This window comes from Myiozetetes cayanensis, unplaced genomic scaffold (genome assembly GCF_022539395.1).
Source record: "Myiozetetes cayanensis isolate MyiCay16 unplaced genomic scaffold, myiCay2020 scf17, whole genome shotgun sequence".
Classification (NCBI taxonomy): domain Eukaryota; kingdom Metazoa; phylum Chordata; class Aves; order Passeriformes; family Tyrannidae; genus Myiozetetes; species Myiozetetes cayanensis.
Genome location: NW_026087378.1, coordinates 10,363,762 through 10,469,760, shown reverse-complemented (window position 1 = coordinate 10,469,760; position 105,999 = coordinate 10,363,762). Strand labels below are relative to the sequence as shown.

The following is a 105,999-nucleotide window of genomic DNA, read 5'->3' as shown; positions in this document are numbered from 1 at the left end:
GCCTGACCCTCAGGCTGGGAACAGTGTTTGTACCCTCTTGCTGGAACTGCTGCTCTCAGGAGACTGCTGAGATCCCTCTCCCATGTGCTTTTTGTGGCAGCACTAAGCAGAGCCTGTGAGCCCCAGCAGCAATGCTTTGAGTGCTGCAGGGGTTGTTAAGCCAACAGGAAGCAATCCCTGCCTTTGCCCAAAGTGGTAACATCCCCTTGTGCTGAATCTGTTCCATCTGTTCGCTCTCTCTGTGCATGGTCTGGGTCAAACCACGGCTGGCCCATCTCCAGCACTGCTGGGAGTCGGCCCTATCCCAGGGTGGGCTTCAGCACTCTGTCTGTAATGGACCCAGGGGCAGGAATGTCACAAACATAAGACTCCCTTACAATTTCTACTCAGAAACCTGTCAGTAAAGTGCATGAGGACCACAGCTTGGCTTTGCTAAACTTAATACAGTCTTATTACTTAATACAGTCTTGTAATCCCTGCTGCCTTGCACCACACCTGTTAGCACTGTCTGCCTTGGATGCCAGGAGCAATGTGGCATGCAAACAAACCTCTCCTATTGCTTTTCCTTTTCCTTTCCCTTCTCTGCTGGTCTTTGCCAGGATCCTCATTTGGCAATTTAACCAGTAATTTCCTCTGCTAGGAACTGAAATTATCCTTCTCCTTGTAGCCTGCCATGTGGTTTGTGTCCTTTCCCATGTTAGAGCAGCAGGCAGTGTGATACTGGGACAATATGATAGGGTGAATGAAGGAAGAGATGAACAGGGAAAGCTGTAGGACCTGCAAACAAAAAGGTCATCATTCCAGTCCATGGGATGCCTGCTGCAAGGGAGCTCACACAGGTTGGGAGTCCTCACCTGGTTCAGCCTGTGCTTTCCACTATTAAGCTACCTCCAGTACCTCTAGCCTGTGCTCTTCAATGTTCCTGCAGGGTGGGAGCACCCAAGGGCTGCTCATCCCAGCAGTTCTCAGAGGAGAATGTCTCACCCAGTGCAAACACCTGCAGGCAGAGCTTGGAGTAGCTCCAAGTGGATGATCTGTGCAAAGCGTGCAACAGCTCCTTACACCTCACCTGGTTCACTGCAGCTCATTTCCTGTGGGGCCCTCTGCTACACACCACGGTAGAAGGAGGCTGGGAATACAAGAACCTGATTTCCAATAAACAGCTGCTGTGTGGCTGGATCCCTGTAAAACATGGAGCCCTAGAGGGATAATAGCCCAAAAGGCTGCATTCTCTCTGACTTATGCTGCTTTGCTTTTACAGAGCACAGTCAAAAAATCCCTTACTGGCCACCCTCACATTCCCTGGGAGTCCTCCTCATGCTTGGCTCTGAAAGCACTTCCCTGGCAGCTGTTACCCTGCCTGCTTAGGGGGAATGGTTTTAGTCATGTTTTTCGCTCTGTATTTCCCAAGACACCAATCTGTACCAGGCCCTTCAAAGTTTGCAGTGCTGAGGAGCTGAGCCTCATAGAAGTGAACATTCAGGTGGTAAAAGAGAGGAGATGAATACAGAAAAGCCCAACAGACTTGAACGAAGTAAGAGACTTGTGTAGGTTCATTTGAGCAAGCGATGTGTAACTGCCCTTAAGAAATAATTGTTAAGGAGAAAGAGAGAAGGGAATGGGAAGACTTAAAGAACCTGAAATCATTTAGGATGCTAAAATTAATGAGTTTCTGCTTTGGTGCTCATCCTAGCACCCTGAAGAACAATCCTGTATCTCAATTTTCTGTTTAACTAGTGTACTGTCTCCATACAAATGATGGAAATCTGTTGAAGTGGGAGCAGCACAAGATGCCCCTTCCATCCATCTCCTTTTGAGAAGAAGATAGGAGCGTGTGAGTGCTTCCAACCAGGGAATGAATTAATTACTTCCCTTGCTGAGCAATGTGGGATGCTGCAGCAGGGCAGGATGTGCTGCCTGCAGTCACCCAGCCAGGAGATGCACAACGTCCATGTGGGAGGCAGTGACCCAGACCTGCAGCTGCACTGGTAGGATCGGGGCTTTTGGTAGCAGAGGTCCACGTTGTGTTACCCACTGCTGCCAGTAGCAAGGTTTTGGAGTAAAGAATGGGGTATTTATTGAAAGAGATTGTCTGTCTTTGGCACAGGGACAAGAACTATGTTTTATTAAGTAATGGTAGTACAGTACAAAAATATGATTCTATACAATCTGTGAAAAATATGGCACCTTTGAAAATAGCTTTTTCTCCTTTCATATGTTCCTTTCTTTTTAAAAATAGACACTGTAAATGCTTCTAACCTTTTGTCCACCAGTATTAGGAAACCAAGGTCTTTAAATCACAGTTAAGATAAAGGGCAACCAACAGTGTAATTTGAATTGTCTTTGATTTTCTTTAAAATGAAAGATCTTAGAAGAGGCAGAAGAATAAGAAAAAACATCCAAAAAAATCTGAGGAAAACAAAACCAAAAAATGTTCCTGTTTAGAGGCTGTGAGAATATTCAGCATTTGAAATTGTTTGATGTTTTTAGGAGCAAAGTCCTCAAGCCCTGACCAGCAAAGGCCTCTAGGACAGGAGAATTAGGGCACTACCAGAGCAATAGAGCAGCTGTTCACAGGCAGCTGGTGCTTGGCCAGGGTCAAGGCCAAGCCCTGCAATCTGCAGCAGCTCATGTGCTCACTGCTCTGCCCTGGACCCTGTTCAGCACCTGTCTGATTTCCATGGTACTGTGATCTCAGATGGAAAGCCACTTTAATCAGGAATTAAAGTGGGAAAAAAACTCTTCTACTTGATAAAAAAATAGTAACTAAGTTTATCCAGCTTTTTTTTTTTTTATTCTCAAGAGTTATATTTATGTATAAGGAAAAAGAATTCCTGCTCATGAAGTGATAAACTTCCAGCAGCATCTGGAAATAATATTATTTGGGATAAAGCTCTCTTTTTCCGCAGAATCCAACTGAATTAGAACCTGATTTTATCTCTTTACTGTCAGATCAACTGCTTTATTCAGAGGTTTTTCTTCTGAGCCTTGTTCTTAAGAAGAGATAATAATTGCGAATTTAAATTCCATGAATATTCCTGGAAGCTACCCTGCAATATCAAACCCTGTGCATTCTAACTAATAAATATAATTGCTGGCACTATCCAAGCAGCCTACTTTGAAGATGAGATAGGTTATCAAAGCGAATTCTTTTGCAATACAGAGACTAAACACAACCTAGTACAAATGGAGAAAAATGTTTGATTTTGAAAACTTCACAGACTTGCCAGAGGCTCCCAGGGCAGTCTAAAGTCTTGCCTGTGTGGTGAAACTCTCTGGCAGGACATCCCTGGGACAGTTATCTCAGCACAGTCACACCTCTACCAAGATCCCTGTGTGTCCTGTTGGGATGCTGCTCGCTGTCACTGTGCAGGCAGCCCTGGAGCTGGAAGATGGTTCAAATGGAAACTGCTTAAGGAAGAGAAAATAATGCTGCTTGTGGTGGGCATCAAATGTGCCCAGTGCTTGGCAGAGCTGAACTGGAAGCAAAGGCAGGCTGGTAAGCCTGTCATTCTTATTTTAGTCCCTAAACTCCCATGGGCTATACTAGCAGCTGCAGTGCTTCTGTATGGGCAGGAAACATAAGCATCTTTCTGGTGATTTTTAGTCCCCAGTTACCTTCCTCTGGCCTTACTCTGTGTCAAGAAGTGGCACTGGAGCTCTAGTGAAGCAGCAACTGTGAGTGTAACTGCATCTGCAACAGTAGGTGTAGGATGAACATGGGATTCTTCACTCTTGAGTTGGAGCAGAGTGAAGTGAGGTGGAAATGTCTTCCTTGTCCTTGCTCTGCTCTTGCCCTTGGGATGTAGGATCAAAACTCGGTTGGGTGGGAGGATGGTGCATGGGATTCCTTAACCTACAGGCAACTCCTTAGAGCAGCTGCAGTCAGGAAGGAACCCCACAGCACTGCAGCTGGCTGTGCCCTGGGAGCCACCCCAGGCAGCCTGTGGAGACTGAAGTTGTGTGAACCACAGCCAGATTGCCCGACTCCAAAGTGCAAGGTCTGGGCATCCAAGCAGGACCTTTTCTTTTTTCCCCAAATGACAGCAATTTGCAGTCATTCACCTGCATGATGAAGGAGCCGTGGCGCACGGGCTGCCAAGACTCTGCCCTGCTGCCGGGCAGGAGAGGAAATTCCCTGGATTTGCCTTTCATCTCAGACAAGGACACGCCGTTTGAAGCGATCGCGCAAACCGCAGCTGGCAGGGCCGGCCGGCGCGCACGCCGGGAGAGTTCAATAATTCAGCAAGCAAACCCAGAGCCAGCAGCAGACTTGGGCTCCAGCCAAGGCTCGGGACGTTGTCCTAGCATCAAAAAAAAACGCCTCTGCTCGACAGCTTGAGATCTCTCTGCTCGGGAAAGCACCGTCTGCCAGGGGAAGGAGAAATCCTCAGCCCACAGGTTTCCCTCTGCTCCAGTGGCGGCAAGGGGCTCATGTACCGATTCACACTCGTGTGGTGTGACCTTTCCCTATCTCAGCAGCGCAAAGGGACTCAGAAAGCTGGCTGGCTTTTGCCAAAATATTAGGAAATGCTGCTGTTTGCCCTAGTCCACACAGTAACCACCATGGGTTTTATATTTTTTCTCCATTTTTCCCCTTGCTATTCTTATCTTTTGTTTCATTTCTTTCTTTTTTATTTCATTTTTTTCTCTCTCTCTCTTCAAATAAAGTGTATTTAGTGCTGGTGAAAGGTGCTGAATTGGCAGCCTCGAAGATGGGTGTCGCCCTACCCAGCCCAGGAGAGCCCTGGGGCTTTCTCTGGGCTTTGTCCACTTGGTACCACCCCTGTGTAGGACAGCTCACAGGTCCCGGGCTTCCCTGCCCTCTCCCATGCCTGCCTCTTGCTGTGCTGGTTGGGACACCCGCGGCTGAACATGACTCCAACCTCCCTTGGGTGCCACTTGTCTCTCTGCCTTCATTTAGTGCCTAACCCAGACCTGACCCCAAGTGCTTCAGTGCAGACTGATTGTCTCTTCCTTCGTGCTCTCTTTTACCTGCCTTACTAAAGTGCAAACAAACACAGCTGAGTCACCCTGGGTGCTGCAGCCAGCTCACACCCAGGGTCCCAGAGAGGCAAGTGGGACACCAAACCCTTAACTTGCCCGCTGGCCCCAAGCCAGGCTTTCAAGTCACACCACAGAGGTGTTTGGCACATTCTCCCCTACCCCCAAACACCAACACTAACATGTGCTACCACTCTGCTCACCCATTCCCACCTCCCTCCCCCCTTTCCCCATCCCCACCAAGCTGTGCCAGCCTCCACCAGGTAAGCAGGGGGGGCAAAGCAGCCTGCTCCATCTTCCCATCCATGTTAAAGGTAAATGCAGCACCAAAATAGATACAAAAATAGAGTTTTGGGTCCATCGGCCCAGCTTCACTATTAATATTACTGCTATGAAATGTCTGAAAATAAGAGCTGCTCTCTCTATACACACCTGCCCCCCCCAACCCCCGACAATATTGCCACAAGCCCGGTCCTGTCACAAGGCAAGAAGATGCCTGTTTTCTCTATATTTTAAATACAATCACTTCCATCCCCCCATTGCAAACAAACATGGCAGAAAGGGGTTTGGAAAAACAAACAAACAAACAAACAAAAACAACACAAAACCAACCGAAACAAATGAAAGAAACCCTATTTTAAAAATCCTTCCTAATTTCTAGCATTCTGAATAGCATTTCTGACTCCTGGGACTCGAAGCCTGCCAGGTTGTTTGAAAGGACAGAAGGTACCTGTGATTTCTGATGAAGGCCCTGATGTCCTTCCTGTGTTTCCTTTGGAAGCTCTCTGATGGGGATGAGAGAGATAATGTATTTGCTTTCCTCTATGCAAAAGTCACAAAGTGTTTGATCGGCAAACCCATGACTAAAAAAAGTAAATATATAAAATAAACAACAACCCACAGCCTCTTTCTTAAGTTTCCCCATCTATCCAGTTTTCAAAGTGCAAAACCTAGAGAAGCATAGAATTATTTTCTTGAGGTGTTTTTCCTCTTCTGTTAGGGCTTTTTTGCCCCACGTGCTTGACTGGCATGGCCTTTCTATAGCAAAAGTCAGATAAAGCATAATTGCAGTCGTTTCTGCACATGGAATTATGAATCATTCCAGTGACTTGAGAATCTAAGCTGTTAATAGGCTAAAAAAAAGGAATTTTTTTTTTTGTTCATCTTCTTTTTTTTTTGTTGTTTTTGATTGTTTTCTTTTTGCATTATAATTAAGCATGAATATATATTACTATATTACACTGCTTGGATTGCTGGAGCGATCCAAACCTTCCTATGCTGTAAAACTAACCCCCACCCTTGCACTCCCCAGATCAAGAGCTTCTTTTCTCCTCCCTGCGCCAGTTACCCTCAGTTCACATGATTAAAAGTCCCTCCCAGCCCCCCCTCCCTGTTCTTTTTTTTTTTCTTTTTTTTTAGTAGATATTGCCGCATTCTTAAATTCATGCATTGCTGCATTGCTATTGCACATATATAAAGGATCGCTCGCTCCCTCCCGGCCGCTCCCCTCCCCTCACTGGTTGTGCACGTCCTCTCTGCGGACGATCTTGTAGATGATCCAGTAGAAAATGTTGAAGATGAGGAATGCCATGGGGAAGCCGATGCGGGAGATCTTGTCGATCTTCTTGGCTCGCTGGATGAAGAGCTTCCGCATCTCCTCGGGCGAGCGCGACGGCGGCGGCACCGGGTTGGCCGTGTTGTTGTTGTTGGCGCCCTTGACAGAGATGCCGTCCTTGGCTTGCAGGCAAGCTGGTCCCATCCCGTAGGCAGTGAAGTTGAACCTGCCCTCCCCAGCTTCGTCCTCCTGGAACAGATTCAGCATGGGACTCTACTTAAAATGAGATATAGACACTGCACCCTCGCTATAAGGCTCTCCGCTGACAGGCTCCTGCTCTGCACGGGAAAGATGCTCCCACCACGCCCTGACCTCAGCACCCTTGGACAAACCCCCTGCTCTTGGGAGTTCAGCCTTATAGAGGGGTGCCAGTTGTGTGATGCACAGATGCAAATCAGGGGATCCAGGCACCCCGTGGAGAACAGGACTGACTTCCACCCCGTTGAGCTCTTTGGCATATTGAAGGGTTTATGGCACTGCTTTAATTTTTCCAATTGCATCCCCTGTTTTGCTTCTGCCTCTCCCTCCCCCCCCAACTCCTACCAGCACCTTCTTTGCTTTGCCTGTGCAGTTGCAGCTTGCCCAGAAGGAGTGGGCTCCATGTAACTCACGTAGCTGAAGCCACAGTGTGAGACTTCCTACAGAGTTACATGGATGTGCAGGAGCCAAGATTTGACCAGGAAAAGAGCTCTGCAGCCAGCGTGCAAACAGCCCTCTGATTGCCTGCCCACAGGACCCCTCCAGCCCCACAGCCCTTCCCACAAGCCAACTTTTAGGTGAGGAACAGAAGTGCCCTTCTGTGGGTTGGTGGTAAGACATGACTGCTTGTGGTCATGCCAATTATTAAGAAAAAAATTAATTTATTTTCCAAGTTAAAGGCAAATGCTATTGCTGGTTTTGTGTTTGTGATTTTTGTTTTGTTTTGTTTTGTTTTGTTTTGCTTTATTTTTGTTGGGTTTTTTGTTTTGTTTTTGGTTTTGTTTGTTTGTTTGTTTTTGTGTGTGTGTGGGTTTTTTTTTGGTGAAAGTCTTGCTGGTGTCTCAGAATGATTTAGCCCTGTTTTACTGAACACAGGGATGTAACCATTACAGTCCCTACGTGCCAGGACCTACCAATGTCTCCCCGTGTGCCCCAGTAAATACAGACAGCATAATGGGTTTGGAGAGAGCTGTCTAGCTGATCTCTCTGATCTAATCCAGAGGGAAGAAGGTAAGAGGTGGCTCAAAAAATGGAAAGGACCAAGTGAAACCTGGCAACAGGTTGATTTGTTTTGTTGGGGTTTTTTTCAGAGAGGAAGAAAGACTCCTAACGATGAGGATAAGATAGCACCTTGCATCTAACTGGCAAAAGTAGAAACAGATTTTTCTGGATTGTCTGGTATTAATGCCAGACCATGGCACAGTGTCTGGCACATTGAGCTGTGAAGAATAGCCAGTAGGTTTTGATGCAGACCTAATAAATGGCATGGGCTTGTCCTCTCCCCAGCTGCCTCCACAAGCATGGACCACTGCAACAATCTCACTTGATTTTAGCCTGGCATGTCATGCCTAAACCAGGCACAGCTACCCAGACAAGTCAGGACATCAGGACAGAGCAATTAGGCTCTTTGGCAGCTGCACTAACCCATTTGCATATTAGCAGTCGGCTTTTAGTTTTCTGATGAGCCTGCAAACCTTGTTCATTTCGATTTTGCAAGTGTTTTTGTTTATGCTTTGTTCCAATTAAATTGCTGTGAGATTGGGCAGGGAGTGTACGAGCAGCCTTGTGTTCAATGGAACAGCTCTGGCAAATATCTCTTTAACTCGTCTGTGTATTAGGGGCTTTTTTTCTCTTTATTGTTTTATCAACAGACTGATCTGCATACAACAGCACAGATCCAGAGACAGGATGCTTGAATCCAGATGAAGAGATAAAAGCACTATGAGGCACCCATGTAGGTGGGTTTGGCTTTGGCTCACTTCAATGGGCTGCACCTTCTGAACCAAAGCTATCTCCACTGATTTTGGGATGGCAGGGCCTTGTTCTGATCAGACAAAGTGCTGATGATCTCATCTATTACTTCTTTTCCCTTGCATTTGTCCCACATTTTTCCTCCATGGACCTGACTGTGTTGGGCACAATTACCTCCTGTTTTACATATCGGATGACTGAGGCAGAGAGAGAAAAACCTACAAAACCCCAGGGATTCCTGCTCCTCAGCCCCCAGTTCCTCCTGGAATGGTGGTAGTTCTCCAAGCATACACTGTGAACTACTACAGGACAGGGTAGACCTTGGGAAAGACTTTTAAAGGCTGGGACAGTGAAGCAATGAAATGGAGGGAGGTCTCTGGATGGGATGGATTGTGGAGGACTATTTAAAATAGAGGGTAGACAAATACCTCCAAGGAATATTTAAGGCAGACCCTGGTGGTCACCTAGGGGCTGACTTGAGATTTTCATCAGCAAAATTTTCTTTGTTTTTTCTTTCCTAGCAAACGTACTGTTTTTTAATGATAACCTGAGGACAGCCTCTCAGGCTGAAAATTTGCTAATGCCTTCCTGATTCTACCAGTTAATTAAGGACAATTTTTAAGTTTTCGGCCTTGTGACCACAGCTACCTTTGTGTTTCTTTCTAGTGTATTCTGTGAGGTGAAGTCTTTGCTGTGGCACCTCAGCCTAAAAGCCAGTAGAGCCCAGGCTGCAGGAGATGCATGTCAATGCAGGCACGCTCAGATTGGCATCAGTCATGGCAGGAAAGCATGGAGCGAGGCTAAGGCTGAGGATAAAGCTATTTCCTTCCAAGAGGAATTTGCAGTCAGTCTGAGAAGCAGATGCTTTTGAACACGGAGATGACAGAGACAAAAGAGGTGTCACTTACCTCCGGGCTAAAGCAGGCTGTCTTGTTGGGGGGGATGCTGTTCTCTGATAGGCATCCCTCACACCTCCCTGCCTGCCTCCCCCCAGCCCTGGCTGCAGCTTCTGAAGAGGAGAACTCAGACTAAAACACTGCTGTGAGAATTGTTCTGTTGTGAACAACTCTTTTGGCTTAGACCACTTGGCTGGCTAACAAAAACCAGCCTGCTGGACCCCCGGGGTCAGCAGGCTGTTCGAACAGACACAATGCACTGAGGTAACCCTGGTTTTTGATGTGTGAGCCTCCCTAACATCTGATCATATACTGAGAACTTCCCTGGGAGCTTGTGGATTGGTTCAGATGACCACAGTGTTCTGCTGGGAGAGATTTCAGCTGTGGCCTTCATGCTTTATGTATTACCTTATGATGCCTCCTCTTCCTTCTGAACCTGAGCAGCTCTTTGTGCTGCCGAGACACAAAGTTGACGGCAGCGTATTCTAGAAGTGCAGAGAACACAAACAGCAAGCACACAGCCATCCAGATGTCTATGGCCTTCACATAGGACACCTAGGAGTCAGAAGAAGAGACTGAGATGGGCTAGCTTCTTCACCCAAATGCCTTTTTGTTGCCATTTTACGTTTTACTCCCAAGGTCTTTGGAAGGAGTTGACCAAACCATGATCTGCTCTTGGATACCAGAATCTAGTTCATCTAACATGAATGTATTATAAGTTCACTGAAACTGTAAGAATTATTGCTCATTAAGAGACCAGGAGCAGTTTTTAATTTGCCCATGTTTTGATTATGCTTTTTTATGTACAAGGAAATTAGTAATCCAATCCGATCATACTGGAGGCCCTTCATAAAGGGGAATTCAGTACTGTTATAAAAGTATGATGGTCAACTGACTACAGAGCTAAAATGTACAGGGCATATCCATGTGGCTTGTTGCTGTGCTGAGTGCTGAACCTTAAGGGGAAGTTTTACTGCTAGTCATAGAGAATCTAGAATTTTTCAGGATGGGATTGGATTTTAGTCAGTTTGCCCTTATAATGGAATAGTGCAATGGCAGCAGAATTCCTCTTGTGTTGAGCAGGAGGATCTGCGTGGTGATTCACTTATATGCTATCCCCAGAAGGTGCATGTTTTGCCCCTGGTGAAGATAAGTTTGTCCCCTACCTTGGGCAGTGATGCTCGGGAACCAGAGCTCTGTGTGGTCATAGTGAGCACTGTGGTGATCCCCAGGCCAACACGAGCTGGTGCAGCATCCATGTTGATCCAGAAGGAGATCCAGGAGAGAATGACAATGAGGAGGCTGGGGATGTACATCTGGATCAAGTAATAGCCCATCTGCCTCTCCAGGTGGAAACGAGCTTCTATACAGGTGAACTTGCCTGAGGAGGACAGGAGATGCATGGAAGATTACTGGTAAGGCACAGTGAGCCTCCTGATTTCAGCCAGTGTCTGAGGACTTTCCTTGCATTGCCTAGAACCAGAGTCTTGTTGGAGGAGGAAATGAACAGCTGATGCCCAGCTCTGCAAGGGCATGTAGTGACAGGACAAAGGAAAATGGCTTCAAACTGAAAGAGAGAAGGTTTAGATTAGATATTAGGAAGAAATTCTTCCCTGTGAGGGTGGTTAGACCCTGGCACAGGTTGCCTAGAGAAGCTGTGGTTGCCCCATTGCTGGCATTGTTCAAGGCCAGGTTGGATAAGGCTTGGAGCAACCTGGGATATTGGAAGGTGTCTCTGTGGGGGAGTTGGAGCTGGATGATCTTTAAGTTCCCTTCCAGCTCCAAACATTCTGTGATTCTATGAACATCAACATAGCAAGGAAAGCTCTTGGCAGTATGTCCTTTGTCACTTAAATTTCAAAGACAAAAGAAGATTCTAGGAGAGAAAGTCCTGATCAAACACCCTTGAACTGATACAGATGTTACTGGGGACAAGAGGATTTCACACATTTGTGTCCATTAGCTTTTCACTGGCTATATATGTGTATATTTCCTGGCAACTTACCTATGTGTATTTGTGTCTGTTGTCCCTAGATGTGTAGGACAAGGTTTGTATCAGCTGAGTAACATCAGACACAGCAAGAGACTCTGGCAAATGCACAACCTTAACTTCCTCTCTACTGAACCCAGCAGATAAGGCTAAACACCACTGACCTGTGTTGTAGTGCTTTGTGCAGTATCTCAAGTCTTTTTCTTCTTTGAGAATAAACTGAGGCAATGTCAGCCCGTCGGCAACTTGCACCGCTCCTTTTTCTTGCCACTCAAATATGAGATCATTCATTGTGTAGCCAACTGTTGAGAGGAGGGGACAAACACCACGTGAAACACATTAAATACTGATCTGGAAAGGGAGAGTGTTGCAGAAGAGACCTATGCTTGGAGGCAGGGGTGTGTCCTGGCCTTCCTTGGCAATGCTGTCATGAATAGGATTTGGGTTGAGGCAAAACTGCTTGTGCATGTGATGAGAACCAAGATGATGACCTGCAGTGGAGCTGCAATGGTTTGCAATGAATTGTCTATAATAAATCACGTTTTTCCTTAAATTGGGCTTTGTTGAATTTGTTTTCTACTTTTTCCAACTCAACCTCTTTCTCTGGAAGAAGCTCCTCGTCTTTCCCTCCTTTGGTATAAGCAACATGTACAAGGGGCAGATGTTCATCCAGAGACACAAAATGCAGCTGAAAGCACTTTCAGCTCTCTCCTCTGAAGTTAAAGGCCAGTGTAAATACAAGCAAACCAGGGCTCCTTGCATGGGATCTTTTAAGGTTTGGCTTCTCTAGAAAATGTCACATGTGCTGAATGAATGGAAAGAAAATCCTGAGCAAGAGGTTCTTGAACAAGACTCCAGTGAAGGCTGGGCTGGGAATGGGTTGCACCTGGGAAAGGAGATGGCAGGGGAGGTGGGGAGGGAAAACAGGTTGTCTCCTCTCCAAAATGGGGATGTGCACAGGACTCACAGCTTTCTAGCTGCATGATGCACGTCTGTACGTCCATGGGGAAGTTCTTCAGGTCCATGGGGCAGGCCAGAGTCAACGTGATCCTGAGGAGAGAAGAGAGCACAAGGGAATGCCAAGCAGTTTGTGGTACTGCTGAGGAGTGAACCCCCTCAGACACCCAGTGCTGCAAACAGGCTGGGACCTTGCCTGAGACACACTGGTGTGCTGGGGGCAATGGCTCATCATTCGCCACTTCCCTGCCTGTGTCCTCACACGTGGAGTTGGAAAGCATCAGAAATGCTGAGCATTTGGGTCTGTGATAGGATTCCCAGCAGAGTCGCCTGCTGCAGATGGTGTTTCATTGCAATGTTGTTTCAGACTGTGCAGAACAAAATGTTCCCACACCAAACAGTTCAGCTGCTTCACTTTTCAGTTCTTGCCTCAGGTTCTCAACAGTCTGGATTAGCAGCAAACCCAAGCCCAATAGATGGGCCCCCAGTTACATTTGTAGAGACTGGGACTGTTTGTAAATACATGAATAGAACATTTGTGTCCCCCCCAAAAAAAACCCAACCAAAAAGAAATTTGTTCAAGATCATATGCTTCTGTGGGGGGAAAGAGAGGCTTCAGTGGGATCTTCTGCAGGGAAAATGCCCTGTGCTAAGTCAATATGAACTTCTGTATCTTCCTGAATTCCTGCTGAGCCCCTTGAGGCCTCTACTTCTGTCTTCATTTTCTGCTAGGTGCAGGCTGCATTTTCTGTAGTACATTGCTGTGCTGCCCTGTACCATGATCTGTGCTTAAAATGTTTTTTTGGTTCAACAAATTTTGAATGATTTGCTTCAGATAGTTAGACTTGTGTTGTTTGGTTTGATAATGCTGAAAATGCTGTTCCCTGAAGTGTTTAGGGTTTTCAGCTTTTTGCCTTGATGTAGAAATAGCAGAACTACCCAGGGGACAGAAACTGAATTTTTCTATCATCAGACCTACAAGAAACTTATCAGAAGGGAAAGATACTTTAATTTAAAAGCTTATAGTGGAAGAAATTCTCTGCTTGAGTTTAGAGGCATGTTGGGACAGAAGATGTGACAAAGTCCATCTTCCTGTAAATGCCTTGCCTAGAGTTTGATTATCACAAATAGCAGTAGCCAAGAGCCAGTTAGAAAATGCCAGAGCACTGAAGAGAGGTGTGGTGGTTTTTTTTTTTTTCTTTTGAGGGGAATGACTATTTCTCCTTTTGAAAAATTTGAATTTACATTGTGCTCTTTCTTTTTCATTTTCACAGGAAAATTTACATATAAAGAAACCTATATTCTCATTTGGAGATCAGCAAGATAGCAAAGTTGATTTTTTTTTTTTTAAACAAGAACTGAAGCTGTTTTCAAGTTTTTGCCTTGGAAACAGTGATCAATTCAGCCATGTTCCCTGCTGAGTCATTGCTCTGTTTTGCAGAGCAAACCCTAGGGCTGGGGTGACCCAGTATTTCCTCTCTGTGCTCCTGCAGACCCACCTGGAACAGGACTCTGTGCCATGCTCACTGCCAAGTTGCTGGTGGCAGTTTTACTACCTGCCTGGTTTTAGGAATTAAGAAATGTGAGGTTTCCATATTCAGCCGACACACATGGCAATTCTTTTATTGTTTTGGCCATCAGGGAGCTGGTCTTTGGGCTGGAACCACCTTGATGTTTGATGGAGGTTGTCTAAATTGCAGCATTAAGGTGTTTATTTTCCATTTTATGGCTTCACGGTGCTTTTTCTTCCCCATGGCTGCCACTGGGAACTGCAGTGTGAGATGGGGTGTGCAAACCGTAGGCAAGTTTACATTACACATGAGGTGAAAAAGTCTTCAGCATAGAGTTAAACTTTTTCTGTGTATGCTCATGAAGTTTGATCTTAGTTTCACTGGTTTCAAATAAAGAGTGGATGGGGTTGGAAGTGAAGGTGGGGGATCAGATTGATTTTCTGCGGGAAAATCGGTGCAATTAGTTCAGCTCCACTGATGGATTCGTGGGTCTAGTGGTAAAGGGATAACTGCAAAGAGTTAAGCTGAGACAAGGCCATGGAGCCCTACTTAGCATTTTCCCTATTTTTTTTCTTTTTGGTCAGGAAAGGCTTCAGTTTTGAAAGCAGAGTTTTCATGAGCTTCTACTAGTTTTCACAGAGTACAGCTGGCTTTAGGCTTGTGCTAGTACAAAATATCTCAAGTAATTTTACATTAGGGATGTTATGGAATCCTAGAGAGGAGCCTAAGTTCTTGGACTGGGAAATGTAAAGATCAGCTAGATTCCTTCCCAGACCAACCCTCTGTCTCAGTATGCTTTGGCAGAAGTCCCTTCCCACCACATTGCTAACTGTGTGATCTCCCACCTTAAAAACCCCTAAATTTCTCTTATCCATCATCATGCTCTAGGCTTGAACAGCGGGAGTTCAGCTCTGTCCTTCCCGTGGGACTCTTCCCATGGAGTCACCTCACCTGATGCTGTAGAGGACATTGCCGTTTCGGGAGATCCTCAGCAGCTTGTTGTCTGTGGTAATCTCATGGAAGTGGGCCCCTTTCTCATTAGCAAAGAACAAGTCAGGCTTCCAGATGGAGTCCAGCATGGAGGGGTCCAGGTCCAGGGAGTCGTCAGGGTACTCGTTGTACGCCAGCCGCGGGTCGTTCCACTGCTGTCGCAGGAAGATGTTCACCCTGTAATCCTTCACGGTGGGAACAGAGAAACACAGTCGGTGCTCAGAGCAGGCTGAAAGTGCTGAGAACTGGGGACCACCTATTAAAATCATTCTCAAAACCCAAACCACGTCCAGGCCCGGCTACGCCAAGCATTTTTGGCATTATTTCTCAAGGAACTGTTATCAATTTTTAGCTTTGTAGCTTAGAGCTATTTCATAGCATGAGCAGCTGCCTGTCCTTGCAGCCCTCTGTTACAGCAATTGTCAGCTGTGTGTGAAGTGTCAGGACCTCTCGTCTGGACCCTGGGGCTGGAGAGGCGATGTGCAGAGGTCACAACGGCCCCTGTCAGCAGGATGATGTTGCAGAGGATGAAGAGGGAGTGGAAACTGAAGCCAGTTTCCTTTCAGTGCTGAACCTTCCCATATTGTGACTATCTGTGGTTTCCCCGGACTTGGGAAAGAAAGGAAAGGCACTGTGAGACAGGCAGTCCATGGAAGGGAAATTCCTGTGTTTCCAATGATAGGAGGGTAGCTCAGATGAACTGACAGGAGCAGCTGCCTTTGGTGAGAGTATGTGAACATGAGAAAGATGTGCCTGAAGTCTGCTCTCCTAATGCTCAGTGTGTGTTCTGGGTTACCCTCTCTAATTTCAAAATGCCATAAATGCTACAGATTTTATAGGATGGTCATCTTCTTTAATTGTAGCTAGTCCCTCAGCACTATGCAAAATTATACCTGCTTCATACCCATGAGCCTTACAGCTCCTATAAGTTCCTCAGGCCGAGGCTGGTTGCTGAGGCTGAGCTCAGACCCTCTCCTGGACAATTAAGGGCAGTTTCTGTTCTCCCTGTCTGACCAATAGCTTCCCAGGGTGATCTGCGTGCCCCTTTTCTTCTGACTTTCACATGAGAAAGTGAGCCAACAAATTGAAATGGGGAGAGGATGTGCCAGCTATCAGGAGAGGGATAAAAGCTCCATGTCCATAAATTAATTGACATTTTCTAAGTATAGAGGCAGACTGAGTCTGAAGAACAGTCTGTAATAAACCCATTTCACTGCCCTGGCCCAAACTAATAGTTGCTCTTATGATTAAGGGTTTCTTGGGTGCCTTTCTAGTACTAATGTACTTTGAAGACTTTTATTAAGAGGCAATTAATGGGGGTTGTGTCTGATGTCCTTGCTGGTATCTATTACCTGCTGCAGGCACTGGGTGACAGAATCTCCCTGACTCTGCCACCAGGTCTGTTCCTTCCATCTGGAGAACACAAAGCTCTGGAGTTGAAGGGTGCATGTGTAGGAGAGTCTTTCTGAAGCCTCTGCCTCAAGTGCTCGCTTGACTATGAACCCCACAGCCTCTTGCCCGGGAGGACACAACTCTTGTGTGTCCAGTCACCCTGGAGGGTTGGGAGAGGATTGTGTTGGATGCCTTGTGTTTTGGATGAGGCGGTTCATAGCCAAGCACGTGGTCTAGAATCTGTTTCAGGCCACTTAGTGCCATCTGCGTCCTCAGAGCACAGAAGCTGCTAATGACATTAATGATTGTGACAACAGCAAATGAACCAAGCACTTGACGCTAAAAGGAGCAGACCTCTGAACATGAAAAAGAGTTGCAACACTCTTTCTTTCTGCTGATATCCCAAATGTCACCTTCACAAGTCCTAGCGCATCCCTCTGACTTAATTATTCATCTCTGTCGACCCTGGATGATGTGTCTTGAGAAAATGTGAATAGCTGAGGACAGATTGGAGCCAGGGTCTCAGTGCAGGACCAGCCTGTGATGCAAGCCTGGAAGGGGAAAGTAAGCCTGCATTTCCATTTTCCACACAGCAGCTCCCAGAACAACGTGTATGTTTTCAATTCTCCCTTTTCTACGTGTAAAGATCTGCAGCCATTGCAGTCAGGGGAAATCAATGTCACTGACCTAATAGGTAGAAAGCAAAAGGTTGTTTTGCTTATTCAGCTACAAATAAGGTAGATGGGAGCAGGTCAGCTCAAGTTTGGGACTTATGTCGTGTACAACACAAATTAAACTCATGTTTGGAAGAAACTTCAGCGGTAGCTGCCCAGAAGTGTGCTCAGCCTGATGGAGTGGTGGAAGAGGAGGGGGGAGGAATGGAGCCAATCTCCCTGCAAGAGTCTGTGTTACTGTGGATAGGCTTTGTTGCTGGAGTAAATTCACTGAATCAGCTTCAAAACTTGCCAGAAGGTAATGAAAGGGTGAGATGAGAGGTGTAGTGTGGTTTGTGTTGCCACCACAGCAGGCATGAGAGACCACAGGCAGAATGACAGCCAACAGTCTTTGTCACCATGATGAGGACTCTTAATTAAGTGCCATGGGCTAAATGAAAATTAACTTCTTACAGTAGGTGGCTGTGAGAAGGTCCCTCCCAACTCAACTCCAGAGTCAAGGTGTCCAATACTCATGTCCTACGTGGAAACAGTGTAGTGAACGAGGGGATGAGCAGCAGTGTGGTAACTGTGCTACTCTGTGCTCCTCCTTTGGAGACAAGTGTTTGTAGTGGACACTTTTTTGTTTTGGAATACAGGTAGCCAAGCATTTATGTTATCATATAAAAAAGGCAAGGACAAAGAAATATAATACATGGACTGAGTGCAATTCTCTGGCTTTTCCATTTTATGGCAATAGTCTTTCACCTCTGTGTGTGATTTTATGCAGGTTTACTTCACAGTCCTGGCCTGGCCACTGAGAATGTTTTCTCCCTGATGCCTTTTCCCTTACGTCAGACAGCTGCATCACACTGGGGTATGGAAGGTTCTGAGCAGCCTTTTAGGTTTGTTGTGTCCAGGCTTCTTTGAACATAAATGTAACACCAAGCAGTGTGGCTGCAAACTGGACATGACAGTGCCTGAGGAGCCAGCAGAAGGCATGGAGAGCAACTGGGGTATGTCTGTGGCTGTGACACAGCCTAAGAGAAGGGTTATAGTACTCTGCACCAGCTAAAGGACCCTGTGTGCTGCAAGCTTTGTCCTGGGCACTGCAGTGAAGCTGAGGGGTGATGAGCCAAACAACACTCATTCTCTGGCTACCTTGAGATGTGCAGCATTTCTCCTGGATGCTGCTGTATGAGATCTTAATTAGCATCACCAAGACGCCCACAGTTATTCCTAAATGATGGACACAATGGACCAATTTATGATGTGAACTTTCAAGCAAAGAAAACAAGAGGTTTGACTGGGGCTGCAAAGTCAGCCAAAAAAAAAAAACCAAAAAAATCTCTTTCTCCATATCCTTCTTATGACTGGAGTCCCTCATTTGTGTGCCAATCACATCCAGGCATTGATTACCTTGTGCAGCCTGCTCCTCTGGCTGTCTTGGGAATGGGGAGCAGCAGCTCTGTGCAGTGAAGGCATTCAGGAGCTTTGCAATTTGGCACAGAGGCATTTTACTCCCAAGAGGGAAATGACACAAGGCAGGAAGAAAAAAAAAAAATAACTGAAGTGATCAAAGTAGTTCAATTTGATAGCGCTGAAATGAAATTCTGCTTAGTGACCTCGCAAGGAGACGAGGAAACAGAAGATCATTTGAGACCTTTCCTTCCCAAGATCCCACAGCCCTGGCATGTGCTGCTGGAAGCAGTGGCAGGCTGGAGGCAGTGCTGCGAGACTCTCAGGAAACTCATGAGGTTTCAGCCCCTGGCTCAAGGGTTCTGTCAGAGCAGCCTCTGCACTGAGCAGTTTTGGTGAGAGGCTTCCCTTTGATAAATTTACATTTTGCTGATGGAAAAATTAGGGTGGAGACTGAACTCCCTCAGAAGGGGATTCTGCAATCCCACCTGGGCAGAGCATAAGGGGCTTTAGTAGCACTGAGTTCATTCTCTAGAAAGGGAAGGAGCAAACATCTTCAAGGCTACTTGCCTTGCAAAGAAGCACTACAGCTGTCCACAAAAACAGTGAGCACACCAGGAGCAGCCCTTGGAGGGGTTAATAGGTCTAATAAGGTTAATAGCCTCCTTACTTTATCAGAGCTGTAGCTAAGTAGCCAAAATGAAGCCTGGTGTGAAACCACACCCAGGCCAGAGGGAGGAGGTGCCCCTGAGGAGGAAGTCAGAAGAGGGCAGTGCCTGATGAGGGGTGGGAGTAGTGCCCTGGTGCTTAAGAGGTGTGGTGGCTTTTTTTGTGCTGGAACCCAAAGCAGAAAGATTTTTCTGTGTCTTCCTACAAAAGGAGGGGAAAGTTTATCTCTGTGAGCCAAGGATGGAGCTGCTGCTGCTGCTGGTGAGTGAGTTGTATCCAGCATCCTGAATTTCAAGTGTGTTTAGTTGTGAGGTTTTGTTCTTCAGCTTGAGGGGTTTTTGTGTCCTTGGATTTGAGTTGCATAGTCCCATTTCATGGCTTTTTTTTTTTTTCTCCCCTCCCTTCTTCATTCAATGCAAAGACAAACTCCAGCCACACACACAGCTGAAGCACTGCAGCTACAACAGTGAAATGGCAGCAGGCTGTGAGTTGTTGTGAAAACCTTTTCATTTTGTGCTGTGTGACTTGCTATGTGCTTATCATCTCTGTGGGACTGATGGTTGGGTTTAAGAATGACTGACTGCAGAAAACTTTGCTCAAAACCTCACCTTTGCTACAGGCTTTGTGCATTGATACTTATATCTTTTGCTGATCTTGGGGTGAGTGGGTTGGTATTAAATGTGTGACCCATTCACTTCATCAGACATGTCTGCTGCACTGTGGCTTAGGAGGCTGGAATGAATTGCTTGGTTTGCTTTGCAGGATGGATTATTTTCTTGTTGGAAATCTCATGTACAGTTGCCTCTGAGCAAGTGCTTAAAAGTTGGACAGTTGCAGCCTCCAGCTCCTCCTGTCCTCAGGAGATTCTGGGAGCCCAGTTGTGGCTGTGTTGCAGCTGGCTGGAAGGTCACATTTGGTTTGCTCTTTTCAGATGAGATAACTATGGCATGAACGCAGCAAAAATAAATTTGCATATATGTGCTGTGTGTAAGGGAGCCTGCGCTGACTGGTTTGTGATTTTTCTTTTTTACTCTCCAGTTTGCTGCATGTTGATCCTTTTTAAAACATGGGACTGGATCTTGAGTCCAGCTGGAGCTCTAGGTGATGATATAAAAAAAATATTCCTACTTCTCCATCTGCATTCATTGTGTATAAAATGCTCCCAACTGCCTGAGTCGGTGAGAAGGACATAAAATTGGAGCTTCCATTGGAAGAGAGAGCCAAGGGCATCACTTAATTTCAAGTTTGCTGTTAGAGCAGGGAATTTGTTAATGAAGTGCTCAGATAATCCTACCAGTTGTCTCATGCTACAAGGAAAAGCCAGAGCAGTTTATTCACTTAAAAGCAAGACCTGTTCCTGAGGTGCTTGAGTTCTGTTTGTTTTGAATGAGGAATTTGTATGTCTCCTATAGATTTTGTGGACTGTTATGACTTGGGGGGGGGGATTTGGTTATACTTTTGAAGAGCAAAAAGGGATTTAACATCTTTGTTTGGTGTTTTTAATGAAAATAATTGGAAAGAGTGGATGCATCTTGCCCTTGGGAATCCCTTGCTGGTGGATGCACTGTTGCAGTAATGCTTTAGGACAGGAGTCTGCACTTATCTGGCTGTTGTGGTTGGTCATATCTTTCCCCTGGAAGCACTGGTTGGGTTCACAGGGATGTGTTCCCAGTCACAGGTTCCCTTGTCCTTAGAGCTCATGGCAAGTGAGGCTGATGGATATAAGCTATGAGCTGCAATCTAACATAAATGTCCAATCAATTATGTGCACCACTAGAGGCTTTTATGTCTCCAGTTCTCCAGGATTCTTAAAGGAGTTACTTCCCTTCTCTAAGTCAGGTCTGCTTTAGGAGTTGTGTTTTCTGGATGACTTTTTTTTTTTTTTTTTAATTTCCCCTAACCTTACAGCAGTTTTCAGATCTCCATTTTTTGCCTTGTTCTTCTGGAACCTTTCTGGGGCTTTCTGCCCAGCTGAGTGGAGTCTGTGCCTTCTCTTGGCCCCAACTCCTTTTTTACTTCCTTCTGAGGTTTGTAGACTCAAGTGGCTGTGTCAAATACCTGGTTTGTTCTATTTTTCTGTATTTTCTCCTCTCTCTTCCAATCATACCTTAAGCTGTGAGTGAACATTGACCTCCAGTTTCTCTAATCCTCTCATGATGACCTCATAGTTTACATTGCTTTGTGATATTCAGGCATTATAAAGTAAAATGGTACCAGTGGTATTTTCTGTAGGATGTAACAGCCCACTAAGGAGATGTTTTAAAGCATTCTCCAACTGCACATGTGATATCCATAAAAACCTGTGGCTTCTCTCACAGGTAGTAGTGCAATAATTAAATATAAACTGACATAATACTCTGACCTGAACCTGACCAGGCCTAATGATGGGGGTTTAAAACATAATGTTCTTTCTCTTTTTGGCCAGTGAAGCAGTTGGGGGAGTTTTGTCATCATCAGTCACAGGGGTCAATGATAGACTACAGCTTTCCTTGTGGTAAAACATCGATTTGCCCTCCTCTCTCTTCTGCAAACTTCCACCCCTCCTCTCCTCCCCTGATGCTTGACCACAAGTTCCACTTGTCTGAATTCAAAGTAGCCAAGTCTGTCCCAAAATCCCTTCACAAGAGGACTGTCTGTTGTTCCCAGAAACAGCACTGGGGAGCTGACACTGCCTGTTTGACCTGCTGCATCCTCAAACAGCAGGGAGGGACTGGCTTCTCTGCAGAGTAAGTCCCAGATTATGAATCCCAAGGACCTCTCTGGCTTGCTGAGACCTCCTTTTTAGATGTTTCAGGCCCTGTGTTGCTTGTGTTCTGGTTGGTGTTTACAAGCAGAACTGCTGTTCCCTAAGAAGTGCATCATATCAGGCTGTGTGCAATGCGGTGTCAGCCTGACATCTGGACTAGCTTGTCAGAGCTGCCTTGGATATTTCTAGACAAAGCAATGTGCCCAGAGGGTGTTCTTGGGTTCCCATGGGAATTTCTTTTTTTTCTGTGGAAGACAGACTATGAAATGAGTGGCATCTGGAGAGGATAGCAAGCCCCTGCAGCCTGTCTTGGAGGTGAACTGAATCTCTGGCTCTCTCATGCTAGTCTATGCTAATTTTATGGAGCATCCTGCTTACAGGGATCATGTGGCATCTTTGTATGACTGCTCCAGTGCATCTCACAATGTAGGACATATGCACTGAAAAACATGTCAATGGAATGTGCTCTGTACATCCCACAAGGATCCTTTGTGGCCCTGCCCTGCTCCTTTGCACTCTGGAGTGTCTCTGCTGCTTATGTAGGAACAGTGTTTCTTGCCTGTAAGGCCAGAGGAGGTATCCAATAAAACAGTAAATTAGCAGCAGATGTGTATTTCAGCTCTAGTTCTTCCTTTTTTGCTTTATATACAAACGAATCCACGATGCACTTCTTGCCTACGAACTCTGATAAATTCTGCAATCCAAGTAGGAAATCTGTTTCCTTGTGCTTGGACAGAATAACAGCGCATTTTTATTTGATTTTTTTTTTCCTACTACCAGAACTGAAGTACCCCCAATGCAAACCCTTCCAGCTGAATGGTATAGTGTCAGAAGAGACTTATAACCCCAGGTGAATGGCTGTGGATCTCCTCTGACAGTGGTGTGCATGCCAAGTAATTTGTTCAAGTTGAGGGGTGTGATCTGTATATAAAACCCATAAACTCCTTCCCCAGTGCACAAAATGCCTGAAGCTGGAGCCTTGCATTCTTCATTCAGCATTTTTCTAGAAAAAGAATTACCGAAGGGTAATTAAACACCATATTTCTGGATTATCTTTAATTAGCACAGCAGTAAGGCACTGTACCTCCAGAGTTTTCCTTTGCTGTTCACTGATTATGTCACAACCAATCTTTAATAGTTTTCAGATGGAGCAATTATCTCCTGTTCTAGTGATCCTCTGCTCCTAGTGCCTTGCCAATTACATACAGCCTTTAGCCATGCTCACTAATTTTGTATGAAGCGAGCCTTAACTCACAAATATTGGTTTTGATTTTCTATTAAAAACCATTTTCTACCAGAAATATGTCTCCAAGAAAATAATCGTCTTAATCTTCAGTCTCATAATTCTCATAAACTTCGGGAATCTGAAATATGGTGGAAACTAAATTTGAGTTTAGCTTATTTTTTTTTCCTCTCTTTGAATCCAGATTCGTTCTGGATTTATGCCCACTTAAACACAAAGTATCTGCAACTGCCTCTGAGCTTGGAGCCTCAGGCAAGTCTTCAGAAAAAGACTATTTGTTTTGCTTTCTGTCTGTTGTCCTTTGCCTGTGCAGTGTTTTTGTGAGACGCAGACAGAGGCTGTGTGATCTTCAGCTCCGTGCAGTGTGAGTCTTGTGTGTTGACCATTAATTTACTCAAACCTTAGGTAAGCTCGGGGGACACTGAGACAATATTTTGCCCTGGTCACACCAAAGAGGAGGGTGATGCTGCATTTTCTGGGAGTGCAGTGAGGCTGAGCAGCTGTGCTGTGATTTTTACTTACCATAGTTGTTTCTGCAATCGAGCCAAAGCTGTTGATGAAAATGTTGCAGCTGACGTTCACTGGCGGGCCTGCATGACAAGTACAGATGGGGACAGCAGTTCAGTGTGTGCTGTGAGACAAGGTATTTCCACTCTGTGGAGTTAAAACCTAGTGTGGGAAGTGGGTGACTGAGGGGTAACTAGGGGAGTAAGGTCTGGACAACCTGGCTTGGTCTGGTCTTGGTTCTGATGCCAGTTTGACACCAGAGAGTGCTTTTGCTTCACCTCTGTTCCCCTGTTTGGAAGAATGTTTATATATCTCTGCTGTGAACTGTTCAGATGAAAAGGAGTAGATCAGGGCCAGGCAGGACAGCTTTGTAGTTATCTTGACCTGGCTAGATGGGTGGTAAGCTCACCTTGGACGTGTTAGCAAAGTAACCCAGAAAACATCTGAGAGACTATTGACTTTCATTTAGAGCTTACTGATGAAACAGTCATATGAAGCACCTAAATGTTCCTGAACTAGGATGATGTGCTCCCTACAAAGGCAGTGCAGCACAGTGTGCTGTGAGGGTCAGGCTAGCTGAAGGAACAGGTACCCCATGAGATGATGGAGGTGTCTGCTAAGGCTCACAGCTGCATAGGAGACTTCAGGACTCTGCCAGCAGAAATTCTCTGCCTGTCCTGGTTTGGCAGAGGGTACTCACAGACTCTGGGCTGTGCCTGTCCTGGGCTTGATTTGCTTTCAGACTGAACCTTTGCTTAGTGCTCGTCTTGGAAAAGGTAAGGGGCCAGTGAGGGTTAAAGGGATGAAAAAATCGTGGTTAGAGGTCGTGGGGGTCACTCTGTGTGGTGCTGGTGCTCAAAGGTATCATCAGTATGACTTGGAAGTGTTTCACGACATTACCTGGCAAATCTGAAGTGGAAGTGTTGCATTTACACCGAGGAAGATGCCAAGAGCTGCAGTTCGGGACAAAGTGAAAAGCTGGAGGATATTTTGGAACCAGAGAATAACTAGTGCCTGGCAAACCAGTGGCTTGCTCACGTATAATGAAAGGATTTTTGTAGAGCCTTAATAAGGGGAGGGGAGAAGGGAAAGGGGCCTCTGAGAGCTCCCAAAGGACCTGCTGCAGGTGCTGCCTGGTGTGCAGTGGGGAAAGGCAGCTCAGGCAGAGAACAGACACTGCCCCAGGGACCAAGATCCTCACCTAACACTGGAGGAATTAATTTCATATCATCCCTGTGACAGATGCTTCTGGAAAGATAAGATCTGTGAAAGTGGAGAGTGTGGATTTTTAGATTATTCCCCCATTCTTTATGGAGTCAGGGATGGTGTCTGCATTTCAAACACTGCCTGGTGGCTCAGCCTGCTGGGGGAGTGATGCTCCTGTTAAGGTCACATCTGCAGTCTGGCACTCGCTGCAAGATGAAATATTGGAGGGGGAGGAATGGCTTTAACGAGAGAGGATTGTGCCTCTAATCAGTGCAAACGTACTCCTGTGTGGAAATTAATGGATATTCCTGATTACTGAGTAACATTTCGAGCTTGGTTTTCTCATCTTCATTTCCCTTTCCTCCTTTCCTACTTTGGCCTCTTCTGAAACTTTGTGCCTGTCCCCTGTGGGATTAGGATTGCAGCCACATCTCTGTAATGCTCTGTGGGTGGGATTTTCTTGGTGCAAGTCCCAGGCAATCCAAGCAGGCTGCTGTCTAACCAGCTCCTAGAAAACCACTGCCAGCTCAGCAGCATCTCACACTGTTCAATCTGTGCAGCTCTTTCTCCAGACTATTAAACATTGGCATGGGTTAAACTATCAGACACAAAATTATATATTTTTTTTTTTCCCTTCACCAATCAGTTTTATCTGAAAGCTTATCCAGCAGCTGAAAGCACACAGTTTATCAGGCTTTAGCACTTGTTTTATCCCTTCTGTAGTGCTCCTGTTGAGCTCAGGAGCATTGGTTTTCTATTTTGGATCCATCTCATGAACCACATGGAAGGTCCATGTGCATGTGATGTGATTCCCCCCCCAAAGGGCATATTATAAGGAAAATACTGAGCTGATCTTCTGGATGACTGAATGTGTTCATGACTCTGACAGGCATGGAGTATTTTGCTTCTCCTGTTCCTGGTGCAGTGCTGATGTGAAGCTGAGTGTGGGGTGAGTTTGGCCCAGTGCGTGTGAAGACTCTCCTTGGGGCAGCTCCTGTGGGGACTCTGAGCTCACCACGTCCATGGGGAACCGTGAGCTCCATGCAGGATTTGGGTGGGTTTTCTTTTTAGCTTGTGACAGGCTGTAGAAAATTCCCTGACTACCACTGAAATGTGCCACCTCTGCAGGGGAATGCAGCTGTGAAGGAATACAGTTTTCCAGCAGCAGGGTTGAGGGTACAGCCTGGGTGAGGGTCCCTTGTCCCAGTGCCATGTTCTGCTCTGTCCATGCCTGAGTTGCTGACTTTGTTCTCCAACTTCAGCCAAACCCCAAGTGCTTCTTCCTTGTTCTTGGAATGTGAGTCCACAACTAAGTCCAGACTTTGCAGAATTTATGGAAAAGCTGCAATCTTCTTTTTGTTAGTCTTCCCCCCCAAAAATCAATCTGATATGGATCTTTGGTATTATTTTCGTTTAGATCTAAGCAATTAAAATGTCCTTATGAGTTACTGCCGTTAATTTAAATGATGTGCTTTGAGAGCTACAACCCCAAGCTCAGTAAAACACCTCCTATCCCTCCCATATAAATTGGAGCCTGATTTATGTGTGGGAGGCTAAGCCAGCAAAACTGCCCTGTGGGGAAGGTGTAGTTCATTGAAATAAAACCAAAATTAAATTATCTCAAATAAAAATGCAATGCAGCTGCCTTCAGCAGGAAGTTAATGTATACATTTCATTAAATATTAAAGTTTAATTTGTGTGTGTGCATAATTTAGTGGTAGGCAGGTTTACAGGATGGTGTTTTAACTCTTTGTGATTTGGATAAGAACAGCAGTGCTCTCTGTTGCCTGGTTGATTAGTGGGGCATAAGGTTCCCACCTTTTTTTGGGTTTAAAAGCCCAGTACAGAGCTGATTGTTTGAAGCTGGGTGGCAGGTGCTGTCACTGTGATTAATGGGTCCTGGGAGTCCTGTGTTAGCACTGCCAGTGACTCCAGGGAGAGGGGGAACTGATAGTAGGGAACAAAAGAACTGAACAAAATGAGCACTGAGAAGGGCTGGGCAGTGGCTGGGGGAGGGGGGGCAGATCCTGCTTTATCTCTGTGTGTGATTCAAGGCCAAGTCGCTCCGGGAAAGTGAGCTCAGTTAAAAAGAAGAAAAAGAATCATAGAGTGGTTTGAGTTGGAAGGGTCATTAAAGACCCTCTAGTGCCAACTTCTCTGCTGTGTGCGGGGACACCTTCCACTAGGCCAGGTTGAAAAACCCAACAAAAACTCCCCAAAACCAAACAAGCCACAAAAACCAACCAACCCCTGAAAAAAAACTAAAACCAAACCCCACCCCCTTAGAAGAGGTGTTTTGAGGAGCAAAGAGAGAGGATCTATTGCCTCTGCCAGAGCCTGATTCAGTGTTGTCTGGCTACCAGTAAATACGGGTTAGACTGGAAAAATTGGGTGTGAAACAATGGAGGTGTGTTGGGCTTAAGAGTTCTTTTACTATGGGGGATAGGGATGGGTCTGAGCTGCCCCTGGAATTTACTGAATTTCTTTGGAGTTGATGGGAGAGACTCCTCTTGGCTGCAGTGGGTGTAAGGGGGGAGACATTGCCTGATATTAGATATTAGGACCAAATATAACTAAGAACACAAGGATTGTTCATATTCCATATACAATCAGGGAGGTATTAAGGAGGATTGCATGCAGTTTTCAGTCCCAAAATGAAGCAAAGCTGGGTTTTTTCATACCTTTAAAATTTGGTCTGATCCTGGCATCATATCCCGAAGTTCGCCCCATCAACTTATCCAAGAAATCAGAAGGAGACATGGGTTTGGGGGCAGACCGTGCTGCTGCTTCTGCTTCTTTGGAGGCTGCCAGGCTGTGTGAGTAGAAAGAAAGAGGAGGTTTTAGTGTGCATCCCATACTGAGGAGGGTTTGGGGTCCAGAAACAGAGCAGTCAGCATCTTATTCCTGCTGAGGCAGGATGGGCACCCATGTGAATTCCTAATGAGGCTGGTCTCGGCTAATTTGTTTGCCCAGCCCAAACATCTCCAAATACAGAATCCCAGCTGCCACCAAAGTAGAAGAGAGATGATGAGTAGTGAAAATCCTTTTGTGAGTTTAGGTATAGCTCCTTGGTGTGCCACTAAATTACAAATGTGAACTCTGGCGCTGAGCTCCACAGGTAAAATACACTCTGAGATTAGCCTTGGGCTGCAATTACTGCTTAATTACATGGCAAATAGCAAGGAGCATATTCGGTACTCTGACAGCCCAATTTTCCAAAAGGCAGGTAGGATCAGAGCAACCTGGAATTTGAGGTTTAAATGAGCATCACGTGATGGTACAGCTTGTGCAGAGCCTTTGGGACTGTAAGGGAGAGAGGTGGTTGTGCTTCCTACTTGCTGATCAGTTCAGCATTTGCTGTTGGCACCTGCAGTGCAGGGTCTGGAGTTCAGCTCAGCAACACAGTCTCTGGACTGGGGGGTGTCTGGACAATGATCCTGAAATCACACTCGGGTTGGGTTGAGGATGAAAGGAAATGGAGTGGTTTTGGGACCTGTATGGCCTCTGGGGCAGAAAGAGTGATTTATCTGTAGAAGATGAAAACGTATGGCTGGCAATGTTCTTTCTGGCTCAATGGGAGTCTGCAGGGTGATGATTTGGGGCCACCTACACAGGAAGAAGTGACCCCTGGTACTATGTGCTCATTCTCAACTTTGAGGATGGTTTGACTTCCAAGACAGGAATAGACACTATTCAGTTCCCTCCCTTTGGTTATACAGCTTCTACTTGAACACCAGTCTGTTTCCATGCTGAAAGTGTGGTGTAAAATTGCCTAGATTAGCCAAAGAAAAAACAACCCATGCATTGTGCTTAGGGCAAGAGCTGTCTCTGCCTTTGGGCTCTGGTGCCTGATGCTGGTTAGAGCCTGCAGGCAGGATTGCAAGGCAAATGCATCATGAGCCAAAGGAAGCTGCTCAGGAGGAAGTGAGGCTCATTGCTTCACACTTTGCAAAACTCCTGAATTTTTTAAAGTGCAAAGGCTGTGTGGGAACAGTGAGAAGCCACCGACAGAGCAGCTGGGAGGCCTGAGAAATGTTTGCAACAGGTAGAAGATATTCAGCTACAGGTGTCCTCACAAGTGACACCATGGAGTCTCCTTACAGCATGAGGCATTCCCTGACCTTGGGACATTTTTGCAGGAGTCAAACCTGATGTTTTTTGAAGAGTAGTGCTAAGTACTGACACAAGATCTTTTGGTAAGAATTTGGGACAGTGACTGTGCGATTGTATTAATGTGATCCTGCCCCCAAAGACCTGTTCATCCAATGCAAGTTTGAGCTAAGGCTCCAGAGACACAAATGTCTTGATAAGAACATTTTGAGCCATTGAGGTCCTCAGGGGTTTTAAAACTGATGGGATTCAACAGTGCTTAGGTGCCATAATTTCAAAATCAGGAATCTGGTACCCTGCATTGCATTGACTTTCTTTTCCAGTGTCAGCAGTGATGCCTTGCCAAGCGTTGATTTTCAATCCTGCAAACTCACAACTGCAGTCTGGCTTCTTTTGTGAGCTGCAACAGGGTTCTCTGATTACTAGGTTTTTAACTGTTACAAATTGATTAATTTCCACAATGGAGAGTAAAGATAAATTCCAGGTCACTTCCACTGAGAGTCTAAGACCGGGATTTCATTCATATATTCACAATCCACTGCCACACTGGCCATGTGTCAGCAGGCTGTTGCACACTCATGCTCAGGGTTGACCTGACAAGTTGTGGATCTCACTTTTACTGCAGCCACTGTGCCCTTTCTTATCTTGTCCCTATCTCTGCCCTAAGGAACTATGCAAAGCACAAACCCGAGGTGTTTCAGGGGTAAATGGGGTTGTGGAGTGGTTGGTGGTTTTAATTTAATTATTTTTAGGAGGAAAGCAATGGGGTGCAATTGATTTGCAAATTCAGAAGAAAGCTGGGGGTGGGAGGACAATCAATACTGGGCTCAGCTCAACTGCTGCATTCCAATGGAGTGTCTGCATGGCAATGAGTCCAGAGAAAAGATTTCAATTAAGTAGCAAATGACTTGGTAACCAAAGACTCCTGCCACTTCAGCAACAAGATGCCAGATAGTGCAATACACTGATTTTGTCTCATTAACTGTAGACTGGAGGAAGTATATGGAAATGGAAAAGTTGGGGGGGGAGGGAAGAGGCAATACAAATCTAATAAGCATCTAATAAACTTTAAGTGGAAAAAGATAATTAGAAACTGCAATTCCCCCGGCATTTGTTTTAAAAATGAGGTGAAAAGGCAAAGAAATCGGTGCTGAGCTTTCCTGTAAATTCAGGGTGAAAACCTGTACTGAATACATTCACTCACAATGAGTGAGTCTGCTGGTATTTTTGGATATCACTTTCTGTTTCTTTCCGAATCAAAGGTGCAAGTAAAAGAATCTGATGGGCTCAGTTCCTTCATGGAAGTATTTATTTGGATAACTGAATCCCAGAAGCATCTGGGAGAGACTCAGACTCTCACAGCCCCACTGCTTTCTGCAACTTCATGCCCATCTCTATGAGCAGTTCCTGGGAACACCTTTGGGGAGGTGCTGGAATTGTCAAACCTGGTTTCATGCCTCCTAATACACGTTTTTAAATCTGTTTGCCTGCTGTGTGTTGTTACCCAGGTGACCTGGGAAGGATGAGTTCTGAGTTTTGTCTGCTTTCTCTTTGGTTACTGGATGCTTTCCTATAATCACCTGGTAACAGCTTCCCCTCAGATTTAGCAAGAAATGGCAAGAAAGGCAGGGGATGAGGGAGCATATAGCAAAGCCTCTCCAGAGCAGGCATATGAGTCAACTCCCTAGCTTAGAAGAAATAGTAGAAAACACCACTGGGAACTAGAGAGAGGCTGGTCCACCCCAAAGTGCTTTAGATGGATGGTTTCTCTCTAACAGAACCCCAAAAATCTTCACTCTGGTTGTGACAGCTGAGCTTTGCAATGGCAGCTTAGCTCAGACAGCACCCAAAAAAGCTACTAGCTTCTGTTTTCTTCCAGGTCTGTCTAGACCAGTGCTGTGGGCTGCCTTGGGAGCTTTCTGGGATTTTCTTCATGCCTTTACTTCTTGCAGGAGCACCCTTGAAAGTCCCACGGGGACTGTTCACCTGCTGGCCCAGCAGAGGCAGGGAGAGGGAAATTGCCAAGTGACTGGAAAATTATTGACAACAGAAGGGAACTGGAAATTTAGAGTGGGTTGTGGTGGTGTTCAGGGAGAAGATTGATCCTGTGAATAAACAAAAGGAGGCAAAGCATGTAACAAAAGCACCGAGGCTGTAGTTTGCATTGGTGTAAGAGTGTTGTCTGAGCTGGGCGTCTCGGCGCATTTTAATAGCAGTCAGACAGCGGCTTATCTTATTTATGCTGGTGTAATCCCTAGTGGATCTGGCTGAGAAAGTGCCATCAGGCAATCATCACAGCCACTACAATGGGAAGGATCTCTTCAAAGGGTCGATGGACTAGCATAATCTTTTGTGATATTAATGCTGGCGTGTAAGCAGACACCAGAAAGCCCCCAGGAGGTCCAACCCACGAGCAGGATAGGAAGGTGAAAGCTGATGGAGACGAACAGCCCGGCTGCTCAGGATTGCACTCCTTAAAACAGAGCAATCAGGCTTTGCAGGACACCTATCTCTGGTTTCTCCCAGCCTATACAGGCACTGTTTACTCTGCATTTTGTTTCATCTTAACAGATGATATATTCTGATAAACAATTATTTGGTTTAGAAAGTGGCTCTTCTGCAGTCTGGATGTGTCTGTTTGTTCAGTTCCTGGCTTCCCAGTTGGCTCTTTCCTCCTTCTCCTCTCATTTGCATGGTCCTTGTGCATTATTTTCATGCCTTTTTTTGGGGGGGAGGTGTGCCCATGGTTGTCCATCTAATTAAGTCCAACATCACAAACTGCCCTGTTCTGGCTGAATGCTGATACTAAGAAATAGATTTTTTTTTTTTTTTTAGTTTGCAAAGAGGAGTGATGAAGGAATTTAATTAGCACAGGGCCTCTATTCCCTGGTCAAATAATTTAATTGTTAATCATTAATTCTGGATGTAAAAAAAAATCATGCCTGGAAGCAGAAACAAACTGTTGCCAAACAAGTGTTTGCAGAGGAAATATCTCTCTGCAAAGTGTGAGAGGCTCAGGTCCCTATGAAGGTAAAGTGGTGCCACATCAGTGGCTCGAGAGAACAGCACTGGGTTTATTTCTCTGGCTGGGCTCTCAACAGACTGAAGAAATAGAAATACCTAACCCCTTACCCTGGTTCAGTGCTGCTCAGCAAAGCTTTCTGATGTGGTTTGTTGGGAGTTTATTTTATTTTTGAAACGCAGCAAACCGGAAAGCTTGGCAGGGATGTGTTGGGAATAGCGTTCAGGTGAGCTGCCTCACATTTGTCCTTCAAATGCCGTGTATTCTGTAAGCAGATATCCCAGGGAGGGAAATATCCATCAGGTCTAAGGCAGGCTGAGGTGACCAGAATAACTGTTTCCCCTGTTACCTTTAAAGCCAGGCTAGAGCAGTGTGGGGGCTCAGGGACTCAGGAGGATTCATCAGCTCAGTTTATTGACTTCAGCAGGCTCTGAGAGGTGCAGTTGCAAAGAGAGCATCAGATAGCTGGGCACAGAAAGGCATCGTGCTGCCCATGATAACTCTCTCCTTACTCTTCCTGAACCATCTCCTTGGTGCCTGAGCAGATACTGGAGCTCAGCAGAGCCCAGCCTGGATTCAACCTCTGCCAATGCTGGAGCTGCCTGTCTCCATCTTGTCCTGAGCAGCTGGAGAGAGGCAGGAAGGACAGACAGAAGATTGTCTTGGTGAAACAAAAAGGGGCAGCCCTAAACTCTGCACCCAGACTGTTATTTATGATTGCACACCAACATGTTATCTGGAGGAAACTGCTGCCAGACCCTGGCTGGGAAGGCTTGGCAGAGACTGCAGGCAGACTTTTTATTTTAATGATTAGATTTACTATCCAAATTAATAGCACAATCAATATTGATATGCAATTCAATTAAAAAGGATGAAACTCATTGCCTGCGTGTTTTTCTCCATCACCTTGTCTGAATTCCTGGCCTACAGCATTAGAGGTGGGCAGGATAAAGAACAGTGGAGGGTGTGTGGGAGAAGAGAGCCCCAATATTGTATTTTTGGCCCATCATGGTGCTGAGTAGAAGGAGCTGTGTTACAGATGTGCTGGTTGCACAGCAGTGACTGCAGTCCATGTGCAATTAGAGACTGGAGAACTACAGAATTCGAGAACCTGTGAAGATATTTCACTCAGAAAGGAATGGGCAAATGAACTACTACTTGTCCCTATTCATGGCAGGAGAGGGTGACAGGAAAGAAAGAGCAGGCTTGTTAAATGTTGCAGTCTCTGCCCTGGGTGTTTGGGCTCTGTTGCTGTGAGCTCTTTAAACCCATTCTAGCTCTTGCACCAGAAGTAACTGCATTGCAGTAGTCACAGGATGTAATCAGTTAAAGTTTTAACTCAAAGGATCCCAGAACACTCTCAAATGTCCTGCGCAACCCATGTTGCCACTGGTGCCTGTGGCTGTACAGGAGGAGAAGAGCTGGGAGGCACTTTTCCATGGATCTCAGGGAATTAACCCCCTGTGATCATTCCTATCCAGGGAAAGCTGCAACAACTTTACTGAAGTGAGAAAAATCTCTTCAGACTGCAGCAATCCGATGCCTCTGTGTTCCAGTGCCACATTCCTGCAGCCCATGGCTCCTATGCCATATGGCAAAACACCCTGTCCAGGACTATAAACCATCCCAATTACACTGATTAACTCTATGGAAAGACACCAGCACTTGGAACATTTGCTGACGTTGCCTGGACAGAGCAACAAGAAAATAATAAATGACTAGACAATCGGCTGAGGGGGGAGAAATCTACCCAGTGTATATAGCTGAGATGGGAAGAGCACAGGGAGACCAATGAATTGTGTGGAAATAGTGCTCAGTTGCATGGCAGATCTCTGCTCTTACAAGGATTGTTGTTGTGCGATCGCTCTTGCTTATTGCATGTTTAAAGAAATAAATAAAGCTGTTTGTTAAATTAATTTTTGAGCCACAGGCATTCTCTCTAGTGATGTTCTCAACTGAATTCCCTCTTCCAGAAGCATCTACAGCTCTTGGAGCACACATCGTGACTTTCTGGATATGTATGATCCTAAACCACTGAGACAGGTCTGAAAACAAAGCTCAAACAATGGAGAAGCACAAGTCAAAGCTCAGGTTTTAATCACTTGAGAAATAAATCCAGCAAACACCAGCATTGACTCTTACCTGTGCATGTACTGAAGGGTTCACAGAAACAAAGAAAGTTATAATTGCCTTTTTTTTTGTTGTTGTTGAAAAACAAAGGGAAAAAAACATCCCTGCAAAGACAAAAGCATGTGTCTAGCTTCACACACACTGAATATTCCTTTTATAGTCAGGGGGGCTAGTCAGGTACTTAAAGTTATGCACAGACAGCCCTCCTGAATGCAGTAGATAAAGGGGGAAAATGTCTTTATGAGATGAAGCTTCATAATCTAGATAACAATATTCTCTTTACTGATGTGCTCCTGATTTAGTGTTTGGACGGAGAGCTGCGGTGGGAACCTCAATTGACGTCAGAAGGTTTTAGATCACAGACCAGACAAGTGTCAGAGAATTACGAGAAACTGTGGATGCTCTTCTATCTATAGCTCTGCAGTCGCACTATCAGTTGCATTCCCATCAGTTCAAATAGCTCACCACGGCAGCTCTTTAAAAATTAGTTTAAGGATTTATGCTGCTCGTTAAGATTGGGTAAGGATATTGTAACTCCGTTTTTTTTTTCCCCTAAATCAGAAGAAATATGAATAGAATTCTTTTAAAAGAGACATGACATGCAGTGCAGAGTGATGGTGGGTTTTATCTTCTGAAATGAAACTTTTTGCTGCAGATCCTTTGAAAAAGCCACCTGAGCTAACCCCTGTAACCTACCTACAAAATTTTGGGTCTCATAGTAAGGCTGAAGTTCTCTGATGTGAATACTTTGTGCTGTGTAAAATGAGCTGTGTGACACAAGAGCTCATTTTGATATTTTCTGATGGCATTGCAACACAAATACCCCTCTGGAGCTGAATATTCCCTCTGTACTGTCCGTGATTCCTGTGTAATTTATCAGTTTATTCATGAACTATAATGAAATGTAACTTCTGGAATTAATGACTCAGCTCCGGGTCCCCTGCCCAGGAGGGCTCTTCTCCTCCCCACTCCAGCTGCCCTTTTTGGTTTCTTCAGCTCCCTGACAAAACAAACTCCATCTTTCCAACCCTGGTGCAGGAGAGCACGTTGTGTTTGATGAGGCTGGTACTTTGTCAGCCACGCTGCTGGGAGATGATTCCAAAGCCCAGAGCTCTGTGTCAGGGTTTGATGGATGGGGCTGGAAGCTGGACGATGCTTGCAATTCTCAGGCACATGGGGTGTCAAGAGAGGTGGGATACACTCATTTTGGGTTGTAAATGAGATCTTGGGAGACCTGGTGCAGCAAGAAAGTCTGTGTTGTGTGTGGGTATGCCAGGAACTAAATGCCCTGCTCTGAGGGTGAAAGCGCTGGGAGCAAACAAAAGACAGGTTATACCCCATAGAAAGTAACTTTTTTTTTATCCACAGCTTGTGTTCACAGTTCTTACAAGATAAGAAAAGGGTCCCTCACCAGGAACCCAGAGCTTCTCTCCTCCCCACTGGGGTGATACATGTGGTGAACAGACCCTGCTGTAATAGGGGACTGAATCCATCATGCACGGGGACTCTTGGCACCAATAAGGACGTTTGGAGCTAATGATTTTTTAAAGGCTGCTGATAAAAGCTGACCCTTCTGTGCTTTCAGGGTTTTTTAACTCCCCCATAAAAGACAGGTGGAGGGGGTCTGTGCTTGGGGCTTTGTACAATGCGTCTTTTTTACTGGCATCAGCTGGTACAAAAGAACAAAACAAGAAGGGAAATCACGTAAAGGTGAGAAACCCGCGATTTTGGCTGGATTTTCTGCGCGATTCCTGGCTCAGCTGCGTTTTGCTGCTGAACCACACGCGCGCAATAGCGGTCTGTCTGATCCACCGCTGATCCCACTTGTGTTGCTGTTTAATTGATTTGTGTGTTTTGCTCCAGCCCTGGCGGGGGCGGGATTTGCATTCTGGGCGAGTGGTCGCGGGCGTTGCTGGCAGGGCAGGCACCGAGGGGAGCTGCTGTCGGCGCTCTGAAGGCAGCCTGAGCGATGATTGATGGCACTGCAAGCCCTGCTGTTCCGGGCATGCGACACTCCTCGTCTTGGCAACCTCTTGGTGGTGTGTTCCCTCTTCGCCCACCCCGCAGTGAGGCACTGGTAAAAACAAGAGAGTTCCCTGGCTGTCTGCTCAGGCTTTAGGATTTTTTTGGTCTTGTTTTCTTTTCCCAATTTTTTTACTAGTGGGCCGTGAGCCCACTAGGAAAGAGTGAAGAGGGACAAATCAGAAGGAAAGCAGGGGTGCAGAAGTGTGTTCTTTTGTTTTCCCCTCCCTTTCAAAATCCAAATTTCATGGGGTTTGGTAAATTAAGGTTTCCCCTGCTTTTCTCACTGGCACTTAGATCCAGCAGAGATGTATTTACAGGATGCCAATTTTGTCTATGTACCAGCCAGATGTGGTGCAGTCCCCAAATCAGCAGCTTACCATGGTGCAATATATGGATGGAATAATTGTCTGCATAATGGGGAGTGCTCAGCACGTGTAACGATGGGTGCATCTGTCTCCTTCTATTTCTGTTCTCTGCAGGCCCTCTCTGGGCTTTGGTCTTATTGAGGGGACAAAAACTATATTTGTTTTTTCAATTTCTGTGCCTCAGTCTTCTGAAGCATCAGAGGGTTTTAAGAGCAGCTTGCAGATGTGTATGTGATCTGTTGCACCAGTGGGATCAAACCATGCAGACCTCCAGGACTAGATCAGCTAAACCGTATCAGTAGTTTCCCAAGAGGTGAAGGGAACAACATTTTGCACCAGCCAATCATCTTGACTAAGAAATGCTGCTGCAAACCACCTCAGCTGCAGGGAAATGCTTTCTTTTGTCTGGCTTTGTAAACACAAATGTAAGTTGTTTGGATACTTTGGGAGAAGGGTGAGGGAAACAAGTAAGTCAATTTTATTTTTGTCACTTTAAGGGGAGCTGACCTGCTGGATTAGCAATATTTTATTATGCTGAGCTCAATGCAAAAGTTGCTCTTTTCTGGGCTGTGCAAGTAGGTCTGGGAGTCAGCAGCCAGTCTGGTGTTGAGTTGTCTGGTCATGGCTGCTAATGAGATCCTTCCAGTGCCTTGCAGTGGAGCAGCAGGATAAATTACTGCTTTTCTCCCTTCTTCCTTTTTGCTTCATTTATCCCAAGCTGGTGTTGGGTTTTATCGAGGTGATCATTTTTGGGTTTTGTGTGTTTGTTTTTGTCATTTGTTTGTTTGGGTTTTTTTTTAAAACTGAAATTATCAAAAGTTCTTGGAATGACATCTTTTGTCAATCAAAAAATTGAATCAAAACATGTTGGGGTGGGTATGCTGAAAGGGCATTTTTAGCAGGCGAAAGGGTATGATGAGCCCTTTTTCTTGAATGGTGTGAGCTGCACAAGTATAACCATAATTCATAAGAATAGAAATAATTTGTGCTCTTGCTGATAGATAAAGGTCAGTAGAAAGTATGCCAGGTAATGAGAGCAAAGGGGTAATTTACTGGAAATAGCGAAACCCTGATTTAATGTGCCACAACAGTGAGAGCTGATACAGGTAAATAAACCAGATGAAAGTAAAAATTCATGAACGGCTTATCTGACTGTCCTAATACTGGCTACTTTGGGATTCTCAGAAAAGCTCCAGGTTATAGAAAAAATGAGCAAGTGAAAATAGGTGATGTGATTTAACATAATTAAATGTTGCGGGTTTGATTTGGATGTTATGATTTTTAAAGCACGAGTTACTTTTTAAGACCTTTATCTTTCATTGGTACCTAAATAGCAATTATATTCATTAGGTGGTCTGACATCTTGTTCTTGACACTGAAATTGGTAGAGTCCTTTTAACCTGCATGCTGGGATGAAACGAGAACAGATCTGTCTGCTGGTTTTCTATTACAGATGAATGATTGCTGGTCGGGGCTGGGATAATAAAGTAATTTAATTTTGGACATTGATTAACTTCTTAATTCAGATGTTGGGATCCTTTTCTACCCAGGTCAGCTCATGAGGATTTGGTGAGATGAAAATCATAAGCAAACAAGAAATGTGTTTGGCCAAGACCAGGGGAACTGCCCTGAGCTGTTTCTTACAAGTGTTTTCCTCTCTGCCTGGAATCACTTGGCCAGAGGCAGAGTGAACTTCGTAGCCTTCAGGCTGTGCTGTTAAATCTGGGACACTCAGAGTCAGAGGTCCTTTGGCTTCTGACTTGTTTCCCACCTAAGGGGGGGACCAAATTCCCATGTCTGAATTCTTGTTCTTGAAGGAAGTCTCTGTAGTGCCCTTACATGTAAGGGCAGGATCCCACCATTCCCTCCACATATCAGTCTCTTTCCAGAAGCAGCTCCCCTGAGATATTTGCACACTAAATTTGTGTTCTGCCAGTGGGACTTGCTGCAGTGTAGGGTAATGTTCAGAGCGAGCCAAGGTGGACAGCCAATTTGGATTACCTAAAATCTGCACAGCACCAGTGCCTCGGAGACAAAGGGTGTTTTATTAGTACATGGGAAAAACTGCAACATTATTTTGTAATGTTTTTGGGAAGCAGGTTGATTATTTAGTGTTTTCCTGCTCTTTGTACCCAACATAAGGGGTGAAGGAAGGAGGCTGGTTTTTTTTGCCCAGACATTTGTGGAGCTCTTTTTGTTCTGAACTATCCAAAGAGCAGGTGTGGAGTTGTTTAAGACAGCTGTTTGGAGAAGAAGGTTAAGATCAGACTGTTAGAAAATGTTTTGCATACTTTATGTTAATTTGTCTTAATTGCCTAAAATGCAAGAGAATCAGGCTGGCTGGCTGGCTGGATGTATTAAAGTTGCTGCAGAAGGCAGGGCCCCAGACATTTTGTGCTTTTACTGCCATGACACCAAATTAATTTTTCTTTACAGAATGATTTATAAAGGCTTCTAGAATTGTCTACATTGTCCCACTTTCAAACCTTGGATGTGTAACCCTTTTAGCGGGGTCTCTAATGGGGCTATTAAAGGTTGCAGACCAAAGCAACTAAAGAGTGTCCTTAGAGCCATCTAGCCCAAGACTTTGCTAAATCATTTTTATTTTGTGGAGGAGATGACAGACTCGGCAGAGGCACAGCAGGTCATAAGGCACAACTTCTAACAGATTTTAGTTAGCACGAGGAAAATATTCTTTAAGTATTGAACATATCTGCTGTGCTGTTTCACTTGTGGCTCTGGAAGTCTCTGGTTAGTGCTTCACTCGGGCAGCTCTGAGATGTTACCTGGCACTGCAGAGCTATAGCAGGAGCCTTAGAGATATGTTGCACGTTACTTTCCTCTTTCTTCACCTGCCTTTCCTCTTGTGGTATTTTTGAGGGGCTGAAACCATCAGCTCTTCAGTCACCTTAACTTGTCAAGACCGTCTCAGGAAAACAGTGTCTTTTTTCTTTTCCCCCCACAGAAAGTTAAGAGGTATCATATTTACAGTGGCACCTTCTTATTGTTTTAAAAACTGGAAATGAAGAGCTCCATTACTGACAGGAGGGAATATAAACATGCCAGTTGGAGCATTCCAGTAGGGACTGAGGCTGGCAGCAAGTTTTAGCCTGTGACTCACTTGGAGCAGTAGCCTTGAATCACTCCTGCTTGCTGAGAGATTGCTGTTCAGAAGGGGCCAACTCTGATCTTGATTCAGTGAAGGTCGTGCTGCAGATTCCTGATGTACAGAAGGGCAATTAGGATAAAAATCAGGCCCAAAGAATTTCAAAGCCTCACAGGACAGTGTCCAGTTGGGTCAGGCGTCAGTTCTGGGATATCTTTTATGTCCTAACTTGTACAAGGTGCGTTCCTACCCCCAGCTTATGCAGTGGTGCTCCTGGGCCACTGCAGCTATTAAAATGCGATGGTACAACAGAAAGTCCAGGCAAGATCATCACGGGATAGGGGAGCATTTTGTTCTGCATGAAGGAATTCGCAACTGAGCATGCAGTGTACGTGGTTAGACTTTGGGAGAATGATTGTACATGTCTCCACAGATACATCTGGAAATCCCTGCGTGAATATTGTCCAGTTTATTTTAAAGAAACAGCCTTTTGCCTTACTGAGATATCTGTAAGGAAAGCTTGGCCAAGCAGCCTTTCTGTCTTCATCTCCCACCCCAGCCCAGCTTCCATCCCTGCCTCTACCCAGGTTCTCAGTAAATGCCTTAGTCACAGCCAAGTGACTGCAGTCTGAGGAGGCAGGTAGCAGAATGGGAAGTGCTCTTCCATAAAGAAAGGCATGTCAGAATAAGCCACGTATCACAAACTCCTTCTAAAACACCCCAACTGTAACAGAAACAAATATCATATTGGCAATACCATAATGTTTGCATTCACACACCAGCTGTTACTCTTTCCCACAGGGACTTGTTTTTTTAAAAGGCTGGTGGAGGAAGTTTTTGTTAAGCAACAAATCTAGCCTTATTTCCTATATTGGCTGAATATAATTTTCCTTGGAACACTGGATTTTTATTTTTTTTTTATATTTGTGTAGTGCATGTATGAACACATAATGGATTCTCTTTCTAGAATATTTTTGACAGGCTGACAATAAAGCGTGGTGCACTCTGGAATTTAAAGCCATGCATACTCCTCTTATGGATTATTGGATTATCAGCTTTGGGTTTGTTGAACATTGTGTATGACTGAGTAATTGGCATGCTAAATTTATGAATGACTGTTAATGAATAAACTTCTTTTACTGAAACTGAAATAGCAAAGCTATTCCTGGACCAGAAAGGCTGGCAAATTTTTGGCCTGTAATAAATTGAACATGTAACACAAAGCAGGAGAGGAAAAAAAAAGAAAAACATTGTGGGGTTTTTTTTTTTTTTAATTATTTTTCTCCTACTTGGAAAATGATTGCAATATATAAAGCAATTTGATTTCATCCTCCCCCAGCAACTGAATTAGAGCATTTTCAAATGTTCTTAGACATTAATTTTGGGAAAACTAAACTTCTAGAAATACCTTTTGTATTCAATATGACCTAATCAAATATACCACACGTGTGTATATAATTTATGATATTATGAACCTTTTCATTAGAATCGAAAGTGACTTGTTTACCAAGGTTTTGAATGCCCAGGACTGTACTTGATGTGCTGGGAACCTGTAAGTGCTCACATGTGTTGAGTGATGCACAAGTGTGTATCAACTTGACTTGGTCAGTCTGTTCAGAGGAGATCTGGACAGATGCTTCAATACCAGGGCCCTAGGAAATGCAAGCCTGAAAAGACTCTTTTATTTTCCTTCTGCTTTCTAGTGTTTAATCTTGTTTGTCTGGGGTCTTTTTGGGTTTTTTTACCCAGTGCTTCAACACTGTTTTTAACTAAGAGTTTATTGTCACATACGTGTTCTTCCTTTCAATCCACCCCACTGTACTGTGTAGTGCTGTGATACATTTGTGACTGGGTATCACAAGATGAGAAAGGATGGCTCTGAAGTATCGGGTGCTGGGCATTGCTTTTCAAAGACTGGTGATTTTAGTTATTTCTAGAATTTATTTTTTGGCTTACTTAAACATTAAATGCTTTGAGTTCATGCTGCAATCTTGCTGTCTCTGATTTCCTGTGGAATTGCAGGAAAAGTGGGGATATCTCAGTTTTTATGTCTGGTAAGACTTTAGTGTTCAAAAGGAAAGAGAATGCTAGATAGAAAAGTCTGGCCAGTATCAGCAGGTCTGCTACTGTGAATCATAAGTATTATACCAGTGATGTATATGCAAATAATGTCTGTGTTTTCCCATTAAACTACAACATGATACTTCGTTAAAATGCAGAAGTAAGAGCCATGCAACTGAAATGAAGTCTAAAGACTGATGAGCAAGTTCAGGTCATGAAAGAGTTTTTTCTCCAATTGTACTTGGCATCTCTCACTTGCTACAGCAGGCTACATCTTGCATGCAAATATAGGAGCTTCTATCTTCCAATATTTTTTTATCCATTTAATATAAATACTGCAAGGATAGATGGACATGAAACAGTTCTTTGAAACTAGAGCTATTCCTTCTATCTTAGCCTTAAAGAGAAACTGAACACATCTAAACCACAGTCAAAATATAGCTGGGCAATAACGAATATAACTGCAAAAAGCTCCCCACGTCCCCTTTGGCTTTCACTTATATTCTGCAAGGGAAGAATATTCAAAATAATGTAAAAGAAAAAAAGTTGAGAAGGGAGGAGATTATTTCTTTGCTTTCTGTGACTTCAGAACAAGAGCGAGCTGAGGATAGAGGGTGAGCCCTCACAGATGAGCAGTGAGAGCATCCCATGGAACTCACCTGCAATATGAAGAATGGGGAGGGGGCGAGGTGGGAATATTTACCCGGGCAAATTCAAGTGCAGCATTGCCAGCCGCCACTAGCTGTCACTTTGCAAGCAGCCGGGGTCGGTGTTTTCAGCACTGCGGTTGGCGAGATTGCGGTGCTAATTAAACGGAGTAACTCCCAAAGCCGCGGAAAGTCCCGAGCCCGGGGCTGTGCGAGAGACGGGCTGGGGGGAACCGAGGGGCAGCTCGGGGGAGGCGGAACGCGGCTGTCCTGAGCCTGGGCTGTGCCCCCAGCCCGGGCTGGGCACGGCGCTCCAGCCCGCACACACCCCTCGCGTAAAGCCGAGCCTTACCTGAAGAAAACGATCGTCTCCCACACGTAGACTCCGAGCGCGTTGACGCTGCACATTTTTCCAGCTCTCGCTGCTTCTTCTTGTTGTTGTTGTTGGTTTTTTTTGGTTTGTTGGTTTGGTTTTTTTTTTTGTACTCCGTGAGGGGTGGGCCGCTGGGGGTTGGCCAATAAAGTAACCCGGCACTTAGGGAAGGAGCGGTGTGGGGCAGCGAGCCGGGAGGGTCCGCTCAGCACCGCGGAGAGCGGCGGGCCCCGCTCAGCACCCGGACAGCGCCCGGGGCGCGCCCGCCCAGCACCGCGGAGAGCGGCCCCGCTCCTCGGCTCGTCCCTCCTGCGCCGGGGCCCCCGCCACCGCCACTGCAGTGCTGCTGGGGCCGGAGCTCCGGGCTGCCCGCGCCGAGACCTCCCTTCAGCGGGATGTCGCTCCGGACATCAGGCTGGCGAGAGCGGGAGGCGCAGCGGGCGTAGGTTTGCCATCAGGGTGGTGGGGGTGAGATGGGAGGTTGCGGGGAGAGGGGGGAGCGCGACGACCCTCAGCAACCCCAGGGTTTAATCTCCGCTGCTGGCCGGGGTGTCTTCCTAATTACATCCACAGGAATTTGTCAGTGTGGAGCCGTGCTGCAGTCCCGCTTGTGTCGCTTTCCTGCCCGCCGTTTGGCTGCTGTTGATTCCTGCTTCCTGGGCTGTTTTTTCTCCCGAATAAGTTATTGCTGCTGTAGGGAAGGTGTCCCATTGCTCGGGGCTAGAGCGGAGGGGAACGAAGGGGAAGTTTCTTGGGAAGCACTTCCATTGTGCTCGGAAAGAAAGTGGCTCACTGTCCTCCTAATGCATCTCATTTCCCCTCTGCCCTCTCTCCCCTGCTAGGACTCGCCAGATCTTGGGAGTTTCTTGCTGCATTAATTTACTAAACTAAAAAAAAAGGAAAAAAAAAGAAAAAAAAAAAGAAGGGGAGGTGGAGATGAGGGAAGGCAGAGGGGAGGGGGTAACTCAGCCTCTCCACCATCCCAAGGCCCTCCTCTTAGCTGTGCTCATTGGTCTCGGGGCTGAAAAAACTACTCTAGGACGTGGTTGGATAAACGCATGTTGTTCAGCAGAGGCTGTTAACCTTTAAAGCGCTGATACGTTTTGGTTTATTTCAATATTTTTAACCCGAATTGCTGTCTTTTTAAGAAGTCTCTGAAATCGTCTCCCTTGACAGGGCAAGCGTAACGTGCCTTAAATCTCCATCTCGTGGAAGATCTGCTTGGCTGGCAGTTGATACGTGTTGCTGTTGGCTTTTAAGGAACATCTTTGTGTTGTTTGGGGATTTTTGTTTGTTTGGCTTTGATTTATTATTTTTTCCTTTTTATCTTTGTTTTATTTGATTTTTTTTTAAATTTTTTTACATTTGGTTTTGCAAAGAGGTTTGGCAAACACCAGAGCCAGCAAGGCCAGGGCAGGTAAGGAGCATTTAGTAGTTACTTATTGCAGCTCCAGCTGTGCTTACAGGGTCCTGAGCATGGTGGTCAGGGTGGGCAGGAATGGTCTCAGTCACTTTGTCACTGTGTCACTCTGCTCAGCTCCTCGTCAGCTTCTGAGAATGGAAATGAGCACTTAGTTCTCCTAAGTGATCTAGCATATTGTTTTCTTCTCTACTGTCCTGGTGTAATGGGATTTTTCATCTTCGGGTTCTGTTTTGTTTACCTGTCCTGTGCTTTGCAAAACTCCCCGTGGCAAAGAGGCACTTTTAACCCCTTTTAAGCTGCTTTTGATCTGTTCAAGGACTCCTCCCATCCCATGTTGGAAGGGTAGAGGTGAAATGGACTGATGTCTCTAGCACTACTGAAGCCCCACCAGGCTAGGAAACAACTAAGTTTTTCTTCTTAGTTTGGGTTGCATCTCAAAGGACTTTACTGCCATACTAAACTTTACCTGATGTTTCTGATCTCCTGGTTTTATTTGTTTTAAAGCAGTATGTTTACTTAGTGAAGCAGACAGAAATATCCTTTGGGTTACCATTCCAAAGAAAAGAAAGACCTGCTTGGCTTCTAGCCATTGGTACAGTGGGAATTTAATCAGATTTACTCCAGCTCCTGGGTCTCAGTGTCTAGCTAGATTAATAACAGGCTCTGATTTCAACTCATGGAGATTCCTGGGGACATGACTCCATGCAGTGTTTCCTGCCTGCTGCTTGCTGGCTCCACAATTTACTTTCCCTCTTGACATTTATCCCCACATGGATGAGCCGCTGTCACTGTGCTTTTCCAGCCCCCAGTGTGCTGAGAGAGCAGAGGAGGAGCTCCAGACTGGGAGTGTTAACAGGACCCACATAGCAGGAAAGCAGTGGTGTTTCCTTGATTTTTTTTACTGGAAACAGGACAAAGAGCAGGAGGCAGAATCATCTCTTGGCATTTGTGGGTTAAGTCTAGAGGCTGTCAGCCTTCTGGTTCTCTTAGAAATGGAAAAGGAATCTGTAAGAGATATAACTCTCTCTTGTAGTATTTCCCTTGCCTGTAAGATTGCTCTTTGTTATACCAAAGGTATCTGGACTTGTCTCCTTTTGTCCCCACTTGCTCTCCTGGCACTACTTTGGGTTAAGGGAAGAAGGATGGCTGTGCTTAAGATCAAGAAAGCAGATGAATCTTTGTGTATATAAGATAAAGAATCTTCACAGCTGTTCCTGTTGAAGGGTCTGAAAACTGCTTTTCACAGGGAAAGAACTTCTTTGCTTTGCTGTCATCTGTCTTGGTGGTGATGGTGGCCAAGTGATTTGTGTGGGCCCAGGGACTCTTGTGTTGATATTCAAACTTCTTTCTGGAGAGACTCAGGAACATTGTTTGCTTTGACATTTGGGAGAACAGAGGCAAAGCCATGTTGCAACAGATATCTGGAGCAGGTCTAGGCATGAAGGTGATTTGGACCACGGAGTAGAAACTAAAGAAATGTAAATTTAAGGAATATGAGTTTTGCATGTTTTATCACGATGACCCCAAAGGAGCCACAAATTCTGCATTATATGTTTTTCTATGCTCTGGTATCTCCCTCTTAACTGCTTGTCTTGGTACAGTGCCCTACACATGCCCTGTGAATGTGTCAGGCCTTGGTCAGGGTGGCATCAGATCCTTGGAACTCACATCCTGTGATTTAACCCAGACGATTCAAGGAACAGCCAACCAGTCCTTACTGCAGCCCATCGATAGGGATATCCGGGGTGAAGTTCCCACGTTGGTTCTTTGCAATTCCAGATGTTTAGGTTTTCTTTTGTTCTCCAAGAAACTAAGGGCAGATAAACTGGAAATAGGTCTGGAGATCTGATAATGGCTGGAAGTCAACTTTATCACTGTTACTCTAAGTAACCCTTGTCATCAGGTACTTCTCTCCCTGGATCTGTCCTGACTTAGATCGGGTTTTAGCTTTCTGCTTGGTTTAGCTGCAGTGCTTTGTGATTTATTTTTTTGGGAGGGGAAGGGTTCACTTGCCAGGTCTCCCATTTTTCAAGCAGAGTCCAAATGCTTCTGAAGGGCATTTGTCTTTCTTTGGCAGCACTTGTACAAATGACAGAGTTGAAGATAACTTACCGTGATGTCAAATGAGCTCTTAAAATTAGAATTACCTGCTGTGCATTCATCTTGTTTTTAGTTTCAGAGTAGATGAGTCTTGTAAAACTCACTTGTAGGTGAAGTTGTCTGGAAAGCTTCTGTGTTATCGCCTTTCTGGGCTGTGAGTGATGGATTCTGTTCAATATAAGACACCACAGAGATAATGGTTTTAATTTGTTTTCAGCACTCAAGTGAAATTTGGGGACACCTGAAGAAAAAGGTGTTACATGAGGAGTGATAAAAGCCAGGGAATATCTGTTTCTCCAGTTTCCTTTAGGTGGTTCCTCCCTGATCCTTTCCCTTTGAAGAATGCAAATGAGTTTCTTCTCTGTGGAGAAAATTAATATTCCTGGTAGTCTGTGACTTCATTTTGGTTTTGATAGTTGATAGAACAGCTTAAAGACATGGAGAACACAGAAGGCCTTGGAAAGCACTCTGTAATGTACATATTCATATGTAAAGGTGAACATGCACCCTATGCTCAGAATTAACCTAAAGCCTCATTCACAACTGCAGGTTGATTTCATTCTTGATCTCTCTTTTTTGTCTCTGGATTTTATAGCGGGTGGAGTAAATTTTAGTTTCCTTTGCTTACCGTTTAAAAATTCACATTCTGATAATAAATTCATCGTGGGGACAAACTCCTTCAAGTTGGCCATTCACACACACTGCCTTCCTTCACCAAATAAATTACAGGATTTTTGGTGAAGAAGTGGCTGGCATAGCAGTAAAGTACACTCAGCGTATCTTGGGAATACTAAATCCATTATTGTCAGTTTGTTCTTTGGAGAATGGCTAATGAGGAAACAGTGCCCCAAGAACTTGGATTGTGCTTCCCAAGGCAGAGATTCAAATTGCTACAGCAGCACTACTTGCCTTTTGACACTGAACAAATGAAAAACAAATTTTAAATTAGAGTTAAGTTCAGGGAATTTAGCAAAGGATTCTATAAAGTAATTTCCTATTCAGCTAATTTCCATGTGCAGTAAGCTATTTCTCTGCAAGATGGTTCAAGTAAATACAGTTTTCTTAGAAACTTGAAAACCCGGGATACTTTTTTTAAACAAAATAATTGCCGGTAAAATAACACCATAAAGCATTTCTGCAGTGATTTTTAAAGTGTTTAGTCAAGGTTCTTTACTGAAAAGATTTACAGATGAAAGAGAATTCACTGGAACTAGTGTAAAGGTCCATCTTCCACCCATAGTTCAAAAAATATGTTTAAAATTGAACTTTGATGAAAAGTTTGATGAATTCTGTTTTGATATGCATTGGCTCTTTGGAAAACAACCCCTGGAGTGTCTTGCATAGGAAATTCGGACAACTTGCAGTCTGAGGTGGGAAGGCTAGTAGGGACAGAGGTGAGGGATTTGTGGTGTAGGTGACTGATATTTTTGACTGAAATTCAGACCAAATATCACTGTTGATGGTATTTTACTCCACGTGTTTTAAAAATTACAGGTCTAACTGTGTTTGAGGTTCAGCCCTACATCTTTCTCTGCAAACAGAGCAGTTATATGGATTGTCCATGACCTTCCCACTCCTGGGCAGTATATTTCTTGACAAGTAGATTAGGGGCTGCATTGATTTCTCATCATTGCAAACATGGCCCCCATGAGCCTGGTGACATCCAGTCTGTGATCACGGACTCTCTGGAGGTGGAATGAAGCCCTGTGCTAGGATGACTTCAAGACAGACAAGAGGCCAAGTGAAGATCTTGCCAAGTGCACCAACCTGGTCTTCCTGACCTGAATGTGTCTGCTCCCCTGTGTCAGGTGCATGAATCAGGTTAAGGCAGTAATCCCTGAGGAAGAGGAAATAAAGAAGAATGGATGATCGTTTTCCCCCTGGGAGTGCTGATTTATTAATAAATTTCCATGTCTCATATGTCATGGAGTGACACTTGAGCTGTGAGTAGTCTTGCTGCATATCATAGGCTTGTCACTGTCACGATTTATGTAGTGCTCTGTAGTAAGAAACTAGCGTGGACCTTGTAGCCCTACAAAAATTACACTGCTGCTTCCACTTATGACCTGATTTGCAGGTCATAAGCTAATTGTTTTCTGACTTGTACAGAACAATTACCAGGTGATCCCAGAGAAGCCAGAAGTACTATTTCTTTCATAGGTCTTGACCAATAAAACTTTTTGGCTACACTACTGTGTGAATAAAGCATAAGCCAGTTACTTTTACAACCAGTCTTGCCAGGGTTGTCAGGTGCTGAGCATCAAGCAGCTGTTGGAAATAGTACTTTAGCTTTCAGTGTTGTGAAACCCATTTCTCCTGCCTTAGCAGCCCTTGAGTGCTGCTGTGGGAAGTTGAACTTCTCTACTCTGTGTTTTGCTTGTAAATGAAAGAAACCATGTATTTGTTTTGAGGTGAGCAGGCACCGAGTTTTGAGAAATGTTTACACGGAGGTATAGAAGAACACAGGGCAAACCTGAAGCTATTCACATTACCCTCTTCATTCCTGTTGTCTGGGATTAAAAACAAACAAACTAAAACAACAAACAAACAAGGAAAACCCCCACACCTCCCCAAAAAACCAAAACCCAAATCAAACACAAAATACCACATAAGAAGAGAAGGAGGGAAATAAATAGAAATAAATACATTGAATACTTTAATTGCTTTATTTATCTTGTGAATTTAATAGAGTGTATGTGGAACCCTTTAGAGGAAGAGTTTAACTGCAAACAGCAGACTTGGAAAGGAAATTGGGGGACAACAGCCAGTGATAATGAAGTGACCCCTCAGTGTCCAAGTGCTTAGGTACTGAAGCACCCTCTTACATGCCCCAATTCACTCACAGGACCAAATAGCAAAAATTATCTTCTGGAGTGAAAGAAACAATCTTCGGCTTCTTTAATTTCTTTGTTTGTTTTGTGTGGTTGTTTTTGTTTTGTTTTGGTTTTTAGCTTTTGGCAATAGAAATATTTGCAAGTCAGACATCTAAGGGATAAAAAGAAGCCCTGTAGGATCCCTCCTCTTTTAAACATTACAAAAGGTTTGATCCTCCATCCCCTGTAATGAAGCCTTTTGTCTCTGAAGGGAGGTATGGAACTGCTCTTGTTAACAGTCCCAGTTTCCAGAGGTGTTGATGCTGAGGGGGTTCACACTGCATTAGCAGAAGAAAGGGCTTTTCACCCATCTGAGGTGCCTCTGGGTTTGATAGCACTGCTGAGGTGTAATGTATCAGTAGGGATCTCCCTCTGGTAGAATGTGTTTCTTCCTTTAGTATCACAGTCCTCTTGATTTGTCCAAGTTAGTTGATACACCTTGAGATTATTTTACTCATGAGGAGTGGCAGCTCTGGCTGCTTCATCTCCATCCAAAGCAGTCGTTCTCTAGGGGGCTAAGAAGGGATTTTGAGAGGTCATTAGGCCAATGGTTTATTACCCAGCTGTATTTTATTTTATTGTTTGCAACTCTGGCCCTGTGGACTTGCAGAAATTTCCTTGAGCATCACTGACCTGAGCTACCTGTTTGGTCTTTGTAAAATCACCTTGCTTTTGCTCCTGTGTTTCAGGCAGAGAGAGCTGATATAGGGCTGGGTTACTGAAGACATCTCTGCACTTGGTTTACTGATGACTCTCCCTGAAAGGTGCCATTTTAAAATCTCAGCTGGATCATGTGCAAGTTGTGTGCTTACCTCACCTAAAATCCTTGCCTCAGGTGCCATATCTCGTGCCTCAGGTGGAAAACAGAGCGCAGTGATTTTAACATGTTTGCTAAGTAGCTTGTTATTGCCTTGGGCTATGTATTTCTTTGCAGCTTGCTGAGCTAAACCCTGTGACAGGTAGGAGCCCTCTTTCATGCCCTCTCTCAGCCCAATGTTTGCTCAGGGCTTAGGTAAAATTCCCCCGGAGGGGCTGCAGAGATTGCCCTGTTTTCGACATTTTGTCTGATGCAACCGGTTGCAGAAGGGTGTTAGCAGGGGCTACTCATTGGGCTGAGCAAAGGGAATTTGGCAGGTGTCAACACTGACTTATCCCCTGCCAAATGTGCATGGAGGGAATGCTCCTCTGTGACCCAAACTTGTATGTGCTGTACTTGATCAAGCTCCTTCTCTAAATGACAACCACCACTAATGAATGGAATCTCTTGATTTTCCTAAAATACCAGTGATTTGTGTCCTTTGTCTTGCACAGTGAATGAATGTGTTGGGGAAGGACACTGAGTCTCCTAGATCACAGGTTTGGGTTTTTTCTATTCCTGCAAGATTGCTTTTTCTACCAGAAACAAAATCCTCTTCACTCTTCAAAATATTTAAATTATAATGGGTTCTAATGACTCTTCAGGCAGACACCTTCTGTCTCTACAGTTCAACTAGCACAGAACCACCGAAGTGCTGCTGGTTACAAGTTTTGCAGCATTGTTCTGTTGCTGCCTTTATGTGCTGCATGTCTGGCAAAGCCCAACGTTTAAAAGCCTTTGAAAATTCCTGTACGTATGAGTGGCCTGTATTTACTAAAAGGAATGGAAGTATAAAATCCAGAATGTCAACAGCATGGATTTTTTTTTTTTTTTTTGGTAAAAAGTGTACTAGCTCTGATTTGTTTTCCAACCATCAATACGATTCTTTATGGTAAAAAATGGAGGTGTTATCATGCATTTCCTTTGGACAAATCAGAGAAAAGAAACTGCAGTCCATTCATGACGTTGCACCATGCTGACAGTTTTCTTTTACATAGCTTTCCCTCCCCATGAAAATAGTTCTCTACCAAGGCAATTGAACTGGACAAAAGTGATTTATGTAGTCTGTGCAAAGAGAATAGGCTTTGTTAGGTTTCAGGGAAGACATGGAAACTCAGGGGGTGAGAAACAGCTTGGCTGAGACATGGGGAATCACAGTCATCTCATTAAATCTCCATGCCTATGACCAGACGTGGCCTCACTTTGCATTTGCTGCTTGATTACTGAATCTATGGAGCTGCTGTCTGGTAACAAAAGGCAGTAAATCAAAGCAATGGGCATCTCTCAATGGGAGCTGAAGAAGCCTGTGATGTCCTGTTCTCCTTTGGCTCACTGTCTGAATGTAGCAGACACTAAAACCTCTCCATGCACATTTCTGCTTGCACATGGAAGTGCAAATATAACTCAGCTTTTTAACTCTTCACGTAATGTGTCATGGTCTAGGAGAGACTTGTCCTCATGGAAATAAATCTTCCCTCCTCCTCCCATATAACTTACCCATCAGGAAAGCAGCCCCTTCAACTGGTAGCGAATTTTATTTGACATCCTGGGCTGTGACTGGAGAGTAAAGGAGGCAGTAGCCCTAGTTTGAAGCAGTTTAATTCAATATTAGGGAGAAACAGAACTGTGGTGACAATCAGCTGACTGTGTGGACAAAAACATTGGAGTTATTTCTGATATTGCACTTTTTGTACTCATAGTATTTCGAGTGGAAGAACTTTGTGAAAGACCCAGAGCTTGATTACTGAAATAATTTTTGAGGGTTTTATTGTATAGGCACTGGCTATTCTGATGTACTTCTCTTGGTATTTGGGAGCTGGCTGAATTGTCTGTGAAGGAATCACCAAAGTATATCATGTTATTTATATATATTTATGTTACAATAATATTTTTTGTGTGTGTATATTTATATAAAATAACCAATAACACCTGCATGAACTTTTGGGATAGAAGATATAAGCTGAAATCATAACATCTTTTGTCTTTCTGACACGAGTAGGGGAAACCCAGCATAACTTCACAGCTCTCAAGACCTGGGCAGCATGGAGGAATTTCTTCACAGAAAGGTGATTAGACATTGAAAGGGGCTGCCCGGGTGGAGTCACTGTCCCTGGAGCGGCTCAAGGAATAGCTGGATGTGGCACTCAGGGCTCTGGCCTACTTGGCACGGTGGTGACCAAAGGTTGGACTCAATGATCATGGAAGTCTTTTCCAACCTAAATTATTCTGTGATTCTGTCTTTAATCCATATATACCATAACAGTAGATGTGGTGTGATACGTAGCCAAGAGAGTGGGTCTGTGAGTAGCAACATTCCTGGAGAAAGCCCCAAAAACTAAGAGATTCTTTGAGAACTTGAAGACAGTGCTTGGGTTAGTCTTTGCTGTCCTAAGAATGTTGCCCAAGCAGTTGCCTAATTGCAGTCGAGCAGAAATTTGTGAGAAATTCTATGAGCTCATGGAAACCGAGGCTTTCCAAGGACTCACAGCTTGGCTGAAGCTGCATGGGTCTCACACTAGGAACAGGTCAGTACCTGTATGAATTATAAGGAGGGATGGTTTTTTAGCATTGCTAAAACAACCTGTTTTGCTCAGAAAGTCTGCACTATTTTCAGTGGGAAGCTGAGGAGTAATCCAGTGTAAAAGCTGCCATAACAACAGAAGATGGACAAAGTAATAAATGAAACTGGACTTGGGGCAGTCTGGAGTGTGGGCTCTGCTCCTGGCACTGGGTCATGTGGTATGATGTATTGTCTTGTAAATTCCAGTTAGCATTACATCAGCTATCCATAGGGAGTGTGCCTGTAATCCTGGATAAAACCTCAGACCTCTGGGACCTTGTCTGTTAAACAGTTTGTTGGCCCAATAAACTGGCTCACGTGGCAGTGCTGTATGTTAGAAATCAATACAGCTGCACTTGCCTTGTCCTAGCAGAGGAAGGGAAAGCTCCAGGGACTGATTAAGTTCTCTTTGCTGAAAAAGCTGCTGCATCCTGAAACATTTTAAATAAATGCCATGTATCTACAGGTAGTTCTGCATTTAATTCAGATTTTATGAGACTTGCTGTACACTAAATAAATGCAACTTGATTATAAATAGCTTATTCACTGTAAACATGCCTCATATTTCATGGATTGTAAATCTCATTATACTAGTGTTTTTTAATTAGTATGATGAGCTGTCACAGTGAAATGGCATTGGATGGATTTTCTTGTTTTTGGGTCTAAATTCAGTTACCCATTTGCCATCACAGCCCCAGAAACATTCATTTATTTATAAAATGTTTTAATAAGCCAGATAACATACAAACTCCTTCTGTCTTGGCTTGCCAGGCTTAAAAATGTTTTACTTTCTGTCCAAAGCCCTTATTAATAACAGCTGGTCAGATTCTCTGCTGGGGCTGGTGCTCTTAAAGGAGAATCTCAGCTGTCTCTGGGAAAGCACAGGTGATGTGGGTGTGGAGAATATTTGACAGAGTACCAAATTTATAGGTGGCCAAAGATTTTGGTGGTGAATGGGGTCTTTTAATAGGGACCAGAATTTCTTGCTCTTTTGAACTTGTAGTACCTCTGGGTGCTTGTATTAATGAGTGGGAATTTTGGCAGTGGTGGTGCATGTGGGATTTTGTGTGGTGGTGTGAGTGCTGGAGCTGGTAGTGTGGTTACTTCTGCCAGCCCTGGTGATGGTGAATGCAAGTGACATTTGTCTGATGAGTCAAGCCTATCCCTACGTGCCCCTTAAGAATTCAGGACTAAAATATCACTGAGGACACAGCTAGTAATGAAACCAGAGCTGCCTCAGGGCCAACATGTGTGTTTCTTTCCTGTTCTAAGAACCATACTCATGCAAATGGGAATGTACCAGCACCTCACACTTGCATGGCTATGTTACATGCATGTATTTCTCACTGATCAACAACCCCTTCCTCAAAGAAATGGAGAGTCTCTTGATTTTTGCTGCCCTGTAAATGATTTCAGTGAAATGTTGTGCACACAACTTGTGTGGTTACCAATTACTACTCCCAGAAGAGAAGCAGGAGGGAGAAAAGGGGAATTTGCCATGTTGGTATGACAGGAGTTAATAATCACTTTAATTCACAATCTCCAGCTCTTCAAAGGAGTTGCTAATAAGTGTTTGTCTTCTCTTTCCCTCCCACTCCTTTCCCCCTAGGAGCTAGTGAGACACATAGACAGCACAGATCACAGAAGGAAAATTGTAAAGGAGAAAAGAAATCCCCAGTGGAAACTCTTTAATCTGCCTCTGGAAAGGGCAATTTGTGTTAATAGGACAAAACTGTAACATTTAGTATTAATTATAGGGATGAGGGGAGGAGCATGTGAAGGATGGAGGCAGAGAATAGACTGGAGGGAAGGAGAGATGCCAAATCCAACAGCCTTTTGCAGCAGTAAGAAATAGAGCAGCCAGATGAGTCCTGTCTCTTCCATCAGTGAGGGGAAGCTTATCTGGACCTCCTACCAGCTGAATTCTGCTACCAGCAGAGAAGCTTCATGTGTTGCAAACAGACCCATTTCCTCTGTGTGTCCCTGGTGCAGGCATTGGAGATTGCTGAGTTCAGCCAGCAAGTAATAGGGTGTGTAAAAGACAAGAAAAAGTGTGTGGATTTGATTTCATGGCATGAAAATCCCTGTTTTTACCTGGACTCCAGAGCATCTCAACATACACAGCCTTGCCAAGGAAGGGTACTGTCACCCTCTCGCAGGAGTCCACCTCTGAAATTTGGAACTAGGCATTGTGGGCACAGAGGAAAGGGGCAGGAATGTGTCTGAGTGTAGCAGTGACTTGTCTCTTGCATGCCTGAATTGATGCTGCCCTATCAGTTTCAGCTCTTGCTTCTGCTACTCATGTGAGTGCTGCGTTTGGTTCCCATTCCTCTTCTCCAGCCTGTGATAAAAAGATGATAGGAGATTTAATTTCCAGAAAGGGACACCCAGGCGAGCAGCAGGATGCCAGCTGTTGGACAGATTAATGTGGGAAGTCTTCTTATCAGATGTTTAGAGTCTCTGTTACAGATAAGCAATTTCTCTTAAAAAAAAATAAAAATACATATAAATTGCTGATGAAGCATCTTGGTGATGTCCCATTACAAGCAGGATGAACATGAGCTGGATTTCATCTGACCTTTAAATTACCTCCGTTTTATCAGCTCCATTTTATCAGCAGCTCTTTAGAGAATGAGCCCCTTCTTGGAATTAATAGATTCCTTCTTTGCAGAAATCTGACATGGGCCTGTGAATAGCCCAGCCAGAGTGTGCTCTTCCAGAAGAGATCACATCTGGAGAGAGGAGTACTCTGACAGATAGGAAAGGTGCTTGGTAGGATTGTCTTTGCCTTGATTTGCCTGTGTTCCTTATGGGAGAAGGTTCATCACAGGCAAATAGTGACAGTGGTATAAAATCCTAATTTTTTCTTCTTCATGTACTGCAGACCTGTGGGGGCAGAAGACTGATTATTTCTTAGCACCCAAGAATGAAAGAAAACAACTCCTCTAATTCTGGAGGTAAAAATCAAATCAGTAGGTGTGTGAAGGGGGTGGATCTGGGGACTGTTAGGGAATGATAGTGGATTTCTTGTTTTCCGTGGTGTCTAGTGCTGACTGACTTTTGTTCCAGCCTCCCAAGGCTGACTTTGGCAGTAAAGGCAAGCAGCCAAGCGCAGCTCTTGCAGTGGGGTGGTTTTCTGGAGAGGAGAAAAGGGGGTGCAGGGCTCCTCTCTCTCAAGCATTGATTTACCTCTTTCAGGCACCACTTCTCAGACAGGAGTCACTGGGGTTTTGCCACTGCCCTCACACAGATGTTCATACCCAAGCCATCAAGGTAAATGCAGTTTTAATTCCACAGACAGATTGTGTTCAGGAGGTGAAATGATGCAGAGAAGCTTGCAAGGATCAAACCTCCTTTCCTGGCCACACTGGAGCAGAGGATACGTTCTGTGCTCGTAATGATGTTGAATTTCAACAGTCTGATAAGTGACAGCTCCTGGGACCTGTGGGATTCAAAAAGGACAGGAGAGGTGTGCATGGGTTTCCAGCAGGAAGTTGCTCCATGTTTAGCTGAATGCTCTTCCTGACTGGCCTTTTGGTGTGTGATTCATCACTGGTGTATGCATGGAGAGATGGGTTTTGTTACCTGGACTGTCCTTTGTCATATCAGGTCCTGGAAGTGTCATCTATGTACAAGTTAAGATTTTTTTTTTTTAATAGTTGTGCTATTAGAAAACTCCTGAGCAAATTGTGGTCATAATGCCATGTGTTTTCTTCCACAGTCATGTTCACTTTGGGCCATATATTTATATGGGAGGCTGTCACCTTTCTGGTTGTCCCTCCCACCTTGCATCACCTTAGGGCTACTTTAAACAATGTTATTCCTGCATTTGGTGAAGAAGATGGAATTTTATAATGGAGAAATAGCCTGTTGATAGTAGATAATCTCCTTGTTTAAAGAAAAAAGACCCATTTCATCTTCTAATTTAATGATAAATTGCAGGGATTCATCAGGGAAGGAGAGTTTATTAATAGAGAGGATAATAAATGGGCTGCAGAGAGAGATGAGAAAATAGTTTTGTCAAATAAGGGGCTTAGGGTGGAAAAAATGCAGAGCATGAAGTCAGAACTGGAGTCTTCAGAATCATTGTTCTCTCTCTGTTCCGCACACATCACCTCAAGGGCCTTCACTCCTTCTCTCAGACTTGCTGTTTTAGGTTAAATCCATACTGTAAATGATCCAAGAGAGAAAATACCTAGGGATCTCCTGTATGCTCTTCAGGTTAGGGGACATGCCTCGAGATCCAGAACAGGCATGAAAATATTCCTGGAATATTCTGAGTTGAGGGGAACTGGAGCTGTCTGTGAATTTGGGTTGACTTTATGGAATTGTTTCTGACACAACTTCCAGCTATAAGATGAAAAACACAAAATAGTTTAGTTTTTTTTTCTTTTATAGAAAATGGAATCTGGAATCCTGTGGTCTGGTGCTCATTTTGTAGAGACAGTGCAGGTAAAGGCACCTTTGTAGTGATTTCCCATCAGGACCACAAAGTGGGATTCTTCTAAGGTTCACGTAAATAGTAACTTAATTTTAATATCTGTCCCTGCAAATGCTGATTAAATTTGCTGGGAACAAACACTGGGGGTGAGATTTTCAAAAAGTCACTGACCAAGTCCTTGTTGTTAGGAAATTTTTGCTTAGGGCTGATGATGCAGTTCTTATTTCTCCAAATAGAGGGGAAACTAAATCTCTATTTCCCCTTTCCTGGCAGGGCTTTTATTGAAAAAGGGACAGGCAGATGCTGTTGATCTTTTGAGAACATTTACCCCTTCCAGCCCTTTGCTTGTCTCAGGAGAGACTGAGGTGAACGATTTTTCTTGTAGGGTACTTGAAAGATTTAATTTGACAGATAAATGAGATGCTTTAAAATTTTGTTTTGGTGAAAAAAAAAAAAAAAAGGGTGAAATTTTGATCAGATTTGTGTGCTAGCTTTTTTTTTTTAATTTGGCCCAGCAGCTCAACTGGTTCTACAGCATTTAACTGCTTTTCCAAGCCCCAGTGCTTGTTCTAACCAGGCAGAATGCTGGGAATAGCCCAGCATTTCTGCCTGCCATGCTTGTGAACTGATGAGCGACCCTCCTGGTGCTAGTTAACAAACAGTTATTAATCATGCTTGCTTTCCACCTCCTTTGAAAGAAGAAAAAGGTTGGGAGGTGCAATAATCTGCTTCCCTTTTCCTCGGAGGAGAGGAAAAGATGGGTCAGGGAGAGGAATCACCTGCTATGGAGTGGGATTGCTACTGATGTCTGTGATGCTATTTAAGGAAACAGATTAGAAGAAGGGAGGGAGAGGGAAAATCCCTCTATTAACAAACTCATTAGTGCTGGAAGAAGTCAAACCAAATTGCTCTTCAGAAAAGCACTGTCTAGCTGGATTTATTATTCTCTGTAATTAGGGCCAAAACAGGATGGAGTGTGGTACAAGCAGGGGCTGAGAGAGAAAATGTGGTCTGTTCAAAGCCAATTATTTGTAATTACTCAAGTCAAGATGTGACATTTACACCAAGAAGGGAATAGGATCACAATGGTATTTCCTCATTGAAAGAGACTTTGCTTTGCTTGCAGGCCGTCTGTAGATCAGAAACACTGCGAGGGAGGTGGTTTAAAGGGATTTGAGTGGGACAGATCAGGGGTGGGATGCCTGGGTACATTTGTACACTGAGACTTAGGTTACACCTGGACCTGCAGCCCATCTTCATTGGGTCACATGGACCCAGCAGCAGCACTAGTTCTGGGCACCATTCACAGGCTGGCAGAGGTCAGAGCTGTGATGTTCACAGACATCCTCTGTGAAAAAGAGCCTTGTGTGGAAGTGATCCCAAGCCTCGGCTGCTGTTGGATATTACAGGGCTTTCCAGGGAGGTTTTTCTCTGTGGAGTGTTTGGTGTCCTGTGGTAACTGCCCCAGTGAGGAGCTGCAAGGAGAGGAGCAGGACCCTCCCATAGCAGGGAACAGAAGTTTGGGCTTCATTTTCCCGTGCTGAGGAGTCCTGGCTGAGCTGACAACAAAAGTTGTCCTTTGAAGAAACTGATGCAGGAGGGAGAAAAAATGAGTTCCCCAGGGAAAACTGCCGTTTAGTCGCCTGCCCAGGATAGCCTCTGAAGACTGCACTAGTTGCAAAAGCTTTTGTCTCTGTCTCTTCAAACACAGCCGCCTGAGGGGTTTCTTTGAAAGAGGCTTTTTGGTGTGCTTCTTTCAAGTGGCAGGAGCTGTGTGTTTGAGCTGCAGGTGGCCAGTTGGAGACTGAGCAGTGTATTTGCAGGGGCTGGAAATTCAAAACTCCCTGAGCAGAGAGGAAACATCAGAGATATTTAAGGCTTCTCCGTGCCAGGACGTGGCCCGGACTTAGTAAACACAGTGCAAACTTAAAATGCTTTCATCAAAAAAGGTATGAGCCTCTCTGTGGAAATACACAGCTGGCTTTAAATGTGACCTTTTTTTTTTTTTTTTAATATAAGTTGTTGATCACAGTATAATCAGCTTAGTTTAAGTCTTCTTGAGTTTAGCAGTGTATGTTTGAGATGTATTTAAAGCAAATATAATAAAAACTTAATGTGGTATGGATCATTCCTCCGCTCCTACGCCTCCATCACTATGCAGTTGTACTCTTCATCTTGCAAATCTAGCTCACACTGTCCTCCTGTGGGAATTTGTAACCCCCATATGTTTACTTCTAACAAGTTTAGGTCTCCTCAGAGCCTTGGCCCCACGGCAGCCATGGGTAGAGTGGTTTGAAAGCTCTGCCAGCTCTCCCTGGCCTGTTTGAACATCAGGAGATGTTCTGAGACTGATTTGGTACCCCCTGCAGAGCTCTGGTCCTTTCTGTTCCCTGGCTGATGCTATAGTAGTTGTTCTGAGCCAGACAAAGGTCCACTTATGAAATGCTGGTCTCCAACAGTATCAGAAATGAATGCTTGTTGGGAGAGTTGGAAGAACAGGGCAAGGATTTCCAGCAGTTTGCAGCTCAGCAGCAGCTTAAACCACACATAATATCTTTATCTTGATGGAACTTTTTTTCCCCTGAACTTCTCCAGCTGCTTTCAGAATCCTGGTAAGTATTTGGCATCCTGAGCCTCCTGTGGCAAACACTTTCACAGCTTAACAAAGTGCTGTGTTAAGCTTTGAACCTGCTGCTCGTTAGTCCATTTGATGTCACTTTGTATCCTGGGAGAGATGGAGAACAATTTCCCTCTTTCCATTACTATTATTATGAAGTTCATACTCCTGTTCAGCCCTCTCTTTTCTGCTCTGCTGAGTACTTAGCTGCTTGGGAATTTTCTAGAATGGTTTGGGTTGGAAGGGCCCTTAGGGATCACCTAGTTCCTATCCCCCTCCACAGACAGGATGTCTTGTAGCTCAGCAAATGTCTAAGCAAGGCAAAGCTTTCTGTCTCTCCCCCTCACCCACATAAGGTTAGGAAGACTTGATGGGAGCTGGTTTGCCTGGTGGTGGACACACCTTTCTGCTTGGAGACGTGTCTGTGCTGCAGGGATCTGCCGGGCAGGCGGCTTGGCAGGGCGGATTTTGCTGCATTGTGGAACTCACCTGGCGCTCTGCAGAGGCACAGCTGCAGGGGCTGGGTGCAGCACTAGCTCAGACATCCCTCTGTGTGGTCCCAGGAGAATCCTATAGCTGCCTCCAGCCTCAGGTCTCCCTCCTCTCCATCCTTGATTTAGCACAAAACTCCTTCTACTTCTAATCAGTTTACTCTCCAAAGTCATGTCTCTGCAGCACTGAGCTTTTTCCAGACATACTCAGACAGTACAGTGAAGGGGAAGGGAGACAAGTTTGTTATTGATAACAGCTGTCTTTAACTCTGCAAATAGCCCAACCTCTGGGGATGTGCCTGAGCTGGTGGAAGAATGGTTTATGTTGGTCCAGTTCCTGTGCAGAGCTTGAAAACTGACAGGAGAGTAATGCAAAAAATGTCTTTCTTTAGGAAAGCAGAGCATGACTCGGTGCTTTCTTATGTTTCCTTCGGGGGAAAACAGAGTTAAGAACTGATTTATAGAAAAAGAAAGGAAGAGAAAGGAAAAATCCCAGTGCAAAACAAACAAGGCTAAAGCCCTCACACTGTGAGATGGTTGGACAAACTAGTGGGGTGGAGGACGGCAGAAATTGGGTGCTGAACTTCAGCAGAGCTGAGCGTCTACTGGACAACTGTAATTTTTGGTCTTGCACCTACAGGGCCGAGCATCCAGAGAGGATGTGTCACATGGTCAACAGGCTTGTCACCCTCTGGAAAACACAGGTTTTGTAGCTCAAAACAGCCATCCAGAAATGAGAGAGGCTGAACCACCACCAGGAGTCTTGCAGTGGTACAGGCAGGGCTGCCATGGAGTCACCATGCAGAGGAATTGGAAGGGATGGAGGGGGATGGCAGGAATTCTTCGTTGATGATGTGACTCTGTAGAGAGGGAGAAGGTGATTGAGTTCTGGACATGTTGATTTTCTGTGGAATCAGATATCTGTCTGCTTTGGCTGCTGGAGACAGGACCCCGAGTTAGAACTTCTGCCACACACTGTGTCAGTTGTTATTTTCTAATCAAGTTCCCACTGCAGCCCATCAGAGACTGATAAACACAGATTCTCTTCAGTCTCCATTCACGTATGAACCATCACCGTGCGCTGTGGGAATTCAGAGCTTTTGCAGGAGGGGGGCACTTGGGTACATAAATAAAAATAGGAACAAAAAGAGTGTGGAGTGTTAAATCATGACTACCTAAAGAATCAATTTGGTTCTTAAAACTTGTAGAGGTAAGGTTTGTTTTGTTGTTGTTGTTTTTGGGGTTTGTTTGTTTATTTGTGTTTTGTTTTGCTTGTGTGGTTGTTTTTTTTTTAAACTACAGTGAATGACCAGAATTGTTACAGTATGCCCTTAAATTTGACACAGATCCCCAAACAGTTTGCAAACTGCTCCTTTTGACTAGGTCTTATGCTTTCCATTATTCTTGGTGTTTGAGGGATCATTTAAAGTCCATGCTATCATTAGTAAATCTGGACTGGAAGAAATCCAGACTAATTTATGCCTGTACTATTGTGAAGATGGTGAAAGAAATTAGACATTTCAGACGCCTTCGCACTAGCAACGCTTCTGAATCTATCTTTTGTTTGTGCATTTGTGAGCTCTTGGCTGCCTGTGCCTGGGTCTTTGGGGAAAAAAAGGCATTTCTGAGCATGTTTGTGGATGCACAATATATTTGGATTAGTCTGTGCTTTTATTTATTTTTTTTGGTGAATGTTCCTTTCCTTTTTTTCCTCCTTTTTTTTTTTTTTTTTTTTGCTTGAATCTTTAATTCCAAGGGTTACTTGCACACTAAAGCTAAAAGCTCCTTCCCTACACCGCTGCAGTGGAAACAGGCTCATTAATGGACTCATTAATAATCTCCAACTGGACACTACCCGGGGAGATCTGTGGGCTCTGAGTTAACATGTCTCTGGCTACCTCTGCCAAGTGGACATCTATTATTTTCTCACCTCAGCCACAGAAATGGCTCCCCTGACAGAGGCACTTTGCTATACCACAATACCCAGAGACTGCTGAATATTCATTATATCTGACTGCCTAAAGTGCTTCGCCAGCACATGGTCTGGGAGCCAAGATGCTTTATTACCTCTTGCCTTTTGCTTTCCTCAGAGGGAGCGGTGTGGCTTGTATCGGCAGCTCAGTTAACTTTCCCATCTGAGCTCCTTCGTTTATGCTTGGCTTTGAGAAGGGGGAACAGAGGGAAAAACTGATTTAGCCCCAGTGCTTTAGTTCCATGAAAGTGAAATTTACAGCCCTATTATTCTGCTGGAAGATTGATTAAAGAAGACAAGCCTTTGAACTTTGTTTCAAACAAGAGGTGGTTGTAATAACTGTAATCTTCTGCTTTATATTTCCCCGTGTGGCGGTGGGGGGGGGAACTCCATTTACCTCTCTGTCACGGTGAAAATGAGGGATGTAGGTGGCCTGCATTCAAACAGCAGCAGCCACAGATCCTCTTTGTACCTCTCACAATCACGTATGGCCATTTTGTGTTGCTAACTGAGGCTTAGAACCAGCTCACACTGCTTTGTGGACTCCTAGCCTGCTTAAGGGTGAGCAGCAGAAATGACCCTACGACTGTGTGGCAGGATCATGGTCTGTGAACTCCATCTTCCAGCTGAAGTGAATATGAGTTTCCTGGTATTTCCCAGCCTGTCATGCTTGCTGCTGGGGTAAGAACATCAAAATGGTCTTGCAGGGACAAGTCTGCAGGTCTGTCCATGCAGGGTATTGTCTGTGGTCAGCAGCAAACTATAAAAATAAAAGAAAAGGTATATGGCAGTGAATATATACATAGTGAGCTTTCTTCTGCTCTGTAGTAGTAAATACCAAATCCTCCTGGTCAAACAGCTGTGTACTCTTAAAGACTTATGCAAATTTACAAAATTCCACTTTTGACAAAAATCCTCCTTTATTCACTGTCATTGTAAGAAAAGGGGATAAACTGGAAATACATCTTTGGTCATTATGTAATTACTTGAGGATTTATCTTCAAGGTTGTAGGAGATTACTTTAAAAAGCAGGTTTTCGTTACAGCCCCCCTGCACATGATTTGAGTGACTCGAGTTCAGTCCTTTCCTCTGTCTGACTGGGTTCGAACCTGCTTTGATTGTTTCACAGAACATTTCCCTGGCAATGAGGTTGTAGGCAGGGTTTGTGTATGTGAATGAAGGCAAGAACTCCTGCTTCAGTGGCTGTACTTCGTGTGCAGTTCTTCAATATTCAGCCAGGTAGAGCATGTCTCCACCCCGTGTCGTAATCCTGCGTATTCTGAGCAGTCCAGGTACCACATCTGGTGGGCAACAGCCCTGGGGAATTTCTGGCTTGTTTGGTGGCTTGACAGGTCTCTAGAAATGTGAATTCAAATGCCATTAGGTAGAAGAGGGAACTGAATCCTGGTCCTTTGCCTGCAGTTTAGGGCATAGAAGAAAACATTACTGTTACTGTCTGATGCATGTGGCTTTTGGTGCCTACCTAGAGGATATAGCTTGAATCCTTGATCAACTGGTAAGCTGTGTCCAATGATGTGTCCATTCTTGTCTTTCATTAATCCTTTTTAATTTCAATGAATTTAGTATTTGCTGAGATGCTGAACAATATTAAACTCTACACAATGTTTAGGGCTCCATTGCATTGGTCAAGATGTTCTTCACTGATTGCATAATGAGATTTGTCTTTCTGCTTTTCCTTGTTTGTCAAGTGACATTCTCCCTCCTGTAAAGGAATATAGATATCAAAAAAAATCATAGGAATAGAATGAGAAACATGCCTTATTTCTTGGATACTCTGCAGAGATCCCTTCCTGAAAGATTTTATGTGCAAGCAGTACAGGCAGGAAGATGTACATGCAAAATAGTCTCTGTCATGGTAGCAGTGGAGCTACTCTATTTGATACTAGTTTAGTTTGAGGGTCTCTATTCAAACTCTCTTGACATTACTGTTGTAAGAAGTTAATTCAGAATAATTATGCCATATTTTACTCTCTGTGGATCCTTGAGTCAAATCTCTCCCCTTGATGATACCAACCATGTCACCTGCTTCTCAGCTCAGTATAAATGCCTTCATAGTTGGAAATGAAATTATATAGGTTTTTAAAATACATTTTCTCTACACTTAAAAAACCTGTTAGGCAGTTTTTAATAGAAAATCCGTTCCAGCTATAGAAGCAGAATGGAATAAACTCTCTGTGTGTCTGGCTACAGGCATCAGAAAATCCAGTTAAAGAACTGGATTTTCTAGTTACTTATTCAATGTTTGCCTTCACTATATCCAGCCACACTTTTCAAAATAATAGGTTCATGTACTCTTTCTGCCAACAGTATTAATATTTCAACACTACATAGCTAAACCAGACTTCTGTTATTTGTTTCAGTATTAATTCTTGTCCTTAGCTCTGTGGGGTTCTGTGCAGAGCCTGCTGTTTGGCTTGGTTTGTGCTTGGCTGAGTTGGTCAGCAGAGGGGATTTATGGTTTTGCTTTTCAATCATAAGCATGTCACAAACACAAGCAAACTGCAGACTTGTCAAATGGACAACATGATAGATCTCCTAAACTTGGATGGAGGAAATAAAGCTGCAACAGACAATGCCCAAGTCTGCATGCAAATTTGTGTGGTATTGATGCGCCCATGATGATTAAAAAAAAAAAAAAAAGCACTAAGATTTTATAGTAAGTCTTCTTTCGTTGTCTGTAGTTCAACTGGGCGTTTTGCTCTGCAGTTCTGAGATGTGGTGAGCTGACTAGTTCTTTAAATGACTCTTGCTATCATGAAACTTTCCTGGGAGATCCCAGAGCTGCTCTTCAAACAGTTAAATGTACAGGCTAAATCCCACAGATACACATAAAGCAGTGCTGTGAAAGAGCTATCCCAGGGCAGGATCTGCAAGATAATGGCACTTCCCTTGGCACCTGTGAAACATCAGTTCCACCATTCTGCTTGCTTTATCCTTGCTTACTGTGCTGCCAACTTCTGAGCTTCTGTGCCTGAATTTTCTCAACTTAGTGGTGTCCCCTTTCCTTTCCAATTAAATCAGCTTGATCTGATATTTTTGAAGCCCTGTCCTTTCCAGGTTTCTATGTGTCGTTCAGATGTGTTAAGTCCAGCCCCTACAATGCAGACTCATGGAACTGAAGGCTCAAGGTGGTGAACCAGCCCTGAACAGCAGCAGATCTCAGGAAATTAAGGAGTCCTACCTTATTCAGAGATGAGAGTGAGATGAAGTTAGACAAAGGGTGTTCAGATGAAACTCTACCTGTCAGTCGTTAGTAGGGGCATGGAAGCTTGCAGAGCAGTCACAGGCAATTCCAAATTCAGTAGCTGGTTGATTTCACCTGTTCATCCAGAGATGGATGCTGGAGATCTGCATTTATTGTCACCTTCCACAAAGGATTCAGATTGTTTACCTTGTTAATTTTTTCTTTTTGTGTGTGTGTGAAAAACTGTCTCTATTTTCTCTCGTGTAAGAAGCTCCCAGAGGAGAGTTCTCTGTGTAAAAAAGGCTATTTTTGTTTATCTGAGCATCCTGCCCATGTCCAGTGCACATCAGTAAAGGCCAGGACATAGGTTTGACTTAACCAGATATAGAAGCAGCTGCAGCCCCACACTTAGGCAGGTTTGGCATCCAGAATCACCACATGGGCCTCCTGCACGAGGCCAGATGCAGGGAAACAACACTGTGGGAAGGTGGAAACCTGTTCTTCATTACTGGACCAGACTGAACATGGAAATGGGCACGACTGATGAAAGTGGATAAGCCACACTGTCAAAAAGAAGGACTGTGTCTGGACTGCCTGGGGTTGGCTGATGGGAAATTTAGTCATATTTCAAGTTTCCATTTTAGACACTTTCCAGCACTGGAAATTTACTGCCACTATGAGAGTCTTAAATTTCAAAATACTTTAGAACTAACCTTGGGATCAAGATGTTCTCAGATGGTATTTTTTTTTCCCCTGGGACAGAAATATTTAACTTTTGAAGGAGCAATGCCAAGCTTATACCTTTTATGAGTCAGTATATTTTTAGCTAAATCACAACAGCAATGGTATTCTTTTTTTTCCTCCTCATGCCAAATGCAGAATTTTTTTCATTCAAAAAGAATTTTTGAATAAAGGCAATTTTCCTTTATCAGTAAGGTATTAAGCCCCTGTCAGGATCCTTTGATTTCTTCAGTGTACTAAAGGTAGGGCACAGGGGATTTTTAATTTCATGGTTTGTTTGGTATTTCAGAGGCAGTGAACATGAGTGGTTAGATGAGCTGATAGTGAATCAGAAATCATGACATGTTGTGTAGCTTTTATCGGGTCTTTTAAGTATTCTTTTGCCTTATTAACCCCTTCTGATAGGATGTTATTTATACTCTACTTGAAATAAGGAATAAATCCTCACAAATGGCAAATTCACTAAAAAGCAGCAAAAGATTATAAGTAATTTAAAGTACAAAAATGAAAGGGGATGAACAGGATTTCTTCGTTGACTGGTGCTACTAAACCACTACTCCAACTCCAGCTTGTTCAAATCCACCACAAGGATGGAGTGTTTTCTCTGAGGTTACCTGGGGACACCCAGACCAGACAAGTACCTCCTCTTATGAGGAAAAGTGTCCTCTACAAAGTTGGGCATGTGCATAAAGCGGCATTTTGGGACTGTGTGTTGTACTGGCATGTCCCATGTTGTGCTCGCTTGCAGATAAGTAGAAGAGGTCAATTCCAGGCTGGCAATATTTTTTTTTCTGTTCTAAAAATCATCTAAAATGCCAGCACGCTTCTGGTTGTTGGTTGTTTTGGTTTTTTGGTGATTTTCTTATTTACCTTTCCTCAAAATACCTTCCGTGTGTCAATAGTAGAAATGTAAAGGAAAGAATATATAAGTCATTAAAATCCCTTTCTTTCTGTAATTCCATAGCCCCCATTTAGGAGCCTCTTGCTGTCCACAACTCTGAAGTTATAGGGACTAAATCAGGACTCTGAAAACAGTTTTGGCCAAAGTGAAAAGAAAAAAAACCAGAAAAATATAAAATGGGGGTAGTTTCCCAGAAGAAAATTGACATCTTTTATCAGAAAATGCTTTAACCATTCTGATGCATTCACTTATGTTTATAATTCAGAAATTATTTAGACTTTTGTTGCACTCTGTATTTTAATGACCAATTGGTATTTAACTACCCTGTGATTACTAATGCATTTAATTAAGCTTTATGTTCCTTCCTTACTTGAACAAAGGAATCCTGGATACAATAACAAAGCAATTTCATCTCCTTGTAGCAGGACTGAGTCTGTTTCTGCTGCATATTGAAAATCAAGTTTATTCAGTGTTCCTATGTGGGATGAAACACAGAATAAATATTTACTAGATTTTAAAAAGGTAATGTAGACACTTCTGCTGCTTCTGTCAGCACTCAGGGGGTCTGATTTGTGTCTCTGACTTCATGCCATTGATTTCAGAACAGTTGCTCCTCTTTCTGCCAACATGTGAGGAAAATGAACCTCCCCAGAGCTCTGCCAGCTAAGGAGAGCTTTGCTGACCTCCACACCAGCCTTCTTAGCTCTGGCACTACAGAGATACCAACATTGGTCCCAGGCTTCAAACCCACCTATGGAAAAGTCCCAAACACTAAAGAACAAAGAGAGCATCTCATCCCTCGCCAACCTTCTGAGAGCCTGGGAAGTGTAAGCAAATTGCTCCTGTGTGGAAGGGGAGGGATTTGTTCCCTTTCCTAGTGTGTTCTTCAAGAAAAGCAGAGATGATGAATGAGCCTTCCCTGGCATCTGGCTTGGAGGGAGGAGAAGCAAAGAAGGAGACAAGGCTGGAGTGGGCAATCTAACTCCTTCCAGTCTTCTCCCTCTCCCCCCTACTTTGGTTGAAGAAGTACTTGATTTATTTGTTTGCTTGCTGTCCTAGAGAAGGTTTTCTTGTCTCCAGAACCAGAGGACTCTGTAACTGCAGCAAGAAACTTCCAAAGCCCATAGCAATACCAAAAGAACAGGAAAAAGAAAAATTGGATCAAAAGGCATCTCCCATTGTGGGAGAGCCTTTTCCCTCTCCATTAAATTGAAAGAGTCACAGTGCAAAAGGAGGGTGAAAGCGTATGAGAGTCAGAGCAGCACAAAACTCCATCAGTCTCATGTCTGACAAAGGCTTTTGTGAACAGTGAGACTGGCTGTGCCCGTGCTCAGGGCACAGGGTTAATTACACCTGATGTAGCATCCAGGTCATCTTGAGCGGGAGGGTCTGTGGTGGAACAGCAATGAAAGCTGCCTGCAAACAAATGGGTTTAAAAACCTGGAGCCTTCTCATTCTCTGAGGGGCCCTGGCATCCTTATTTCTTTTAGAACTGGTGGGAAATCAGTCCCTGAGGTATTGCTGAAAATTTGAGCCAGGTTCCATGCATGTGAAAAGTGAAAAATCTCTGTCTCAGCTGGGAATGTGCTGCTGGCCCCTCTCTCAGCACCTCCCTTCACTGCTGCCAGGAGGGATTTTATTCTGGACTCTGCTCTGTCTGTAGCCGCTGAGTTTGGGGAAGGAGGGCTAAAGGGTCAGAATAAAAACACAAGGCACAGCAATATTTTCTCCACCTGACCTGTGGGCATCTTTGACACTTATTCCTAAAGGAAGCCTTTATTCCAACAAGTAAAATAGAAATATAGCAAATAAGAGTGCATTGAGTCCTTGCCTCTCCCACACTTCTGACCTCCACTAGAAAACTCTTCATACCTCCACCTGATAGAAAGTCTTATCTGACCTGACAGTAGCTGATTTATTTACCAGCTACAAAAACAACATCAACAATTCTGTTGATGGGGAGGAGAAGATGCTGCACTAGGAAGGGGATAATCTAGAAAGGCATACTTCTGCATACAGAATTTTGATTGAGATTTGATTTTTGGAAAGGAGCAGGGAGAAGTTATTTCCATAGGTGCAGGAGAAGGTCCTGTGAACAGGCTGTTGGATTTGTGTGACTCTTCAAGTGCTTTCAAATGTCAAATTTTCTGCATAGTGGTGGTGGGGAATTGTCCCTCCTCAGAGGTGTGTACTAGAACTGCAATAGTGTGGGGTATTTTTTTCGGTCTGGGCATTCTTATTTACTGCCTGCTGGTAAAGTCTCTGGCACAAAGGGATTCTTTGCCTAGCTGACATGAAGATGCTATTTCTGTAAATATTCTTGCTGTTCTGCATGCTTGCACTTGCAGTGTTGGGGTGATGGGAGAAATCAATCAGTTGGAGTATCAGCAAAATCCATAGGCGGAGATCTTCAGTGCCGCCAGTTCCCCTGGGCACCCAATTCCCCCAGGCAGCTTTAACAATCTCAGCTTGTAATTATTATCAGTAAACATTTTGCTTGTTGGGAGCAGGTGAGTGTGGCTAGGAGGAACTGGCATATATCCAAGGAATTTATATGCCACCTTATTATCATAGTAACTATGTCGGGGAATAGACGGTGTGTTTTCTTACTGCATTTCACCACTTCGGTGGCTGAGACACAGAGAAGCCCACAGTCTACCCAGAAATCTCTGTCCACTGGGGGATTTGAATAGAAATGTTCTATATTCCAGGCCAGTGCCCTAACATATAGCTTTCCTCTCTGTTATCATGCATCAAGGGAGAGATGGATGATTTCAGTATGCCTCTTTCACGGGGAGTGTTGACATTTCATTATTTTTCTCTGAATTCCAATGAAATAATTTCTAAAATTGTTCCTTGCAGTAAATTAGGCATTTTGGAGTTTCAGTTTATCTTGTTTAAACAATCAGGTTTTCTTACCATTTTTGTATAAATCCATGGTATTTCCAATGGTGAATTTGTTGCATTATAATTTTGATTTACAATAAAACAATATTTTAATCCAACTTCGTGATTTGTCCCAAATCATCATCTTCAACAAAAGTTTTATTTGTAGTTGATCTCATGATATGTCCATGTGAAAATAGGAAAGTAAGATAAAGGAATGAACTGTCAGCATTCCAAAATAAAATGGAAAAAGAAATCCAAAAGAACAAATTCCAAGAAGATCCAGTGTTTTAAAAATTTAAATTGATACAATACTACTTAGACATAGAAATCAGTTTTGTGCAAGTAGCTTTCCTGTAGTGAATCTGTTGAGTTGAAAATATTGAAGCCAGTGTTATCTGAGACCAGCCAAACTCCCACAAATTAGGTATGAAAAAGTAGCAGTAATGTTTTCATACTCAGAACCAGGAATTCTGGTACTAAGCTGCTGGTATGCAAAAGTTTTGAAACAGAGCAAAGATGAATATAAACAACAAAACTGGTATTAGTACTTTTCTTTAGCTTGTTCTGCCATCCTCTCTCACCTTGTAAACCAACCTTCATGAAACCTCATCCCTTCTGTATTTGCAGCGGTGAACCTGATAGGAAAACAGAATGAGAATTAATTTAATGTAAATGGGTAATTGTGTCCCACCTCGATTCCTCCGCTGTTCTCAGCTCTGTGCCTTCCAGGAGTGCAGTGAACAGTGTGACTCGCAGCTGGCACGTGTTTGTTCTCTTGTCCCTCCTCGGGGGATATTGCTTTCAGTTGAGTGATTTGTTAGGAATTCTTTCTAAATATGTGCACATAGGATGCTAAATATTTGCTAGGAAAAGGCCAGGCCAAGCCAATTCCTCCTGGAATGGAGAAAAATGAAGTTGGGGAGGATTATTTTTGTCTCATGAGTTAATACCATAGCAATTAGGCAGAGCAAAGTTGTTACCTCCACGAGATGAGGATTTGGTGACCACAACTGGTGTGATCCCTTAAGGAGCTGTTGGGGGGGCTGTGCATTGTTGCACTTGGAGATAAGGACTAAGAGACTGACCTGTGCCATCAGAGGGAGGTGAATATAAGAGAAGTTTAAATGAAAATATTTGGTTCTTACTCAACTTGAGCTCCGAAGAGGAGCTCCGAAGTGCCTTGGCTAGGAGATAAATGTCCCCATGGAGTCCAGATCCAGATAATTGTGTTCTCAGAACTGTTTCCATCTTATCCAACACGCAAAGTAGAAACAGGACTTGTTCCTCCTGAAACACAATGTCTTGAGAGCGTTCCAGGGTAACGAACATGTCGTATTTATTGCCCTGTGCAGATTTTTTGTGTGTTCTCATATGTAGAGCTTTGTCCCCAGCAGCTGTTGGCATCTGTCTCCCTTTCAGTGCTGTCTTGTGGGACTCCTGGTTGTGCTCCATGCATCATATCTTTCCCTCACTGATTCTGCACTGATCCAGAGGCACAGTCTCCCTGGGAAGAGTGTTTCTTCTCCTCACCTTGCTTTCTAGAGAGGAAAGAAATGAGTATAAGGAAAAACACAAGGAAAAATGATGATGAGCATTTCACTGCTCTGCCTCATCTCAGCATCCCTAGCAGTAAAAATACATAAAAATATCTTCTCCATTTAACTTTGGCGTTCAATTTGTGACTGTTCATAAGGGCAGAAGCTGCTACAGAAATGCATTTTTTTGAGTGTACAGTTCTGTAGTATCTTGAAGAATTATCACAGTTTTGAGCTGGGTTTTGCTCTACATCTGAGAGGGTTTTTTGCACCTCATTCCTGTGGCAATTTGTTCTCCCCACCAGCAAAACATTTACAGGCACTTTAAACACTGTTTCCTTATACCAGTGTTGGAAGGGTAGAAACTGAGGAAATTGTTTTTGGCAAAATAAATGTTTTGATCTGTTACAAGAATCACGTGTTAGGTTAGTGAAACATTCATATGTAGTAGAGGTTTTTAGGAAGTGTGTGTGGCCATTGGGGTGACAAGTTTTACTGGCTTCTAAATAACTTCATCTAAAGATGACACTAAGCAGCACAAGTCCTTCTCCAGAAAGCTCGTACCTGGACAGTGCATCCTTCTGCAATGGGACAAATCATTAAATTCAGCAAGTTTGGGTGGAAAATAAAATCAGAATGAAGGTGATCTCTTCCTTACGTAGCCCTTTTGCCTTCCCTCACCCACCATCTGCTCGCTGCTTTCGTACTGAGCATCCACCTGGCTCTTTGTACCGTTCTCCACCTGGTCCAGAGCATTGCTCTCGGTTCCCAGGAGGGCTCTAGGCTCTGAAGCTCTGCTTGAAACTGCTGTGCTGGGTGAGTTGTTTGTGTCATTGCTTAAACAAAGCCCCTGGTGCCTCCTTGTAGGGGAATTAAAGGCCACAGGGGGCTCTTTGGAAGGGATGAACAGCATGAAGGGTTGGTACCTTCACATGCTGGTTTCTGTGAAACACTGGACACTTTGCCCTAGAACAGGCTCTGTTCCCATCAGATAGCAAGTGGACAAGTCATGGCTATATGCAGGATTTTGGATGGGGCTGTTTTTTGTAAGGCTGAGTGGTTTCAAGGCAGAGGGGGAAAGTACTACTCCCTTTCCTTTGCTCTGCGACTTTCATGCATCCACATGGACACCACTATTCTCTAAATGCTTTCCCAGCAGCTGGAAATAGATTAGAGGGGAAATTAAAACCATCAACTTACCCTTAAATACCCTGTGAATATGATACTTTTAAAATAAAAGCTCTTATACATGTAATGAACAATAATCTGTCTTTCTTTAGGTTATTGACTTTCCTGTAAAGAACAATGCAGAGCAGTGTCCTTCCTTCAGAAATCTCAGAGGCTGTTAAACGCCACCTCCTGGGAGGACCTTTTTCTCCTCTAGGCATGATGGTTTTCTGACTAATTTAAATTTATCCTTATTCAACTTCATTGCTGTCAGGGCTGCTACTCAAAATAGAACTTTTCCATAGGTGAAAACCTCTAAATGCTGAATTGGAAAGAGGCAGATTTATGCCAGACTTTTTAAGTGACTTATTTAAAAGTCCACTTTAAAAATTAAAATGAGTTAGTTTCAGGATGATATTTCTATATGAGGTGCCTTTTAGATGGGGAATTTCTTTTCTGCTTATGCTGTTCCCCTTCCTTTTGTATCTACCTGTGCAAACATCCTTTGGAATTCAGTGTGGCTGGATACCATGCAGTCATTAACTTTGCTTTCAGCTTTGTGGATATCTTCAGCGCTTCAGAGGTCATGGTACCCTCTCTGTAAGGGATCTAAAAGTAATTTTTGACTCTTTTAATGTGATTCATTGTCTTCTTTTCAATATTTTTGTTAAAGGATGGTTTTGCAATTTTCTGGTATTTTGCTTATAGAGACCTTTCCTTTGTTTAGTCCTCTGTGAAGTTTGTGATTTGCTGTGTTAGAAAACGCAACGTTTTGCAGCAAGGCTGGTTTGGTTTGATTCTAAACGTTTCTCTGCCTCTGTTGACACTCGAAATCAATAAGAAGTCTCAGGGTGTTAGAAGAAGAGAGGTTATTTTCCTTTCGCATGAGTGAATTCTGGGTCCCCTGTGAGCCTCCCTGGAGCCCAGGGCATAGTGGCTTTCCCAGCCCTGTTGGTCTCCTTGCAGTTTGCTGCCACTTTTCAGTTACTGCTCAGTTTGCCTCATGGGTGACATCATATCCAGCTGCTGGTGAGCTGAATGTGAAGTCAAGGGAAAAGAATACAACTTGACTCCGTTGTATGATCTGGTTAAGCTCTCCCTGGATAGAAAAGCTCTTACTTTCCTTCCTGGAAAAAGGGAGGAGGAGGCAAGACAGAAGAAACAGTGAGAGCTGCAAGGTTGAGTGGTTTTCCAAAGGATTCTGTGAGAGATCAACTGCTTTGAATCAAGAAAGCAGGAGCTGAGAACAATTTTGCTCTAAAACTGGCTGAGTTCTAAGCACTACCATGAAAAGTTGTGATTCGCTGTGATAAAAATTGTCGTGTTTATTTCTTGGCATGCTTGGCTAGTAATGCACTATCCAGTCAGTCTCTGTTGGCTTTGAGATTTTTGCATTATCCTTCCCTTGTTAGTAAATGAACTGCAACATCCATAAAACTTTTCTGAAACAAATCTGGGATTAGCCTAGTTCAGGGAGCATCTGGATCACCAGTGCTGTGCACTGTGCAGTGCGAAGATGTCAGGAGCTGCCTTTCCGATGCAATGGCTGCCCAGGGAAGTGGTGGAGTCACCACCCTTGGAAGGATTTAAAAGACATGTAGATGTGGCACTTAGGACATGGTTTAGTGGTGGACCTGGCGGCGTTGGGTTAACAGTTGGACTTGATGATATTAAAGATATTTTCCAACTTGAACAATTCTATGAGTAGTGTCCTGGGCTTGGTTTAAAACTCGGACTAAGCTTGATATATGTGTCCAATTCCCATCTGCTTTGTTGTTATTTAAATGAAAAATGCCCTCTTCTTGCTTTCTAGGCCCTCCACCCTTCTTCTCTTACTGATGCTGTTGAACTGGGTTCCTTGGGTGCTCTGCAATCTACAAAGTTGCAAAACCTGCAAAATTATCTACTGCTTCTGATCACAGTCTGCTCCCATCCATGGGATGCTCCTTCCAGTGCTGTCTGGTAAGTCCTTCCTTTCAGATTCAAGTAAGTCATGATACCTATGAGATTAGATAGGTAGATCCCAGGGAAGTCTACTTTGGGAATGGTAAAACAAAATGTATTTTGCTCATTCAATATTTTCTTCATCAAACTGAAGGGAGAAAATAATGAGTAAAAGATTTTTTACCTTCTTGTGTGTAAAACTTGAAACAAACTGAAGTGTCAAACTCAGGCATTTAAGGTTCTAAATAACTTGACTAAAATCCCGTGACATTACTCAGTTTGTGTGAAAGGCCAAAGATAACATGCAATTTGCTTTAAAATCATCTTGTTCCCCTGATAATCAAGGCTGCAGTGGGCACTGCCCTGACATGGTACCTGGAAGAGTCCTGAGGGATCAGGGCTGGCTGAAACGATGGTTGCCTCTATCCCTTATGTTTTTCATAAGTGCTGCTTCAGACAGTCACCCAACCAAGAGAACACAGGCTTTTGAGTGGAGACAATTTCCTCCCCGTGTTGGATGTGCAAATACTGAGTTGCTACGTAAGGACAGTGTTACGTGCTTGTTGTCTGAGGTCTGTGTTTGCTTTCAGCACCTTCCCTGTGTGTGTGATACTGGAAGCTAAAGGAAGCTGCTAATGTGAATTGCCTGGGCAGCTGCAATTGAGCTCATATAGCTGTCATAACTCCGTATAAACTTCTGTCAGATATGCCAGACTGTCAGCACTATGGAACACTGGGCCAGCTCTCAGAGAGTCCAGCAATTTCTTGTGGCTTAGGCAGTATGTGAGGAGCTGCTGTTTTTACCCTGCTGATTTCTAAAGATGAGGGTTTTATTTAAAAATTCACAGCAACATCTGGAGCTCTCTTACGTCCAGCTGATGTGGGAGAGTTATTAACCTTGGGTGAGCAGAGTTTGCTTTTTAAAAAATGAATCAAAAGAGCATGTTTTGGTACATTAAAAAATGCATGTCATAAAACTGCTGTTTCTGTGCCTGTCGAAGCCAAGAACTGTTCAGGCGTGTGAAAGAGCAAAGAGAAAAATGCCAATAAAAACTATCCAAGCCTAACAGAAATATTAGGAAAGGAGATGAAAGACAACCACCTGGGATGCTCATGAAACAACTGATTTTAATCCCCTGCTGATGCTACATGTTTCCTTAGAAAGGGAATTTGTAGATAAAGGAAAGATTGCATGGATAACATGCTTGGTCAGTGTTTGCAACCCTCAGCCTGGGGCCAAAAACTCCTTGAAGCCAAGGAATGGTGCTTTCTTGTAGATGGCAGGAATTCCCCTATTTCTTGCAGCTCCTCTGCAGATCTGCTAGTGCTTTAGGGAAGGAGTGTTGGCCTCCAATCATACAGAAAGGAGGCAGCAATGATCACAGACAAACATGCACAAGGAGGCAGTGCAATAGACTTGGGAGCTGTTCAGTCTCTGGAAAAATGTACCTGAGAGAAATTTGTAACAGATCGGAAAGACCGGGAAGGGTTTGGAAATGGTAGCACCGGCTTTGCACTGCTGAGATAAAGTTTGTAATACAGTGGGCTTATGGAAACCTTCAGGATTTATCCTTATGCAGCAGTATGAGTTTGGACAGTGGCCAGGATACCATCTGCAAGTGTCCAACAAAAATCCAAAATGCTTTATAGACTGGATATTGCTCTCCCTGCACTCCCCAACAGCAGTTCCAGCCAAGTGGGAGCAGAGGAATTTTATAAGATTAGCAGGCTACAGGCTACAAGCAGAGAGCTAACCTTGTCTGCCTTCAAAGCCAGGGGTATAATCTCTAAATTAAATTTACATGATTTATCACATCTAGGAAGATTGGTGAAATAACCAGAAAAACTAGAGGAGTGGGGAGGAGATGACAGCCATTGGGCTGGAGGGGTTTCTTTCATCAGTGGTAAAAGGCACAACTCAAAGCACTGAAATGGGATTAGTAGTGGGTCCCCAAACAAAATTGTTCTAAAACACAGAGGTGCTTGATGTGTTATTTTCAAAATGCAATATCTTAGGACAGCGACCCATCTGTTGTCACGGAGGAGTCAGATGGAAAGTGCATTAAGAGTTGGAATTAGTCCCCACTGGGAGAACTGCACTGAGTCATGGTGATATACGGGATCTGAGCAAAGGGAAGAGAGACAATATTTTCCCTATGATTTATGCATTGCATAGTCACTGCCACTTTCTACAGCATTTCTATTCTCTTGGCTGCAGACAACAGCAAAGAGAGGTTCCCCCTGGCTCCTTTGCAGTCTCATTATAGTGGGGGTTTAGTAGTGGAGAAGCTCTGTTAGGTCAGTGGGAATGTGTTTGAAAAGTGAGGAGAAACCCAAATGCAAAGGCCAAGAAAAGCTGACCTAAGAGAAGAAATAGCAGACTTGATGCATTTTATTTGTTTGATGCCTTAATGTACAGTCAATGCACAGAAGGATGGTTTGGTTGAGCATCACAAGAATGTTGCTTCTTCATACCCAGCTTTCATGACATCCCATAGAAGGCCTTGTACAACTGTAAATCCATGGAGAAGAGGGAACAGGGAATTTAGGCTGTACAAGATCAGGCTGCTTTTGGAACAGTGTGGGTTTACAACCAGGCTCAGTCCATGGGTCAGAGAGAGCTAAATGCTTATGTCTGTGTAGATTAAATTAGAACTAGACCCAGGATAACTGCAGCTGCTGAGCCTTTGGTGCTCAGAATAAAAGTCACCCTGTCTTCCCCTCTGTGATCCCCTCTCCATCATTTCCCACTGCTGCTCATTCAGCTATAGGCTCTGATTTTACTTTGCTGGTTCTTAAATAATAGCTACAGCTAAGACAGGTATAAAACCACATCCTGAAAACTTACCCCACACAACTCACAAAGGGACTGATTAGAGCTTTCTTGTTATCCCTGGGAAATCTGGGTACCTCCTAAGGAAGAGCTATGAAATTGTTTCCCTTGTTAACTCCTGGGATCTTCTTAGGAATCATATCATATTTCATTTTTATTACCTGTTACTAGAACTACCCAGGTGGCATATTGAAGAACACTTGTCAAAAAAATGTAGAATTGTTCTTTTATTAGGAATAAAAAGAAATTTATCTCATAACCTAATCTCCTTCTGAAATTACTATAGATCCAGGCAAAGAGGAATCGAAGATTATATATATTCTTCATTTATTGCATTAGCATTCATCATCTTTCCTTGTATTTTTCCATCTGTTTTTCAATAAACCCCCAGGTATTTAAAGGCTAGTAAAGACCATTTTCTCTTGTTTTTTTTTTTTGCTGAGTTTTGCCCGGTTAGCTGAACCTGGCATGTGGCCAGCCTCACATCCACATAGTCTCTGTTAAAGCTTGGTGGGGTGCTACTCCAAGGAGACACCTCATTAAATTCATGTTGGCAAATGTTTGTCACTTTCTCAGGAGCTCTGCAGCGATTAAGGTTGGGATTTTCCTCACCTCATCTCTGAGCCAGTTCCTGGATCCATGCTAACAGGCACTTTCACAGGTAGCCAGGATTGCTTGCCCTCTAAAGTGTCTGTCTCTCTCTCTGCTGTTGAGAGAACCTGGATGACAAGCCTAGGTTACATACTTCATTTTTTTGATGCTTAAAATGAGATGAATTCTGTCTTCCAATTCCTTCAAAACTGTTTACTTGATTTTCCTTCCCTGCTGCCTCTGGCAAGAGCCTGTTTCAGATCAGCTCCTCCCTACGTGAAGAGATTCTCGCTCAATTCCTCCCAGGCTTGACCTTTCCTGAGCTTTTTCATTTATGCCACCTGCTTCCCACGTTCGACATAGCCCTAAATAGTTTTGTATCATCTCATGAATTCTCTTTAGAGTTATGTTTTACCTCGGTCACCTCTGAGTCTCCTCTCTCCCAACAAATACAGGTCATGTTTGCCCAGCACTGCTGTGTGAGGTGCCAAGCTGCTGAATCAGTCTTGTGTTGCCTAAACTCCTTCCTCACAGCAACATCTTCTGGGCCAAGCTTTTGCTTGCTTGGAGTGTGACAGTGAGGGACAGGAAGGACACAAGGAAATTATTTTTCCTTGGCTGAGGCTCTTGTGCTGGAAGAACCTTGGTGCAGCTGAATGTCTCCAGAGACGCGAGGAGGTTGCTGAAGGCAGTACAGTAGCTCCATGAAGTGGGTTTGTGCCAAATTTATATGCTGGGAATTTCTGGGGGAAATGGAATGGATTAGTTACTCTCTGTTGTTTGTTTCTTTGTTTGTTTTCCTGAATAAATTTTGGGGAACCTCAGGCACACCAGAAAGAAGATTGAAAGGTTGGTGAGTGGCTTCCCAGCTACATACACATATTTGCCTCTTCTTTATTTCTTTTCCTGTCCAGTTTCCATGAAATTCACTTTCCTATTGTCTGTGTTGTTTCTTTAGCTTGGACATCAGAATACCATGGAGAGAAAGGCCATAAAAGCAGAGCATGTTTCAACATTACCTGAATGGCACTGTCATAATATGCACTATAGTGTGGGACTGGCTTTGTGTGATCACTTATCCAGCACTGTATATTGCATAAAGTGGAGCATCTTGATCACAATCTCAGTTTACTACTTGCTGCAATCTAATCCTGTGCCTTTGTGTGCTCTCAGGGGCTTTTAGCTTAGGTACACACTGAGCCTTGGGACAGCAGAGTAAGGAAGGCTGGTATGAAAGAGGTAGAGTTGAGGTTTTGAGGAAAAGGCTAATGAAGGTATGGGTGACAAAATAAGCTGATTGACATTCTGGGCTTGCTCAGATGCATAGAGGGAAATTAGTCTTCCCTCTGGTATGAGGGATGGTGTGGACCTATCCTGCCATGCTCCAGCTTGTCCTTTCAATCTCAACCTGTTCCTGAGACCACCAGGCTGAGGTTTGTAGTGCGTCCACCTCCTTAGCTCTGTGTCTTCTCCTGGAGTTGTGTCTGGCAGAGTTGGGTGATCTTGCACTGAGAGGGAAAAAGTATCCACTGTAAACCTCACTCAGAACATCACTGATCTGGAAGAACAACTTCCAGGAAGCAGGTGAATAAAGGATTTATCAAAGATAGTTTTGACTCTTACCAGGGTCATATTAAATACCTTCTTTCTTTCTGGCTGACTGTGTGTAGCCTTGAGAGACTGGTCACAAGGCACTGATACACAGTTTTCCCATCTTACTCTCTGTTACCTGAGCCCCTGTGAGAGGGTTTCAGACTTGGTGGGCCATTCACTTAAGAGTTGGACCCGATGATCCTTGTGGGTCCCTTCCAATTCAGAATATTCTGTGATTATGTAACTTTCCACCCTGAGAAGGAAGGGGATCCTTTTATTTTCCACCTCAAGAGGGAGGTGTCCCTTGTCCTGTGTTATCAGGGTGACAGCATCCTTTGTACCATAAGGGTTTTAACATCATGGTGGGAAGGTAAGAAAACAAAGCAAAGCTTTGTCTAAAGCAAAGCTTTGAATCTGTGAAATACTTGTAAGGCAACAAAACTTGCAAAAGGCCTGGAATGCGGCTGATTTACGACCGCTCTGTGGGCGTAATTTTCTCTGCTTGCTGGTCCTGTGCTTTATTTGCTTTGGGAGAATACCACAGTGAGTGTTTCTGTGTGACATTTACAGTTTGCCTCATGCAAATTGGCCCAGCAGCAGCCCAGGGACAGTAGACCATGAACTTATAAGGGCTGGCAGGGAGAGTGTACAGTGAGGTCAATATGGGGGTGTGATTTCTCCTCCCTGCAAGAAGGGAGCTGGATCAGTTGCTGTGGAAGGATGCTCTGGAGAGCTGATGCAGAATTATTTGCTCTGTGTTTCAACTGCTCTTTGTTTTTTTTTCCAGCCAAATCAAACTGGTATTTTTGAACCACGCTGCTTCGTTTCAAGCCTCGAGGCATTTTTCTCACTGCACGATGCTATTTAGTTTATTAACTTTTTGTCTGTTTTGCTATTTTAAGAAAAGTTGTGAGAATAGATATTGTTCCTCCCTCCTTCTTTCCCAGACCCTCACACAGATTTGTGAATCATCTGATACAATTTTACTTGAAAGAAGAAAGGAAGAGAAAAAAAGACTTTGGAGCAGAATTTGAATGTCTATCTGGAAACAAAATATTTTGGGTGGAGGGAGAATGAAGTTGTGTAATTGGAATTGATTTTTAAGGTTTACCAGGGAGTTTGCACTGCAGTGAGGCCTTGAGAGGAGCAGGGAAAAAAAGATGCAAAATAGGAGTGGTGATACAGTGATATCAGGCACTTTGGAATGTGGTGGGTGACTGTGGTTGTGCTGCAAGCAACAAACCCACCGTGTGTCTGCATGGTGCAGTGTAAGGGGAGATACTGCAATTCTCTGAAGAGATGGAGGTACTGGTTCTAATATCTTGGAGTAAGGTACACTCTGCAGCAAGAGCTGGCACAGCTTTTGTATTTGCCTAGATATGGCACTGATTTATCTCAGGAAGGAATTTCATGCAGTGGGGCACTGTGGGAAGACAGTTGCTTGTGATTTACTCATTGTGCCAAACTTGCTCCGAGTTTTATTTTTAAAAATCCTGTGTAGTCTCTTTTTCCTGCCTCCCCCTCCTGCACTGAGCAGCACTAAACGCTGTTTGCCGCTGAGGACATTTAAACTAATTTTTCAAAAGTGCTGATGAGGCAGGACACACTTTTATTGCTGTCATAATACCTCTCAAGCTCGCTGCCTTGATTGCGTTTGTAAAACACCGACCTTAATAAGTTGGAACCCCGAGGAACGGATGGTGCAGACGGCAGCCCCTGAACGACAGCCCATCTGCTGCGTGTCTTGCAGGCCAAAATGACTTCATTACAAGGCAGCAGCGAGCGGAGCACAGGGGCTGGCAGGAGAGCTCAGCTTCGCTGTACCTACCGCTACGCTCCTGCCCCGTTTGATCCCAGGGTGCGTGCCAAGGTAATTGGCAAGTTCTGTTCCTCCTGCTGGGAGACTCTTTCATTACACAGCATGTTTCCTGCGAGCAGGGGGGGAATGTGCACTTTGCATGTCAGCACATCTACACACTGGTGGAGGGCCGGGCTGGACAGCTGCCTCCAACGGCGGTGCACAGGGTTAGATGGCAAGGGAAGAAGAGGAGCAGGGCAGGGCATGGTGAACAGGCAGCTGCTGTTCCTGAAGCCCATCTTTACCTGCCTAGGAAGCGTTAAAAAAACCCCACAACTTTTCAGCTAGATGCCCTCAGTAACACAACAAGAAAAAGCTGGAAGTTTGGGGAACCCGCTCTGGGCCCAATAGTCATGCACTGTGAGTCTGGAAGACTCCTGATGCATGTCAGGATGTCCAAGGGAAGTTCAGGTTGAACATCAGAAAGAATTTCTTCACTCAGAGGGTGGTTAAGCACTGGAACGGGCTTCCCAGGGAGGTGGTGGAGTCACCGTCCCTGGAAGTGTTCAAGAAAAGACTGGATGTGGCACTCAGTGCTGTGGTTTAGTGGCATGGTAGCGTTTGGTCAAAGGTTGGACTTGATGATCTTGGAGGTCTTTTACAAGCTTAATGATTCTGTGATTCCATGTAGAGAAACATTCACGTTACCCAACAGTGAATGGACACACATCCTGGTACTGTACAGTCCAGGCTGTCAGTGCATGGGAACAGCCAGGTGTCCCCCACCCAACGCAGTCCAAATCAGAAGGACTGTCAGTCTCTCTCTTCTAAAGAGGAGGCAATTCTGTAGTCAGGCTCAAAACTATAGCGTGTACTGTACTGTCACAGGCAAGAGAGATTTGTCTTCCCTTAGTTGAAAAGGGGTGGAACCAAGTTCTCAGTGCGTTTTGATCTCATGATCAAGTTTGCAAGTGTGTCTCAGCTCCAGCCTGGGGTATCTGCAAGTCAAAGCCAGCCTGCAGCTCAGTTACTGTCCCCTGGGTTTGACCTGCATGTATGGCTCTTTTGACTTTGGCTCTCCTGAAAATATACTCTGTTCAACCTGAAACTCATCTCATTCTCCCTATTCCACACTGGATACCTCTTGCCCTCACTTTGCACCTACCACAAACCTTCTCTGGAAGCAGTGATCCCTCTGACCAGGCTGTGGAGTTTCCTCTTGGCTCTTGGCTGTCTCAACCTCCCTGTGCACATTCACAGTGGCAGCTCAGTTGCCACAGCCAGGGGCCCTACTATTTCAGTCCTGGCCTTGGTCTGGGAAGACTATGGTGGCAGATTATGTTGTGATTCGGTAATAATGATAAAAGGTTGGATGTGCATGGATCTATGTGTGCTTCTAGCTGACTTAACAGTAGCTAATTAATTTTTCCCAGTGCTGGGATTTGCTGGGGTGGCATTTACTCCAGCTGTGGCTAAAACCCTCTCCAAAGTTTTGTCCTGTCAAAGACACTGATGTGTATTGATAGTAGACACACATGTTCTCACCCCCTGCATGCACCCTGCATTTGCTGCTTCCCCTCTACTTTTTGGGTTGAAATGAATATGAAAGTTGCCTCTAAATGAAAAGAATCGACTCTACTAAGTTGGGGTTTTTGTCTGAGGTATCTCCTGGTTTATGAACTCTCTGTTTCTTGGTTAGGATGTTGTGCCTACAGGTCATGTCTTGATGAGAATCAGACTGGGCACTGAGTCCTATTGAGGAATCAGATGCTGGGGTTAGCAGTTGAAGCTTTTTGGCAATTTGCTTTCAAATGTCTTGGCAACAGGAATAGTTTAGAGCTAATGAAATAAATGAAGAGGAAAGAGGAGGTCATCTCTCAGGCTGGAAAAGGCAGCATATGTCATTTACTTGACACTGGCTTTAAGACAATACAGTTGTCCCAGGGAAGAAAATCCTGTGGATTTCTTCTCCCTCCTCTTTCTTTGGTGTAGGCACTCACTTGGGAAACATGGGCTACTAAAGGTATTGAGGGTGTATCTGGGCTGAGTGAGGCTCTGCTGGGGCTGAATAAGTGAAGAAAGAAAAAAAAGCCTGGTGGAACAGACTGCCTTCTTTTGCCTTTAAAAAGTCGTTATGACAGTAAAAGACCTGAGTTGGTTTGCAGAGTCATTGCAGTATTTGTATAGGTGTGAGCACTCCCTCCCCTTTGTCTGGAGGAGAGGGAGCAGTGGATGGCCTCTCTGAACTTCCTCCATCTCCCCAGATCCCATGGTGCCAACCTTATTGGCTAAGGAAGCACAGAATCAATATTTTTGACTTGTCAATATTCTTGTCCAGCTTTTTTATCCTTCTCTCTCTTATTGCTCTCTCCATTGCACTTGTTTTATTTTTGCTTCTCTTGATTTCCAGCTCTGCTCCTTTGTGACATGACCTTTCCCCATCTTTAAGTTCATGGTCTTCATTCTGTGTGTTTGATACAGTTTTAAGTAGCTTTGTAGTTTCTTTTCCTTCCTCAGTCCCTCCAGAATAGATATCACTCAGTCAGGTCATATTTTTTTTCCCTTCTATAGATTCCAGCTCCACTTCTCCACCCTGCTGTTGTAACTAAGGTCTCCCAGTCCCAGACTATCTCACTGCATCCCTGTCACCATCTCTCCATGCTTTTGTAGTGATCCTTTGTTGGCTGCTGTCAGCAGCTAAATGCATTTTCAAATATTCTCCCTCTGTGTCTGCCGTTGCTGAAGCTTTGTTGGTGTGTTCAACCTCATGCCCTGGGTCTCTGAGCAAGGAGAGCAGGGACTTCCTCATCCCTGTCTCTGAGCACAGGGAAATGGCTTGGTGAGAACTGGAGATATCTCCAATGGTAGTGCCATGATCATGCTGCCACATGGGACACTGCTTTGGGAGGAGGCAAAAGCCACAGCGGGTGCTCCTACACTGTATTTAGATTTGTGTCCTTTGCCTCTTGTCCTGACCCTGGGCACCACTGAGGGGAGTTTGGCCCTGTTGTCGTTATTACCTCCATCAGGTATTGATACACACTGATAAGGTCTCCCTGGGAGTTCTCTTCTCCAGGCTAAACAAATCCAGCCCCCTCAGCCTTTCCTTGTACATCAGGTGCTCTGGTCCCTTAGTCACCTGCCTGGCACTTTGCTGGACACCATCCAATATGTCCATGTTTCTCTTGTTCTGGCGAGCCCAGCACTGGCACAGGACTCCAGATGTGCCTCCCCAGTGCTGACTAGAAGGGAGTGACCACATCTGCCTCGGCCTGCTGGCAGTCCCCTGCCTGGCACAGCCCATGGTGCTGCTGACTGCCTTGCCATGGGGGCACGCTGCTGGCTCACATTCAACTTGTCCCCCAGGACAGTGATGTGCACTGCATGCTTCAGTGTATTTCCATTTAATTTGTGTCATTAGTGTTTCTTCTGGCTGCTGGAGCCATTTGTGTTTGCATTAGAGTGTTCCAGTTTGTACTGAGTATTATCAGATAGCAATTTAATGTGAAATGGGCAAAAGCTGATTGAAGGGCCAAGGCAATTCTCTCCCTCATCATCTTCCAGAATAAGCACTGCTGCTGTAAGCTCCAAAAACACCTGTGAATGAAAGAATGTTCTTAAATTCTTGGATGACTTCCAGCATCTATCTGTGGGGAGGATAATCTTTCTGTGAAGAAAGGATGGAAGCCTGTGTATATACAAAGGTGACATTAAACTGAGCTACCCTTCCACTCACATTTGTTAATAATCCATTGCATATGTTTTGAAGGCTTAAAGGCCCAGTGTGAATTTCTTCTTGGGAAAAGGAGCCTTGTACAAGACGCTTTTCTAGGCCCCAGAGACGAGCAAATCTTCCTCAAATATTTTGAATCATTGATGGATATTTGCTCCAAGCTTTAATCATTTCTGTCATAGCAGCCTCATTTTTACCCAGGTGACTGTTTCTGATGGCAGGAGGGTGAGATAGTGGCACTTTCACATCAGAATGGAGCCATCTTAGCACAGTGGGAATCCCCAGGGCTTGCTTGGGAGCAGTTCAGATGCTCTGTACAGTGATAGGATCATAGGAGAATGCTTCTGAAACAGCAAAAAGGGCTTCCCAAGGTCTTTCAGATACCTGTCTCTTGATTCAGACTTCACTCTGAACCTGGCAATCGTTTCCCTGAGCAAACTTTCAGAGAATTGCAGCCACTTCAACCTATCCTGTTGTCTTTGATAACTGGCTGTGCAGCAGACACAGAAAAAACTGCCCAGCCTTTTTCCTCTGCCTGTGGCAGTCCTCAGGTACTCCCACATTCCCCTCTCCCAGCACTGGAAAAAAAAATCCCACCCAGCAACAGAGAAGTTTCTTTGCTGTGGAGGGTCAGCAGTAGGTGGATTACACCCTGAAAATCCCCTGGCAGTTCTTGGAAAATAGGATTTAGGTCTTTGTATGAAAGCAACTTTTATTAAGCAAACTGCTATCCAGTTGGCTCCCTGGAGTGCTCAGCTACGTGAATTTAGGAAGCTTTTAGCCAGGAAATTGGAGGGACATGGTTATCTGTCACAGGCTTAAAAACCCTCCTAGTGCCCCCCAGGGATGATGCTTCTATACAGATGCAGGAAAAAAATCCCTATGTAGTCAAAGCAGTGAGGAGAGGAGCAGTGGCTACCAGGTGATAACATGTCCATTTAAAGTAAAAAAAGAAAGTCTCTAATTTTCAATCATGAGGGGTTTTTTTTGGTGGTCAACTATGAGAACTTGAGGCCTGTAAACACTACAGCTTTCTGTATTTACCTGTGTGGTGGTTTTGTCTGAGGTGACTGCTTTCCAAAATGTTGAAAATAACATCCTGCTGGTGGGTTTCAGAATAAATTGAGCGATAGCCTTGTTTCTGAGGGCAGAAGTGAAGAAGGTATGGCCAATTCTTTGAGAAAATACACATGCATGCACATGTATAGTTTGTGTGTTTTAGAATAAATGCCTTTTGCTGACGTGCTCAGGAAAACCTCATGAGCACAACCTTTGGGCTTTGCCTGGACTGATCATATTCCTCAGGGTAGTGGAAAAAGCCTGAAGGTTGTCATCCAGCTGCCAACAGCTTCAGTGGCCCAGCTGGAGACCTGGCAGCTCTGGGGTATGGCACACTTGACCCCTTTCATGGGATCATGTTTGCCTGTGCTAAACGTGATTATGGCACTAAGAGCTGCTGCGCTGGCATAACTCCAATTAGAGATGCTCTGTTATGGTTGTGTTTCTCTGACAGATTTGGGAGCTACTTGCATTGGACAGTAGTTGATCTGGTCCTGGAAAGCTTGTATGTTGTGGATAAGGTCAGCAGAGAGCTGAGACTTCTCCAGAACTGGAGCCTGAGCCCAGACAAAGATAATCTGAGCTCAGGGCGATGAGTTCTAGTCTCAGGAATAAAATGGGCCCTTGTTTCTGATTTTTTCCTTTTTTCTTTTTTCTTTTTTTTCCTCTCTTGTGTTATTTGGGCCTCTCTGTCCTTGTCCAGAGGGAAGGGTGCTATGGAGAGACGGGTGATGTGTCTGCTCCACTGCACAGCATGTGGGGCTGGTGAGGACTGGTGGACAGCACTGAGGCCACAGCAGCATTGCAGTCACCTCCCTTCTGATTAATGGGAGCAGACAGGGACCAAATGGGTCATAAATGTGCCCCCGAGCTGCAGGGGAGGTGCACCCTGTGATGGACCCTGAGGGGCTTGTCCTCAGATCATCTGGACAGGGGACCCTGTTGGACGTCTGATGTGGGGTCAGGGAACGGCTTAGACAGCCAAACTTGTATCTGGCTGCTGAGAAATGCCTTTGGGTCTCACAGCTCAGACACAGCCAGTGACACCCCTGTCTGCTCTCATCCCCGTGGAGGGACGAGGCTCAGCAGAGCTGCCCGGCCATGGCCTGGCTGGGTTTCTGTGGGAGCTGTGCTGGACCCTGCCGTGCTGCCCCCGTGGCTGCCCCAGGCCTTTGCTGCTTGCAGACAATAATTGACCATTACTGTCTCCCTGCAGCCAGGCTGGTTGTTGCCCTTAGCGTACGGAGAAGATGGGTAGCAGGTGATTTTTGAGTTAATGAGACCTTTCAAAAACAAAGCTTTCTTCACAAAGATAATATACCCCTTTTCTTCCTTTCCCCTCCCCTTCCCTCAGTGCTCCCTTATTCCTATTCCAGGTGCTTCTGCTTCTGAAAAGACATTTATCATTTCTCTATATCTGACAGTAGATTTTTTCCCCTTTCTTGCTCTCTCATTTTATCTTGCCCAAGGGGTCTGTGCTACCTTTTATTAGCTGACACTTCACTTCTGCAGATGGAAATGACACTAATGGAATGTGGCTGAGGCTTTATTACAGAAATGCTGTTCACCCTGCACAAGCAAACTTCCAAATAATCCCGCAAGAAAGGAATAAACCTTGAAGGCAGGTGCAAGAACTGCAGATGAAAAAAAAAAGACAGGACTAGGGACTGATAGGTTAAGGAAGGAGAAAGAAATAGGGAAGGAGAAGAAACAGGCATATCCTTTTGTGTCCAAAAAGACAGCAAAGGCAGTTTAACTGAGCTGCATTTTATGTCCAAGTTACTGGCAAAGGTTTCTAGGTAAGAAGATGAGGCAGTGGCAGCCCTCTGTCTGACTGGCACTCCTGTCATTGCCCCAGCTTCTTGCCTAAAAGCTGTGCCAGCAAAATAACTGCTAAAGATGGTGGATGCTGTTCTGGAAGCTTTGGTGGTGCTTCTGTGAATTTGCAAAGCCAGAAGGTTGTCTCACCAAACATGGTTGTGCTGACCCAAGGTGACAGGGATGGATCTTTTTGCTTTTCCTGAGCACAAAAACCCACTCATGACATACTGAGAGGTGAACATCACTGTGTCCCTGCACTCCAGTCTCTCCTCTTCCCAACTTTAGTGAGGCCAGACCGTCCCTCTGCACTGTGAGAAGAAGACATTAACACTTGCAAAAGATCCCTGAGGAGCTGCTCTTGAATTTTCCCTTTGGCTGCTGCCAGCCCCAGGACATAATGAAAACCAAATGGTTGCAGAGATAAAGTGCTAGAGGAGAGAGAACAAACATCTGGGAAGGGAGGAGGGCAGCTGACTGGGAAGACTCAGAGAACGTGAGGGAAGTGACATTTGCTTAACAGCAGCCTCTGTGGCTGTTTTTCTGTGTTATTGATGCTTGCTTTTCCCTCCCTCTTTTATTTTCATGGTGTGTCTATTGCTTCTATGGCTCATTAGGCAACAAGATGCTAATACTGTCTGCAAAGCTGCAGGATAGATAACCCTCCCCATCTTCTGTTCTTCTCTGTACCCTTTCTTTTTTATTATTATTATTAAGTATCTATTTTAGCTTTGTTTTGTTTTGTTTCCTCTCCATGTCATGAGGTTCCCTTCATTCATAGTGTAGCTCAAAGGATAATTTCAAAAGTTGGAAACTTTCTTTGCTCTCTTCCTCTCCTGCTGTAGGAATTTCTTCCATCTCTTAAACCAGTTAACCCTATTTTAAAAAACAGCTGGTGACCTGTTGAGAGCTGTAACGTTGGGGAATGATTCTAGCAGGTGTATTGACCAGTTTGAAGAGGCAGAAGAGTTAATTAACCCAGTGAACTACAGACTCGAAGGTGCCATGGAAACAGAAACATTTATGTTGATCCCCAGTAGAAAAGGCACCACAAACAGCCTGTTTGTAACTGGTTCTTCCTGTTCACCTGTTGGCTCCCAGACTAGTTGGCTTTTTCCTTGTGGAAGCAAACCACTACCAAATGCCCTCATCTTTACAATGACTCTGGTTCTTTCCAGTGCAGCACCCACTCAATGGAGGATTTTCCTGTAGGTACACGTGTGCAGTCACCCACAGGCATCCATCATTTGTGTGCCTTTGATTGCAGATGAGAATTTTATTTATAGCACAACCTTTCTTTCTTCCTTCACCAAAGCACTTAAGGGTGTTGTACATCATCATAATAAAACCCATTACAATAAAATATTACCTCCAGAATCTTTGAAAATGAAAGCCAGGCAGAGGAAGTCCAGAGAAGGTGGGGAAACAAAGGGCAGGAGGAGAGAATGGGCAGTTTACACATTTGTGGTGCCAGAGAGGCCATCCTGCAGCTGGGGCCTGGGGACCCTATAAAGCTCTTGAGAGTCTTTGGAGAAACAGGGTGAGACAGAAGCAGACAAAGCTTTGACAAAAATGGAGGGGTGGCAGGGTTAGCTGGATTAATGCATCCCATATCTGGGAGCAGTGTGGGGAAAGGTCTGGTGCTCAGAGTGAAATTGTGCCTCCTCCTCAATCTCCTTCTCACCTTTGTCCAGTAAATTCTTCCTTATGGGAGGGGTGATTCCAGGGAGGGAGCTTGTATGTTTTCCATGCTCAAGAGCCCACCAACTGGCAGCACGTCTTGGCTGTGATGGTGGGAGGTACGAACAGACGGGGACTAGACCTGACCTGAACTATCTGTTTCAGTTTTCCCTGCTATTTTCTTTCCTACTTTTCCGCTCCCCCTATTTCTTGAAACCTTTTGTGGATGAAAGCAATCTTTCATTTTCTGTTTTTAGAGCCATTCTTTGGTGTAGTTAAGGCTCTTTTGCACATCTCCCTAGAGCAATGTGTTTTTATGTTTCTTGTTTAGGCTCAAAGATATGCAGGCAGTTTAGTCTCCCCCGCCCTCTTCTACTGTTCTATCCAGATGTGTTTATCCCCAAAGCCAATCACTGTTCTCTTGACCATTTTGGGTAGCCAAAGTCTGGCTGTATATCTACAACTGGACTCTGCCCACAGCAGAGGCAGTGCTTGTTCATTGTGCAGCCGTGAAGAGACACCAGAGAATATGCTGACCTTGTGATAATTAATGGATAGTGGGGTAATGGTTCTGTGTGACGCATTAGATACAGAAATGGGATCCAACACTTCTACATTTTGGGTAATTGAAAATCTGAGACATTTATTATTTTGGGCACACTACAGTAACTTTGGTCTTTAAATCTTAAATTAATTATTTCAGACATTTACAGGAAGAAAACAAAAGGGCTGGCAAATAAGGGAAATTCAAGCAGTCCATTGACTGATCATCCCAAGGAAGGGCTTTAGTGTTCTGTGCTATTCCCCTGAGAGATCTGGGGAACTAGCACTGGATCAGCAAACCATGGATATTGATCTTAAGAATTAAGCATCGGAGTGTGCTGGCCACAGTCTCCTCAGTCAGTAAAATGCTCCACAGGACAATGTCTGAGGAGAAGGTGCATCCAAAAAATTACACCCGTTGAGGAACCAGCCCCTGTTCTTTGCCAGATCCCAGAGCTGTGACTCCAGCAACTGCTTGGAAGTCTCTCCTGAGCGTGTATCTCATGAGCCATGTGGTGATGAAGCTGCTGGAGATGAGATGAGATGCTACAGATGATCCCAGAGATCAGAGCCTCTTTTGGGGCAGGTCTGTCCCTCACTGGGGCTGACGGTGACGTTTGGGCTGTACCTGTTGCAATGCCAAGAGCAACCCCTGATGTGGCAGCTGCATCCTGAGCACACAGCCTGACTGATGCTGCTCCCTGAGCGCCTCAGAGCCCTCACAGGGTTTACTCAGGTGAGCAGAGACAATTTTCTGTGAGAATCACTTTGCCAGTCGAGTGCTCTGGACTGTAACAACCTGTCATTACGGGCCTCACCTGTTATTTGTCTATATAGCAGGTTGCACAATTAAGGGGATAGATATGTAATAACCAGTCCTAGGTAAAGGGATTGTAACCAGGCTAATAAAATTCATTTCCCTCAGCTGCTCCATTACAGCAGTGCCCCAGACTGAGCTTTTGCTTCACAAACAAGGAACCACATTCATTTTCACTCTCTTATTTTAAAACAAGCAGACAAACAACTGCTTGCTTAGGCCTCCTTCTCCCACTCATTTGTGAGCGTGGGAGGAGGTGGCACAGAGTGGTGGAAAATAAAACAAATGGGGAAAAAAAGACAAATCCAGAGGAAATACTTCCTAAACCCAAGATATTCCGGTATTTCATGGTCAGTATTGCCTCATACAAGATTGACATTCATTTCAACTCTTCTGCAGTGCTAACCTCTGTTAAACTGGTGTTATTATTCCTGAGGGCCAGTCACGTTTTTCTCTTCTGAAAAGATCCTTGCTAAAGTTGGTGCAGGCACCCAGAATTTCCCAGGCACTTTTTAAGCCATTCCTCTCAATAACATTTACAGATTTATAGGATGCAGCAAAAAGTACTATTTCCTTCCAACCATATCTGCCTCTCCCACAGTGCACGATAAGAAGTCAAGGACAAACAGACAGATAGTCTGAAGACTGGCTCGATCAGTGCATCTGTACTAAGTGTTCCTGCACCTGCCTGGGAATGACAGTCCAATTTCATGAATCCCAAGTCCGACACCTCCCGCTGGTGCTACCTCGCTTGTTGTTTCTTTCCTTTTGATTTCTCTTTGAAAATCCCAGTTCGTTTCATGGTCAGAGGACCCCGTCTTCAGTCCCCTCAGCTCATCAGAGCCCTTCATAACCTGGCATAGGATGAAAGGACCGTATAGATAATTTATGGCAAATCAGTAATTGAATCTTGGCTGTTCTCATAAATCATATCACCCAGCTATCAAACAGCTGTGGGTAGCGTAACATATTCCAAAACCTGCATAATTGATGACTCTCTTGCAGTAGTCCAGCACATGACTGGTGAATTTTCCTTCTTCTCAACACTGTTTTGAAGTTTTCAGGAGGAAAGCTCAGCTCTCTGGTATCTGAGCAGACCTGCGAAGTAAATGGCCAAAGTCATTCAGGAAAAGATGTTGATAAAAGGAGAATGTAATCCAAATTGATGGGTAAAATGAATCCTTCATGGTTTTTCTTAAAGGGATTGGGAATGATAAAAGCACCTGAGGAGGGAAGCCTTTATCTCTGAGACTGGTTTATGGGTTGTGTTTATGCAACAGAGACGTGCTTATGAAAATGTGATGTTATAAGGGAAGATGGGTACAGATGGGCTCCTGCCAACAGCAAACACGGAGTGCATCGGCCACCTCAAGGCTCTTGCTGAAACCATCCCCTTAGCAAACCCTGAAGGCAGATCCTCACCCATTGTGGGCTGAGGTCAAGTGCCACCGAAGTGCTTTAAATTTATTTCATCCAGGTCCTGATGGGGATCTGAATGCTGCTGTCTGTAGAGGCAGCTCCTGTGTTTGCCACATGCTGTTTGTCTCTCCACTCCAGCCACAGCAGGAGCTCTGAGCTAACGAGGCCAGGAAGGATGAGAAAACCATCACTGAATGTCCTGCATTGGGCAGACATAGACCTGGACTTCAGTAAAATCCCCCTGGATGTAATCCAGCTGTGAAGGTAACTACTGACTTCACTTGCTTTGGATTCTGGGGCTCACCTTGTAGCCCCGATGGCCACACATGGCCAGGCAGACAGGCTGCCAGAGTGAGAGCTTTGCTGCTGTTTGCTAGCAGGGGAAAAAAGCATTTTTGTACCCTGGCTAACCCTGACTACACAGCCCAGGGCTGTGTGCTTTACGGCTGAGCCTGTAACAGTGTCTGCAGCTGTCATAGAAACCTGCGGGCTGTCTTGTGCACTAGAGCTGCTGTAGAAAATGATGCTCTGTTTTGGCAGAAAAGGGGTCCTGCAAGCCAGGACCAAAGCACATCGAGTGATGTGTGACTTTTCCCATCCATTTAACAAAGGTATTTGCTGAGGCCTGTTGGAAATGCATGGCAGATTTACAAGATCCAGAGAGACACAGTAATATACTGTTTGGTGTACGCTGCTGCTGCTGCTAACTGGATGTTTGCTTAAGTCCACAGTAGTGCTGTTTCAACAGAGAGAAACCTGCATAAATTACCTCATTTCTCCTGAGGGAAAAATGATTTTGCTTTTTGTTTATAACAATTGAAATTTCACCAGTTCTTCAGTATCAGAGACCAAGAGACCTGAGGCAAATCTACCTTGAAAGAGCCCTTTCAGGGTGTGCCTTCATTAAAATTTTAGGGGGCTTGTTTTGAAGGGACTCTCTTGATCATCCCCTCCTGGAGCTTTGTTTGCACTGGGGAGTGATGTGTGAAGGGCAGGGGGAGCAATGGCAATCTGAGAACCAGACAAAGCTTTATTCCAATGAATCAAGGCTCTCTCCAGCTGGTTGGTCATAAATGCAACACAGTGGACATTGGAACTGACCTGCACCATAGAGGGACTCTGTAACCTGAGTTAGGGATGCCAGCTTCTTCAAAGATCAGCTTAAAAAAACGTGGCTGCTGTTTTTATGAAGTGCTAACCAAAAAGTAGCTCCCAATCCAAAGAGATTAACAGTTGCCTATCCGTAGCCATAATTCAGCCTGGAGTGATATTAGGTTCCAGTATGCTGTGTATTCTTGGATCAGGATGCAGCTGGAGCATCTCTTCTGCACTACTGCCATAGCCCAGGACACCTGCTCAAAAATGTGTCCTTTTTGCCCATTTTTCATGTGGGTGCTCTGTTCCCTGTCACTGTTGTTAAAGGGAAAATCGGAAAGGTGCTCTGAGGTTTGGGGATCTGTCCCAAGACTTAATTGAAAAGATTTTGTTGAATTTGTTTGCCTGTGTTTGAAATGAGAAAAATCCCCTGAAGGGAATAAAACTTTAAAATTCTACCACTAATGAGGAGTTTACATGCTCTGAATTTTAAGTTTAAGGTTTGGTTGCTTCCTTCAGTTGCAGTGGAGCCATGCATAGATTTTCTGTTTCTCTTGCCCATCACAAAGCATTGGCTTCACTGTCCCCTGCCAAGTGCTGCTGCAGAGCTGCTTCATCGTGACTCTGTTTCCAGAGAAGTTTTCATAAATTCACTTCCATGTTTAGGCTTCCTGTGGCTTTCTCCAGGGAGGAACCCTGTGACCTGCCCTGACTTCTCCTCTCAGCAGCGCACAAATGCGGGATGCCAGCCTTGGAAAAGAGATCACAAAACTTTGTTAAACAAGGTGACTCAACAGAAACAAATGGAGTGGAAAACACCAAGTGACATGCCATGGGCCCACTTGCACATGTCAGTGGGAATTACAGTGGTTTCAATACTGGCCTGTAACACCTTCCTAAGGAGAAGTGGGGACGGTTTGAACTGCAGCTGTCAAAATCGTGAGGGGGAGCACCACATCTCCAGGGAAAAGAGGGAAGAGAGAATCCAGAGGTACCCACAGTGAGAAGCAGCACTGTAAGATGCTCTCTACAGCCAGAGCTGCAGCCCAGGACACCCAGGAGGGATCACTGCAGCCTGCTCTCCTCTGCAGTGGAGCTGTGATTGCAGAGCTCGCAGGGATGATGCGATGTGCTGGGTTACCTTTTGTGTCTCAGACCCTCCCAGAAAAGTTAGCTTGGGTCTAATGATAGCTTATCTAATTATTATAATTAAATGTAACATCATTAATAACCTGGCTTAATTACAGGTTTTCTTCAACTGCAATCTAATATAAAAGATTCCAATTAAGGTTCATTACATGGAAAATCTGTGGAGTCTGTTATTTCACTCTCAAGATCATCCAGAACAAAGAGAAGACATGCAGATGCTACATTTCTTTTAAGGGCTGTATTTTAATTAATTTCAGCTTCTGAAACAATTAATGGATTTACTTGTAGTATCTCAGGAAATTCATGCTCATCTCTAGAGAGGCAGTGCCATGAGCTCATGGAAGATAGGCTGCATTTCTTCTGTATTACTGGGAACCAAAATCTTAAGCACAGTGTGGAGCTCAGCTTGGGAGTTTCATACTACTGGCTTTGCCTGAAAAGCCTGAAAATTCCCCCAGGGTAAAGCAGGTGAATCCCTGGTATTACCAAGAGCAAATATCTCTTAGAATTCCGTGGGAGCTTCCTATCCCCCTGTATTCAGCAGGAGGGAGGGTGCTTGGTGTAATGGTGGAGTGACAGGGATCACGAGCCACCACACTGCCATAAGGACAAATCCAACACTTAGGATGGAGAAGCCATTTGCTTCCACAGCCTCCAGCAGGGAAAGCACAATACAGTTGATTACCCTTTGTGAAAGGAGGCTTTCCTCACTTGAAGGAGAGTCTTGTCATCTTTCCCCTCTCTCTTTGCTTGTTGAGCAGTGGTTGTTTGCAGCTTTTCCATAGGGAACTGTGCTGGGTCCCTCTCCAGCAGGCAGTGGGATCTCTCCTGGTCCTCACACTAAAAAGACTGGAGTTCTCTGCTGCACCAGAGGCTTCCCATAATGCCTCAGGTTACTTTATTTCCTTTTGTGTCTTCCTCCTTTCAATGAAAATTGCTCCTTCCCTCACTAAAATGCTACGAGAGAGCTTCAGACAGCAAAATTCTACTGATATCTGCTTTGCTGAGGTTGTGATGCCAAGTGCTGTATGGATACAGGTACAAAGGGACGAGACAGACTCATTTGCCTTGTATAATGAGGAAAGACAGATGCTTCCATCACTTTGAAGGGAAAGTTTTTGTTTCACTTTGCTTTCAGCCTCACTGACAGCAAAGTCTTCTGAGAAACTGAATCTATAACCTGGCAGTTTTCCTTTTTTGAGTTGTTGAGTAGATTAACCATGGACAAGGTGTCAAAACTGGTGGTTTCTCAGTATGCCATAGATAATACCCTGAATAGATAACACTTGTGGATGAGGTGGAAGGGTTTTATTGCTTGTTTCAAAACCTTTTTAATATTTCATATGATTTGTATCATGGCTTGCTGGACCCTATAGGAACCCGTACTTTGCTGCTTGGAGTGTAATGCTTTGCACTAATATTCCTCCTCATCAGGAGGTTGGTAAAAGGTTGGCTTTTGCATTTTCTGCTGTGTGCTGTGGAGCACAATGCAGTAGTTCATGCCTATTTTCTTGACCTTGTGTCATATTAGGGGGAAGAGATGAAAGGTTGATGCAGCTTCTCCAGAGGAAGGATGAAATTTAGCCTGATGTTCCCAGCTCAAGGACCAGATCAGCATTCTCAACAGAGCCCTGTAATATTTACATGTGTGCAGAGGTGGCTGTTCTGGACACAGACTGGGTTCAGATAATGGTTCCAGGACAAGATCTGAGGCTGGATTTAGGGTTTTAATAGAAACCTTGAAACTTCTGCTCCAGTGTGTCTGAATTTGAAAGTCAGACAATGCTTTGTGGTAGCAATTAAGGTCTGTTTTTCAACCTAGGAAATAACTGGAAATTGTGCTTAAAAGAGCTACACTAAGTGATGTAAATCCTGGATGACTAGAAGGCCAAATGATTGGGAAAAACTCTAGCGCCCTTAGAAGCAGGGTTTGTTGGGTTCTCCGTGGCAGCAGCTGCCTCTGGGCTGAGGCTGGGCTGCATTAACCGGGTGCTGCAGGTGGTGAGGGGGGAGCAGCACACAGGGAAAGCTGCCTGCGGGGTGTGCTGTACGGAGGAGAGTGGCCGTGCTGGGGGAGCAGAGCACCGAGCAGCTCCACGGCATCTTCTGTTCTTGAATCAAAGGGCAACGTCTTGCTGGGAGGTCTGTGAAGACAGTACAGTTGTGGTTTGCAGTCTCTGCTGTCCATGAAGCATTGTGGTGGACTGGGGGGTGTGGTGATTCCCCAGGAAAATGGCAAAATAATAAGAAATAGGTGCTTTCTGAGTAAATTTGGAAGACAGCAAATGCCAGAGATGGGATCCAAGTGGAATTTTCTTGCAGTCATGAGTCAGACAAGAGTCCAGTGTTTGAGAACTGCTGGTGTAACTGTGTGCAGATAAAGATAATGGTATTTTGCAGTCAATTTCTGTAACTTACTTGCTTTGGCTGTTAGGTGCACTCTGAGTATTATGGTATTGCATAGAGAACACCATGGCAGATTTTTCTCTACCACTGTCTTGTATTTGCTCTGTCAATGGTATCCCTTTGTGCTGGAGTCCAGAATATGACTGATTTTAGCTTCTTTTGTGCCACTTCCATATTACTGTAGCCACAGTGACATCAGTAATTTTCATCCATATTTTTCACAGTATACTGTGAGAACAGGGCCTCAGCTTTTTATCTAGTGATACATATTTATGTTCTGCAAAAATGTCTTGCCATAGGATACCCAATCCAAGCTGAATTGTAAGTCTCCTCTTCCCAACTCAGGAAATTACCATCTACAAGGGCACCCTGTCAAAAGGAGGGAAAGAGTTTACAGGGATACACAAGTTACATTTAAGAAGAACTGAAAATCTCATCTAGCATAAGGCAAACTTCAGAGTAAGCTGTCAGAACAGAGCAACCTTTAATATTCATGTATCTATTCAGGATGCATCGCTGCATAATGTGTATTGCAGTCATCAGATACACATGTTTAGCACCTAGAAACAGTAAAATCACTTGTTAAAGCTAAAATGGAAATTATGGGATTGATTTACCTGTGCACTTCTAGTTTCTTTATGCCAGACTGGTGATATGAAGAAGGCATAAAGCTCATATAACTGGCTGAGTAAATTAGATTAATGTCTTATTCTCCTTTTTGGAGAGGTCTAAAGCAGACAAAATGTACCCTGAGCCTGTACAAATTTCTTTTCTTGTTCGTCTCTTGTAGCCTTCCCTCACTGCAGTTTTTATGATATTTCTGGTTTTAAAAAATATCTTTTAGCACTAGTTTCTCTCCCTTTGCTGAAGAAAAGCTGCTGGAAGTTGACTGCCATGAGAAGCCCACCCTCATACGTAGTGCATACATTGCAGGCTCCGCTTGGCCCAGCTTTTACACTCTTGGGGCAAGTCTAAGACCCCTGTGAGCACAATGTCATGCGGGTTTTCTGTTCATCCCTGCACTCCATCTACTGATGCATGGATTCTCTAGGAGCCCAGGGCTCCCAAAAGCAGCAGTCTGTGCTGCTGTAGCAATACCATTCCCTTCTTCCTCTCTGCAAAGGCAACAGAGCATGTGAAACAAGTTTGGCAGCAAAAGATGGCTCATGGGCTTATAGTTGGGCACTGGTGTTACATGCTCAGGTAGGGATTCTGTGATGTGTTTGTTTTATGTGCTCTCCGTGTGGAACTGTGTTTTCCTCCATATATAAAAATACATATCCTCATGTATATTTTCATCTGTAAGTGCTCTTTCCGAGGAGGCAAAGATGAAGTTTGTGCAATTACAGTGATTGCACTTAGCTCCTCTTCATTACAGTCCATTGAAAGGTTTCTGAGATTTTTCTTTTTCTAACATTACTGATGTTCTCGTTCTGTGGGGGGAAAAAAAATTTCCTCAATTTTAAGAGATTTTGCCAAACGAAACTAGTTTATATCCCATTGTGGTCTCCTCAGCATGATGTCTTTATAAAAACTCAGTGTGTTACTGGCTCATGTAGACAGTTACCTGAAACCCATATTAGCAGTCATATAGGCAGGAAATTTACCCAGTTTCTGGAGATATAAGTGCCCGTGGACACAGTCAAGGGACCAGGAAATGGAGAGCTGAAGATGAATCCATATGAAGGAGAGTTAGCTTGGGACTGGATTATGTCAAAAGCACGTGGTAGATTGTACTGCTGCCAGAGAATGAAGCTGGGAGAGGAACATGCCCAGCTGTGGGTGCTCCTGACCCTGGTTCCAACCAGCCAGTCCATCTCTCCCTCTCCCTGTTCTCCAGCATATTCATTCTCTCATATGAGCAGTGAGTGCTGGTACCAAAACCAGGCAGGCCTTTCCTTCACCACTGTGTCTTTTGAAGCTACACACCATGCACCAAAAATGTAGTTGGAAAAGCTTCGGGCACGTGCTTTACCGGCTCTCTGAGCTGTGGTGGAAACATCTCTGGGTTGGATCCAGCCGTGCAATTAGTGAATAAGCAGGAGTGTGAATTCCCAAGAACATTTATAGCTGATGGGCCTCTTTTGCTGGCACCAGTTATGTCCTGAAGCATTTGTTAAATTTACTTGGACCTGAGGATCTGAGCAAGTGCATTGTGGGAGGGAGAAAAGCGATGCCATGGGTATGTTCCCAACATGATCCTTCTGGATGGGATCCTTCTGGATGGAGATACAGGGGCTCTTTGGCTGGCAGGTTGAGAAGAAAGGTTTGAGCTCAAATTGAGTGATTATATTAAGTGAGATGATCATATCTTTTAGGGTTCAGTGTAAGTCTGAGGTGAATCTGGCCATCAACATTATGGGAATTCACACAGTGAACATTGAAGTAAAATACTAAAGTGGCTCATCAATGGGAGAAGATGTCAGCTGGTACAATCCAAGGCAGCTGGACTGTTAGAACTCATGATCCAGGAACACAGTCTTGCACACTGCAGTTGCAGGGAGCATAAAGGATGCTGTGGTCCCATTTCCTGTGAGACAGAGTTTCCCAGTTTGAGAAATCTGACCTTACTTCTATCCTCTCTGCAGCATCCTGAGAAAATTAACAGGGCATAACAACCCATAATACTCTCGTTTTAGCTGCAATCACAAATCTGGAATGTCCTCATCTTCATAGTACTGCAGTCTTCTTTATTAGAATTGCATCAGGGGCTGATTTCTGGTCGGACTCTCGCTGATCAGAGCAGCGGTTGCTGAAGGCAGTAATTTCCCACTGCTGGTTAATGGCCACATCCCATAAGGAGCCTGCCCTGGGCAGGGAAGCTGAAAGGAGCCCTTCCAGAGAAGCTGCAGCCCCATCACTCCCCTTGAGGCAGCATTTTAAGCAGTATCATTTAATTAAAATTTAATAAGCAATCAGAAGTTGTGCACAGCATTGCACTGGCAATTTTAAACAACAAATTAATATCTTTATTGTAGAATTTTCTGTTTTAGTGCAACTTACTTTAAGGTTTGAGTCAAATTCTGCACATTTGTGTCAGCCAGCTTTGGCCCAAGAGGGTTGGGGGCATTGGAGGAGTACTCAGATGTGTGTCTGTCTGTTTAAACCGAGCATTAAATATTTCAGTGGCTTGTCCATATTTAGCTGTACCAAAGAGAAGACGGAAGACATGCTGACATACCTGGCTCATGTTTGAAACTGAAAGGTGAAATCCTGGTCCCAGTTAATTTAGTTTCAAAATTCCCAGCAACTACAGCAGAGCTAGGCTTTCACTGAAAAAAATTAATTTCATTTTGTGTGTCCCTCTCCCTTTCCATCCACTGCACCTGAACAAAAGCCAACAAGAAAAAGCCAATATTGACAAAAAGATCCAAGCATGTCTGTCTTAGGTCATTTAATTTCTTGGCCTCTTCAGTTTCCCATGGCCCTGAGGATAAACAGAGGTTTACTCATCGATAGAGATAACATCAATGTGCTTCAGCTGGTGGTGGCTACTGGCCAGTAGCTGGCTTTTCCAGCAGCACTTTCACTTTCAAGTCCATCTGAATGACACACTCCTTTATTTGCAGTGCTCCTGCCAGCAGCAGGGTGTGATAGGTGGGTTGTCTTCACTGTGAATGGAACTGGGCAGGATGCTCAGGGTGGAGTGACACCCTTGCAGACAGTGAGATCTTTAGGGAAGTCACCCATTATACAAAAAGCCTCAGGAAGGCACCTGTTCAGTGCAGCTTTGAGGAATACAGGTAAAGCAGTTTGAAGGAGACAATGGGAAGAGAAAAGGTTGAGCAGAGCAGTTGTGCACAAAGGCTGTGAATTATTTATAAACCTTCCAGATGAGCCGGACCTTTTTTTGGTTACCACGCTTGTAATTTCTGAATCTTTGGCTGAAGGCTCCAGCAGATACAGAGCTGACATCCACTTGCCTAAAGAAAATATGTCATCAAAGTTGGAAAGCTGGACAGGTTTGCTCCCATCCCTCCTAGAGAGCTTTGCCTTTAGTTTGCTAGAGAGGTGCAAGCAGATACTAAATACCCCATGGAGACTTAGTGAGCAAATGCCAAGTAGCTTGGTGGCCATGGGAGTCCTGCAGAACCCCTAGGATTTGCAGTGGATTTGTCAGAAAAGGGTCTGCTGTTCAGTGAAAAATGTTTCCAAAATGCTTCCTGATACAATGAAAATTAGTAACCAGCTTGTGAAGTGTATTCTCCTGAAAACTGCATACCAAAAGGAGGGTTTGTTTTCCTCATTTTTCTTCAGTAATTTCCCCCTCACTTTTTGTTTCTGCATTTTTTTTTTTTTCCCTGATGGATGTCCCTCAGGGAAAATGTCCTTCTAAGCCAGAACAAAAGATTGGGTGGATTATGAATTTTTGTTATTAGGATCATAAACGCTTTTTCTCTTATAATTTCCTTCTCTTCTCTCGTATTTCATGTCCTTCGCTTCCCTGTGTGACCCTTCATCAGAGAGAACTATCAGGGCTCTACATCTTTTCCCCCTTTCATGCCATGCAAAATCCTGTTCAGAGTTATTCAGTGCCTGCCTGGGGGTGAGGGAGCATGGGGTGAGTTTGAGGAAATGCTTTTATCTCGCACTGAAAATCCTTGAATTGGATTTTCACTCGTGGTTGGCATCCCAGGGGATTACAGTACAATAATGTGGTGGTAGTGATTTTCTTTGAGAAGGCAGCACTTGTGATTTGTCAGGGAGTTTTGATGTCTGAATAAGCCAATGAAAACCCAGTATCAGAGGTGCTGGTATTTCCAATTCCATCTACCAGGACCAGAATGGGACTCAAAGTAAAAACTCAGAGGAGACTCAGCCTTGGGGGTCTGCAAGGGGCTGGCACTCTGATTCTGATGCAGTAAGGAACACTCAGGTTGGTAGCCCCCTGTGACCACTCAAAATGGTTAAATATAAGCATGTTCTTATGTGACCTGATGGATGGGAGTCAGAGACCTCTATTCCTTGCAGGCTCTGACACTCCCAGTTTAAACAACGTAATATTGCAGCAGCAAACTTGTTTCGGTTGGCAGGACGAGGATGCTTGGGAGAGGAAGAAATTGTTTCTGTGGTTTCAGGGAGACTTTCTAGCTATTATCTTGCAGGAGCACAGATCTCTACCTTCCTGTTGGTGCAAGCTTTCAGTCATGATTTATCCGTGAACAGCCACATTGCCCTTGTGATTATTTGTGCTTGATGTGGTTCACAAACTATTTGCTGTTTTGGTACTGGAGTCTGCCTCGTTGGAGGCTTAGTACCGAAAATATTGGGCTGCATTCCTGGTCGCTCGGCTCACACAGCTCTGCTTCTGTTCTTCTAATTGAATGCAGACAGCTCTTGAAATAAAATTTCCGCTGCAAATGTTTCTGCTGACAAGTTCAGAAGCTTGCTTTACTCTCTGTCTGAAAGGTATCTGTCTCAAAAACATGCCTGCTTATACATTTCTTGACTTAGAGTACCCTCAAATATGACAGGACACAAAAGAGGATTTTAATGAATTCATTAAAAAAATAGAAAGTGAAGAAAAAGCATTTTTCTGCCATGTTTTAGGTGGTTTAGTAAAGAAACTGCAGACAGTTCGATGCTGCTCTTTCTCTTCATATTATACAGATATTTTTCACCTATATGAGTGCTGGATTTTGATCTCCAGCATGTTTGGTTTTTTTTTAAACAGTTTTAACTAATCTTAAAAAAAAAAAAAAAAAGAAAGGGAAAAAGAAAGGCAATAAGAAAGGAAGAAAGAAAGAAAGAAGGAAAGAGAGAAACAAGGAAGAAAGATAGGGGGTGTTTCTGTGTGCTCCTAAAGTAGACCTGTTACTTGTCCTTAATGCCTGAATACTTAGGAATGTTCCACTATTTTTGGTGTGATTTTTTTGAAAGAATGCATTTACTTCTTAGCACAACTGAGGAAAATCAAATCTAATGATTGGTGCTTTGATTCTTCTGGCAGTTTTATATTGCTTCCTTACAACAGGCAATCCTTAACCAAGTGCTTTTTCTTTTTTTGGTGTTATGTATATGATTTAATTCCTCCCTGGTACCCAAGGAAATCAAATGCTCTTCTTTCCTTTTTATTATACATTTCTAATTCAGAACAATTTACTCCAGGGGATTTACAGTGGGTCACTTTATCCAGGTGTGCAGTAGCTCAGTAGAGGCAAGATAAATCGACCAACAAAAGCTTTATGCTTGTATTTCAAAGCTGAAGGAAGAGACAAGGTGCATGGATTGGGCTGCACATTGCAGAGAGAAATCATTTTGCAATGTTTCAGACGTGGTCATGGGAGGAAGGAAAGGAACAACCTATTTCTCCAGCGAAAGAGGAGTCCTCTGCTTGTATTTATCAACATGTAAAACATCTCTCTAACTGTAATTTTCAGCATGCCAAATTAAATTCCTACCAATCCCTCACTTTGCTGCTGTTAGTGCTGTTAATAATGTAATTTATTAAATTTAAGGGCTCCAACAGAAATATGTAAGAGAGAAGATATAAAAATTGTTTCCTGGAAAGATACATACAGTGAAAATTGGCTAACTATATAGGAGCTGATTCATGAAATTGCAGACACCAAAGGCCAGCCTTGCTGAACTGGTGTCTGGGGTGAACCTTGCAGGATTTCTCTGTGCAGTCTTGGCATTCTCTGGACTGAGCTGCTGATTTGGAGACAAAGTTAAACGAATGGCTCAGAAGGTCCCCTGTGAGAGGGACACAGCACATGCTGATGAGTGACAGCTCTCCAGTTCCCTGCTCCAGGTACCCTTAATTGCCATCTTTCCTGCAGCCGTGCGATTTTCTCCAGTTCTATCCCAGTGGACGAAGCCATGCACGATCTGCAGGTTGAACGTCACCACGGCACCGAAGAGCTTTGTATAATCCTGACTAATCCAAGAAGCTCAGGAAATTGCACTGGATTATTTGTACACAATAGGAAGGACCTTGGAAGGTTTAGAGCCAAATAGCTCTTTACACTTGAGGCAAAACTAGGCAGCAACTCTTCCCACGCCTTCTTTTCTTGTGGCGAAGTTAAAGACTCATTACAGTGACAGGTTCATTTTGTACTTGAGGTCTCTTGACCATTTGGCCCTCAGCATATTTCCCAGTTATTTATCACTGCTGCTAATAGCTCTTTTGCCCTAGATGTTTATTTACAATGTGTTCTTCAGCCCCTGGAATAGCTCTGGTGGGGCTGCCTGTAGGGAGGCCTATGAGCTATGTTGCAGCCCGTAGGTTTTGTCTGAGCAATGAGGCAGACAGAAAGTGAGAGTGAAATTTGCAGCTGTAAGGGTCTCTATACGTGGACACTTACTGGAAGAAAATCAGCATTTTATGTGTCCTGTGGTTCATCTATCACTAGTAATTCGTGTTATAATGCATTAACTGACCTAAGTCTATTCCTATTGTGCATAGACAATCCTTCTTTCTTGCCTTCACTTCCCTATAGTGTGTCAAGGACCTAAAGTTGTTCTTATTGGATTTTTATTTTCTCTTGTTTAGAAACCGAGTGTTTAAGGGCTAGTTTTCACAGCAGCAGAGCATATGCAGCAATAAACATCATCTCCAGTTGATTAAGCACCATAGCTGAGTTGTTCAGCTTCCACAGAAGCTGTTTATTGTAAGTATGCTCCAACTCTGAGGACATCATTTTAATTATATTGCATGAGAAGAAGCAAAAACAATAAACCAGAACATTAGAAAAAATTAAAAGATATAATTTTCCTTCCCTGAGAGGAAGATTTTAGTGAAGGTCAGAGTAGATTGGAGGTATTTTTGTAGCTGGGAAGTGTTCTTGAAAGCCCATTACCCAGTACTTATTTTTTTTAACAGAGCCTGCAGAAGACATTAAGGATAGGACAGGCCATTTCAACTGATCTTCTGAGGCCAGATTGTGAAACTGTTGTGAATCATGCTGGTGATTTCAGAGAAATGTATTGCACAAGCTCACTATTTGTCAGTGCAAATAATGCGTTTCCAGCTTGACCCCGGTGGAGAGTCTGGCCTTGACAGGGTGACGGTAATGGGAGCAACTTGCTTAGGTTTACTTGCTATCTGTGCTGAAGGATGTGGGAACATTCATTTCTATTACTGCCATTCTGAACCTTTTCACTGGTTCCAGATATCAGTCTGGGTATTTGTCTTTCCTACCATTTGTTTGAGGGAGACAGTGAATAACGGTGAAGAAAAAAAGAGAAAAGCTGTGGGAGGACAATGTCAAAATGAGACCTCTCAAGCACATCAGTCTCTTATTTCAGACACATGCCTTACATTTCTGGACTGCCAGATAACCCCCAGCTCTGGGAACAGCTCTGGCTCTCATGATTGACTAAGGTGGTTGGTTGGACCAGCATCTTCATTTGACTGGCACTGAGGGGACCAGCTGTGCTACCTCAGAGGGTAACCTTTCTCTTTTCTTGATTCTTATGATTATCTCATTTGTAGAACAGTTTAACTGCCAGTTAAATACTGCCTTAAGTTAAACACTGCCAGTCCAGTGCTGGCTAACCCTCTAATAAACTACAGCAGAGAGGGCAATGGCAGTTTCTGCCGTGGTGGTCTGACCTGAGGTCAGGCTTGTCAGGTTATTTGTGCAAGGCTTGTTGAAAGGTTTGTGAACTTTCCAGTAAACCTAGTTTTGAACTAATCTGAGCTGTGTTGGCCAGGTAAAACACTGGCTTCACACACCACAGTTCCTGCCTCTCTCTCCTTCCTGCCCAATGTCGTCTGCACCAAATAAGCCCTTACAATTCTGACAGAATTTCAGAGGTTACTGATGCTGTGACCCTGCGGGGTTGGCGAGGGACTGGTGTGAGGTGAAAAAAAATGAATCCAGTTTGGCATGATCTTCTTTTGAACAGGGATTTTTGCCTGGCTCTAGTAAGAGTGATTGTGAGGAAGACAAGACAGGCAGTGGGGCAAGATCTGTCAACAAGAAGTGTCAGCCAGTGGTGGCTGCTCCCATGACCAGACTATGGGAAACAGCTTCCTTGTCCTCCCTGCACCTCCCCATTGCATTTTAATTAATACCTTCCCTACTTGCTTTTATACAAAAGCACTCCCTGCAAACACACTCAAACATACACCACTATTGTCTTTTCAGTGCCCTCTAAAGATCCCCTTTATTGCAAATGTTCATTACAAAGCTGGTGGAGGCCTGTGAATTTGCTC

At 44.2% G+C, this 105,999-nt stretch overlaps 1 protein-coding gene across 2 annotated transcripts; it reads right to left on the bottom strand.

Moving 5' to 3' along the window:
- Positions 1-6,476: 6,476 nt before the first annotated feature.
- GLRA1 (glycine receptor alpha 1) lies at positions 6,477-43,408 on the bottom strand. Of its 2 annotated transcripts, none has more exons than XM_050312301.1 (9): positions 42,567-43,408; positions 27,430-27,560; positions 23,558-23,625; positions 14,875-15,098; positions 12,423-12,505; positions 11,620-11,757; positions 10,632-10,846; positions 9,874-10,020; positions 6,477-6,832 (listed from the first exon to the last, which is right to left on the bottom strand). In XM_050312301.1, exons 1-9 carry the CDS (start codon positions 42,620-42,622, stop codon positions 6,518-6,520), a joined length of 1,377 nt encoding a protein of 458 aa, XP_050168258.1. In that variant the 5' UTR covers positions 42,623-43,408; the 3' UTR covers positions 6,477-6,517. The 2 variants fall into 2 exon arrangements, with proteins under 2 accessions (XP_050168258.1, XP_050168259.1); XM_050312302.1 differs by having other exon boundaries at positions 6,477-6,808.
- Positions 43,409-105,999: the final 62,591 nt, after the last annotated feature.

Bases quoted from the DNA above. Each gene is read 5' to 3' on its own strand.
- GLRA1 (XM_050312301.1), bottom strand. From the start codon at position 42,622: ATGTGCAGCGTCAACGCGCTCGGAGTCTACGTGTGGGAGACGATCGTT. The intron at 23,626-27,429 runs GTATGAAAAAAC...CTTGTCATGCAG, and splicing joins GATCAGACCAAATTTTAAAG to GCCCGCCAGTGAACGTCAGC. The intron at 10,021-10,631 runs GTAGGGGACAAA...TCTGACTCCTAG, and splicing joins CCCGAGCATCACTGCCCAAG to GTGTCCTATGTGAAGGCCAT.